This window comes from Panthera tigris, chromosome A3 (genome assembly GCF_018350195.1).
Source record: "Panthera tigris isolate Pti1 chromosome A3, P.tigris_Pti1_mat1.1, whole genome shotgun sequence".
In the NCBI taxonomy this organism is placed as follows: Eukaryota; Metazoa; Chordata; class Mammalia; order Carnivora; family Felidae; genus Panthera; species Panthera tigris.
The window spans coordinates 11,748,357-11,889,692 of record NC_056662.1 but is presented as its reverse complement, the minus strand read 5'-3'; the positions used below and the strand labels follow the sequence as shown (position 1 = coordinate 11,889,692).

Below are 141,336 nucleotides of genomic sequence, written 5' to 3'. Positions count from 1 at the left end.
AAATAAATTACACACAAATCCTTGACTCGGATCGGCTTCTGTGAGAACCCAACCTGAGCGCTTCCCAAGATCGGTTTTCTGTCACTCACAGACAAAAGTGCTCTGGCTGACACAGGGTTCAAGCATTCCTTGAACATATTCAAGCATTCTTTGAACATTCTTTGAACAGTGGGCACTGGCCCACTGGTGTACAAAGCAGGAAGGGCCCCAAGAAGAGAAACCCCACTTGGGCTGGACCTGGGACAGCTCGGTGATCCACCCTGCCTGTTCCCTCCTTCCCACACTTCAGCCTTTCCCGAAGAGCATTCATTCTGAGGCTCCATCCGGCTCTCCCGCCCACCCTGGGGAGACAGTCCAGCCTGCTCGTCAGACTCTCTTTAATCTGTAAGACCTCACTGTTCCGTCCTGCCAGTGATAAGACAGTCTACGCAGTCTTCCTGTCCCTGACCTTTGAAGGAACAGTGTGCATCCAGGGCCTGTGACGTTACCTCTGGGCATAAAAGCAATAGGAACAGGAAGACTCCTAAGAGGTCACCATTCATTCATTCATTCATTCGATGAGTATTTATTGAGTGCTTGGGCAAGGCATTCTGAATTGAAGACGGTAGAGTCAATTGGAACCCGCTTTAGGAGAAAAGGACTTGTTAAAGGTTTTAGGTAGCACCCTAGATGCTCAACAACCACAAACGGTGCCGGCAGAAGCACCCGATCCAGGAGAAACACCTTCACTGCTGAACTCTTCCAACAGAAATGTTGCCAGTGCTCCTGCCACCTCAGCTCAGGACTTAGGGAGGTGAGGATTGGCTGATAGCACCCCCCCCCCCACTATTCCCTAGAAACACCAGATACTTCTAGCACTGTGCTTGCCTGAAAATGCCACCACTTGGCATCCCACAGCTTGTTTTTGCCTCTAAGGCTCACCAGGGGAACCTGGGCCACAGAAGTCACTCCTATTGCAAGGACTTCTGGGAAAGGTTTTTTGTTGTTGGTTTTGTTTATTTAGTGTTCATTTTTATGTTTGTTTGTTTGTTTCTGTGTTACTTTCTAGCCTTTACTGTGTAGGAAGCAACCTTAGAAAGGAATTGGGGTAGAGTAGGCAGGCAGGTCTGTAATGCCTGCCGTAGGCCCACAACAGTGATGAAGTCAGGAAAGTTCTCTGCTTTCCAAGAGCTCCCGGTTGACGGGGGGAAACCAACACTGATGAAGTAATTCGAGAAGGGGAAAGCATTACTTCAGGGAAATTTTCGAAAATGATGGGAGCCTAGACCAGGGGGACTTAACCCATTCCAGCAGGGCCTCCTGAAAGAGGTGTCATTGTATGTGACTTGCGAAGGTGCTTAGAGGCTAACCAGGTAAAAGAAGAGCAGGAGGGTACAGCGTTTTAGGCAAGGGGAAATGTCACGTGCAAAGGCCCAGTGGCAGAGAAGGTGAGGGTTTGGGGAGGGATAGAGAGAAGGCCAGGTGGCTGGAGGACAGAGAACAGGGGTAAATGGGGAAGGAGACAGAAGGGTGAGAAGAAAACAGATCCTGACTTTGTAGTCCATGTTGAGTTCAACTGTCTCCTGAGGACAATGGTGACCTACCAAAGGCACATGAGCGGGGCAGTGACATAATAACAACTAATATCTATTGAACACTTATTCGGTGATAGACCTTTTTCTAAGCACTTAACAAGTACCACTTGGTGTCTATTTGCAATGATCCTAAAGACCAGGCTCTACAGAACAAGAGTGAGTTTCTCAGACCTCTCTCTGCACCTCAGTTTTCACCTATGCACCGTGGGGGTAATGACAGAACTTGCCACAAAGGGTTTTCACGAGGATTACACCAAGTGGCACATGGGAAACTACGTACGTGTTAGCCTTTTCAACTAGTATTCTCGTCGTACACATGAGAGAGCGGAAGCCCTGGGAGATGAATCAACTCGCCTGATGTCACACAGCCGATAAGCAACGGAACGGTCAGAACAGTAGAGGAGAGGCGGCCTGGTGGGGATGGAGAAGCCACATCTTTATCCATCCTGGGAGCGATGGGAACCGGGGACCGCCCCTCGGGGTCCGCACGGTCAGCGTTCGTTCTGATTGGTCGGTGCCTGGGTCAAGCCACTTGTTAAACCTTTCAGGATGGCCCCTGCTATTGCTATATATATCGATATCGATAGAGATAGAGATAAAGATAGGGATATAGATAGATATATAATATTGTATTGTGGCTTTAACAACTACATAAATAGTACTAGACTAAGGGTTTAGTTCTGAAAATTTCTCACTCGACAGTAAAGACCTATTTAGATCTAGATTATTCATTTTTACTGCTCACTGGTATTCCTTTATGGGAGTATGTCACTGTTGATTTACCCACTGATGTCCATCCAGTTGGTTCCACTGTTGGCCAACTACGGGTGAAGCCACCACACCCATTTTCACATATGCTGGAGCTCCTCTGGGGTGGATACCTGCTGGTCACAGGGTACCTGCATTTTGGAGAGTATGGAAAGTTCCCATTTCCCCACTTCCTCACCAATAATAATATACCAGCACCATATATGGCACTCATTATGTGCCAGGCACTTTCTTGGCATTTAACATGAAAGAACTCACGGAACCCTCCCGCGAAACTTTGAGGTAAAAACAGTTACCATCCCCATTTGATAGATGGAGAAATGGAGGCACAGAGAGTTGGAGTGACTAGCCCCAAATCACTCAGCTAGGAAAGACAGAGCTCAATACCAACCCAGAGAGGCCGGTTCCAGAACCTGAACTGTTAACCACTGTTCTGTACTTTGGTATTTTCTGATTTTTCAAAGTGTTGTCTCCGGCTGTGAAACATCAGAAAGTATTTGAACTAGCATTGCCTACTTTGGACAGACCTTGAGGCTCTTTCCATCCATTTGTTGGCCAGTTAAGTGTCCTCTTTGGAAAAATGCCTCTTTTTTTAGCCTTGGCTGCCCCTGAATTTCTGATCTTCAAAGCAAATGCTCCTGGAGTCCAGGACTCTAGGCAGAGCCTGCCTGGCACAGGGTAGGTGCTTGGTAAAAATATACCAGATTGGACTGGCAGTCTCTCACCCACCTTTCCTCCCAGAAGCCTGATGGTGATTAATAACACTTCTGCTTATATTACTGGCCCATCATGTTTGTGCTGGACACACGAAGAGCTCCCTGGCTCCCAATCCATTTTCTCCTCTGTGACTGACTCTAGTTTACCTCCCTGAACTCACTCATCTCCTTGTTTCTCATGAACCCTATTGGCCATCATCCTGTCCCTTTAGCTGGCCAACTTCACTCCCACCTCAGGGCCTTTGCACATGTTCCCATGGCAACTCCATCTCATCCTTCAGGCCTCAGTTCAAATACCACCTCCTCAGAGAGGCTTTCCTGACTACCCTTTTTCGAGGAAACAGAGGCATGAAAAGATTGAGCATAACGGCCAATAATTATACAGCTGGACTATGGGTAAGGTTTTTGAATTTTGTTATCTTATTGTGTGCCTGTATTCCCAATTCGTTCTGATTTCTAATTTAAAATTAACTAAGAGCCAATCCTGAGAGAGGACAAATGAGCTTCTGAGGCTCGTTTTGCCAATTCCTCTGGCTCAACACTCCAGTGAGATTGAAATAAGATCCCAGCATTTTGCCACCTCCATGATTTCCTTCCTCCCCACTCCCACCCCCCGACCACCTGACCATTGTCTGCCCTTGGCTCTGAATCATAAACCTAAAAGCAAAGCCTCAGATCCCAAAGCTTATCTGCTAAACAGTCTACCTCCCCTTTAGAGGTTTCTGACCAGCAAAATGGGGATAATAAAAGGACTTACTTCCAGGCTAGTATGAGGATTCAGTGTCATGGTGCTTAAAAAGCATCCAGCAGAAGGAAAGCTACTACCGTGTTGGAAATTACTGTGTGATAAGTTCGGAATCAGACAAATCCTGGCTCAGAGCCCAGCTCGCTGTGTTACCTTGGGCAACTCACTTGATCTCTCTGAGCCTCAGTGTCCCCATCTGTGAAATGACAATTTTATTTCATCATTAATTTTTTTTTAATGCACGGAACATTCTTTTTTTAAATTTCATTTATTTATTTTGAGAGAGACAGCACAAACAGGGGAGGAGCATAGAGAGAGAGGGAGAGAGAGAATCCCAAGCAGGCCCTGGGCTGTCAGGCAGAGCCCAACATGGGGCTCGATCCCATAAACTGTGAGATCATGACCTGAGCTGAAATCAAGGGTCAGACACTTAACCGACTGAGCCACCCAACGCCCCTGAAATAAAGATTTAAAAAATCCATACTGAGCCCATTGGAATGTCTTTTGCTAGAAAGAAGAAGCTAATAAATTCACAGTGTCCTAGCCAGAGTAGGTTATCCCGCCCCCCGCCAGCCCCCTTGAGGATATTCAGCTTAGGCCAATGAAAGACAGTTAGTTAGATAGCCTAGTGCTATCATCCAGGACCCAGGCTCTTTCCATCTCTCTGTTCTGCGGACCAGTGCTGCTTTCATCCCAGGTTGGTTCTCCTTGTGATCACAGGGTGACTATGAGTCATCAGGGTCCCAGCCTTTCATGTCCAGTAGCAAAATCGTTTTACTTCCAGACCCTCTGTTGGAAGAGCGAGGGAGAATGTTCCTGGCAAACATCTCTCACTTTTCATTGGCCAGATTGGGGTTACATGCCCATTTTTGGGTACAGGGATGCAATTCCTACGATTGGCTCAGACTAACTGGGCCCAGGCCTGTGGCTGGGCGGGAATGGATGTCAAGGGGTCAACTGCACTGTCCATCAAACCTGCCTCAAAGTGTGGCAGGGGGAATGAAATGAGATCGTGCTTGCAAAGCTTAGAGCACACTAGATAATAAACAGTAGTTCTTATTACTGTAATTATCAACATCGTCATCATTGGGGGCTCTGGCAACAGGCAGATTTCAATTAAACAGTTTCTTCACCTCTTAGCATGGCCTGATAAAAGTTGCCGACCTTCAGTTCTATTCTGGAAAAGTGGAAACGATAAGAGCTCCTGTGCCACGTCACTATTGTGTGGCAAATCGTTAATGCTCAATCTGTGCTGGTAATGCCGTATTTTTGTTGTGTTGTGGTTTTTTTTTTTTTTTGGTGTGTGTGTTGTGTTGTGTTGCCTTCCCAGTCTTCCCAGTAGCAATTTGGGTGGGCTTTTCCCCCCTCCGCAGATGTGGTTCAAGTGAGGGAGGCATTATTCTCACCTGGATTCCTGCATCCCCCAGGAATGCGGTGGGGGTGGGGGTTCAGGGAATACACGTGATCCAAAATGGATCCAGAATTTTGCTGGTCTTGCCAGGGAAGAGGGTGGTCTCTTTTGTCTCTAGGATTGCTGAGCCAGAGCAGAAGCTGGGAGCTGCTAGGGACTATCCTGGTCACCTCTTGGTAAGAGGCTGCCTGAGAGTAAAACCAACAAAAGGGGAAGCAGAGATAGGAGAGAAGATAGGCAGAGGCCTGTTGACGCGGTTGAGCTCCTAGATCCAGCCATGCCTGAACCAGTTTTGCCACCGGGCTTTTCCTTAAGTGAGCCAATTCCCCTTTCAAGTAGTTTGAGGTTCTGTTACTTGCAGCGGTGAGTTCATAGCGCAGCCTAGCCCCGCTAGGGTGGAGAATCAGAGAAGGAGATAGTCCTCTGAGGGCAGAAGCATGCCTGCCCAAATCAGTTTGGTGTCTTGAGAACTTTGTTCAGGCCAACGCATGGAGTGGAACTCTAGAAGTAACAGGAGTTAAAAGTGCAAACAGTCTGATGAGTGTCCCTGCAGACTTTTTCTCGATGCTCTAATAAACAGACACACACACACACACACACACACACACACACACGAGAAATATTTTTACAAAAATGGAATCACACTCTACGTTTTCAGTTCAGATGCCTTCTCCTCAGGGAGACCTTCTGTGACCACCCCGGCTAAACAGTCCCGCCTCCATCACACTCTCTGGCATCACAGCATTTTTCATTACCCAGACTAACTTATTTCGTTTAGTTGTGCACTGTCTTTCTCTTCTGGCAGAATGTCACCCGTATGAGGACAGGGATTTTTCTCTGTTTGCCATTGCTATGTCCCCAGTGCCTTGAACAGAGTGGCTGGCTATTCAATACCTATTTATTAAATAAATATTCTGTGGCTGGTTGTTTAACTGAGCTGTGTGACCACAGATATCTTTCCAGGGTAATAGATATGGACCTGCCTCAATCTTTGATTCAAATGCATGGCAAACTATCGATTGGTTCGGCCATGTTCATTTTCCCAAACCCAGTTGGATGACTTGAATGAAATAAAAGGCCAAATGAAGCAGGGCTTGGGCGGGTCAGTACCTCCTCACCTGCAACACAGAGCAGGGCAGTTGGGGAGGAGAAACTGGCCAGCCTTTAACAGCCGCATCCTGATTCACAGGGAGAGGACGTGAGCAAACACGGGTGGCTTCGTGTTCTAGCCAGAATTTCCCAGGCCAAAACGGTCCTCAAACACACAAAGGCGAGAACAAACAAAGAATTCGGTGACCACTTCGGCCCCGGAGGGCAGAGTTGTTTATTAAGCCCTCCACTCCCTAATGGAATTAATTCCATTTTTTCCATTCCAAAAAACTTTTCCTGGTTACAAAAGTAGCATTGAACTGTTATTATTTTTAAAATTTCCAGACAGTACAGAAAAGCATGGAGAGTGAAAAGCGGTCACAACTGCAGCGCATTTTATAAATTATATCACAGATTTTTTTCAATCTGCTGATACATATTTAACGCTAAAGTGAATTTGCGCTATGCTTTGTCCAGCAGTAATCACTGAAGTTTACTGAGTATTACAATGCATTTGCTGGTTGCTCCCTGTATATACACGCATGTTATTCTGATAATAAGTCTCTGTGGCGAGCACTCAGATTAACCCCATTTGGGTTAAACGAGCCAATATTGATGAAGTGCTTAGAACGATGCACAGCACGTGATAAGATGAGGACGCTGAAACACAGAGAGGTTAAGTGGTTTAGCCAAGCTCACACAGCCGTAGGTGGCCAAGCTGGGGTTTAGACACGGGTGTCTATAGCTTCAAGGCCTGTGACCTTAACTACTACATTACGTTGTCAAGGCAGAGGGCAGGCTTCTTCCGACGTCCTTCCTGATGATGATATGAGTCACCGTTTTCAGTATTTCCATTTATTCTTCTATTAATGGATAATTGGGACTTTCTAATATTTCACTATTAGGAAAGAGAGAGGAATTTCCCTTTTGGTCTTCAAATGAGGTAAGAAAACTGGGTGGGTGTTGCCACAACCAGTATTTCTAATCCAAGAGATGTGTAATCCGTGTTTAATGACTTGTGCTGGGCGCTAGTCTAGATATTGAAGCTCCTGAGAGTTTAATGGGGATAAATAAGGAGGTAAGTTTTTAAAAAGAAACAGAATATTATGCTAAGTGAAAGAAGACAGGCACAAAATGTCACATGCGTGATTCCATTTCTATGAAATGTTCAGACAGGCAAATCCATAGCGACAGAAAGTGGATTACTGCTCGCCACGGGATGGAGGAGAGAGAATCAGGCACAAGGTTTCCTGTGGGGGTGGTGGAAATGTTTGGAAATCAGATAACATTGGTGGTTGCGCAACGTGATAAATATACTAAAAGCCATTGAATTGTATACTTTTAAATGGTGAAGCTTATATTACGTGAATTCTATCTCAATAATAATTTTTAAAACGTTTTCAAAAAAGAGAGAAAGAAACAGCATTCGACATGCGCCACAAGGCCGAGAGTAAAATGTTGGAAGGGAGATAATAACCGGTTGGGGAAGTGGGCAGGGTGGTTGCTGAAGGCTCTTCTGAGGAAGTGACATCGGTGATGGGACCTGAATTATGACTAGGAGGCAGTGATAAAAATATCCGGAAGAAGGTAGATGAAGGATCAGTATGTGCAAAGGTCCTGGGGTGGGGACAAGTCTGGCGTGTTCAAGGGGCAGATAGGTGAGCGGAGCTGGAGCCCAGTGAATTGGGTGCTGTGAAAAGGTACAAGGGGGGATCAGAGACTCCTGCAGGGGCAGGAAGTAGACCAACCCAGGCCCTGCAGGCCACTAAGAGGACTTTAGATTTTGTTCTCAGTAAAACGAGGAGCCAAGGAATGGTTTGAGCAGGAGAGTAACTTGATCTGATAAATGCTTCAAAAGGACTTCTTGGACTGCCATGTGAAGTAAATAGCAGGTGAGTAAGCGTAGAGGCAGAAAATGTAAGCAAAGACCTTTGACACTGTGCCCGAGACTGGAAACGCTCAGTAACTGCCAGTCAGCTTTCATAAATTAGCAATATGCCAGCTTGTCACATTTATTTAAAAACAAGAAGTCAAGGCCACGGTTATTTGATACTTCTGTCTTTGACACTGCCTCGCCTCGCTATTCTGTGAGTCACCAAGCTCTGTCCGTTCTTCCTCCGTCACCCCTCACCCCTTCACCCTTGTATCCTTCCAACTGCCCCTACTTTGCAACCCGGTGACAGATGGGAACACTAGTTTCCAGGCTGCCCCTGGGCATGGCTTTTTTTCTTGCTCCCTTTTAAAAGTATCTTTCCTTCTCTCGTATTTTTTTTCACACTGTATTATCATTTGCAGAACAAAACTATTAAAAAATAACAAATAAGCAAGAGAATAGATCCACAATTCAGAGACAACCATTATTAAAACAACATTTTAATATATGTTATTCCTGTCCTTTCTTATTATTCAGTTTTAGATTTTGATTGTATCATATAGTCACATAAATTGAAGAGTCACATTTTCTTTCCTTAAAAATTTTTAAGTTTATTTATTTATTTTGAGAGGCTGAGCAGGGTAGGGGCAGAGAAAGAGGGGGAGAGAGAGAATCCCAAGCAGGCTCTGTGCCATCAGCATAAAGCCCAATGCAGGGCTCAAACTCGTGAACTGTGAGATCATGACCAGAGCTGAGATTAAGAGTCAGATGTTTAACTGACTGAGCCACCCAGGCACCCCAAAGAGTCACATTTTCTAAAAACAGAAATCTTTGCTCCCCCCCTCCATTTCCCCCTCCCCGAAGACAACCACTTTGACCACTTTTAGGGGACCTTTTGATATTTAATTCCATAGCTCTAAATAACACGTTTCTATTTCCACTGCTAATTTTTTTTTCAGTTTCCGGTATAATCTGCTTTCCCACTATAGGATGTGAGGATCCTTCTCTCTTTCCCTCCCCACACTTGGCCACAGCACATATGCATGCCCTTCCCATCCCCCCCCAACCGCCCCCCCCCCCCGCTGCCCTCTCAAGACGGTTATATGGTAACTTCAGTGAGATCAATATATTCACTATTTACATAATTGTGACTATGTAAATGCCATTCACAGCTGAGCTCCACGGTAAACTAAGATGTCCTTTGCTTTCCTGCACAGCTTTTTAATTTTCCCTTGAGTTAATCATTGTCTTGTTCCCTACTCCCACCCCAAGCCAACCTAATTTTCTCAACATTTGTTATCAGTTCAACTCCATACTCTTTGCCAGGGTCCAAGTGTCCCCTCAACCTTCTAATGCATCAGAAATTTTATCCATTGACCTTGTGGAAGAAATCTCTCCGGAGCCTTCAGACCTGTTGGAATCTGGACTGGTACCTGTTGGTACCTAGCTGTCATTCTGGATCTCCCTTCATTTTCCGGGAATGCTATCTGTTTCTCTCTTGTAAAGGTTTTGTTTCCTGGGTCATGTGTCTTCCTTGTCTGATCTCCGCCCCCCCCCCCCCCCCCCCCACCTTTTGGTAGCATAGCCTTCTGTAGCTCCCTGAGAAAGGGTGTTGGGAAATTGAAACGTTGTGCCTTTCCACGTCTGAAAATGTGTTTATCCTTTTGGTTCCCTTGATGATTGCTTGGCTGGGTATGGAATTCTAGGATGGAAATCATTTTCCTTCTGAGTTTTGAAGGTACTACTCCATCATCCACTTGCTTCTGCGTTTTGGTTGAGAAGTCTAAAGTTACGCTGCTCTCAATGCTTTAAATGTGTCCCATTTCCCCCCACTCTCTCCTGGAAGTTTGTTCTTAGTATTTTGAAATTTCATGATGATGTCCTTGCTATGCATTTATTTTTAGCCAACGTACTGGGCACTCAGTAAACTTCTACTCTGAAAACTCATGTCTTTTAGTTCTGGAGAATTTTTGTGAATTGCTTTATCCGTGATTCCTCCCCTTCTCTTTCTCTTCTTTCTTGATAAAATGCCTATTTTTTCAGATGTGGGCTTATTTTAGACTGGTCCCCTAAACATCTTATCCTTTCTCTCCTCTTTTCTGTCTTTGTCTTTTTGTCCTACTTCCTGGGAGAAACCCTCAAATTTATCTTCCAGCCCTTTCATTACATTTTTAAAATTTCTACTGTCACGCTTCTCATTCCCAAGGGCCCCTCTTTGTTCTCAAAACATTTCTTTTTTTATGGCGTCTTGTTCTTGCTTCAGGGTAGCTCTCTGAAAAGTTGTTTTTGCTTTTTTGATTTTTTTTCTCTTGCACTGTTTCTGTTTCCTCTGGTTATTTTTCCCTATTTGTTTTAGTCTCAATTTTTTACGTAAGAGGGCATGCTCTGATGTCTGATGTGTCTTCATTTTCTGCTCATGTTTAAGTGCAGGGAACCTAGAGGCTGATTATTGTGTATGTTGGAAAGGGGGCTATTGCCTTGGAGCTTTTGCGGGGGACCCCCGATGTTAAAACATCTTTAGGTGATTCCTCCGAGTCTAGTCAGATTTTCTGGAGAAGACTCTCCCAGTCTCCTACCTGGAACAGAATGAATGGCCTGGCTGGCCTGGTTCTTCTGTCGTGTGGATGGGGCCACTGTATCCAATTTGCCGGGCCCCACTGGATGTGAGCAATGGGGCCGGCCCTGCAGATGCAGAGAAAGACGAGCGGAGCACAGCCCAGCACGCAGACCAGAAAACGGCCCACAGAAAGGTATCCACATCAAATCCCCGGACCCTGTGAACGTTACCTATCTCTGCAGCTAAATTAAGGCTCTTGAGATGAGGAGATAATCCTGGATTATCCAGGTGGGCCCTAAGCACCACCACAGGCATCCTCATAAGAGAGAGGCAGAGGGGGGGTCAGAAACGTGGAGGAGAAGACAGTGCGACGAGCCGAGGGGTGCCAACAGCCACCAAAAACTGGAAGCCACGAGGAATGGACTCTCTCCTAGAGCCTCTGGAAGGAGCACAGCCATGCTGACACTTTGATGTCTGACGTCTGGCTTCCAGGACTGTGACAGAATACGTTACTGTGTGACACCCTGCAGTTGGTGGTGATTTGTTACGGCAGCCGCACGAAGTTGCTGAGGTTGGTTACTATGTGGTTACTAGTGTCCCCTGCTTTCATTGTAGTGCCGCTGCCCTAAAGCATGCTGGGGTCCACAAGTCCAGACACACTCTGTTTTACTGTCTGCAAAGAATAGACCTTCAGTCTTCTGCCAGCAAGGGTGCCCACATACCTAGAATGCGGGGCGGGGGGTGGGGCGCAGAGAGCATGCAAAAATCTGCTTCTTTTTAGCCAATTTCCTTTATTTCACACCCTCTTCTCCTCTGCCCCCTCCCACTCCCCTTTCAATTTTACTTTCAATGGTACCTGGTGCCACCAATTCTTGAGTGTTTTGGAGGAATTTTCCGGGTGGTGGTGCTGGTGGTAAATCAGGCTGACCATGGCTTTCCCCTCTGCTGCCTGAGAATTGGATTTTCTCAGTTCCGTGGAGCCCTTTAAACCATCTGCTTTCTCTTCCCCAAAATATTCTTTCTGTCATCTCCTCTCTCTGTTCTCCAGGCTTTAAGAGCTTATGCTTTTTAAAAAACGAATCCCTTCATTGCCAACCTAGTGGGGCCTAGAGGAGGAACAGAGTAGAAGCATGTTTAGTTGGCCCTCTTCGCCCAAGTCTCAGGGGGCTAATCTTAAAATGGCGCTCTCTACATCTGCTGCAATCCCATTCCTCCTTCCCTAGAGGCCCAGGTCTGACTCAGCTCTCCATTCCCCATGCCAAGAATGGAGCCTGCACACACACCGGTAAACAAGGGGATGTTTTTTAATGGATCTTCAGCAGCAGTTACCTAGTGTGATCGCCATAAGCAATGGTTGAGGGGAGCGTTCTAGTTTCGTTTGCCCAGATATGGGAGTGGAGAATTCAGACACCCAAGAAAGAGAAGTCAATGTAGGTGTGTTATCTGTCAATTACATCTTAATTAAAATGACATATATGTTATATAATATATATTTTATATAATATAGCTGAGATTATAGATGAGATATATTATAATATATATTATTATTTTATATAATATAAAGAAAATATAATATACTTCATATAATTATATATTTTTATTTTTATTTTTTTTTTAATTTTTTTTTTCAACGTTTTTAATTTATTTTTGGGACAGAGAGAGACAGAGCATGAACGGGGGAGGGGCAGAGAGAGAGGGAGACACAGAATCGGAAACAGGCTGCAGGCTCCGAGCCATCAGCCCAGAGCCTGATGCGGGGCTCGAACTCACGGACCGCGAGATCGTGACCTGGCTGAAGTCGGACGCTTAACCGACTGCGCCACCCAGGCGCCCCTATATTTTTATATTATATTTACACAACATAATATATTATTTTATATAATATAAACAAAATAAAATTTTATAAAATAAAATATAGTTATATATCTTTATATAATATATCTCATCTATAATCTCATCTATATTCTATAAAATATATATCACATAGTTTATATATTGTTTTATATAATGTATTTAAATTTTTTAAAATGTTTATTTTTGAGAGACAGAGAAAGAGAGACAGAGACAGAGTGTGAGCTGGGGAGGGGCAGAGAGAGAGGGAGACACAGAATTGAAGCAGGTTCCAGGCTCCGAACTGTCAGCACACAGCCTGACGTGGGGTTCGAACTCATGGACTGCGAGATCATTACCTGAGCTGAAGTTGGATGCTTAACCTACTGAGCCACCCAGGTGCCCCTATAGAATGTATTATATAGTCTATGTATAAAATCTGTGGGGAGAGCATGAAAATTCTTAAATTGCTAGATTTCAGAGTCCTGGAATCTACATGGTATTAACTTGTTCAGCTTCATTTATAAACTGTATTTTCAGGGTATGTATTTTTGATTAAAATATAATTAGGAAGAAAGTTATTTGGGACATTTTCTATTATGCAGAATACTAATGCTTATGTTTGTCCAAGGTATTCTTCCATTTCCTATGCTTTCAATGGTCTAAAAACCAAAAATGAATATAGAATTTAATATAAGTAATAAGAGTTGCTGTATGGGCATCAATATTTAAACTCTAATAACAAAAAATTTAACTTTTCTATTTCTCCCTGTGCCTTACAAAAAATTATTCATGAATTAGACAAGGAAGTAAATCTCTGTGAAGTCATAAAAACAGAGTAATGTTAGTTTATATCACCTGGTAAAATATAATGAAATTTGGGGCGCCCGGGTGGCTCAGTCGATTAAGCATCCAACTTCAGCTCAGGTCATGATCTCATAGTTTGTGAGTTTGAGCCCCTCATCGGGCTCTCTGCTATCAGCGCAAAGCCCCCTTTGAATCCTCTGTCTCCCTCCCTCTCTGCCCCTCCCTCGCTCGTGCTCTCTCTCTCTCTCAAAAATAAATAAACGTTAAAAAAATATAGAACGAAAGAAAGAGAGAGAGAGAAAGAAAAGGAAAGAAAGAAAGAAGAAAGAAAGAAAGAAAGAAAGAAAGAAAGAAAGGGGAAACTATGGGGGCGTCTGGCTGGCTCAGTCGGTAGAGCATGTGACTCATGATCCTGGGGTCATAAGTTCAAGCCCCACGGAGAGGGCAGAGAGCTTACATTAAAAAAAAAAAAGAAAAAGAAAGAAAGAAAAGAAGAAGAAACTATAATGAGAGCGTCATGGGTCAAAACTCATGATATCCTCAAAGCAGATTTTCCAAACAAAGTAATAATCCTGGATGTTTGTATCAGCCAAAAAGAAAGAAAGAAATATATATGTAGGCGTATTGTCAAACAGGTCACCCCTGTGCGAAGCTTGCGCTGAACCCCACTGGGGAGCTCTGCTTAGAACACACATTTCAGGGGCGCCTGGGCTGCCTCGGTCAGAAGAGTGTGCAACTCTTGATCTCGGGGTCATGAGTTCGAGCCCCACAGTGGGTGTAGAGATTACTTAAATATATGAACAAACTTTATTTTTTTAAAGTTTATTTATTTATTTTGAGAGAGAGAGAGAGAGAGAGAGAGAATCCCAAGCAGGCTCCATGCTGTCAGCACAGAGCCTGAGGAGGCTTGATCTCATGAACAGTGAGATTGTGTCCTGAGGTAAAATCAAGAGTCAAGATTCTTTTTTTTTTTTAATTTTTTAATGTTTATTCATTTTTGAGAGAGACAGAGACAGAGTGCCTGTGGGGGAGGGGAAAGAGAGAGAGGGAGACACAGAATCCGAAGCAGGCTCCAGGCTCTGAGCTGTCAGCACAGAGCCCGACGTGGGGCTCGAACCCACAAACCGTGAGATCATGACCTGAGCCAAAGTCGGACACTTAACTGACCGAGCCATTCAGGTACCCCAAGAGTAAGATTCTTAGCTGACTTAACTGACACACAGGTGTCCCAATAAATACGCTTAAGAAAATAAATACATAAATAAACTTAGAAAACAAAAAAACAAAAAACCCTGCACATTTCAGACTTGTCTCACCCAGTGGGTGACGGGGGGGGGGGGGCATTTATCCTCCGTTTGTGCCAATCATTGGTTGAGGGCTGTTCTGGGAGCATTTACTCCCCGGCACAGCTGGCTTGTGCTGTGCTGAGAGGAAGCCTCTAAGAGGTTATGAACAGGCATCAACAGAGTCTGCTAGGGGAGAGAGCCAGAAAGAAATTCAGAGTCCCAGGCCCCATACCTGGGACCCAGTAGGTCAGTAATAGGTCTGGACTCTATTTTTTCACAAACCCTCTCAGAAGGTGCACCCAACACCACTGAATTCTACAAGCCCAACCGTTTCATTGCTGCCTAGTAATTCTAGGACCTGTGACGTGCTCTGTGGCCAGGGCCAGATTAAAATACTCAAGTTCACAGGCATTAAAGAATTATACCAACTCATATGTAAATCTATGTGAGACAATACTTAATAATAAACGTGAAGGGAAGGTCAACACAGATTGTGTTTTCCCCATGGTGCTGGTAAGCAGAATAAAGTCCCCCCGCCAAAGATGCTCATGCACTAACCCCTAGATTCTGCAGTATGTTATATTACATGACAAGGGGGAATTAGAGTGGCTAATCAGTTGACCTTGAGATGGGGAGATCATTCTGGATTATCCCAGAAGGGCTCAATGGAAAGAAGGAAGGAGAGTCAGAGCCAGAGAAGATGACCAAAGCAGTGGTTGGACTGAAAAACTGAGACTAAAACAAATAGGGAAAAATAACTAGAGGAAACAGAAACTGTGCAAGAGAAAAAAAAAAAAATCAAGACGGTGGAAAGGGCCACAAGCCATGGGCCAGCAGCCTCTAGAAGCTGGAAAAGGCAAAAAAGCAGATTCTCCCCTACAGCCTCCAGAAGGAACGCAGCCCTGGCAACCCCTTGAACTTAGCCCTACGACACTTCTAACCTACAGAACACAAAGACGATAAATTTGTGTTGCAGGGTAAGGGTTCAAGAAATGTTAGAAGAGGTAAGGAATGGAAGAAAGACAGAAGAGAGAGACAATCTCCTGCCAGGGAGCTTATATCCTAAGAGAGGAAACAAGATGATCAACTCAGGAAGAAAAAAAGAAGGACAAAAAAATATATATCTGATAGTGATAAGTGCCTCAGAAACACTGACGTTTAGGACTTTATATCAGGGGTCAGCAACCCTGGGAGGGGCAAATCCAGCCTGCCACCTGCTTTCATATGGCTCACGAGCTAAGAATAGTTTCCACATTTTCAAATGGTTGAAAACAAGTATTATGAAAATGACAAGAAATTCAAATTTCGATATCCATAAAGTTTTGTTGGAACAAAGCTACACATATTTAAATCATCTGTGGTTTCTTTCCCACTGCAACAGCAGAGTTGACTCATAGCAGCAGGGATTTGAATGCCCACAAAACCTAAAATATTTACAGTGTGGCTCTTGACAGAAAAAGTTTGCTGGCCGCTGCTTTAGACGGAGTGGTCAGGGAAGTCCTCCCTGAGGAAGTGATCTTTAACCTGAGACCAGAATGGCAAGAAAGAGGAAGCTTGGGGGGGGTAGGGAGGACAGAAAGAACAGAGAACTAAGGCAAGAGCTTTCTCTCTAATTCTATAAGAGCCTTCCCAAGAGGGGCTGTGGCAAAAACCATGATGGGACCCTGAGGTTCTGAGGGTGCAGTGGTGTCCCAGGGTCACAGAGCCGTGGGTCCTCAGTTGGGATAGGGAGCCAGGACTGCATGCCTTGTTCCAGCCCCTTTTAAGCCTGGCACAGCACAGGAGTCTAGGAACTGCATGTTGAATGGCTTTATTTGCCTTCCTGGGGGTAATGACCGGGAAGTTTAGATGAGTTCCCAGGAATAGGTGAGAAGGGCCTGGGATTTGACCTCAGGCCTAAGAGCAGATGTTTTATGGCCTCCTGCTTGGTGGCAGGCCCAGGACGGTCACAAAATCCCAAAGTGGCCCTGATAACAAGATGTGGCAAGGACAGTGGGTGGAATAGCAGGTAGAATGGGGCAGCCCTCAGAGAATTCAGGAATTCTCTTTCATCCTGAGTAGCCCACAGCTAGCAGCTCAATACAAAAAGATCTCCCCACCCCCAGTCACAGGGCCCCGGCTCCAGCCAGGTGGGGTTTTCTGAGGCTGGAAGAGGCCTCAAGCTCTCAGGCCCTAAGTGTGGCTCAGAGAGAACCCCACTCTCCATCTTTTATGGGCCAGTTCCTCTCTGCCAGGCTCTGTGCTAAAGGAGAGAAATAGACTGTTAGCCCCATCTTAGAACCAGAAAAATTAAGGCAGTAGAGGGCAACAAGGAAGAGCAGTGTGGCAATAACAAGTCTGTGGTGGCAAAGCCACAGACTCTGCGCCTGAATCCCAGCCTCAACAGTTCCAGCTGTGTGACTTTAGGTAAGTGGCTTAACTTCTCTGTGCTTCAGTTTATAGAAATGCCTTGAAGAAGAAGAAGAAGAAGAAGAAGAAGAAGAAGAAGAAGGAGGAGAGGAGGAGGAGGGGGAAAGGGGAAGGGGGAGGGGGAGGAGGGGGAGGAGGGAGAGGAGGAGGAGAAAAAGGAGAAGGAGAAGAAAGGAGAAGGAGAAGGAGAAGAAGGAGAAGAAGGAGAAGGAGAAGAAGGAGAAGAAGAAGAAGAAGAAGAAGAAGAAGAAGAAGAAGAAGAGGAGGAGGAGGAGGAGGGGGAAAGGGGAGGGGGAGGGGGAAGGGGGAGGGGGAGGAGGAGGAGGGGGAGGAGGAGGAGGGGGAGGAGGAGGAGGGGGAGGAGGAGGAGGGGGAGGAGGAGGAGGGGGAGGAGGAGGAGGGGGAGGAGGAGGAGGAGGAGGAGAAGAAGAAGAAGAAGAAGAAGAAGAAGAAGAAGAGAAGAAGAAGAAGAAGAAGAAGAAGAAGAAGAAGAAGAAGAAGAAGAAGAAGAAGAAAAGAATTAAGGAAACAATAGCTGAGCACCACACCTACAGGAAGAACTCAATAAACGTTGGCTGGTCCTAAGCATATTCTCTCAGCTTTGTCAACAGCCCTAAGAGGTTTTGGAGTGGCAGGGGACTTTGGGTGTAAGCCAGACAGCTCTCTTCTCTACCTAGTTCTTCAGGACCAAAACCTTGAAGTCATCCTTGACTCATCGCTTTCTTTTACACACCACAGTTCCTCAGCAAACCCTGCCTTCAAGATGTACCCAGAATCCAATCCTTCCTGTCATCTCTAGCACATCACCTTAATCCAAACCACCATCAGCTCTCACCCTGGTTAGTGCAAAAGCCTCCTAGCTGGCCGGAGGCCTGTCATCCACCCAACTCCCCACAGGCAAGCAAAGTTGTCCCGATAAAAGTCAGGTCAGAGCACTCCTCTTCTCGAAACCCTTCTGTTTCCTAACACATCTAGAGTTAACTTCTTCACTCCTTTATTTATTTGATGATCCTTTATTATTGAGCACCTACTGTACGCTAGGTGCTGTTCTGGAGATGAAACAACAGAGCAGACAAAAACCTCCGCACTCAGGAAGTTTACATCCTTGTGGAGGAAAATGCTTTGGGGAAAAAGAACTCGGGGAAGGAGAGGGGGCTTGGGTTTTAAACAGGGTGGTCAGCGAAGTCAGGATAAGGAAGGTAAGCATTAAACAAAAAGCCTAAAACTGGGAAAAGGTGAGATCCAAGGGACAACCCACAAGTGGAGTATCTAGACAAAGGGCTGAGCAAGCACACCAGTAAGTACCTGGTGTGATCCCAGTTCACACAGAAGCCATTGTGACCACAGTGGAAAATGTGCAGGAGGGAGTGAGTCCATCCACCTCTGAGGGGTAAATGGGGCAGGGTTGAGTCTTGTGAGTTTTCTAAGTCTTTTTTCCTTTGACTGAGATTGGAAGCCAGTGGAGGTTCCAGTTTAAGCAGGGCAATGACTAGAGGTGTTTTGTTTTGTTTTAATTTATTAAAAAATTTTTTTTATGTTTATTTATTTTTGAGAGAGTGAGAGTGTGAGTGAGGGAGGGGAAGAGAGAGAGGGAGACACAGAAGCCAAAGCAGGCGTTGAGCTGTCAGCACAGAGCCCGACGTGGGGCTCGAACCCGCAAACCGTGAGATCGTGACCTGACCAGAAGTTGGACGCTCAACCAACTGAGCCACCTAGGCACCCCTTGTCTTTAAATTCAAGTTAGCGTACCGTGTAGTATTGGTTTCAGGAGTAGACTCAGTGATTCATCACTCACGTGTAACACCCAGTGCTCCTCCCAGCAAGTGCCCTCGTTAATGTCCACCACCCATTTAGCCCATCCCTCCACCCGCCTGCCCTTCAGCAACCCCCAGTTTGTTCTCTGTATTTAAGAGTCTCTTACAGTGTGCCTCCCTCTGTTTTTCTCTTTCTTCCTTCCCTTCCCCTGTGTTCATCTGTTTTGTTTCTTAAATTCCACATACGAGTGAAACCACATATTTGTCTTTCCCTGACTTATTTTGCTGAGCACAATACACCCTAGTTCCATCCGCATTGTTGCAAATGGCAAGATTTCTTTCTTCATGATCACCAAGTAACATTCCATTGTAAATGACTGAAGTTTTAAAGGATCACTGGAGGGGGGAGGGTCTGGCTGGCTGAGTCCCAGGAGCAGGCAACTCTTGATCTTGGGGTTGGGTGTAGAGATTGTTTAAATAAATAACTCAAAAATGTTTTCCAAGGATCGCTGGAGCCCGCGGTGCAGAAGGCCGCGAGGAACAACAGCAGAGCCAGAGACAAGTTTACGGTTTAGGCAGCTACTACAGCTGCTATGAGATATGACGTCTTGGACCTGGAAGGAGGTGGCAACAGCAGAGGTGGTGTCCTATCCAAAGACCTTACACAAGGGTACCAGTCCTCCCGACGGGGTCCCTCTTACCCCTACAACCCTGCCTCGTTCCTTCCTGATATGCTCAACCCTACAGACCGGCACATGCAGTCGACTCCACGAACAAATTAATGAAAGATCCAGGACCAGATCGTCATCACCTACTTGAATGATAGGCATACAGTCAGAACTCAGTAATTGTTTACAGATAGACTACTGCACAATTCTGCGAGGCCCAAGTGGCTAGTCCTCTCTCTACAGCGAGGAAAACTGGGGCTCAGATCGGGGAAGTGTACCCCTGGGGTCCCTTTGTGTAACCTCGGTTAGACGTTTCCTTCTCAACTTTCGGAACGCAGTCCTCCACACTGGATGGAGAGTGCTTGCTCTCAGGGTGAGTCACAACGACCTCACAGGAGCTTCCCTCAAAACGTCCCCGCCCTGGGATGAAGAAAGGCCAAAACTTCATGGGGCCAGAAGGTCCCCAGACGCAGGGCAGTCAGGCGTCTAAAAGGGCCCTGGCACGGTCCTCCCACCTTCAGGCCACAGAGACGAAGGGACAGAAGGGCCGCCCTCGCGCGGCCGAGGCCCCGCCCCCCGCTCGTCCGCCAGCCCGTGCCTGCAGCGGAAGCCGGAAGCAAAAGCAGTCCCTGCTAGCCCCCGGCTCCGAACTCGGTGGTCTTGGAGGCTCCGCAGGATGGGGGAGAAGATGGCGGAAGAGGAGTGAGTGGGCATTTCCCGGGCGGCGGAGGCGGCAGGGCTGGGCCCCGGCGGGTGTGACAGCGAGCGCCTCAGGCCGCCCTCCGGCCCTGAAAGGCGGAGCTCCTTGTGCCGGTTGGGCAGGACTAACCATGCCGGCGCCAGCGAGGAGGGCGGGAGGGATGGGCCTGGGCCCAGCCCGGCCCTTAAGCCTCCTGGAGGTCAGATCCTCGTGCAGGGAATCGACAGCCCAGGGCAGGCCTCGAAAGCCGTCTGGCCGAAACCGCAACCCAGATTTCACTTTCCCATTTTTCGGTCTTCTGAATATTGGGGAGAGCTCCGCCGCCTCCTCCAGCAAGTCCCCTACCCCTCTACTTAGCCAGCCGCCTCTTCCATTGTAACGGTCATTTTTCTCTTCTGTCTCCTCCACCGAGATTCATTCATTCATTAACTGTTGGCCATTTACTCTATTCCAGGCCCTGGGCACATAGTAGTGAAGGAGGCCGACCAGGAGCCGCCCTCAGGTAGTTTACATTTTAGTGGGAATAGACCATCAATAGGCAAGATGACTTCAGTGCTCTAAAAGGAAATGGAAGTGTTAGGGCGGGCGTCCCTGCAGGAAGACGTGACATGCCAGCTGAAACTTTAAGGACAAGAAGGAGGGATAGGAGAGGGAACAAGCAAGTGCAAATGGCCGGAAGCAAGAAAGGGCTTAGTGTCTTTTAGGGACAGAAAGAAAGGCAGGATGGCTGGAATAGAAAGAGTGAGGGGCTAGCTGAGATGAGATAGAGATGTGTGAGGCGTCCAGTGTCCTCCAGGTACTTCTGGGGGAAGGACCACTCTTTAGTCTGTCTCCGCACGTGCCGGGCACAATCTATTGCATGTTACAGATGCCCTACCTATGTGGAAGGGTAGGTCAAAATTAAGAAGGAACCCCCATGGTTGAAATCTGACTCCCTCACCTGACATCTTTTCAGATACGTCTCTTCAGCTGGGTGGTCATTTCATCTTGGCAGCTTATTTACCCAGTGTGTGCTCTATTGCAGGCATTGAACTGGGCCTCAGCAGCGCAAAGCAAAAAAGAGGTGGTATGGCCCCAGTGATTTCAAGTTTGGTCTCAAAGCTTGATTCTGCCGCTGGCTAACTGAGATATTGGCCACGTTATGCAGCCTCTCTGAGTTTCAGTTATTCATGGGTAAAAAAGGGAAAGTAATCGTCCCCATCTCAGGCATGGTTTGCCTATGAAATGAGAGGTTGTGATGTTACCTAGTCTCTGGCATGAAGCATTACTCAATAAACACCAGCTGTTATAATCACAGTTGCAATGAGTATTATATGAATATTGCCCTATTTAACAATCCCACCCCGGAGCAAGGAGAGCACTGAGAAACGGGACAGATGCCATATTACAGGGGACGTTGAGCCTTTGGAAATCTGAGAAGGATTTTGTCAAGTGGGGTGAGGTGTTCCAACCGGATCAACAGTTGGGTAAATTCAGGTGGCTTCGTCAACTTGCAGCTATAATTCAAGGAAAAGAATGTAAACTGGAGAAATAAAGGCGCCATGTAAATAATGTTGGATCTTGGAATGTGATGACAGTCCAGTGTGCCTCCGTTTGAATCCCTTATTAAATGCCAAAGAGCAGGCAGCATTTTATTTCTATGCTGGCCCCAATTCCCCCCTTGTTTCTGTCCCATAAGCGGCTGGGTTCAGAGCACCTGAAGCCACTGGTACTCTCCTGCTGTGGCAGGCAGGAACTTTCTGGATCAGTTTGGTTCTAAGACTTGTGAATCCATCATCCTCTTTGCCAGATTCCCCTTCTGCGTGTGTGTGCGTGCGCATATGTTGGTACTCAGGGCCCATTTCCCTTTATCTAATACCGCTGCTTTTTGTGTCCAACAGGTTCCCTAATACAACTCATGAAGGTTTCAATGTCACTCTCCACACTACCTTGGTTGTCACTACGAAACTGGTGCTCCCGACCCCTGCCAAGCCCATTCTCCCCGTGCAAACGGGGGAGCAGGCTCAGCAGGAGGAACAGTCAAGCGGCATGACCATTTTCTTCAGCCTCCTCGTCCTAGGTGAATGTGGAGACACCCTCGTCTGCCATCTTGAGTGTCTGTGTGTGTTGTCCATAAGGTCCACCCTGTCTAAGCCACCATTTACTTGATGTCAAGTCTTCCTTCCATTTGGTTTTTGCGCTTCAGACACCGAGGGACGATGATCAGTTCATAACATAACAGGGTACTCCTTTTTCTTCGTAAAATCGCCGAGCTTAGCAATTCTGAAGAGCTCTTTCTATAATGTCTTAGATATCATTTGGAAGAAAGGAAGGATTTTTGACCGAGAAAGAACTTGAGCATCTTCTAGTATAGTGGGTTTCAGGCTGTGCTCGTGAGTGTGTATGCTTGTGTAGATGGTGGTGATAATGAAGGCGGGGTAAGTCAAATGGGAGGGCATCTGCCTTTTTGACCAGAGACAGCATTTTGTCACTTTGCTCTCAGGTTTCCATGTAAATTTTATTAAAGGTTTTGCCGCTGAGTAAAAGATCAGACACCCTTGCCCTAGCACACTTTTTTCCTTCCCCTTTAACTTTCCCATTAACTGTGGTTGTGACTTTTACCATATCTGTGTACCACCCGTGCTGTTATTTACTTATGTAATATTTTTCTTTGAACAGATTCACTCATTTTGTTCAACCTCCTCCTGTAACGGGTGAGAAAATTTAGGTCCAGAGAGATGAAGTGATTGACTTGCCTGGTTTTGGGGAGACTAGAGATTAAAATTTGGGTTGCCAGACATCAGTCAAGAAATTTAGGTAATAGGTGATAGTTTAGATGCCCCCCGGAGACCGTAGAGAACTGTTTTAGACAAAAACAAAAAACAAAAAAACAAACAGATGAAACTACGTAGCCACTTTGGACTAGCTGACTAAGGAAGAAATAGCTTTGAATTTGACCCAAATCCACACTCTATTTTGAAGAGTGAAGTTGGCATATTTATATTTTCTGGTTAATGGTCAAATAGTTTTAATATAATAATTTTGTTTGAAATCCCAGGACTCGAGGTGCCTGGCTGGCTCAGTCAGAAGAGCATTCAACTCTTGATGTCAGGGTCATGAGTTCAAGCCCCACGTTGGGTGTAGAAATTACTTAAAAAGAAAATCTTTAAAAAAATAAATAAAATCTCAGGTTTTCAGCCTGAGGTTTCAGCCTTATCTCTCATAGATTCCAAAAAAACTTAAAAAAATAAATTTTTTTATGTTTATTTTTGAGAGAAAGAGAGAGACAGAGTACGAGCAGGGGAGGGGCAGAGACAGAGGGAGACACAGAATCTGAAGCGGGCTCCAGGCTCTGAGCTGTCAGCACAGAGTCCGGCTCAGGGCTTGAACCCACGGACACGAGATCAGAGTCGACTGACTGAGCCACCCAGGTGTCCTGAAAAACCTTTTAAATAGAATACAGAAAAAGTACACAAACCACCGGCGTTCATCGTCCCGTATGGACTTGATATGCCCAGATAATTTTTTACCTTGTGAATGTAGTTGAATTTTGTTTCTGTTTCTAGGGGATGACTTCAGCAATCAAGGACTCTTGTTTCTCCTTTTTACTCTGTGATGGTAGTTGAATGTAAAGAAAAACAGTTCTTGGTCAAGAAATCTTTAGTACTTGAATCCATAATCTTGAAGGACGAGTATTCCTAGTCTCTTTACATTGTTGTCCGCTTCATAATGGCAGAGAACATAAAAGGCAGAGACCCGGAAGAAAACTTTGGTTTGTAGTCTCCTTTTTTCATGGGAAGATAAAAAGAATAAGTCAGACTTTCAAAGTAATTTTCAGGGTGTGGAGCGTTTAAGGTTGGTTTGTGCCTGAGACCACAAAGCAGGTGGTTATAGTGCTTTTAATCCCGGCCAAACCCAGCACAGCGGTAACACATCTTTGGGGCCAGAAAGGTCTAAACTGTTTACTAGTGTCGTGTATTTCACTTGGATATCTTTTCAAACAGATGGTAAACCTGGACTTCACAGTCACACTAGTGTCAGGTGCGTTTTGTTTTCACCTAATCAGACCGTTGGCAGTCTAGGAATTGATGTCTCCATTTTTTATGGATAGGTCAGCACGCCATTAGCAGAGTGGAATGCTTTCTTTTTAAATAAATTTGAAGACATTTTTTCTCTTGTATATTATCAACAAAATATGTATCTTGTATATTGATTCCTGATTAGATGTCCAAACATATAAATCTGATAAAAAATTGGAGTTCATAGGTATTTTGCTGGAGCGCCTGGGTGGCTCAGTGAGTTAAGCCTCCAACTTCAACTCAGGTCATGATCTCACAGTCTGTGAGTTCGAGCCCCGCGTCGGACTCTGTGCTGGCAGCTCAGAGCCTAGAGCCTGCTTCAGATTCTGTGTCTCCCTCTCTCTCTCTGCCCCTCCCCTGCTTGCATTCTTGTCTCCCTCTCTCTCTCAAAAATAAATGAAGATTAAAAGAAAAAAAATTTTTTTAAATAGGTATCTTGCTAACTCACTGAGTACATGAACTGTAGTGAATTGAGGGAAATTGGGGTCCATGATTTATTCTAGACTTCAGGAACTCCGAACCTGGAACACATTTAACCACTTTTGCTTACTGTTTTAGTCAAGTCAAATGAAATTGTAACTTTTATGTCCTTTAAGCTTGTCAAAGGATTACAGTGTGTTCCCCTTTTTTGAGAAAGGATGCCAAAACTCTAGTTACTTTTGACTTTAGAAGCTTGAAATCAGTTGACTTACATTTAACCCTTGCTGATCTTGGACTCTGCAGAAACAATGGTGAGTCATTTTTATTGACCTACTAGAGTTAACAATTAGCATCATTTGGCACATACATTTTATTTATTTACTTTTTTATTTTTTTTATTTTTTTAAATTTTTTTTAACGTTTATTTATTTTTGAGACAGAGAGAGACAGAGCATGAACGGGGGAGGGGCAGAGAGAGAGGGAGACACAGAATCGGAAACAGGCTCCAGGCTCCGAGCCATCAGCCCAGAGCCCGACACGGGGCTCGAACTCACGGACTGTGAGATCATGACCTGAGCCGAAGTCGGACGCGTAACCGACCGATCCACCCAGGCGCCCCAAGGCACATACATTTTATATAACTCCATTATGCACATGCATTTTATTTAACTCCATTAAACTGAATGGAGTTACTAAAATTGATACGCCTATTTTGATGAACTTTCCATAATGATTACTTCAGGCATGAATGTTTAGAAACATTAACTTGCGGTGTACCTACCCTCCATACCTCACAGAAACCTTTGCCTCTTGCTCTGTTTTTTCCAAGGTTACTTGAAAACGTGTACTTGTGTGTGTATCTACATATATCCATTCATATGCACATTCATTTGTAAAGGCACATAGAGCTTGGATTTTGTTTGTTTTAATACAAACAGGATTCAGTAACTTGCTTTTTCATCTCACAGATGCCTTGGAGATCCTTTTATGTTCTGTTTTTTTATATCTGCTTTTTTTTGAAGAATGTGTGTTAAAGTAAACATAAAATATATACCATTTTATCTAAAGTGTACGATTCGGTATCATCTAGGACTCTCACGATGCCGATGCAACGATCAGCATTATCTAGTTTCAGAACATTTTCATCACCCCAAAAGGAAACTCAGTATCCATCGAAAGCCGTCACTCCCCATCTTCCCCTACCCCGGGTCTTTACTAAACACTATTTTGCATTCTATCCCTAGGAATTTGCCTACTCAGAATATTTCAGACACAACTAGAATCATGCAACATGTGGTCTTTTTTTTTTTTTTTAATTTTTTTTTTCAACGTTTTTTATTTATTTTTGGGACAGAGAGAGACAGAGCATGAACGGGGGAGGGGCAGAGAGAGAGGGAGACACAGAATCGGAAACAGGCTCCAGGCTCCGAGCCATCAGCCCAGAGCCCGACGTGGGGCTTGAACTCACGGACCGCGAGATCGTGACCTGGCTGAAGTCGGACGTTCAACCGACTGCGCCACCCAGGCGCCCCCTATATGTGGTCTTTTATGTCTGGCTTCTTTCACTTAGCATCATGTCTTCGAGGTTCATCCGTGTCGTAGCGTGTGTTACAAGTACATTCATTTTTATGGCTGAATAATAATTCCCTTTATAGATATTCCACATTATGTTTATTCACCAGTTGACAGACATTTGGATTGTTTCTGTGTTTTGGCTATTGTGAATAGGGCTGCTGTCGACATTTGTGTATGGTTTTTGCGTAGATGTATGTTTTTATTTCTCTTTGATACATACGTACATACAGGAGTGGAGCTGCTGGTGGTTGCTCTATGTGTAACTTTCTCAGGAACTCATACTTTGCACAGAGGCCGTACCATATTTCGTTCCCACCAGCAATGGCCTAGAGTTCCGGTGTCTCCGCGTCCTTGCCAACACTTGTTATTTTCCATTGTGTTTTGTTTTATTTTTTAATTATCACCATCTCTTACTCATTGGTCGGTGTGAAGTTGCATCTTGTGGTCTTGATTTGCATTTCTCCAGGGACAAATGAGGTTGAGCATCTTTTCATGTGCTACTTGGCCATTTGTTTGTTTGGAGGGATGTCTATTCTGGTTCTTTGTCCATTTTCAAATTCCATTGTTTGTCTTTTTGTTATTGAGTTGTAAGAGTTCATATGTATTCTGGTTGCTAGACCTGTATCAGATTAATGATTTACAAATATTTTCATCCATTCTTTGGGCCATCTTTTCAGACCTCATTCTTTTAAACGGTTGAAGACCATTCCCTGGCATTGCTGAACCTCCTACTTAGCACTCTCTGTTGATAGATGGTTTTCCCCTTTGTCTTAAAGGGGCAAATTGTTGTTTGATTTACAAGAATAAACTATTTATTTTTAAACTTTGAAGTTTTTTTTTTAATTTTTTAATGTTTATTTTTGTGAGAGACAGACAGAGCGTGAGCAAGGGAGGGGCATAGAGAGAGAAACAGAACCTAAAGCAGGCTCCAGGCTCTGAGTTGTCAGCACAGAGCCTGACACGGGGCTCAAACACAAACTGCGAGATCATGACCTGAGCCGAAGTCGGACGCTTAACCGACTGAGCCACTCAGGTGCCCCTAAACTTTGAAGGTTTTTTTTTTTTAAGTTTATGTTTATTTATTTTTGAGAGAGAGCAAGAGTGCGTAGGGCAGGGCCAGAGGAGGGTGGACAGAGGATCTGAAGCAGGCTCCGTGCTGATGGCAGAGAGCCCAACACAGGACTCAAACTCACGAACCATGAGATCATGACCCGAGCCAAAGTCAGGAGGCTTAACCGACTGAGCCACCCAGGCACCCCGAGAATAAACTTTTTCAATTAATTTTTTCATCTAGCTTGGTGCAAAGAAAGATCAGAAACTGAGTGAACTCCCTAGATCTATATTCAGCCCACTTATGTACCTGCCTTTTTAGACAGTAGGCCTGCTCACTAGTCACATGTCGTGCTTACGCATTAGAACATTTTTCTTGCTCTTGGTATTTAATGTAGGATTTTTCTAACTAGGTTAAATATTTATAATAAAGTAACACCACAGATTGATAGTTGAAAGCACAGAATGCAAGAAGGACAAAATTTCTATATTTACAACTGTTTCCTTTTTCTGGCCACCTGGTGCTTTTTGGTGGGCCTAACAATATCTGGTCTGTCAGTGCAGGCTCTGAGGGTGGCCATTTAACCACTATGCGGATTGTTTAAACATTTCCTTTTACAAAAAAGGCAACAGTTATACTTAGTACTGTTAAGATAGTCCTGTGATTGATGAGATGCTATCCCACCTAGGTGCATAATAAAAGAAAGAGATACGCACACTTGCATTTGGGCCATGAAATTACATTTAGGAATTATTTATGTGAAAATACGCTCTTATGGGGGGGAGGGTCCAGAGATACTTATCTCTTTCAGTTTTACATTCTTTTGTTTCTTTTCGTGACCGCCCCACTTGTGAGCAAAATTAAACATGATTCCTGTTTTGGTGACTGAGGAATGAAGACAGGCGGAAGGGAGGTGGTGGATGCCTATGGCTAAAGGCACAGGGTTGGGGGGCCTGGGGGGGCTCGGTCAGTTAAGTCTCCGACTCTTGATTTCGATTCAGGTCATGATCTCACAGTTTCTTGAGTTTGAGGCCTGCATGGGCCTCGGCAGTTGCACCCTCTCTCTCTCTCAAAATAAGTAAATAAAACTTAAAAACAAAAACAACATAAAGGCACAGGGTTGGAATCGGGCTCAACCCTGCAGCACCTACAGTGACATGACCTCTTGAAGCCTGTTTTTGTGCCTATAATCAAAGGAGATTATGGTAATAATAGCTCATTAAGAGGGGTGTTGGGGGCTAAATGAGACTGTGTTTGAGAAGTACTCAGTGCAGTGTCTGGCCATGGGGAGCCCTCAACTAGTGGGAGCCCCAGTACCTAGCTGAGGAGCAGGCACCCCATCTTTAGGTCTCGGATGTTCTCCCCACCAGACCACAGTTTTGACTTAGTTCTCTGTGGACTATACTCTCACTTCATTCTCTGTGAAAAGAAAACCAATCCCATGGTGGCAAAACACTTTGTGGCAACATATTCTGTTGCAGTTATATTTGATTAAAGGGATTGATTTCCCTGACTTCCTCCTCCCATTTCAGATTTTCCAGGTGATTACTTCCAAAAAGTTGAAGACCATTTCTCAGAATTAGAGATTTGAATACATGATTGTATAAGGTTTATGCAGTTAGGGGAAAAGATTAGATGTCTGTTGCTCTTTGAGCAACCACTGGAAAATAAACTAGTTCAGGCATATAAAAAATCTGGAGACAATGTTACAAAACACTGTGAATCTCCTTCCAGGTTAAGAAATAAGAGATTGGAAAAAGAACTGAAGTTTCCCATGTCATTGTCCGCTGTCCATTTTCCTTAGCAGCAGCACCCCCCCCCCCCAGAAGTAACCGTTGCTTTGAACTTGGTGTTTATTATTTGAAATTGTGCTGTTTTAACAGTGTCTTATTTTTTCCCACAGCTATCTGCATCATATTGGTGCATTTACTGATCCGATACAGATTACATTTCTTGCCAGAGAGTGTTGCTGTTGTTTCTTTAGGTAAGTGCTTGTCAGTGATCCTATAATAAAAGCAGTAATAATACCATTTTTTGAGTGCCTTCCTAGTGCCAGAAACAGCATGAGATGTGGTACATGCCCAATTTCATTTAATCCTCACTGCAACCTGCCACGAGGGTGTTATGATCCCATTTTACAGATGAGGACACCGTGACTCAGGAGTGATGACCTCCTAAAGGTCACATAGAAGCCCCCCCCCTCCCCCCCCTCCCCCCCTCCCCCCCCCGTTCTGCTTCTAGAACTACCCTCGGGGCACATTGACCTCTGTTACTAGGTTATGCAGACACCCAAGTCTACTAAGGCAAGTAATGGACACTTAATTCATAGGGTCACTGAATTTTACAGCCAGAAGGAACTCTGACTTCATGGTCTAAGAAGGAGAAATGGCTCACTCTAATGTCAGAATGAGATCTAAGGTGTTCAGGAGTATTCCATTCTACCTCACTTGCATGTCTTTCTTGTTTCCTGTGGCAATAAATTGTTAAGATAACTAGCCTCTGTATGTCAACTATACTTCAGTAAAATTAAAAAAGGAAAAAAAAAAAAGGTAATCAGCTCCTATTTAGAGGGAATGAATCAGTGTAATAATAGATGTGAGCTCACATGAAAGTTAATTGAAATGGTTAATGAAGGAAGAAGCAGGGACCTTCCTTCTCAGTAAGGATTAAAATCAAGACAAAAATGTGTTTGGGGGTGCTTAAGGCATGGTAAATAAGGTTTCACTGAGACCCGCTAAGGCATTTATCAGTTTATGATATTGTGTTGTTTTTTCCACTTGCCTACTCATGAGATTTAATTTTCCCTCATCACCACCGATGCTCTCTGTAAGTTAATTTTCTTTGCCTCACAGGTTTGGTTGAGTAATATTTTTATAATACATTGATGGTTTAGCTTAACTTTGGAAATGAATGTTCAGACTTTGATTCCCTGTCCCCTGTCATCGTCTGCATTCCTACTAAGCTGGTTCAGCCCCTCCTGTGTTTTCCCTGGGCTTCACATTACTCCTCTAAGTGGTGCCTAGTTCTCACCTATGAGCTTTTGCATTGCCACCTCATGTGAGCCTTGTAACCCCCCAGTGATGCCATATCTTAAGGAAGAAACACCACTGGATAGTACTGATCTTCAGTCAAGAGTTGGAAAACAATTTTACTTAGAGTTCCTATTCTCTGTTTAGCAGGCTCTTGAGCTGCACATCCCGGCAGATTCTAACAGCCTTAGCTAACGAGATAGAAAGCCTTCAAGGTCTAAGAATGTATGATCATCCCTTTTCTGCTATCAGGACACTGAAAATAGCCTACACAACTAACACCTATTCTGGGACATTCAGTAAAGACTTAAAACACCACTCCAAGGAATGTACAGTTTTGCAGTCAGCTTTCATAGTTTCTTAGAATAAGAACTATAGCTGATGTGTGTTTAGTTATTGTGCCATGGAAATGATGGTTCTTATCATTTGGTTTGGAATGTCATGTTCTTCACTCTTTGAATGTTTGGGTAACTGTAGGTCAGTGAACACCAGTGCTTGTACTAGGAGTTATAGCAGACACTGTCGGTTGCCTACCCAAGGGCCATTGCCCCCTTCTTCCTTGAAAATAGAACCCTAATTTTCAGGTATCTTGCCACAGTGCACTCAAGGAAGGCGTGCCCCTCCAAGTCAAGACTGGTCTTTGCCATCGTGATAATTCCACTCTCCTTTGCCGTTGATTGGTTGAATGAGGTGAAGGCAGCAAGGCAGTGTGAAACCCCATCCTGGCCAGTGAGACCACGGGGCAGAGTGTGGGGGTGGAGTGTGCCTTATCCTCTCTGATGAGAAGTTTCCCGTACCTTTGATTCAGTTGTGTAACGATCTGATGCCTGGAGCATTGGGAGCCATCTTGCCATCACTGTGGCTCAAAGACAAAAGCCAGAATGCTAAGGATCGCCAGGGAGACAGATGAGAAACCCAGATTCTCGATTGCATCATTGTTTTGTTGAATTGATAGCCCTGGAGCTGCCTGTTGTATGAAATAAGAAACATGTGTTGTTGAAGCCATTTTTAAGCAGGTGTTCTTTTACTTGCAGCTAAAAGCATCTCAACAAATATAGGGCTCTTTCCATTCAAGGGGCAAGATCAGTTCAAATTGATTCAAAGAAAAATTGGCAGGGGTGGAGTTGCAGACCCATTGGCCTTTGGAACCAGAAAACCTACCAGTGACACTGGCTTCAGACTCAGGTGGATCAAGTCTCCTAAACTCAAGTTTTCTCCACCTCTCAACAGTGCTTCCCTCTGTTTCGGCTTCAGTCTCAGGCAGGCTCCCTCCGTGTGATAAGCCGTTCCAGCTTCGGGCCTACTACCCTTACAGGAGCAGTCACAGTGGGAAAACGTGGCCTCCTCTTCTTCCTGTTTCCACCAGAAGTTGTAGGATGAACTCTGACCTCCTGGCTTCCCCATTCTGCACACAGGGTGGGATGGTGTTGGGGACTGGCCAAGGCTCTCCATCCACAGGGTTCACTTCTTCACTGATGGAGCAGAAATAACTGTAGCCTGTAGGGCCCGGTCGTGGGAGGGTTGATGGCAAGTAAATCTTGCTTTCAAAACTTTTGTTAGCTAACTTGGGTGATTGGAATGCTAAGGGTAATTCCAAGAAGAGTGCTGGGGTCCAGAAGGTATTTTTTATTATGTTAGAAGACTTTTGGTTAGAATTTAGAAATGCTGACAAAGCTATCAAAATAGTTTTATATTTCATAAAGCTATGTAAATTGAAGGAAAACTTTTTTTTCTCTTACTGGAGCAAAGTGTAACAAAATATTGAGCTATCCACCATTTCAAGAATTTCCAGCTTTTGTGCCAACGAAGAATCTAGATGAAACTGCCAGAGAAAATAGAGTTTTCATTCTTTAGGGATAAACTCTCCCAGCCTACCTCTTCTAGCCCAAAGTTACTTTTCAGACTGCAGTCATTGAGAGATATGATTGGCCTTTCGTGTTACAGTTAAACATTCAGAGTACCTAAGAAACTATTGGTATAGAAAAGGACTATCTACACTTTAAAAGCACATTTTCCCCCTTCTATTGTCTTGTAATTTCAAATGAGCCTCCAGACTTTTCTCATTGTTTCTAAAAAAAAAGTATCAACATGAAATTCTAAAAATATTTTCTTGACCCTTCTTCAGAGCTTTTGGATACTTTCTGTACTTAGGGAATTTTGTAGCTTAGGCCTTTAAAAAAAAATTTTTTTTTTTTGCACAAAGAGCTAGACAGAAAAAGAACAATCCTTTTCATTGACAACTTCAGCTATTTTCATTCTGCTTCATTCCCTTCCAAACCATATGTAGATTCGATGACTTTACTTGGTTTGAATTTGTATCATTTTTTGTGTTCTTTCCTTTTTACTAGTCTTTTCATTAAAGTTCACATATTTACTTCTGTCAGTGCTGATTCACTCTATATTTAGGACTGAAATTTACAAGGAATAAAAAGGAAATAATTGTACTGCCCACTATCCTCTGTCACGTATAGCGAAACAGGAGATTTTCCCTCCCACAATCATACTTTATTTCAGAGAGAGGAAAGGCCAGAAGGGGTTAAGTAAGGGCTGGAAATTTGCCCTTTCAAATGCCAAGGCCTAGCCTGAAGACTACTGATAATTAGAAACACTGGATTTGATCGAATCATTGGTAGGATGCACAAAAGTGCTTCCTTGTCATAACTTTCTCAACTATGTGCCTTTAGTATTATTGACTCGTTCTTGTTCTGACTAAAGGATTTCATTTTTTTTTTTTTTTCAGTAGGAGAATAGTGCTCTTTGTGGGGCATCTGGACGGCTCAGTTGAGTGTCTGCCTTTGGCTCAGGCCATGATCTCACGCTTCGTGAGTTTGAGCCCCACATCAGGCTGTCTGCTGTCAGTGCAGAGCCTGCTTCAGATCCTCTGTCCCCCTCTGTCTGCCCTTCTCCCCCTCGTGCACGCACTCTAATTTACATTAAAAAAATTTTTTTTAATATCCATTTGTTTTTGAGACAGAGACAGAGCATGAGTGGGGGAGGAGGGGCAGAGAGAGAGGGAGACACAGAATGCGAAGCAGACTCCAGGTTCTGAGCTGTCAGCACAGAGCCCGAAGCGGGGCTCGAACACACGAACTGTGAGATCATGACCTGAGCTGAAGTCGGACGCTCAACCCAGTGGGCCACCCAGGCGCCCCCTTCTCTCTAAAACAAACATTAAAAAAAAAAAAAAAAAAAAAAGAATAATGCTCCTTGTGTCAGTGGGTGTTTTGAGTGGAAAGCGATGAGAAATCACTCAATTCCTGAGTTACTAACTAAAGGTAATTCCAGAAAAAGCAGATGTAGTAATGATATTTTTAAATTTTTTTTTAATGTTCATTTATTTTTGAGACAAAGAGACAGACAGAGTGTGAGTGGGGGAGGGGCAGAGAGAGAGGGAGACACAGAATCCCAAGCAGGCTGCAGGCCCCGAGCTCTCAGCACAGAGCTCCATAGGGCTAGAACTCACAAACTGAGATCATGATCTGAGCCGGAGTCAGATGCTTAACCAATGGAGCCACCCAGGCGCGCCTGTAGTAATGACATTCTAATTGTAGTTAAGTTCTTAAAAAAATTTTTTTTAATTTTAAGACAAAGGGAGAATCCTAGCTGTAACTGTAACAGCTTTTGTTACTTTTTAGACTGTTAAAGTCTAATGCTGACATAGCTTCCAGTGTCTCCCCGGAAACTCCTCGAATCTGAGTGGCTTTGATTTTTATTAGAGAAGAGACAGGCATTCATTTGTGGGTATTAGAGTAGCTGTCTTAGAGGCAGAGGCCAGAGTTGGTTGTCAGACTGACAAAATGATCACGTTAGACTCTCAGGATTTTCGAGGCTGTGCTCGAGGCAGGGAGGAGTGCCAGCACAGACTCAGTTTGTAGACACACGGGTCAGAGGGGACATCTTGTTGCTGTTCTGCCATGAACTAAATGCGTGCCCTCTGCGTGGAGTAAGTTCCTCCTTTTTCCTGGAGTCCTGCCTTGACCTACCTAGTTTTATGGTCATCTCCTCTTGGCTAAGCCTTTTATCATCCATAGGTTAGATTTTATACTCAAATCTTCCAGTTACACCAAAATAGGTAGTCTAAATTTTAAAAATGATAAATAAATAATAACTGTTAAACAATTGTATTCTGAAAGTTGCTACATTGGGGCTGATTTCTCTGACTTCCTCTTGTACCACATAAATGTTCTCCTCTGTGCTTGAAAAAGGAATGACATTGCTCTGAAAGGGTGAGCTGCTTTAAAAACGAAACATTTGGACAGCCTTTCCCCCCCAGAAAACAAACTGCCCTGAGGGATGGATTCTCATTTTAGAGTCTCTTTGGGGTAATTACTGTAGGTAGCAGAGTCAAGGACTGGATTTTCAAACTTACCTTACCAGAGTATAACTTGGCTCTATAATTACAGCTGACAAAATGTGCTAAAAATATATTAACGTATTTTCAAAAAATCGTCTGTGGTTAAAAGAGGATTACGTAAGTAAGTATATCCCTTTTTGCCTCATTATATAGTAGCAGACCTGTCTCCTCATGATGATCAGGGTCAGTCATCCCTGCCAGTATCGGTAAGCCTTTTCTAGGCCTGCTGGTCTGTTGACTCAAAGAGCCCAAGGGACCAGGCAGCAGCCATTGTAACGCTTACTATGTGAACCCTGGTGGAAAGGTCACCTTCTGGGAGCCAGGACCTTTCGACCCCCTGAGCCTGTAGTTTCAGGCTATGGGAGCAGAAGTTCTCCAAGTGGGCATCCCTACTCCCAAGGGAGTCTCTGAGAGTGATGTTGAATGGGGCCACTCCTACAGTAAGCAGGTGCTGTGCCCCGCTTACTCTTAGGGACGTACTGCCCTATAATGGCCATTGGCTTAAGGAGTCAGTCGCATCCCGGGGGGGAGCTCCAGTCTTCGTAGGATGTCCTCTCCGAGCTGGTGCCTCAGCTTCTTTATGAGACCCTCTTACCACTCTGGCTGGCTGGCGGCTTCTGGATGGGGTGGCGTATTAGTGTTGGACCACGTGGGGTCCATGGTTGCACGCCCACTGCTGCACCTCCCTTGCCATAAAGTGAGTCTCTTGGTTTGACACGCTGTTGGGCGGTGTCCCGCTTTAGTGGACCAGACACTTGTGAGCCCTGGGACAGCGGTGCGATCCAAAAGACATACCCGCCGGCATACTTGTCCATCTCAGTCAGAATGAACTACCAGGGTGGAAGGGGTCTGATACAATCGAGTGGCCATCATTGCGCTAGCTGGTCTTCACAGGGGATGGAACCACATCAGGTGCTGGGTGTTGGTCCGTGTGGCTGTCCAGTCACGCATTCAACAACAGCAGCAGCTAGAACAGCCATGGTGGGAGGGAGTCCACGCTGTTGGACTTGTGCACAACTCCCGTCTCTGCCATCATAGCTGCTGTGTTCATGAGCCCGTTGCATAAACACTGAAGCGGCCAAGGTGAGAGGCTGACTGAGTCACCCATGAACCAAGCTGCTCATGGGGACCTCCCAGCGAGGCCGTACGTAGGAACGGAGGGAGAGGTGTTGATGTCACAGCCGTAGAGGACGCAGAGGCCCGGGGCACGTGTTCATGCAGCGTGCTTGTGCCCACCGGACCTGGCCAAGCCTGATCTGTAATGTAACACTTGGACCTTACAACGCACTGCTGCTGGGCCCACCCAGCCTTATAACTGGGTGGTTATGGCAACGCCACTTAGGAAGCACAGTTCTGGGCACATGAGCACTTGACATCCCATGCTCAGATACTCTGTCTCTACCAGAGCCCAGTAGCATGCCAGGAACTATTTGGGTTTTTTCCTCCCGTGTTTTTCGAATGCCGTGTAGTTCTCTGCTGCAAATGGCATGACCTTGTTCCAGAACCCTAGGGATCTGTGCTGAGGAGCCCTCCTATTGAGGCTTGCCCGAGATGTCACACACCATCCCTTTCTACCCCAGATACTTCCGGGGCCAGGGGGTCTGCCAGATGGTATGGCAGAAGTGGCAGGCGGCTTGAACTGCAGCGGGGCCCTTTCTTGTGGTCCCCACTCAGAACGCTCAACCTCCCACAAACCAGTAAATGGGTCAAAGTAGTTTTCTCAAGTGTGGAATATATAGCCTCTAAGCCTGGAGGAGGCCTACCCAGCATCGCGCTTCTTACTGGTGGGAGGTGGAAGGTGCAAATCTTGTCTCTTACTTGAAGGCAGTGTCTTGTCATGTTTCAGACCACTTGACCCCTACCTTCCCAGATGGGCGGTCCCCTGAAACTTTCTGTCGTCTGAAGCCTAGGTGTCTTATCAAGACATCCACTTGCCACTTCTTGCTTGTTGTGTCAGATTAGCATGCTGTCCCCCTAGTCTAGTGGACCACGGTGTTGTCCTGGGCAATGTCCATATGGTCTAGGTCCTTTGGGACTATGTTAATGACAGAGAGCAAGAGTTAACATAAGGTGCCTGCCTTGTTTGGACTTCTGTGTAATCTTGAAACAGCCTGGGGAGGTCTTTATGCCAGCAGGGAGGTGGGGGCACTTCAGCTGGCCCAGAGGGTCCACAGGAATCTGGAGATTGAAGGTGCTCATGTAAATCTCCCCCAGATGACCCTCCGCCACATCTCAGAGTCGCACATCTTCCTTAGCAGGGCCTGGCAGGAGAGGACGTACGTAGCTTTACCCTCTTGAGCTCAACTTTCTCAAGATCTGCCACTCTTGGAGTTAAGTCCCGTGCCTGATCTTCGCTCTAGAAGCCCTCCAGCTGCAGCAGGTGAGGGCCTGCTTACATGTTGCCAAGGAGGCCCTCCGACTCTCACTTTGCTCTCAGTTGGTGATTGTCTGAGCCTGTCCTTCTCTCTTTTCAAAACCTTGGCCGGGGGGGGGGGGGCGGGGCGGGGGGCGCATCTGGGTGGCTCAGTCAGTTGAGCGTCCAACTTCGGGTCAGGTCATGATCTCACAGCTCGTGAGTTCGAGCCCTTCATCGGGCCCTGTGCTGACAGCTCAGAGCCTGGAGCCTGCTTCGAATTCTGCGTCTCCCTCTCTCTCTGCTCCTTCCCCGCTCCTGCTCTCTCTCTCCTTCAAAAATAAGTAAGAACATAAAACAAAAAACCTTGGTGGCCCTCCGCAAAACCACACCGTTCCACTGTTCTCATTATTTCCCCCATAACCTCTCCAACACCACACGTGCTGCCTGAGCCACTGCCTCCCACCCCGTGTCCCAACCCAGTCACCACGAGGGAGTCTTAGCAGTGGCACTGCTACCCCAGCTGAGGGACTACCAGTACTTCCCCACCAGTGTTGGGGTCCTCACTGCCAGCCGGCTGCTGAGAGATCCACCTCCCTCCTCGGGGAGCATCCTTCGAGTGTGCTTCCTGGAACCACTCCGCTCTTGGAACCAGTTGTCTTAAGTTGGGAGCCTAAAAGCAGAGTCTTGAGACAGGAGGTTGGGACATGTAATTTATCGAGGGATGCTCTTCATGAATAAATCTGTGAGGACACGAGACTAGGGGAGGAGAAGGAGCCAAACACCGGCAGGGATCTCCGTTTAAGCCCAGCCTGAGCCTCAGTAGGAGGGCTCTGGGGCAAGAACCCACACTGTGGTTGTCCCTCTTTAGAGCGAAGGGGCTGGACTCCTAACGCCCTGTTAGTCATTGGCTGTGAACCGGTGCAGGGTGGGCACAGCTTCCTGATAAGGTGCCTCTCAGCAGCTGACGACGCTCTTCTGGAGAAGGGGACAGGTGTGAGCACTCAGCTCGGCCTTCTCAGCAGCTCACACAGATGGGCTGTGTGAAGACAGCTGGGCAGGCCTCGCGGCGTGAGAATTAAAAATGCCTGTAACCTTGATCCACCCATCCCTCTTTCAGGGGTTTTTCCTCTGGATGCCCCTGCACACATGGGAAATCATGTATTTACTCAGGTGGGAAGGGCAGTGATAGCAAAAACCTAGAAAAAAAAAAGCCTGGAGACTCAAGTTTTCATTGAATACTCTTTGGTACCTTTAAAATTTTTGTACCATGTGCACCTGCTATATAGTCAAATAAAGATAAAATAATTCACTTTTAAACAACTCTGTATCTGCTATTTACTAGGTAGGTGATGCTGGGCCTTGGCCTCAATTTCCCTATCTGTAAAGTGCAGGTGATGGTGCCTTCACGTCCTAGAATTGCACATACTAAACATGCTCGTGCATAGAAGCCACTTAGTGTGATGCCTGCCTGCTGAGTAATCAGTAACTATTAGCTGCTGCTGTTAATATTATCATCTGAGTTATCATGGTTTATTGCCTTGCAGGGTAACTGTGGGGATGAACTAAAATAATGTGTATTTTATACATCAGCACAGTGCCTGGCACATAGGATGTGTGTGTGCTTCTTTTTCACACAGGGCAAATTAATATATGTATATATATACACACACATGCACACACACGTATACATACATGTATATTATGTGTGTGTGTATATATATATATATATATGTACCAGTTCAAATATATATATGTGTATGTATATATATGTACATCTTTTTTAAGGGAATTGGGATCAGGTTTTGCAACCTGATTTTCTTCCTTAAAACATTTTCAATGTTTTTCCTGCAACATTAATTATCAGGATCGTTGCACAGTGATGCTGGTAGAGCAGCATTGCACCCTGGGAGGGAGGTGAGGGTTCACGGGTTGTAAAGGCAGGTGTAGTCTGCCTGTGTCTTAGCGTCATGAACTGGTAGGATGTCGAGTCCCTTGCCAGCTCTGAGCCATTAGACTGGCTACTTCAACTCTGAGCCTTCATACCTGAAGCATTCTCTGGAGGATTAGAAATAACTTAAAGCGACAAATCCTAGGGGCGCCTGGGTAGCTCAGTCAGTTAAGCATCCGACTTCAGCTCAGTCATGATCTCACGGCACGTGGGTTCAAGACCCACGTCAGGCTCTGCGCTGACAGCTCAGAGCCTGGAGCCTGCTTCAGATTCTGTGTCTCCTTGTCTCTGCTCCTCCCCTGCTCATGCTCTGTCTCTCTCTCTCTCTTTCTCTCTCTCTCCCTCTCTCCCTCTCAAAAGTAAATAAACATTAAAAAAAATTAAAGAGAATTGCTCAAGTAGTAATAGTAACAGTAGTGATAATATCACATCATATTTTACAAAGCTTTCCAATGCCTCATAAATAATAATATAGAAACAAGCTTAGGCAATAGAATAATTATGATTATAATCAATAGATGTAATAATAATTATGAATAATTATTTTTCAAATGCAGCTGCTCCATATGTAATTACAAAAGCATTAACCATGGTATTAAACTTTGGCATATACTTACAAGGGAAAGAGAAAGTTGAGGTTTTCGTAGAGCAGAAAAGCGCTAGCTTTGAAAATGAAATCGGAAGCCAGGAAAAGAGGTTCAACTTCCCCAGTAATCAGGAGTGATTACTGAATGTAGATTAACTGTCAGATGCAAAGTGAAACAGTGCAATGCAACTTCTTGCCCATCATATGGGCAACAGTGTTATTCGGATGATATCCAGGGTTCGTGAGAATGGGGGAGCCTCTGGTGCCCAGTGTGAATTGGTGCAGCACTTGGGAGGACAATTTGGCAACATCCTCAAGAGATAAAAATGTGCTGTGCCATTCATCGTCTCTGGATCTGCCCTAGGGCAACACACTTCCACAAAGAGGCGTGAACTGACAGGTTCGTTGCAAGTCCGCTGCAGCACACGATGGGAGACAGCGATCATCTGGGGACTGATTTAAAAAGTTGTGACTCTTGAAAAAATTAAAATGTAATTCACATACTGTAAACTTCACAGTTTTAGGGTGTACAGTTCAGTGTTTTCAATATGCTCACAGGGCTGTGCAACATCACCGCTATCTAATTACAGAACGTTTTCATCGCTGCAAAAAGAAACCCTCTACCTACCTACTAGCATTCACTTCCCATTTCCTCCTTTCCTCCTACCCTGGCAACCTCCATCCTGCTTCCTGTCTCTGTAGATTTGCCTAATTCCACACATTTGGTATCAGTGGACTTGTACAATCTGTAGCCTTTCTTTTAATGTGACAGGTTTATTGAGATATATAATTCACATATGAGTTACCCATTTAAAATGTACTCTCCGATGGGTTTTAGTATATTTGCAGAGTTGTGCAACCATCACCACAATCGATTGTAGACATTTTCATCACCCCAAAAAGAAACCCTATTCCCTTTAGCTATCACCGCCAAGCCCCTCTTCCCCAGCCCAAGACAACCATTTCTATCTCTATAAATTTGCCTACCCTGCATATTTCATATAAATGGGTCATAAAATACATGTCTTTTGTGCCTGGCTTCTTTCACTTAGCATTTAAAAAAAATTTTTTTTTTTTAACTTTTATTCATTTTTGAGAGACAGAGAGAGACAGAGCATAAGCGGGGAAGGGGCAGAGGGAGGGAGACACAGAATCCGAGCTGTCAGCACAGAACCCGATGCAGGGCTCGAACCCATGAACCGTGAGATCATGACCTGAGCCGAAGTTGGACACAACCGACTGAGCCACCCAAACGCCCCAAATGTTTATTTTTGAGAGAGGGAGACACAGAGTGTGAGCAGGGGAGGGGCAGAGGGAGGAAGACACAGAATCTGAAGCAGGCTCCAGGCTCTGAGCTGTCAACACAGAGCCCAACACGGAGCTTGAACTCACGGACCATGAGATCATGACCCGAGCTGAAGTCGGACGCTCAACCGACTGAGCCACCCAGGTGCCCCATCACTTAGCATGTTTTCAAGATTCATCCACCTTGTAGCATGGATCCCTCTGTCTCTCTGTCTCTCTATCAAAAACAAACGTTAAAAAAAGAAGTCCTTAAAATGTATACAAAATTTGGAAAGATAAGAAATAAAAAGCAGCTGGGGAACCCTGGAGAGGTTAGAATGAGTGCTTTCATGCCACCTGGAAAGTTGAATTGGGCAACTTGTGTTTTGAAAATAGGTTCATTGACTCCCTTTACAGCTCAGATCTATTTTGTCTTCGTCTATCTTTTGAAGTAATTTTGTTACTGTCTTAATAATATGTACCAGTTCAAATAGTAGAGAGGCTTATAAAGTTCAAGTTGCTTATCTCCTCTCTTCACCTGAAACCCCTCCCCCACAGCAATGAGTGTTAGTGCAATTCCTTTTCCTGATAAACTTCTCTGTTTCGTATTGTCTTCTCGCCCCACCCCACAAAGTGTGTTTCTTCAGCTTTCTGTTGTCGACGTGGAAAGCTCCTTCCTCTGCAGGGGGAAGTGGGTCTTTGTCTGTAAGCGTGGACAGTGGTCTTCAGGCTTGCTTTGTATCACCCCCTACCGGAGATGGTGACTTAGGAGGTCTGGAGTGCTGCTCAGGTGTCTTTCTTATAAAAAGCTCCCATGGTGATTCTAGGGAGGCAACAGGGTTAAAAATCATTTATCTAGTGAGTAACAGAGCAATCTTAAATTGTACCCGTGATGCTTCTTTGAGAATTATTTTTGGTAGGTTCTTTATGAGAGAGTAATGAGCCTGTCAGCCTTAAGGAAACACGCCTGAACTTAGATGGTCTGTTTCGTTCCAGGAATTTCACAGAATTTTTACTTTAGGTTATTTTTAGCATCGGGGTTTTATCTCTAACGAAACGCTCTACATAGAGCTGCCATCTGAGTCTAAGAAAGTGATCTGGGATTCTTTTTTGAAAATGGTAGGAAAAGCAGCATCAGGCAAACTTAGCATGTAAGCTTTTGGTCGTTTCACATTGAAAACGGGGGGATGTAGCAAACCGACAGGCGGAAAGACTGTCCTTGGGTCTGGTTTTGTCAAGCTTTCCGTTTCCCCAGCTGCACCCCTGCCCCCAGATTGTCGTTGACTTCATTAACGGTACGTTTACCTGAGATGCAAATGAGAAAGGAACTTGTGACTGAGAACGTCACACTGATTTCCATTCTTAGGTTTTCAGACATAAGACTTGCAGAAACCCATAAAAGCTATTTAAAGACATAATAATCAGATTCTGTACGATGATAAACCTGAGTAATCTTTCTCATAAATTAAATTATGTTCAACTTTACATTTTCTCTTCCAGGTATTCTCATGGGAGCAGTTATAAAAATTATAGAGTTTAAAAAATTGGCAAATTGGAAGGTAGGTTTACCCAACTTACGATTTTTATTGATTATCTTTAATTTTAGGAGCACTGATGGTTAGTTACGGTGGCTTATCATTGCTTCACCATGAGGGAAGTTTATATTGTCCCGTGAATTTTTTAACGTTCTGTTGGATTAGGGTTGATATCATTACCTCGGACTTCTCTGAAAAAGTATAAATCTCACGAGTTAACATGGGAGCACTCAGTGTCCTATTTTGTTATTTATTTGCATTTTTATCACCTTAGACTAACCTGCTCTCTGGGGGAAAGTCTCTAATTAGCATAAAACATGTATCAGTGGTTACCGCTGACAGTGGAAGATAAAATGTATTTGTCCAGCGCCAGAGCTTACAGTATGCTTTATACACTGTAGCTCATGTTGTCCTCATGACAACCACATGATGTAGATGACCACATTCTGTCATCACTCTGGTATTACAGATAAAGAAAGCGACCACAGAGAGGTTGAGACACGTCCAACATCACAGAGCTAGAAAGTAGTTGAGCCTTCTGTCCAGCCCTGCTGGCCCCGTATGTTCTCTGTTCTCCGCCACACTGTGCTGTCCTCAGGGTGTGGGTGTTCATACCCTCATGTTCACACAGTGGGTAGAGCGTGAGCATCATCTTGTGGTACAAGGACTAAGTGAAACTCGAACTTAAATGTGTGTACATCCATAGTAAGTACTGAGATTAAAAAGTATGTGACGGAATTGATTTTGAGGAGGGGAACAGGGTTCATTTGAAAATATTAAAGAGTTATGTGGCTACACTTCATCCCATTCAAACTCTTCCTGTTTTGATTCTGCTTCTAGGTGCTAGGATTCGTTTACCTGTGAAACTGTGCAAAACAAGTCGCACAGTCTGACCTAAAACACAATTTGAAACTGTTACAAATAATACTTGGGAAATGTTGTATGTATTAAATGGAATCTCAAAATCTATGTTGAGCTCCTGCCATTACAGAACTCCCCTGAGCTGGGGAAGGGACTGGGCAGGCCTCACTAGAGCCCACTGTGAATGATGTCTCTGCCCTCCTACAACTGGCTAAATTGAGTCACCCTCACAGTGGCTCATTCTAGGGCAGGGGACACAGACTGTAACCCTTGCCCTACTCCTAGATACAGCCTGATGTGTTTTGATTGTGCTTGATTTAAAATCAGTTGCTCAAAATTGGAATTGACTTTTAAACAATTAAAAAGCATTAGCTTTATTTTAAAATATTTTCTATCTATATAACTTTCTGGGAATTTCACATAGAAATCTGAATCTCGAGCTTCTCTTGAAGAAGCAGAAACTTTTTTTTCTTTTGGAACTTATATGTTATTTAAATTTATTTTATGTTTAATACATTTATTTAAATTCAAGTTAGTTAACATACAGTGTAGTACTGGTTTCAGGAGCAGAACCCAGAGATTCATCACTTACATAGAACACCCAGTGCTCCTCCCAGCAAGTGGCCTCCTTAATGCCGGTCACCCATCCAGCCCCGTCCCCCAACCCGCCTCCAGAAACTCTCTTAGCACCAGGCCCACATTCCACCCTGCAGAGATCCAGCGGCTGCCCCTTCCGGGAGTGCTGTGTGGCCAGGGAGGCCTGGGAGATGGTGGCCCCTGTTCGGAGTGGTGGGAACAGAGGAGGTGGGGGGAGATCGTCTTCCACTTTTGAGTTTTATATGCTTCGGTTTTGTTGAATCTATTGTTCAATACATGTTACTTTTCAAGTTAAATAATAGTAATATATTTAATAGTACAGGCAAGTGAACCAGAGTTGGGTAGTGAAGGTAATGGAGTGCCTAAAGAGCCTTCCAGGCAGCCTGGGCTTGACCTCAGAGAAGGGGTCTATCAGGCCCTCTGAGAGATGGGGCAGGCTTCCTGGAGGAACAGGTGTTTGTGGAAAGCCAAAGCAGGAAGCAGGACACCTGTTTGGAAACCAGGTGCTGCCGGGAGCAAGATAAGAAAAACAAGGAGCTTGGTGTTCATTGCATGCAGTTCTTTGGCCAGACCGTCCCGCTGGGCCTGCCTTCCGCCTGTGTTATCATGTGCTTACATATTTATTTCTTGAAAGCAACTTGCTTTTTTTATGTATATACATTTTCTTGTAGTAGTTTTTTTTTAAGGCTCTTGTTGTGGTAAAATATACATAACATAGGGGTGCCCAAGTGGCTCAGTATGTTAAGTGGTTAACCTACTGACTCTTGATCTCTCACAGTTTGGTTAGTGGGATTGAGCCCCAAGCCCCCGAGGCTCCGCGCTGACAGCTGGAGCCTGCTTGGGAGTCTTTCTCTGTCTCTGCCCCTCCCTGTCTCTCTCTGTCTCTGTCTCTCTGTCTCTCCCTCCCTCTTAAAATAATAAATAAGCATTTAAAACTATATATATATATATATATATATACATACATAACGTAAAATAGCGTCTTAGTTATTTTTAAGTGTACATTGCACTGGGGTTAAATACCGTTCACAGTGTTGTATACTCACCACCATTATCTGTTTCCAGAACTGTTGCATCATCCCAGACAGAAACTCTACCCAGTAAACAACTCCCCGGTCCCCCCGCCCCACAGTCTGTTCTGGTTTCTATTTTTTCAGTATTTTCTATTGTTTTCGTAGCCCCCATTCTACTTTCTAGTTTTATGAATTTACCTATTCTAGGTACTTTATATAAGTAGAATCATACATTTGTCCTTCTGTGTCTGGTTTATTTTACTTAGTGTGATGTTTTTAAATTCATTCATACTGTAGTTTGTGTCAGAATTTCCTTCCTTTTTGTGGCCGAATAATATATACGGGTCTTTGTTGATCCATTCACCTGTTGATGGACCGTTGGGTTGTTTCTCCCTTTTGGCTGCTGTGAATAATGTTGTGAATGCTGGTGTGCTATATATGTTTCTTTTAAAGGAAACATTATAACACTGCGGAAACCAATATTTTTATAAATAAATATGATAAAAACAAAGGAGTAGAGATGCCTGCTGAAGCCCCTGAGATCAAGCCCGTTCTGTCAGAAAGGGAGATCAGCACATTGGAGAGAGGCTTTACTGCCTATAACGCCAAACTGTGGTGTCTTTGACTTAATTGAGACCAGAAAATGAATCAAAAAGAGTGGACTTTCTCAATCTGGGGGCATCAGTGGTATATGGCATCCACTGCCCAAGTATCACCTAAAATCACCTTATACCATCTGTGGGGAGGTGTTGCCAAAAAGAACCTGGGATCTTTCTGTAACACTATTCACTGCAAGGCGGTACATGCATAAATTACCAAAACCGGTTGGCTTAAGACCCCAGAGAGTTATTCTCTCAGAGTTGTAGAGGCCAGAAATCTGAACACAGGATGTTGGCAGGGCCGTGTTCCCTCTGGGAGCAAGTCCAGGTGGTAGGAGAGAATCCTTCATTAGCTTTGTAGCTTCTGGTGGTCCCAAGCATTCCTTGGCTGTGGCAACATAACCCCTTTCTCCTCTGTCTTCACATGTCCTTTGTGTCTGTGTGTCCTTTCCTGTCTCTTATAAGGACACTCTCACTGGGTTTAGGGCCCACCCATCCAGTGTGATCCCATCTGGATTCTTCCCTTAATTACATCTGCAAGGACCCTCTTTGCAACGAAAGTCACATTCTGGGGTTCCAGGTGGACATGGATTAAGGCTGGAGGACCCTGTGCAACCCACTGCAGGTGGGTTCTATACAGTGGTCCCCTGCGCAGATCCCGAGGATAGGTTGCCCCGCAACACACAGACCGGCCCGTTTCTTTTCACGTGGTCCCAGTCTGAGGCATGAGCTTGTTGCTCAGGCAGCTATTTTAAGACTTAATAAGGCATTTTCAGCAGCCATCATTTGCTTCTAGTTTGAGCCTTTGAATGTTGTTTTAGGCTTTATGGCAACAGCTGTACAGTTGTAAGAATACACTTAACCATTCTTCTGAATAGGGATTTTGGCAAGAAATCAGACTGTCAAGACTGTAGCATGAAATTTTCCTATGAAAAAGGGCCTAATTTTGCAGTGTTAAGGAGACTCTGTGTTACATGTAGTCATTTCGGATTTGAAGACCAATATGGACTGATACACCAACAATTAGAGATGTTAACATAGAACATGAAATTGTGATGTCGTTCCTCCCAAGATGGCCATATTCTGGAAATACCTATCATAATGGCACTTAATATTTGAATCTGGAAGCATAGCAAGGGGCTGACTTTGTAGCCATGTCCCGAGTCACAAGGGCATCAGATGGGCATTACTTCATCACAGCCAGGTTTAGGAAAGTGGCGCAGTTGTCTGTGACAGGCAGAGAAAAGGCCAGGGCAATTTTAAACGTGGATAGGGTTTAGTCTTCCTCCAAGTGGATTGTTCTAAGGCTTACTGTTAACTTTTTTTCTGGAGGATTTCAGTTTGTGGACTTGTTTTTGTAAGCGTTCTGTTTTCATTGAAATGTCTTCTGTATTAATATTAACTTCCTTTCCTAAGTAAAGAATAAAAAGCATACAGGGTGTGTTTGGAAGCACTTCATTCTTACTTATTTTGCTGGTCACCTTTAAAATCACTTGTCCACTAGGTGTTGTATGGAAACCAATTTGACAATAAATTTCATATATTACAAAAAATAAAAAAAATAAAAAATAAAATAAAATCACTTGTCCTACATTTATTAGTGCAGGTTTTGTGGTGTCTTTGGTTTCTTCTGCTGCTCGGTTCTATCATCAGGTTCTTTTTTAAACATTAAATATTTCCACAGGGCCTACGAGAACAATTACTTTGGCTCTTCACTGACGGATTTTATTTCTTAATATATAACTTCCATGCTTCTGAAAATACCCATTTTACATTTACAGGAAGAAGAAATGTTTCGTCCAAATATGTTTTTCCTCCTCCTGCTTCCTCCTATTATATTTGAGTCAGGATATTCATTACACAAGGTAAGGCCCAGGCACGCGCTTGTGCTTTTGGTCTAGGTGGCTGCCCGAGTCGGTGAGACCAGCTCCTTGGGAGCTTGGGTGTGGACCTAGCAGCGGTGGCTCTGTGTGAGCACCCCGGGGGTGCGCTGCCTGAGGGAGAGGGGCGCACGTAGCACTTAGTGGGTCGCTTTACTGGTTTCAGGCCGTGTGGCTTATTAAACTAGTATTTTCCACAGAGGGTTACTTTTCCTAGGAAGTGATGGCCAAAGTGATTTTTAAGTGTACGCGGGCAATATATTGACTCTTCTTTTTGGACACAGACTGACACATGTTAAGAGGACAGCGTGTCCCAAGCCTTTTGATTCTCAGCTTCCCATGTGCGGCTTTTGTCCCTCCTTCGGCCTCTCCATCCTTCAGGGTCTCCCCTCTCAGTGTCCTGCCCTAGCTCCCCCTCTGATGTCCCCTTATCCCCGGACTCCTTTTCTTTCCGCCATCTCCCTGGCCCAGCTTCTCCTTACCAGACTGGAGCCTCATCCTTCCCCAGCCCTCCAGCTCCTTCTGACCCATCACCTAGTCTAGTCCCCCAGTTACTCTGCTCATTCTTGGCTCCTCAGCCTAGAGAGCGGCCTCACCGGCCCTTGCCCACTTCCCCGCCTTGCCCCAGCATTTCTGGTCTCTGCCCTCCAGCTTCCAGTGGGACTCATTCTGCCTGGGCGGGAGCTTCTCACTTTTAAGCCAGTTTGTGTGTATGTGGGGGGTGGGGGAGGGGTGTCTTTTTCTTGACGTTTTAAGTTTATTTATTTTTGAGACAGAGAGGGAGAGCGCACACGTGCACGCCCACACCTGTGCAAGAGCAGAGGGGAGGCAGAGAGAGATGGGGTGGGGGGAATCCCAAGCAGGCTCCATGCTGTCAGCACAGAGCCCAGTGTGGGGCTTGATCCTGTGCACTGTGAGATCATGGCCTGAGCCAAAATCAAGAGTCAGATGCTCAACTAACTGAGCTATCCAGGTGCCCCTCTTTAAATGTACTTAAGTTTTAGGGGCGCCTGGGTGGCTCAGTCGGTTGGGCTTCCGACTTCAGCTCAGGTCATGATCTCGTGGTTCGTGACTTCAAGCCCTGCGTTGGGGTCTGTGCTGATGGCTCGGAGCTTGGAGCCTGCTTCAGATTCTGTCTCTGTCTCTCTGTCCCTCCCCTACTCGCTCTCTGTCTCTCTCTCAAATGAAATAAATAAATAAATAAATAAATAAATGTACTTCAGTTTTAAAATAAAAAAGTGACTCAACTTAAAATATTAGTAATACATCAGTTATTTTGTGAATGTGATTAAAAATTGTGAAGGTTGGAAAGTTTGGCCTACTCTTCGACAGAGGAAAAGAGCCTGGACTTTAGAGCCAGAGAGACATAGGTCTAATCATGCACTGCCTCCTACAGGTGTCTTTTGGGTAGAGTCAAAATTAAAAACAAAAAATCCCCCAAACCCTACCTCCTGGGTTGTTTGAAGGTTTGCACAAGATGAAAGAATGTATGCAGAGCATGACCCACCACATTAAATAATCGATGGTGTTCCTTGTTGTTGTTAACATCATCTATTATTAATATGACCACTGTCATTATTGATAACTTAGTAAATGAGTTAAATTTAGTCATTAGAGTTTTGTTAAAACATACTAATTAAATCTTTAGTTTTCCACCTGGATACTAAAACATAAATATTTTAAACTGTTCAGTCCAGGGGCGCCTGGGGGGCTCAGTCGGTTGAGCGTCCGACTTCGGCTCAGGTCATGATCTCACGGTCTGTGAGTTCGAGCCCCACATCTGTGCTGACAGCTCAGAGTCTGGTGCCTGTTTCAGATTCTGTGTCTCCCTCTCTCTCTGACCCTCCCCTGTTCATGCTCTGTCTTTCTCAGTCTCAAAAATAAATAAACGTTAAAAAAAAATTTTTTTTTAAAAAGGAACAGGCAAGAAGAAGTTAAAAGTCAGTGTCTTTCACACTTTCATTTTATAAACAAATCTTAAAAGAACTATACGCAGATAAAAGAGAATATTTCAAAACAATGTGAAGTGGGAGTGCCCGGGTGGCTCAGTCAGTTAAGTACCCTACTCTTGATTTGCACTCAGGTCATGGCGTTAGCCATGAGATTGCGTCGGGCCCCGTGCCGACAGCCGGAGCCTGCTTGGGATATTCTCTCTTTCTCTCTCTCTCTCTCTCTCATAATAAATAAATAAACATTTTTTTAAATAAAATTTTTTTTTAATTTAAAAAACAATGCTGAGGAAGTTGATTTGATCTTTGCTTAAAAACATGACACTGTGATATTATATTAGAGCATATAAAATTTTTATTTTCTAATTTTTTGGAGGGAGGGAGATAAACTTGTTCAAAATTTGAGGAAAATAACAGTTTCTTAGAAAGACATTTGTTTGAAGATGGCTCTCCAGCAGGAAATGTGACAATTTATGTGAAATGGACTAATGTGAGTTAGAAATGTGAATTCAGAGACTTCTGTTCACTTCTGTCCTCCCCAAAGAAGATAGGAAGTCAACTTTGAATGTTTTTAATATTGCTGTATTTGTTGATGTAAATTTGAACTTGGAATAAAAATTTCAGTGAGATTCCCATCACTTAATATGCATTAGATAGGCAGCTATTGGTTCTTTAAAATTATTAATATCATATAAAGAATAGGACATTAGTTATGTCAAAGAGAAACAGATAAATTTGCTCGGCGTAACAAAGGGAACTTCTTTTAGTGTGGTAACTTGAATTTGGGTAAATTTTCAATATCCAGATTACTATTAACCAGCTACATAAATTTATATTAGCATTAGATTCCTATAAACAGATCAAGGCTTAATTTAATCTATTTTAATCTATTTTTAACAACAAAAATAAATTAGCTCTTTGCAGAGGAAACTCCTAGATGAAAGCCTTTGGTTTAGAAAAAACAAATCATTGTGTTTGCCCTGAATATTTTAAAGTTTTTTGTGTGCTAAAGATTGATAAACCAGACAAAATAATTGAATGTTAGATTATGGGCAGCCAAATCAAAATTGCAACAAAAGAAGCAAAAAAGGTTCCTGAAGGAGATAGGCTTGGTGGGGCCGTTGGTGTTGAGGTGAGGACATAACTTTTGAAGTGAGCTTTAAAATAGCAGTTCCTGTTGTCTGTGGCTTGACAGTTAAGTAAAAAATGGGATTCCTTGTCTATGCCCACAATCAGGTATCGAGGTTCCTTGGTGTTGTTCCTAAGTGGAGTCCACAGGATTCTAATAAGTAGCTTAATTTTTTTTTAATTTTACGGAAATTTGAAAGATTTACCACGCTACCAGGACGCAAATATATTCTCTTAAATGCTGTGAAGTATAGATGGAAATATTTTTTATCCGTCGTATTTGATGAGGATACTAATAGAGTAAAATACAGTTATTTAAGGGGCACCTGGCTGGCTCAGTCAGAGGGGCGTACGACTCCTGATCTTGGGGTCTTGAGTTCAAGTCTCACGTTGCATGGAGAAATTACTTAAATAAGTAAACTTTAGATAGATAGACAGATGGATAGATAGCAAGCCCTGGACAGCAAACAGGAGTTTCTGATCATGTAACGTATTATCTTGACATACTTTGTAATAATTCACCTTTTCTGGGGCGCCTGGCTGCCTCAGTTGGTGGAGTGCACAACTCTTGGTCTCACAGTTGTCTGTTCAAGCCCACACTGGGTATAGAGATTACTTTAAAATCTTTAAAAAGAATTAGGCACCTTTTCTTAATTAATTAAAAAATTATAATTGTATAAATTTTGGACTTTGATCAGATGTGAAACACAGTTAATTCCTTCAGTACCTATTAATTATCTTCTATCTGACGGGCATTATGCCAGTAACTATGTTATATAACAGCAGACCAGGTCACTGCCTCCTCCACTGAGCTTATAGCTTAGTGGGACAGACAGACCTCAGTCAAATAGTTACATAAATGAATATAAGATTTTGGGCATGGGGCACCTGGGTGGCTCAGTTGGTTAAGGCATCTGACTTCGGCTCAGATCATGATCTCATGGTTCATGAGTTGGAGCCCCCCATCGGGCCCTGTGCTGATGACTCAGAGCCTGGATTCTGTGTCTTCCTCTCTCTTTGCCCCTCCCCTGCTCGCTCTCTCTCTCTCCCTCTCTCAAAAATCAATAAGCATTAAAAATAATAATAATAATAATAATAATAATAATAATAATAATAATAAAAGATTTTGGCCATGTACCAGGAGAGGGTCATTGTGCACTGAGAGCATAGGATAGGATTTGCCCTGGCTGAAAGATCAGAGCAGGCCTCCCTCCTTCAGGAAGAGTCAAGCTATCCTCGGATCTTAAGATGGTTCGGGTTCACCAAGCAAGGAGAAAGGAAGAGTGGTCCAAGCCCAGCAAGCATAATGTGTTCCAAGAACCATAAGCTACCAGTGTGACCAGAACCCAGAGAACAAAGGGGAGGTGTGAGGCCTTCACAGGGGGGTCGAACCATCCAGGCTTTGGTTGGGTTTTAGCTGTGTTTTGAGTGGAAGTGGGAGGTCAGGGTGGAGGCATCATAATCAGGCTTGGCTTTTCCAAAGCTCATTCCCGAAGCCCTTGAAGAGCTAGAGGGGGAGGGGCCCCGCTGGTTCGGGCAGTTCCTAGCAGCAGTCCAGGGTGAGGTGATGGCGGCTTGCATGCACGAGGGCCCCAGCGATGTGAATGACTCGGGGAAGGTCACACTGTGACACCTGGCTCCGCGTCAGGCGTGGGGGTGAGGGAGGACTGCCAGGTCTCCAGCCAAACCAGGTAGGCGGCGGTGTCCTTTGCAGAGAATCAGAGGGCTGGGTGGGGGGTGCGTGCCTTCACTGACTGGACCGGCTTCCCTAATCAGTCCTCTCATTTCTGCTTTTTCAAACAGGGTAACTTCTTTCAAAATATTGGTTCCATCACCCTGTTTGCTGTCTTTGGTACGGCAATTTCCGCTTTTGTAGTAGGTGGAGGGATTTATTTTCTGGGTCAGGTAAGAAAAACATCTTTGAAAAATCCTGAAAATCTTACGTTCTTAGAGATAGTGCAGGGGGATGGGGTAGGGACAGACACCTCGTGGGGCCTGTGTTTCATGTTCAAGGTAAACACTGTCCTGGAAGGAAATCCAAACTCATATGAGGCACAGTAAAAGCATGCTGCAATTGTTTCTAAGTGTCCTCGAAGAGCTTTGGTGTGTGGAATTGAGTGGATCTTCTCCATCATACCCAAAAGTATTTGATCTTACCTGCAAACCAATAATTTAAGACCTAATACTAAAATTAAAGCAGAATATATACCATCAAGGTCTTTAGATTATAACAGTATCAGTTGTGTTCTCAGGTAAATGGAATCAAAGTTAAATACTGTGTCTCAGTAAAAATTTGCATTTTAAAAATCAAACTCGATTCTGAATATGTTCACTCAATTCTAAGCTGTCCACCTGTAGAATTGTATACTCCGGATTTTCCACTATTGCTAAACCAATTCCCAGTGTCATCAATTGGATGTTCTGTACTTTGAGTTCAAATTAATTTGAATTAATTTAAACCAAACCTACCCAGAAAGGTAATATGTATACTTTTGTACTCTGCATGTCTATGCACGTCATAGTTCTTTTCTTTTATGGTTACTTGCACAAAGTTTGCCTGCCCCCGTTCTGTGGACTGAGGGTCAGAGTCGGGCATCTGGGTGACCAGCAGGCCTCTCGTGTGTGTCAGATGTGTTTGCTTCTGTTGGTGGCTGTCGGCCAAAGCCCACTGCCTCTGATTGTCCCCTGAACTGCTGCCACAGTGGCACCAGAATAGATCTGTCTGTCATGCAACCTTCATTGCTCAGCTTCTAGTAGCAAATGGGAATAAACTTCAGAAAACTATACTTAATTTGGCTTGAAAAGGTAGCATTCTTTTCTGTACTTTTGTTGTATAATGATTGAATGCATGCTTAAACTGAAACTTAGGAGTTTTCTTTATGTTTCAAGTGGTTTGGGGACTGAAGATTAATGTCCTTATTAGTTTCTAATAAAGCACTAATGGACATTTTAATCTTCTTGGCTGTTCTCCAGGGGTTTTTTTTTTGTGTCTATGTGTTTGTGTGTTTTATTTTACAGGCTGATGTAATCTCTAAACTCAACATGACAGACAGGTAAATCTTTCATACTGTCACCCCCGTGTGACTACTTTTCAAACTGGGGATAGTTTTCTCCACCTTGATTCCTGGGTGCGGTGTTTCTCTATTCTGTCTCTCTTTTTGTTTGGCGGATGATTTCTGCTGAAATAACTTGTGGCTCAGAAATTAATCACAACCATATTGTGGAATTTTGAATGTCTCTAGTCAGAGCATTGCTGATTGGAATAATTGATTTAGCTTAAGCCTTGGAGGGAATATCTCTGGTCAGTTAACTGCACCCCGTCCCCAACACCACTCACTGCATCTTGCATTATCCAGAATCCTCTTCACCCAATTTCTGAGTCTTTTCAGTGGCCACAGTGGAAAGTTGTCCTCTTGATAGATCCGGGATGGAGGGGGGAGTGAGGTGTGCATCTTTACTCTGGGGTTCCCACCAAGCCAGGCATGGGGTAGGGTGCGGGGGGCAGGCAGGGCCAAGGTCTCCACTGTGGATATCTTCCTCAGTCTGAAGCTACTCCAGTGAGCACTCAGAGTTGCCAAGAGCCCAGCTCAGGAATTTCCTTCAACAACTTAGCAAGAAGCAACCTAGGCCGCTGTCTCCCGGATGGTACCAGATCCAGTGCTAAGAAAGTACACAAGCAGAGTGAGGCCTGGTTTCGTCCCCTCCCTGGGAAGTCTAGCGAATGTACAGCCTTGGTCTGTGTTTCTGCACCATGAGTGCTTGCCTTTGTGGCCTGGCTGGGGGCTAGGAAGCAGGGCTCAGGTGTCCGCCCCAGCTCTCTCCTGTCAGGCCGGTCAGAGCCGTCAGTCTTCAGCAACTTGGGGACTAGAATCTCGAAGCCATTTTCACGGGAAGTGTGCCTCTGAGAACAGCCAGTGCAATCTCCTCTTCCCCCAGGGACATAAATTTTGGAGCTTTTGTTGTAAGATAGTCTTGTTATATAAACAAGTAGCAAAAATCACATTCTTATTCTATAAGGAGCTAGAAAGAAAGCAGCACTGAGGCCCCGCATTTTGTAAGTATTTTTTGCAAGTGAAGAGAACTGCCCCGTACCTAGTCATACAAAGGAAGATGTCACAGCATTCAGTCCTTCAACCTGTTCTGGGGCAACTGGTTAGAGATACAGAAATGCTTGATAAATTCTTGTGAAACGGAATTAAACCGATGTTTGTTGGGAGGTTGAGGGAGGGAGGAGTAAAAGAATTGTCCCCTAGACAAGCAGAATAAGCCAGGTAGGGATTCTCTCTTGATGTGCAGGCACTTCCTTTCCTGTTAGAAAGTGACCTTCCCGCAGACTGGGAGTGCTCTGGGGAAAATTAGCCAACAGTTGCAAACCTGCAGCCACAGGGCCTGGCCAAGCACTTACCAGAGGGAACTTCCACGTGTCTGGGGGTGGCCGCGGTGGGGATCTGAAGTGTGCACCCTGTCTGAAAGGGACAGCCGCTTCTCAGCTCTACCTAGTCATCGCCCTGTGGGAATGCAGGCACAGAATTACTGGATATTAACAACATTTTTTTTTTTTTTTTCAAAAGAGGCCAGGTTTCTAGATTTTAATTAGGGAATTTCCTACTTTTTTTTTTTTTAATTTTTTTAATAGTTATTTATTTCTGAGACAGAGACAGAGCATGAGTGGGGGAGGGGCAGAGAGAGAGGGAGACACAGAATCTGAAGCGGGCTCCAGGCTCTGAGCCGTCAGCCCAGAGCCCGACGCGGGGCTCGAACTCACGGACCGTGAGATCATGACCTGAGCCGAAGTCGGATGCTTAACCGACTGAGCCACCCAGGCGCCCCAGGAATTTCCTAGTTTTTAAATGTTGACAACTTACTTTTTTTTAAGTTTATTTATTTATTTTGAGAGAGAAAGAGCGAGAACACACGTGTGCATGAGAGGAGCAGAGAGAGGGAGAGAGAGGGAGAGAGAGAGAATTCCAAGCAGGCCACGTGCTGTCAGTGTGCAGAGCCCAACACGGGGCTCGAACTAACTCACAAACCTGCGAGATCCTGACCTGAGCCAAAGCCAAGGGTCAGACACCCAACTGACTGAGCCACCCAGGTGCCCCAAAAGCTGACAACTTATAATCAGTTTTTCAAAACACCACTTAGGTCAAACATAAGACCCACAGACCTCTGCACAATAGAAAACATAAAAATAACTTTGTTAAACAGAGGGTTGTATTGTAGAGACGTTTCTGCTGGAGAGAGATGTCACTTGTAGATACATCTGAGTCCCTTCTCCACCTCAGTCTGTTTCCTTTTCGCTTGGTTGGTGTTGCTGTCTCTTTTGAGATGATGGAATAAATCAAGAAAACACACTTCTCAGTTGAACTTGTAGCTACTGACCTTTTAGAGGACGAGCCATGAAAGAGGGTGAGGCAGCAACTCACGCCACAGCGAAATGACTCCTTAGAGTCTGACCTCTCGATGAATCAGGCCGTTCATACTTCAGTCCTCCAGGAAAACTCTGCCCCAGTACAGATCCCCAGCCCAAGCTGAGTGTGTTAGATGATTTCTGCAAAGCATTGCCCCCCAACTGTTTGTGTGAAAATTCCAAACACAGAAAAGGTAAAGCGTGTGCAGTTCACGCCCAGAAGACCGCCAGCTGGGTTCTACGATGACTGTGTCACTGAATTTGCTTTAGCGCAGATCTTTCCATCCGTCCATCCCTCTGTCCATTCAACAGTTGGTCTTTTAGCTCCTGCTCTGGCTTCGGTTCAGGCTCCCACAGGGACCGTGACAAAGAACATCAACCAGGCCTCTTTTAGCACAACTGACACCCAACACAACTAGTTTTAGCAAAAAACCAAAAAACAAAAAGTTGTTGGCTTATAGAACTGAAGGGTCCTGGAGTGATGGCTTCTGGCCTGACAGCCTCCAGGACTCTCTCACTGTGTCTCCGTCCGTTCTTCCTGACGGGCTTCATCCTCAGACACACTTGCCCCGCGTGGCAGCACTGGTGGCTCTGGGCTCACCCCCCCTCCCCCGCCTCGCTTTAGCATCTCTGCCCAAGGGGCCAACCTGATTCCCAGTGGCCTGGTAAAATGCCCAGTGATTGCCCTCTCTGACCAAACTCAGGTCCCCTGCCCACTCCTAGAGCCCCACGCAACTATACGGGTGGAGGGTCGGAGAGGTGTGGCTCCCCAAATGGAAGTTGGGGTGCTTGTTACCAAAACCGGGGGTGTGGATGCTGAGCACAGAGAACCATAGCTGTCTGCTTGGCCTCACTGTCCTCAGAAATGGAGGAAAGGGACCAACCCAGCCGCACAAAGTCGGCACCCGACACAGGAGCCACCAAAGGCTCCCAGGTTCCTCCTCCGTCACCTCCCTCTCTCCTTCAGAGTATCCTTTTCAGACGTTGTTTTTCCTGAGGCCCGTGGCGATTTGCCCTGGGTGAGGAGAGGGAATCAAAGACAAAGGAAGAGACCAGCTCTGTGTCCGGGCTGCAGCAGGAGGGCCTCAAGGCCGGGCTGCCCACAGAACAGGGCCCCTCGGGTTGGCAGCCGTTCGGTGGTGTTGCCTGTCCTTCTCTCCCTGGCCTTCCTCTTCCCTCCCTCCCTCCCTCCCTCCCTCCCGCCTGCCTTCCACAAATTCCTCTGGGCCGTGCTCAGTACAGATCCTGAGAATGTACCCGTGACTAAAACATAGTGCCCACCTGCTTGGCACTCACAGTGAGGGCAAGAGGCAGATGACATGTGTCAGCCTCGGTGAGAACAGGGCATGTCTTGAACTGAGCTCTGGACTGGGACTGTCTTTCAGGGTCCGCCCCTCAGCTTGGGACCCAGCTGTCCTTGAGGTGAGCAGGCTGTCCCGCACGAGTCTGCATTAATTCAACACAGGGAGCTGCCCGGGAAACCAGCATGCCAGATGACCGACTTACAAAGCAGGCTGTGGCTGGCAAGGCAGCCAGGCAGCTCATCCCCCTGGCTCTGCTCACCCCGAGCCTGGGCTCACGTGACTGTGCAGAGTGGCTGAGCGTGGGCAGGCCCACCACCATAGCTCCCCTTTCCCTTCCAGGCTGCGAGCTTGGTGAGGGCATGAAACAGAGACAGGTGGTCTCTGGCTTACATCTCTCCCCGGGTCTGTCCCCTTGAGAGCCCCTGTTTTGTCTTACGTGGTGGAAGGGGGCAGACCTAATCTGTCTGCTGCTCTAGAAAGGAAGAGCCAGGCACGGCATGTGGCATTGAGGGGATCGCAAGGCCTGCAAGGACTCCCAAAGGGTAGAAAGAAACAGGCAGAGAGGATAAGTCATCCAGACTCCTGGGGAGGCCCACGGGGCCCTGCCTCACTTGCCAGCCTCTGACATCTGCCGCTGCCTCTCACGGGGCCGCTGCCACACTCACCGGCTTCTCAGGCCGCCAAGTTTGCCCCCACCTCAGAGGGAGCTTGCTGCTGTCTCTGTCCCCAGATCCTGACTTGGCCATCTGCTTCCTGTCATGTAGGCCCTTGTTTAAGTAAGTGTCATCTCTTCAGAGAAGCCTTTTCTGACCATCCGCTGTGAGTGGCCCACCCCCTGCCACCCACCAGATCACTCTGATCTCCCGTGTAACGCTTGCCATTTTTCCAAACTGGCCTTAGTCTCTGGATGTTGCTGTAACCAGTGTCTCGGTGAGGAGCACGGACTTGGGGCCAGGCGGCCCGTGTTTGGATCCTGGGTCTTGCCACTTCTCAGCTGTCTGACCTCGGGCAAGTTGCTTACCCTCATTGTCCCTCCACCTGCGCTATGTAACCGTGGTGGTAATGGTACCACCTCACGTGGTTGCCGTGTGGAGCGCTGAGTTCCTAGATGTCAAGGGCTCGGACCAGTGCCTGGGACGCGGCAAGTGCCACACGAAGGTTTGCTGTCATTACGGCCTCAGTGCCTGCAACATGCCAGGCAACTAATACCTCTTTGTCGGAGGTAGTTACACCTTCCTGGGCACTGTTGGGGAAGCCCCTGGCCCGGAGGGAGGCAGCCCTGGTGTTGGTGTCCCCCAGCCCAGCCACCCATCCCCTCGAGGCACGGCAGAGTTGCCGCGGACTTCGGCACTTTCTTCGATGCTGCAAGTCTGAGTAGAGGCTGTGGTCGGTCACAGGGACACTCCAGTGGCCTGGTGGCAAGGGGAGAAGCAGAGGTCACACCCAGGAGTTCGTGGGGCCTGTGGGTGAGGCCCCCCTGAGCCATCATGCTTCCAGCTGCTCTGACAAAGAGCTAGGCTGGGATGTCTGTAACGTCCATCTATCTGTCACCGGTCAGATAAAGTCTTGGTACTTCGGTGGAAAACCAGGCCGTTTCTAACAAAGGCTTGTGGAGCGGGCCTTTCACCGCCCCACCCGCAGTGTCAACCAGCAGGTGTTACAAGTGGGGAAAAGACACCACCTTCTGGAGTTACTTCAGCCCCAGTGTGTATTAGTATGTTAGGCCACATGCAGTCTGGGCTTGGATGTTTTATATGTGGACTATGTGATAAGCATTGCAGAATTACCCCTTCTTTTTCTCTTCTTTGCAGCTTTGCATTTGGCTCCCTGATTTCTGCTGTGGATCCAGTGGCCACTATTGCTATTTTCAATGCACTTCATGTGGACCCAGTGCTCAACATGCTGGTGTTTGGAGAGAGTATTCTCAACGACGCCGTCTCCATTGTCCTGACCAAGTGAGTGTCCTTTCTTCAAGGACGGCACTGAAGGTCCTTGTAGCAAAGGGACAGGTATTTGCATGCAGTCCTTGTGGTCTGGGTGATGGGTTCACTCGCTTCTCGGTCTTCTGTCCTGAGAAGCCCTGTCACCCCCAGCAGAACTGTCAAGGTCCCGGCTGATTCGAGGAGAGCCTGCCTTCTAGGACCTACCTTAGAGCGGTGGTTTCGAGTCCACCTTCTTGTCAGCACCCCTGGGGGCGCTCATTAGCCAGAGCACTCCCAGGCCCCACCCTCACAGCTTCTGATTCATTTGTTTGGGGGTAAGTCCCAAGAACTTCGGCTTTTGGGAGTTTGTTTTGTTTTGTTTTAGAGAGAGAAGGCTCAAGTGAGCAAGGGGGCAGAGAGAGAGAGAGAGAGAGAGGATCCCATGAGGGGCAGAGAGAGAGGCGGGGAAAGAGAAACCCACCCAAGCTCCTCACTGTGAGCTCGGTGCCCAGAGCGGGGCTCGAGCTCAGGATGAGGGAGCAGCCAGTTGAGGGATGGGTGTTGGGACAGCTTTGGTGCAGACGAAAGCAGTAAACGCAGGCCCTGCTCTCCCACTTAGGAGCTGTCTCAGGTCACCTTCCCGTTTCACAGCCATAAAATAAGCGAGTGATACTGACAGGCATGTCCCACCTCGAGATGCTGTTGTGTGAAAGCTACCTGGGAAACTGTAAATTTTTTTCAAATGTTCATTGGCATTACTGCCCTTGTTGATAGGACCTGAGAAATTATAGATGAATCATAAAATGTCAAGAAGCCATTGAGAAAGAGAAATGAAACGAATTTAAGACCATCTCAGATGCATTTATTGGACTCAGGGCTATTTTTCTTGAACTCTGTCTTTTGTGGCGTTCATTAGCACGTATGGGCAGGAGACCCAAACAGTTCTACCAAAAACAGAGAAGGCACAAAGCGGTTGGAGAAAAGAGCCCTGGACAGTGTTTCCCAGACGAGCTAAGAGAATTTTAGGAGTCCGTCCGTGTTCCGCTCAAGAATAGAATCTCCGTTACCTGAACACTGACTTGTTTCCTTTGTTAAGGGATTCCTTGCTAAGCACAACCACTCTGTAGTAGTTAGCATTTTCTTGAAAGCTTTATTAGAGGTTACATTTAGAATTTTTACGTTAGAATAAAATGACATTTTTATAATGGAAGGAACCCAGGGTTTGGAATCAGGCTGACCTGGGTTCAAGCCCCAGTGATGCCACCGATAGCCGTGCGACCCTGAGCCACTCTCTCTGAGCTACATGTGTCTCAGCAGTAAAGTGAGGGTGATAATGCCCCAGCCCAAGGTTAGATTTGAGGATTGAATAACTACAATCCTGCGTGAAAAGCATTGGACATCAGTGAATGTGAGACCCTTTCCTCTTCTACACCTGTCCCCCAGGCACGGTTTCATGTCTTTGTCCTAGTTTTGTCCTACTTTTGCAGGAAGAACTTTCTCAAATGTTGCTTAATTAATTGCAAGAGGTGCTTAGCAGACCTTAAACAAAACCAAAAAAAAAAAAACTTTAAAATATTTTTGTTATTCTGAAAGTAATACCTTTATTCTTTATATAAAAGTTAGAAAACACAGAGCGCATTACGTGCGATACTATTACCCAGAGGTAATTACAGTTAACAATTTGGTGGGAGTATACATACATTTTATTGAGATGGGCTTATATCCCGTATACTGTATTGTAACTTTTTCTCTGAGCAGAGTTGAAAAATAATGTCACATAACATCATTTTCCTTGTTACAGAGTATTCCTTTCTACAAATGTACTATGATCTGTTTAGCAAGTTCCCCCGCTATTGGCTTTTTCACATTTCTCTTGGCAAAAATTTCTATGGCTTTATTAGGAAATTCTCAGACATCATGCTATAGATAAGACCTTTAAAAAATCTGATGGCAATATTTTTTTCTTGTTTAGGATCTACTCTGGAAAGCCTTTTAGCTTTTGGGTTTTAACTTTGGTTCCGTGTCTTGGCTACACGTACTGAACATTCGTGATAAAGTATTTTGTCCAAATTGGAGGTGACATCATGAGTTATTTTTACACATTGGGAGCTCAACTCAGCTGCTTTATGTCTAATTTATTTTGCTTTTAAAAATCTGTCAGAAGGAGGATCTCTTCTGAGCTTTTCCAAGAGGAAAGAAAAGGTTAAAGGTTTTCTGTTAAAGACTTTGACAGAAGGGTAAAGATGAGAAGATATTTTCTTTTGAAAATGAGAAATGATGGAGTCGCTGTAACTAGCCAAAGTGTCTTCCCGGAAAAGTGCTTTTTTGAAGGCCAAGATCGCCTGTGATGGCAGTTCCCAAATTGTCTCCGTGCGCCACAAGCGTGTGTAGCTTCCAGCCCCGCCCCCCTTCGCCACTGCTGGTATCCGGCCCGGGGTGGAACATGCTAAAGGCCGGCCGTCCACCCCCAGCGTCTGGCGAGGGCCCTCCATGTGCCAGACGTCACTCAGAGACCCGCTGGACTGGACGGAGCTCAATCCAAGGTGGGGGAAAGCTGCTCACGGAAAAGTGCGCACAGTGCCTTGAGTACGAGAGACAGACAGCCATGCTGAGGGGTTCGAGTGAGGCTTCTCAGCCAAGTTGTCCGTGAGCCGGTCGGCATATTCAGGTTGAAGAGGAGAGAGAGGGGAGGGTCGGGGAGCAGTACAGGAGAGGGCCGCTTCAGCTTTCCTTGGTTATAGGGTAGAATCACGTCTTGTTTCAGAGTGGGCTTCACAAATGGTTGCTTTCAAAGTGACCTGACACGTTTATCTTTGCAGCTGAATATGTGAATGAATTACCCCTTTTTTTGAGGTTTTCACTTTCAAAAGTTCCAGAAAGCTATCTTCTGCTTCTTCGGGGGCTTTAAAAATTTTTTTTTTTTTTAATATTTATTTATTTTTGAGAGAAAGACAGAGTGCGAGCAGGGAGGGGCAGAGAGAGAGGGAGACACAGAATGCGAAGCAGGCTGCAGGCTCTGAGCTGTCAGCACAGAACCCAACACCGGGCTTGAACCCACGAACCACGAGACCATGACCTGAGCCAAAAACGGACGCTTAACTGACTGAGCCACCCAGGCGCCCCTTCGTTAATTTTAATTAAATTATTTTTAGCTTTGATTTGTTAGTATGACTATTTATTCTTACAATAATTGCTGTAGAGGAAACCTTCTTGCGCTCTCCGGCCGCAGCGTAAGCTCACAGAATGGATCCTGAAGCAGCCTTGTCTCTTCAAAGTGTGAGAAAAGGACCTGAAAAACAAAAATGTAGAAATTTACCAGGTCAGAAAGAGTCCAAATTCTAATTTCATTTATGTTGAGTTGAGAAATCGTTGGCCTCTGTCCTGGGTCTCCTATCAACCCTTGGTGTGACCTCACCAGTGAGTCACTTCCGTGGGGCCTCCGCATGAATGGAAAGCAAGGCTCCAACCCGTGTACCAGCCGTGGCAGCGATATGGGGGTCGGGGCCGGGCACTGTGTGCGGGTGGCCTGCAGATCCGTCTGGGAACTGTGGGTGAGCACTGGCCCGGTGAGAACCCTTGCTGGCTCTCAGCACTCCCCAAGGTGGGGCGTTAACCTGTGGTCTGCTGGGAAAGAAAGGGGTGGGGGAGTTGTGCAGTCAGGTCACTTTGGAAAACTTGTGCGAGAAAAGTTAGATTCCTTTTTTGCAGGAGTTTTCAGAACCTTTGTTACGTTACACTGTGCTGCGAATCACTACTGAAAACTTCCTGAGGTTATTTGACCAAGCTACCCTTTTATCAGAGATTATCCCACTTTAAAATGACAGCAATTCATGAAACACTGATTCATGAAACTGAGTATTTCTATTGACAATTCTTTGTTTTGTTTACGGATTCAGCAGAAATTTACTGAGTGTCTTTGTATACTAGGCTCTGCCTTAGGCCCTGGATATGTGGCAGTGAACGAGATGGATGCAGGCATGGGCTTCATGAATGACTCATGACTTTGGCATTTGCTGTGAAGAAGTAAGGGACCAGGAGAGCCTGTAATATGTGAAGGGGTCAGGGCGGCTGTCCCTGAGGAAGTGACACTGGCCCTCGGTTCTGAGGAACAAACTGGGGAGTTAGCTGGGGGCAGGGAACAGTGAAAGATGACCTACAGAGAGGTGCCCATGACAGTGGGGTCCTTTCTGAATGAGGAGATGGGGTCATGAGGGCAGAGGAGTCCGCTCATGCGTAGACAGACTGGCCTTCCTCCTGAAAAGCAGCAGGAAACTGTTGCTGGGTTTGAACCGGCCAGTAACCCGGTCAGATTGTGTATTTTAGAGGGATCATCCAGGCCAGTGAGTGGAGAATGGGTCGGTCCCTTAGAAAGACAAGGATGTTTGGACAGAGTGATGGAGCCCAAGGCCTGGAACAGAGGATGGTAAGGGACGGAAGGAGAGAAGTGGATGGGCTTGCGAGTAGTCTAAGGGTAGAATCCGTTAGGAGGAGGGTCTTTAATGACAGAATAACTTCGTTGTAATGGTATAATGGTTTTCCCTTTGGGGAGAAAACCGTTCATTGAATTTAATGGCTTCCGACATTTCACTTTGTTCTGTTAGCCTAAAAGGAAAGTTCTTTTAATTCTCCCTAATGCCTCCTGAATCCACTCTCTCAGCCTGTACCCAGTGACACTTTTTTTTTTTTTTTTGTAATTTAAGTTTAAGTTTATTTATTTATTTTGAGAGAGAGAGAAAGAGCCTGAGCAAGAGAGGGACAGAGAGAGAGGGAGAGAGAATCCCAAGTGGTTAGCGCAGAGCCTGACGCGGGGCTCGAACTCATGAACCGTGACATCATGACCTGAGCTGAAACCAGGAGTCGGACAGTTAACCCACTGAGCCACCCAGGAGCCCTCCCAGGTCGCCCCATTCTCCTCTGATTTCCTGCCATGGCTTCAATGATCCCCCCCCCAGCGGGATCCCCCCCCAGGATCCCCCCCCCCAACCAGACTGGAAACACTGCCCATGGCTCCCTAGTGCCTTTGGGATGAACTACCATCTCCTTAGGTTGGTTCATCAAAAGCCTTTCACACATCCGCCATAGCTGCTGGTCTTGCCTTTTCTCTTGCCGCTGTTCTCTGCACTGGCACCCCCGCCCCTGTCCCGTTTCTGTGTTCTGTCCCTGCTAATCTCTGAAATTGAAGCTTCCGGAATGTGCTGTGCATTCTTGGGCTCCTTGCCTCTGCACATGCTATTCCCTCGGCCCCGGGCACTTTCCCTCATTTCTTCACCTGTTAACTCTTCTTTTTTCTAACTCTAAACCTGGCTCGCGTGTCATGAGGAACCTTCCTTGACCACCGCCAGGCTGAGTTAGATGCCCCACCCCGTGTTTCTGCACCCTGTGCCCTTCCCCGAGTGGTCATTTGTTCCCGTCTTGTTTGTCTTCCTCACCAGACTGAAGGAGCCCTTCCAGGGCAGGGACTCTGCTCTCTCATCTCCGAAACCCCCCTGAAACTAACACCATGCCTGCAACAAAGTAGGCGAACAAATAAGTGACCCAATCCGAGGATGGAATGAGCGAATGAGTGAGCGCCTAAGCAAGAATCCAGTTTTGAGTTTTAGTTAACTTCTAATAACTTTGTCTATAACATTTTAACTTCTTCCTGTTTTTCTTTTATTTCCTAGCACAGCTGAAGGTTTAACAAGGAAAAATATGTCAGATGTCAGTGGGTGGCAAACATTTTTACAAGCCCTTGGCTACTTCCTCAAAATGTTCTTTGGCTCAGCAGCACTCGGCACCCTCACTGGCTTAATCTCTGCACTAATATCCTTTTAATATGATGAGCACGCGTGGCCGAGAAGATTTTCTTAATTACATTCATCTATATTCAGCCATTTTCTCCCCTTCCTTCTGGAGGCTGGGGGCCAGTTTTAGTCTAAGGTTGAGTTTGAAGAAGGATCTTTATTTAGTTTGGGTTTGAGGATCACTTTAATTGAAACTCAAGGATTTTTAGATTTAACATGTTAAGATTTAGGACGTCACTGTTCAAAGCGTCAGATCTCAGTTGGATCTGATTTCAGGGGAGCTTCTCAGTTCAGAAGATTTTCAGTTTCACTGCCTCACTTTTCACATTCAGAGACATGGAAATTAATTTCCTCTGAAAATACCAGCTTGACTAAGTCTCTACCCCACTGAAAGTGTTTATCTGGAAGACCAGAAAAGAGACTTTTAAAATGAGCTCCATCCAAGTTATTCGCACTGATGGCATTGTTTAACAGCCCATAAGCTTTTCCAGCCGGAGGAGGAAAAGGCTCGTTAAGGCCAATGACACCTTCATTGCTGTAGAAAATTTGTCCTGTTTAAAATAGGAACAGGCACCAGACCATTTCTGTGGGAGCCTAAGCCTGTGTCTCAGGGAGTTGGCAGTTTGTTCCACAGATGGCCGGGAGAGCCACCCCTGCCTGTGACAGCCATGCTTGTCTGCCGTCCTGTTGAATTTTGCCTTCACCTCCTTTGTCCAGAAGTCTAAAGGCTCTATTGTTGGCTGACAGCGTCTCATATTGTACCAATAAACGGGATGGAAAGGAGAACTTTTTCTAGTTCAGCGTTTTCCTCCATATTCCTCTCGGGGGACAGGGGGGCGGGAAGCATCGGCTGTGATGGAGCCAAGTAGATGGGTGCTGTGAGCCCAGCATAGGCACGTGGGCTGTATTTGAATACAGAGAAGATTCTCCTTCCACAAGGGCGTGAGTTTAGAAGTCTCCAGGGATAGGAAGGAGGGTCCTTCTGCGGGGCCTTTTACCCTGGAGTTCTGGGCACCCCGTTAGCGGTCTCCTCTGACGTTGGAGGAGGGGTGAAAGAGTGACTCGGCCCTGGAAGGGACCTGCCATTGTGGGCTGTCCTCAGTCTGGCTGCGGCCCCAGCTCTGCCCCCGCAGCCCCAGCATACTGCCAGCCTTCCGAGTCAGCATTTTTTAAAAACGTTGACTTAGGTTGATTTTAATTTTCCCCCCACCATTTGTCTTAGGAATTTACAGCTCTTAGTGTTTTGTCAGCTTCCCTTTCTTAAAACAGCAGTCTCCCTGCAAAGAAGAAAAAAAAAATCCATAATGACAGGTTTTCATGTGTTACCTTGGAATGTCCCAAACTCTTTCGTGTTCGTTGTTTACCGTGTGTATTTGGAAGGCAGCGGTTTTGTGACTTTTCTACATCTCCCGTCAACTGTCCCTTGGTTCTTTTTCCTTGACAACTGTTATTTACGTGCTAAAGCATATTGACTTGAGGAAAACGCCTTCCTTGGAGTTTGGCATGATGATCATTTTTGCGTATCTTCCTTACGGGCTCGCTGAAGGAATCTCGCTCTCGGGTAAGTGACAGAAACGTGAAATGCTGGGGTTGACGGCGGTCCTGCCTGCCGAAAGAGGTTATGCCAGTGGGGTCACTTTCAATCCCAAGAGACGGTCACAACTCAGAAGAGCTTAAGCAATAAAGGGGATTTACCGGCCCTGTAAGGACACCTCTGAATTTAGACCTGGCTGGATTCAGGGGCTCAGTGTCATGGTCACATTTTCTCTTCACCCACCATCCTGTAGTGGAGACCAGAATATCACTTCCAGTGCTGCTGCTTTCCCAGAACAAGGCCTCTAAGGGGCCTTCACTCAAAGGATGGGGTCAGCCTGCCAAGGGCAGTGAATCCTCTAGCCTGGCCCTAGCCCCTGGTGCCCACTGATCTGCTATATTCTGTCATTCCAGTTTTGCCTCTTCTAGAATGCCGTACAAATGAAATCATGTAGTGCGTAGACTTTTGTGTCTCCCTTCTTTCAGTCATCATAATGCTGAGACACATCCATGTTTTTGCAGGTATCAGTAGTTTATATATACATTCTCACAGCACCACATTTTATCCATTCGCCATTTGAAGGACGTTTGGGTTTTTTCAGACTTTATAGCTACGAATATTTGTGCCTATTTTCAAGTATCTTGGATAAATACCTAAGGGTGGGTCGCTGGGTCATATAGTAAGTATATGTTTTATGTTATTAGAGACTGCCAAGTGTTTTCCGGAACGATGGGGCCATTTGGCATCCCCACCGGAATGTTAAGAGAGAGTTCCAGTTGTTTCACGTCCTCATCAACACTCACTCTAATGTTTGAAAGTTTAGCCATTCAGATATGTGTGCGGCAACTTGATTCTGATGTGTTTTGGAGTAATTCTTTCTATTCTGCTTGGGGTTCATGGAGCTTCTTGGGTTTATACTTTATGAGGTTATAGCTCTTCACCAAATTTGGTAAATTTTTACCCATTTCTTTAAATGACTTCCTTCTGTTCTCCCATCTCTTCCCCTGTTGGGAGCCCAGTTACTTAAATTATGATAGACAACATGCTATCATCCCATAATACACTTTGCTTTTCTAATTTTTTTCAATCTTTTTCTTTTTTTCTTTCTAAGCTTTACTTTGCTTCGGCCAGTTTCTCTTTCTGTGTCTTTGTGGTTTGGATCTTCTGCCTACCCATTATCCTGTCGGTCCCATCCAGTGTATCTTTTTTTTTTTTTTTTTAATTTTTTTTTTAACGTTTATTTAATTTTGAGACAGAGATAGACAGAGCATGAACGGGGGAGGGTCAGAGAGAGAGGGAAACACAGAATCGGAAGCAGGCTCCAGGCTCTGAGCCATCAGCCCAGAGCCTGACGCGGGGCTCGAACTCACGGACCGCGAGATCATGACCTGAGCCGAAGTCGGATGCTTAACCAACTGAGCCACCCAGGCGCCCCAGCATCCAGTGTATCTTTCATTTCAAATATTGTGTTATTCATCTTACAGAAGTTCCCTTTGGGTCATTTTTATATCATTGTTTTCTCTCCTCACGTTCATGATTGTCTCTACATTCTTGAGTATATGGAATACATTTATTTATTTAAAAATTTTTTAATGTTTATTTTTGAGAGAGAGAGACAGAGTGTGAGTGGAGGAGGGGTAGAGAGAGAGGGAGACACAGAGTCTGAAGAAGATTCCAGGCTCCAAGCTATTAGCACAGAGCCCAACGTGAGGCTCGAACTCATGAACCACGAGATCATGACCTGAGCCGAAGTCGGACGCTTAACCGATTGAGCCACCAGGCGCCCCGTGGAGTACATTTATAAGAGCTGCTGCGCTGTAATGGCCTTGTTTGCCAGTTCCATCCTCTCTGTCCATTCTAGGACTCTTTCTGTCAGTTAACTTTTCTTCTGCCTCTAAGTCATATTTTCCTGCTCTTTGCTTGCCTATTAATTTTGTATTGAATGCCAGTCGTTGTAAACTTTATTATGTCGTTGACTACTAGATTTTCTCGTATTCTTCATAGAGTTCTGGATTTTCTTCTGCCGTGTCTCTAAGTTTCTTGGCATCTATATAATCCTTTTGAAGTTTACTTTTAAACTTTGTCAGCAGGTCCAGACTAGCACTAGGAAGTAATGCAGTGCCCTTCTGAGGACTCTGCCTCCCACTCTGGCCTGTAGGAACGCAAACTTCCCAGCCTCATGTCTCCTTCGGGTTTGTTGGCCTATTGCTTTTAACAGTCCGGGATTCGGGGGGCCACTCTCGCAGTTCTCTGGAGCTCTCTTTCTGTGCAGCCCCTCCTCTCGGGTATCCTGGCTGCTTCGGGTCCCCCTCTTCTCAGCTACACTGACTGTGCTGGGCTCAATTTGGAGTTCCCCTCCCCGAGCCTCAGCCTGGAAACTATGTCAGGGCAGTAAAGTGGGCTGGGGCCTGGAGCAGGAATGGCCACTTTGTTTGTGTCCCTGTCAGTAACGTTTCCCTTCTGACAGTCCCACCCTGCGGTGCCCAATCCAGAAGACAGTTTCGTTTCATAGCTTTTATCAGGCCTTCTAGTTGTTTATGGCAGGACGGCAGCTTTCACAGCAGTTATTTCTTCATGGGCGAAGTGGGAGTCCCCAGTGGTTTTTAATGACTGTTGAGCAGAAGTCTCCCCACAGATCACTCTCTGGAATTACACGTGGGAACTCTGTGAGCAGATCTTGCCAAGGAGGACGCCGAGAGGACTCTGGCCATTTTCAATGGAGAACTCTTTGTAAACCTCATGGGGTTTTGTTTGTTTGTTTGTTTGTTTGTTTGTTTGTTTGTTTTTAACTTGATTTGTGCCCAAGCCAGTTCTCTTGGATAGTTTTGTCTCAGTATCTGCCATCAAGTTCCTTCTCTTCTCTTTCCTGAATTTTGGCACTTACATAAACATTACCTGTGAGTCATTGGCTGTAGCCTGGCTATTTTTACCTCTGTTTTTCTAAATTGCTCCCCACCCCTTTGAGATGAACACTGAGTACCTGCTGGCAAAGATAAATTTCATGCCTCTGTTTGGAATTTGTGATTAAAACAGAGGAGTGTGTTTCTTGTTCCAGAGAGGCAGTGTGAGTTCTGTGACTAGGGTTTCGTTTCTTTGAGGACCTTGGCTGCACACACCAGTAGGGCCGAAGACAGCACATGCAAGCCAAGAGCACACACGGCCACCTCTCGACAGTTGGCCTACTGTGCCCACGTTAGTCTTCGGGATATCTGTCACACAGGGTTTTCAGAGAAGGCTAGGATGGCCCTGATGTGTTGTGAGGACCTTCTAGTCCGTCGGAAAAGGAGTACATCAGGAAAGGTGATGTTTGCTGTCCCTCCTTCCTTTCCACGCGGTGCTTTCCCTGTCACAAAGGCTTGAGCGAGCAGTTGCCAAGAACACGGAGCAGGACGCTGCCTCCAAATCACACACCTAAATCACGTGTTTGGAACACAGCGGTTAAGGACACCAGACAGACCTGGGTATGAATCCCAGCCCCGCCTCTCGTTAGCTGTGTAACCTCACATGGCCCATGTAACCACTCTGAGCATCCACTTCCTCCTCATGAAATGGGGCCACCCCGAGGCTTGTGGTGAGGGTTAAAGGGAGCGATGCAAGGAAGAATCCTGACCGAGGGCATCAGTGTGTGTTATTAATAGGGTGACCGCACATCCTGGTGGCCCTAACATGTAAATTCATCACTCTCAAAAATATCCTGGTTTCAATAGCCAATTGAATAGTCCCCCCTAATTATGAGTTAGTGTTAGCTGTTCTCAGAATCTTTGTTTTAATTCTATCAGTGTTAGTTATTCTTTTCATTTAGGCCAGTTTTGAGGGCCACTTTACCCTCTAAGGACTGAAGGATGAATAGACCCCCACCTTTGTCAGTTTAACCAACTGTGGGCTGAGGGAGGGGGATTGGGGCAGAGTGACACTCTGTCATGATGGGTCACAGAGGATGGAACTTTTGGGGTTGAAGGGTGAGCTTGCAAAATTGACCAGGACGTAACACGTTCTGCAAAAGTTTGGGAAGATGTGGGCCAAAGGTGGAATGTGTTGTGCAGCCCTCACGTGCACAGGTGCATATCCAGGGAATTCCTTTGCAGCACTACCTGTGAGAGAGAACATTTGTGTGTTGGAAGCAACCAGATGTTCATCAGTCATAGGAAATTAAGGAAGTTTGGGTCTGTTCTCAAAATGGAATCCTGTGCAGCCGCCGAATAAATGAATTTGACCTATTTGTGCTGCCACAGAAAGAACTCCAAGATGTATTGTTAAATTTTAAGAAAGAAAATTGGAACACCGTGTATTCATCCTTTCTACAAATATTTATTAAATGCCTATCCTGTGCCGAGAACTGTCCTTGGTACTGGGGATGCAGTAGTCAGCAAGACAAGAGCAAAGGAAAGACAGTTCTTTCGTAAACCCATACGGCAACTTCAGGTAGTGAGAAGTGACAGGAAGGAGAGAAATCAGAGCCATGTAATAGTGGCGTGGGGGGGCAGACACATCATGCCTTAGGGGATCAGGAAGGTCTCCTCAAACAGGTGGCACCCAAGCTAAGACCTGCATGGTGAGAAGGGAGTCAGCCAAGGAAGGGTCTGGGGCAGGAATGCTGAGCAGTGCTAAGTGTCCCAGATCCACATGAGGGAACTTGACGCCCTCCAGGAAGAGCAGGAAGTATAGCATGGCTGAGGCACAGGGGTAAGGACCCCAGCCCACGGGGTTCTTAGGCCCGAGAAGGAGTTGGGATTCTGTGATATGTGCAAAGGCAGGTCAGTGTTGGGAGGCCTTTTGAAGATCCCTCTGCTGGTGATACATGCCGTGTACATAATGCAATCCTATTTATTGCTTTTTATTTTTTATTTTTTTATTTTTTTTAACGTTTATTTATTTTTTTGAGACAGAGAGAGACACAGCATGAACGGGGGAGGGGCAGAGAGAGAGGGAGACACAAAATCGGAAGCAGGCTCCAGGCTCCGGGCCATCAGCCCAGAGCCCGTTTGACGCGGGGCTCAAACTCGCGGACTGCGAGATCGTGACCTGAGCTGAAGTCGGACGCTTAACCGACTGAGCCACCCAGGCGCCCCTATTTATTGCTTTTTAAAGATAGATAAGCTTTATAATGGCATAGGAAAAGAACTGGCAATCTGTATAGGGAACTGTTAACAGTAGTTACCTCTCTAGGCGAGGTGATGTGAATGGAGATTATCTTGTTTTACTCTGTACCTCGGAGTCTGGATGTTTTAAAGCAAACTAGTTTGCTTTAAACAAGTTTGTTTTGAGGTAATTAGCAAAGAAAACTGACTATGGTTTGATCCAGACTTCAGCAAGTTCATCATATTTTACCTACAGTAAGGTACAGTACACTGGACGTCGTACCACATGACACGTTTCACCTTCTGCCTTTGGACTTGAATCTCTATTCATCACCATTCTTCATTATGTTTAAAATAGTGGGTTTAACTGAGACTAGAAATAGATTTCCCCTCTCCCTCCCTCCCCCTTTCCTTCCTTCTTTCCTTCCTTCCAAGAAACTGACCTTTTTACTGCACTGTTATTTACATCCTTAAATGATTTTGCCTTCTAGAAGAAGTACACGTGTCAGAATTCTTACAGGGCATTTTTTTTTTTAATGTTTATTTTTGAGAGAGAGAAAGACAGCGTGAGCAGGGGAGGGGCAAAGAGAGAGGGAGACACAGAATCTGAGCTGTCAGCGCAGAGCCCGACGCGGGGCTCGAACTCACAGACCGCGAGATTATGACCTGAGCCAAAGTCAATGCTCAACTGACCTAGCCACCCAGGCGCCCCAAGGGCATTTTTTAAAATACCCAGACCTTTTGTCTCTATAAGTGAGCCTATTTGCGCCATTTTCCCCGTGGTGTTTTTACAGCATGTGTGGAGGGCACCTGCAGGGGGTGAAGGTGGTCTGGGTGGCGGAAAAGCTACCTGAGCTTAGGGAGCACTCAGGGCAGACACTTGAGCTGCCCCTTGGGCTTTTGCACCCTCTGCTGACGCTGACTCTTCCCTTTCCCCAGAACTCGAGAGATGTCCCCACCTCAGACTAGCCCGGGGTAAAGGCTGTGGCTGGCTGTTCACTCTTGCATTGGACAGAGGGCTCATTTTCATATGGTCCAAATTCAGCCTCCAGATGGGGTTTGTTTATCTATACGGAAAAGTTGTTAATATTTGAGTCGGTTGTCGTCATTAGAAGCTGGGAGATTTCCCATAAGAAACAGATTTCTGGCATTTCTCAAAAAGCCAGAAGGGAGACTCAGCACTTAGGCCCCCCACCCACAGGGCTGCCATCAGAACTTTGTAGGTGGGCTTGTGTCTTCTTCGCCCACGTGCTGGTCACCCTTTTTTAATTTTTATTTTTATTGTCTGGCCCCTAGAGATTCTGTTTCCAAACCCTGGCCTAGGGCGCCAGACTGAGCAAGCCAGCCAGACCCCTTCTGGGCTATGCTTATCCCCTTGCTGCAGAGCGCTGAGGCAGGACGGGCCCGAGGGTGGGCAGGAAAGGTCCCTGGGGCTCTGGCAGCGGGTGCTAGCATTCAGTCCCAAGGCAGCTCCCACATTCTGCTGTCACGTCTGACTTCCCAGAGCCTTTGGCTTTCTTGGAGTTGTCATTTAATGTTGGGACTCCAGCGGGTGGTGATGACCTCTGTGGGTGGGACAACAATGCCGGTGGAAGCCCACTCGTGTCACAACCCAAACGTGACTCAGGCTCCTCTGGGGCTGACCTTTACTTCAAGGTGAGCACTGCAAGGTCTCAGCTTTGCCAGTGAGTTGATAACCCTTCTCGAAGCAGACTGGTGAAACAAAACCCCTTGGAAGCCCAGAAGCTAGGAACTTTTGCCGCTGGACTGTGATGCTAAGGCTCAAGTCCGTAAAAACTGAAGTGTGTCTGTGCCTCTGTTCGTGATTGAGCCTCAGTTTTCTCATCTGGACATTGGGACTGACAGCACCCACTCATGGAACCATCAGGGGCTAGTGAGGACAAGCCATGTACAGTGCCCGTCACAGGACCAGGGCTGAACAGGTGTGGGCAGTCTCGCAGCTGTTCGTTGCTTTGCCTTTGCTATGTTTTGTTGCAGCGTCAGAAAGGGTCAGCAGTCTGGAAGGTCACCTGCAGGAGCGGACTGGGACAACAGCTGGAGGCTTTCTTGTGTGTGTCTTATCTAGCGGAGCAGTGGTTCAGAGCGACTCTTGACCTGCAGAGTCCTCTCGGTGCCCTTGAGCAAGGAAAGCTGTCGCCCGTCCTCTCCTTTCCCTGTCCCATCTTGCCAGGTGTGCCTTACGGGAAACATTGCTGGAATTTTCCTGCCCAGCCTCCTCTGTAGGAAAGAATGAAAGAGATTTGCTGTTTCCCAAGAGGACTGGGAAATAACCTGGCTCTGCCGCGGCTCTCCCTCAGGCCAGCAGTGCCTGGTGTGCCGCACACAGAGGGGGCCTGCCTGTATTTGGAGGTATTGTTTAGGCCACAGGCTGAGCCCTTGAAATGTCTCCGATGCAGTTCTGTGATCACCCTTTTCCAAATGGGGAGTCAGCCAGTAATCCCTGTCTGTCTACAGAGTGGCAGGACTGAGTTAAAATTTTGCGTATAAATTTTGACTTGTAATTCATACATTTGGGCACCTTATTTAATGCCTTTGTAAAAACCTCAGCTTCCTTACATGAAGACGAGACCCCCTTTCTGCTGCGGAGGCAGAGGGCAGCACTGAGAGGTAACCCAAGCACAGAGCTGGGGGAGTAGTTAGGGGCAGTGGGCAGATGCAGAGATCAGTCCTGAGTGACCAGTAGAAGGGGTGGACTCTCTTGTGGAACTTTAGACAAAGGACACAGGGGCGCCTGGGTGGCTCAGTTGGCTGAGCGTCCAACTTCAGCTCAGATCATGATCGCACGGTTCGTGTGTTCGAGCCCGTGTCGGGCTCTGGACTGACAGCTTGGAGCCTGGAGCCTGCTTCGGATTCTGTGTGTCTCTCTCTCGCTCTCTGCCCCTCTCCCACCCACACTCTGTCTCTGTCAAAAATGAATAAATGTTCAAAAAAAATTTTTTTTTAAGAAAAGACACATAGCCTTTTATTGTCATTCTTCTCTGTTTATATTATAGGAGTAACTCCTGGTGATTATGGGAAAATTAAAAATTAAATAAAAATCCACCCATTCTCCACATCCATTCTCGTGCTCCCTTTCTTCCCCAAGAGTGGTTCACCTGCACCCCTTCTCTCCATGGGTGATGCAGACAGCTCACGCCTGTTCGGCCCTGGTCCTGTGATGGGCACTGTACGTGGCTTGTCCCCGTTCCCCTCTGACAGCTCCATGAGTGGGTGGTGTTAATCCCAGTGTCCAGATGAGAAAACTGGGGCTTGGAGAGGGGAAGAAGCTTGGCCTGAGGTCACCCAGCCTCGGGAAGGAAGCTGCTGGAGAGGGGGGCCTTTAGCATTTCTCTACAACCTCTGGGAGGCCCCAGCTATTCTATTTTTTGCCTTTTTTTTTTTCTGAAAACACGTAATCCCAGAGGGTCCAGTGACTTGTAGAAAAGTGTGATATTGTTTGCGTATCACGTAGCAGGTGCTTTTCTGCTCTCCTCATGTCTGCTTGCCTCTTGCTCCCTCGCTAGGCATCATGGCCATCCTGTTCTCGGGCATTGTGATGTCCCACTACACGCACCATAACCTGTCCCCGGTCACCCAGATCCTCATGCAGCAAACCCTGCGGACCGTGGCCTTCCTGTGCGGTGAGTTCTGCTCTGTGTGGTTCTGCGCAGGCCTGCCCACAGCTCACTGCTCTGCCACACCCTGATGCAGGAGGCCTCAGATTCTCCCTCTCAGGAGAGACAGCAGAATTCCTCAGAGCCACATACTGCGCTCCCTTATCTTTTGTTTGTTACCCTGGCTTTCAGATTCCATAATGTAAACCTAACTCCTGAGAACTTTCTGGAACATTTGATGGCCTACAATTTTAAGACTAAAAATAATGAGACGCATATGTTTGTAATGTTTTAAAGTGACAGTCCCAAAAATGTGTTCCTTGGCACTGGCACTGGTGAGGGTTAGGTGGGACGAGACTTCCCAGTCCGACAAGAGTCTGGAAAATCCTGGGGAAAATACAGTTTCAGCTTGTGAGCTGCAGGAGCATCTTGAGTTACTGAGGAGGGGGGTGGGGAGTATAGTTAGAGCATTTCCCCAACCTGTCCACAGGCCCCTTTTCCGCTAGAGCGGCTTGAAGGACATGATCCGGGAGCTCGTACACTAATGCTCTGTTGGGCGGGGCCCGCTGTGAGGACTGTTTCTGTCAGACAGTTTCAGTGTGAGCTCTTGCTCCCCCACACTCTGTACCTCCCTGCCTCCTCCCTGGTTAAGAGCTGGCAGCAAAGGACGCACGCTCACACGGTCCCTCCCCTCCGGCTTCCCGGGTGGCAGGGCCCTGGCATTATCGCCAGCATCTGCCTGGCACTGCGGCGGGGTTCCTCTCATTTCCAAGCACAGGCGCCACACCGTCACGTGCTGGGAGGCAGGGCCAGGCCGTGCAGAGGCTTCCTTCTGCAGCCCAGGGGGTTCACATGCCCAGAGGTCAGATGACCTGCCCGCGGTTAAGAATTGATTCTGGAATCCAGGTCTGTCTCTTCCTGGTCCGGGGGGGGTCTTTTTTCCACAACGTCCGACTCACAAAGTCCTAGCCAGGGACGCTGAGCCTGACTCTCACAGTTAAAGTAATATAAAGCAAAACACCCATCTATTTTGTACCCATCGGACTGGCACGCCTTTGGTTTGCTAATACCCACTTCTACCGTGGGCATATGGAACGCAGGCCCCACTGACAGGCGTGGGCACTGATGCCATCTTCTGGGTTTCAGAGCCGTATGCTCTTTGACCCAGCAGTGCTCCCATCAGGAATTTAGCCTGGACATTTGTCATAACTGGTAACAGCAGAAACAGAAACAGCTTAAGTATCTATTGGTGGAGGCTTTGTGAAATGAGCCGTGACATACCGATATAATGGAATGTGTGCTGCCAGGGAAAAGCGTAACATAGATCTGAGTAGGTTCTAAGTGAGCTTATTTGGAAAGATCACAAAAATGTTTATTAGATAAGAAAAAAATTCAGGGAGAAGGGTGGGAGCAGCTTGTGCACTTGCTTTAAAAAGAGACACGTTTGGAGGAAAAACGTGGCTGAAATGTTTTAAAACAGCCTCTGTTGTAGGATGTTCAGCTATTTTAAAATGCAGTCTTTGTCTCCCTGATTATTAGACTATTCTGGGGGACACCACAGGTTGAGCAGGGAGACTAGTGCTGGAAATTCATACGATGCTTTTTCTTGGGATATACAAGTGCCTGCTTGCACAGACAGTAGGTGTCAGACTCTTTCTGACTTGAGGGGTGAAGCCAAGAGTTGGAAATACCCTCCTTGCTGCAGACCCTGCGGGCCTAAGCCATCTTCCCAACCCTGTGGCGGCATTAACTACGCGAGGTCGAGCATTTAGCTCAGTCCGCCCCGGCAAGGAAGTCGGCAGAGGGCCCTTGCCACATTAGTTATGTGGTGTCTGCGGCCATTTGGTCCGAATTTTTGCCGCTCTGCTGTAGTCGTGATCCTTGCTAATCACAGTGTTCGACAAATAGACAAGTTCGTGTGTTCATCATCTTCCCGGGCGGGAGAGTATTGATTTGCATGCGTTTGACAGTTGACCCACTGCCTGGGGAGATTCTGAACAAGCGCGGGTTGTGTGTGTGAGAGGGAAGAACGGAAGACGCCAGGCACACGTTCCACCAGGATCTCGGCCGCGGCATTTTCCAAAAAATAAGCAGAGTGTTACAGCGGACTCTCACTCGCCGTGAAATGTTTGCTTGCTTAACAATTTAGTACTGTGTTAGAAGAAAATAGTTGGGGCTGAATAATCCATTCTTTGGTTTGTTTCAGAAACATGTGTGTTTGCATTTCTTGGCCTGTCCATTTTTAGTTTCCCTCACAAGTTTGAAATTTCCTTTGTCATCTGGTGCATAGTAAGTATTTTCCTTGTTTTTTATTTAATTACTTATTTGTAGATCAATAACCACATGTTCTGGATTCATTTATGTAACTGTTAACTGTTCAAGGTCAACAGCTACATAGACACTCTTCTGTTTAAAGTTTCTTTTGTTAAAAAATCACAAACATACAATAACAGGAAAAGGGATGGAATTAAGTGAATGAATATCCCTGGGAATGAATTTTTACTTCTTTTTAAATTTTAAACGGCCTTGAATTTATGGTATTGTCTAAAAAGTAAAAGTTTATCTGTTTTCTCTGGTGGTAAAAGCAGATCTCAGAATTGGAACACATAATTGACCATAACCATGTAAAAACATCATGCATAGAAACAAAAACCATGTTAAAAGATATAGCTCAATGTTCACGGTGGTTATAGAATTGGGGATGATTTTCTTTTCTGCTTTTTCTGGATAATTTATAACGCATATATTTACTTATTACTGTAATTTTCTTCCAATGTGTCCATTTTGGAACGTGACCTTGGACACTTGTATGAAGTAAAGATTACCAGGCCCTTACCTCCCCGGAGGTTCACCCAGAACAGTCATCCCAGGTGATTCTTACGATTCAGAAGGTTTGGGAAACTTATCAGTGGACTCGAGGCGGCGGGAGGAGACAAATTAAAATATACCTTTAAAAAGGGAAAAGAAAAGTTTAATCATTCACAGTAGAATAAAATCTTTTGGAGAATGGAGTGGGGGAGAATAAATGTTTAGCATTTAAAAGAAAGGTCCAGCTCCCTCGGGCGTCTGATGGAAGTGACATGAATGGCTTGTAACATGTGTGCATTTAGCCTGGCGCTCCCAGGCCTGCCTTCCCTTGGTGTGAGCTCACCTCCCATAGGCCCGCCTGCTGATTCATACTGTAATCCCTAATTTCATCTTTGTTGTCCTTTTAGATCCACTGTTAATTTAAGACATGTGAGAACACACCTTGTTGTTGCTGAATTATCATAATTCATCTTCAGTTAGCTTTTATTACCAATGCCACTTAACAAAACCCAGCTGTTGAGAGGCAGGCTTTTTTTTAGCACTTTCACCTACCGTGTGCAAACCAGTGAGGCCTACCTGTTTGGCATGGGGGGAAACTGAGGCACAGAGAAGCTAAAGAACCCTGAGGAAAAGTGTTTCTCCTTGCAGCAAGAGCCCTTTGCTTTTGTCACTGTTATGTGTCCTCCGAACTCAGGTTTCAGGACAGAGAGAACAGCAGCAAGAGCCATTTACAGAAAGTATAGCAGCCTTCAGTGTGGTCCCTGGGTAAAAGGGGCCACATGTGGTCAAACCCGAAACCCAAGCGCGGGAACGAAAGATCAGATTTCAGTGGGTGAAACGAGATGGCTCTCTCGGCCGTGGGCTGCGAGCCAAGGGAAAAAGGGAAGGTGCTCCGGAGGGGGAGCTGGGGCTCCCCCACCGTTGCCGGAGGCTTCCCCGTGCTATTCAGACGGGTCACCTTCCGCTCACTCAGTGGTCAAGGGCACGGGCTGTCGGGGCTGACCAGGTTTGGGACATGGCTCCACAACGTCCTGCCTGGGTCAGCTTGGACCTGTTACTTAACTTCTCTGTCTCCGCTTACTCCTGAAATGGACACAGTAATACCTGCTTCATAAGCATATTGCAGGGATCTAAACTGAACAGGATAGAATGCATAGAAAATGCTTAGCACAGTGTCTGACATAGAAATGTTACATGATTGGGAGCCATTGTTACTAACTCGGCCATCCGAGGCACACGGTCCAAAGCAGGCTCAGTTTGTGCTTGTTAAAAGAATAAACTTAGAGCCTACCGAATGTACACGTGTGTATCGTACGTATGCTATTTTAAGTTAGTTTAGTGAGAACAAAGACGAAAACAAAGAGAGCAAATTAACAGTAGTGCTAGGTATCCACTTAGAAAAGATTTCAACCTTATCTAAAGCTGTATTTTGTTAAGACCGACTCTGGAGATGGTTAGGAGCCAAAAGCCATGGCAAGCAACTGACCAGACAGGGTGTGTGTGACCTCCTTCTAGAACATACCTACACATTCCTTTTTCTTAGAGAGCAGCATTTACGAGAAGCATTACATGGGCCCTTCTCAGTGATCCCTCCTTTCCCTGAGGAGTGGGGCACCCACGGGAGGGTGAGGAGCACCTTGTCTGACCCTCCAGAGCTAGCCCATTGGGAATGATTAGCGCAGGCCCGTCCCATGGCGGAGCACCTTGGGGGGAGTGAGATTGCCCCTAAATTAATCTCTGGATAGTTTGGCATGGCCTCTTGCCATTCAGCTTTGTTCTGCTCTCGTAACGAAAGCCGGCTTTGATGCCTTGTTAGTCGTCTCTTTCTGGCTACGGAAACGTAACGTACAAAGTGCTACCTTTTCCCAGACTCCTAGACACTGGCGTCTAGAGCGGCACGCCCCAGCTGGGTCTCTGCCTAGCACTGTCATTCATGTCTCTCATGGCCAAGGGGAAGGCTGTGTTTATTACGGGCGTGTCACAAGATCTGTGTTAGCTTCAACAAGCTTAAACTTGGAAGACCAGAGGTTTCTGAGACTTAGTTGGTTGTTATTCACAGGTACTTGTACTGTTTGCCAGAGCGGTGAACATTTTCCCTCTTTCCTACCTCCTGAATTTCTTCCGTGATCATAAAATCACACCGAAGATGATGTTCATCATGTGGTTTAGTGGTAAGTCCAATGCTGAATGAACAGTGGAAGGAAAATACGTCGTATAAAGGCACACGTCGTGTAGAGAGAGCCCTTTGACGATGAGCAGGCCTCAGAAGGCAAAAACCATACGAGCTCCCGCTTAACAAGCACCTACTGTGACCCAGGCCCCGGGCGAGTCCCTTGCAGACAGGACCCCTCACAGCCTCGGTGCCATGAGTAAATGGGTAGAGTGCACATCTCCTCCACACGTGAGGAGGCTCAGGCTCGAAGGCAAAGGACTTGAGTCGGGGGGACGACAGGAGGCAGAGCCAGCATTTCCTGTCTCTCTGTCCCTGCTCCTCTGGACAGACCGGGCCGCCCGGGTGAGATGCGAGGCGCAGCTCTCACCTGCCTGCAAGTAACGAAGGGCTCAAAATAAAAAAGTTTGTTTAAACTTTTTTGCCAGTACAGGCTGGGTTTGGATATTTTTTTAATTTAGTCACTGAGTTCTGAGAGTCGATTGGAACATTTTAGTTTCTGTGCAAATTCCTCTACCTTTTAAAGGATGGGAATGATTTCCTATTTGGTACCTAATGAACTGGCTCCTTAGGCATCTTTAAATTTGTTTTTGAGCAATATGTCCAGCTCTTTGTACTTTCTTATTTAAATAATATAATTTAAATATTCCACGTGGGTCAGGGTATAGCAACATGCCTTATAAGCTGTTCTCTACTCAACAGTATTATCTATAATTCCTCACAGATTTCTCTCCTCTTTCAAAAGGCCTTGTTTAAAATATTTATGTGTGTCTGTGTGAGGTATGTATGTATGCAGAGCGAGAGAAACTTTTTTCTCGATCTTTCTTGCCAGTGAGAAAAAAGTTTTTGTAAAGTAGTTGATTTCAAAGAACATCTAAGAGATGTTGTATCAGATATTTTACATGTTATGTGAGCTTCGTGGGAGAGGGGCGAGAGGGGCGCAGGCTAAGAGACCTCTGTGGGCACGGGGCGTGCTGCTTTAAACAGTGAGGGCTGTTGGCCCCAGCGGTTTTCTGAGCCCCCTCCCCACAGATTTTCACCCTCTCTTTGCTGGATCCTCAACCTCTGTCTCCACTGAAGCATCATCATTGAAACTCTTGAAGATTCTTCTCTTTGCCTCTAAAAACCCAGCAACTTCAACCCAGATCCCTCCCACACACCCCCTCCAGCTGCTTCCCGTCTCCCATCGCAGCCAGACCTCTTTAAGCGGGCTGTCCTCACCTGTTTGCTTCACTCTGTCACCCCCTGTTCACGGGGCTGAACTCGGCCTTGCCCAGGTCACCAGCGACCTTCTGCAGCCAGACCTGGTGGGCCCTGGGTAGCCCTGGTCCAGCCCAGCTCCATGGCTTTGAGCTCCTTCTTCCCACCGACCTGCTTTCTGCCCGGAGACCCTCTTCCCTGGGCCTCCGGGCCATGCTCCTGGTTGCCCTCTTTTCCCTTTGGGGTCTCCGCAGTTTCCCTCTCCTCCTTTACAGACCCCTCAGTATTGGCTTCCCCAGGACTCAGCCGCAGACCCGCTGCTGCTCTTGTGTTCCCACAGGCCCGCTCATCCTGCGGCAGTTCCCATACTCCCAGAGCTGTTTGCGCTTAGATCCTGACTCCTGCGTCTAAATCCTCCTTCAGTGCTATGGAGACACTGCGATCTCATTGTCTAGGACTGAACTTACCTTTCTGCCCAACCTGCTGCTTTTCCAGCATCCCCTTTCCATGGAAAACAATAATGTGTATTACAACAAACGTGTGGCTAACTCAGTGTTTTCTGTGTCTGCACCTGTCCTGTTCCAAGACATTTTATCCTCAGGCCACCAGCCTGGCAGGCCCTGTTTTTAGTCCCGTGTGACAGGTTGAGAGGTTGAGTTGAGTCTCTCACTTTAACCTGAGAGGCCTGGGGGAAAGCAGGGCATTAGGGGGTAAATCCAGGAGCTAGACTCCAGACCCTGTGCCTGGACCACTCCTAGGACGCCCCACCATCGTCCGTGCCCTTCCCTTCCTCGGCCACCCCACCTCCCGCTCGCCCCTGTGGCCTGTTGCTTCCACTCTCCGTGTCTCTCTTAATGCCATCCCCCTGCTGTGTCCCCGTCTTGGGTCTACACTGCTCCTGTGGTCACACCCCCATCATGCTGTGATGCTCCAGCCTCCGTGTCCGGACCAGATCCTTCACTGTGTGCCCCCCCCCCCATTCCCCCCTTCTTCTGGCACTCACCATCTCACGGGTCCTTGTCTGAGGTCTCCCCTCCCCGGGACCTCCCCTCTCTGGCACCAGGCAAGCCAGGAATTTTGCCGGGAAGTGCTGTTTTCAGTGCAGCCCTTCAGCCCAGCTAGCAGCCTTGCGGGGGACCACACCAGGAAGGAAGAAGGGAAGAGTTCATGAAGCAGTTCCCAGCAGCCTCTGGCCAGCAGCAGAGCAGCCCCGAGCCTGTCAGGAGCTGTGCAAGGGCAGCATCTTCAGGAACCAGGGGCCGCTGGCCAAGTTGCCTTCTTTGTGTGGCCCCGGGAGGACATGTCTTTCTCAGTCTCAGTTCCACATCCATCCATCTATCTATCTATCTATCTATCTATCTATCTATCCATCGTGAAGAAATGGAGGACCAGCTTTACCGGCTCTCCTGTGAAGGTCCAGCGAGATTGTGTGCGCAGAGCCCTTAGCACAGGGCCTGGCACACACACGGGGAGTGTGAGCCCTAGGCTGGATAATTCTCACGCATGCACATCTGGGGCTTCGTGGCCCGGACAGGTCACCTCCTGTGAGCTGCTCGGCCGTCCTGTGAGGTGGGAGTGGCATGAGCTCAGGTCCCACTTCTCTGCAGCCTGCTCTCCTCACACCCCTGAGCCTCACGGGAGGACCTCGCACTCGGCAGTGGGGTGCGTTAGAATGTGCGGCCGGCCTGAAACGGGGCCGTGCCCGGATTGCCAGGGCGCCCGGTCGGTGACGCAGCTCCCTCCTCCCTGTGCGTCCCCTCTGACCCCCTCCCCTGCCCCCAGGCCTGCGGGGGGCCATCCCCTACGCGCTGAGCCTGCACCTGGACCTGGAGCCCATGGAGAAGCGGCAGCTCATCGGCACCACCACCATCATCATCGTGCTCTTCACCATCCTGCTGCTGGGCGGCAGCACCATGCCCCTCATCCGCCTCATGGACATCGAGGACGCCAAGGCGCGCCGCCGGAACAAGAAGGACGTCAACCTCAGCAAGACGGAGAAGATGGTGAGTGCCGCGTGGGCCCGGGTCGGGGGCAGGGGCTTGGCCTGCACCGCAGCTGGGAAAGGGGGAAACGAGACACGATTTGAGGACCTGAGCACCTACGCACGCACGCACGCACGCAGAACCAGAATTCTGAGGGGGAGCCTGGGGGGCCCGGCGTTTTGTGGATTCCCAAGCCCTCCCGGTGACGCTGATGCGGCCGGAGTTTGAGAACCACCGCATCCACGTGCCCTCCACGCCCCTCCCCCCTCCTGCACCCGCACCACCGCCCGGGCCCGCCAGCGGAGGCCACGTGGCTGTGGCTTCAGAGCCAGTCCTCCAGCAGAGCAGCAGATGCTACGTTCACACTCTGGTGGCCTTCGGTCATCCCTGCGGAGGGCGGGCCTGGCCTGGGCCCGGGGCCTGGAGCGGTGCTGACCTAGATCCAGTGACCTGACACCGCCTCCCCCTCCAGACCGGCCCTGCCACGCTACTTGTTCTCCTTGCCCTCCGGCTCCCACCAGGACCCTTCCCCGCCCCCCACGCTGACCAGGAGACGCCGGCCCAGGGCAGAACCACAGCTGGTGCAGCTACGGGCAGAAACGACAAAAGAGCCTCCCTTGTTCCGTTTTCTGGGAATGAAATAACCTAGGTGGCAGTTCCCAGTCCTGCCTGCACATAGAATCACCCTGGAAAGCTTACAGACCAAACCCCAGCCCACACATAAATTCTGGTTTATTCGTAATTCTGGTTTATCCCTGGGTATCCATCGTGTTTTCACAAACCTTCCCGCCTCCCCCTGGGCTCCCAGGAGACGCTTTGCTGGCCACAGACACCCCGCACTGATGCGAAAGCACAGTTAGGGCTGGGGACACTGGTGGCCGGAAGCGAAGGGCCGCTGGATGGGCCGGGTGGTGTGGGGCCCCCAGGAAGACGCCCGCTGATGACCCTCAGACCGCCTCCCCTCCCCCCGCAGGGCAACACCATCGAGTCGGAGCACTTGTCGGAGCTCACAGAGGAGGAGTATGAAGCCCACTACATCAGGCGGCAGGACCTCAAAGGCTTCGTGTGGCTGGACGCCAAGTACCTGAACCCCTTTTTCACGCGGCGGCTAACTCAGGAGGTGGGACGCTGGCCCGCGCCCCCCAGCTGAGGGTCCCTCCCCTTCCTCCCTCAGGACCTACCGTGGCCAGGAGCAGGTGGGCAGCGGGGAGCCGGCCGGGCCAGCTCCCCCCTACTCGGCCCTCCCCAGGCCGGCAGCTGGATACGCTGTGGAACTCAGCATCTGCTGTTTTTCCTTCACTGCCATTTTTAGCGCTAGTTTAATAATAGACTCGTCAACAGTTTGGTTTTCCTGGATGATAGACTCAGGACGTTGATCGGCTACTGAGTCTGAGCTGAAAATTTCAAACATGCGGGGCCTCGGGCATTGGCTTAGGGCTCTTGTCCATCCCCCTGGGCACAGCTGTCCTCTGGGTGACAGTGACACAGTCTCCTGGGGACCGGCTGGGGCCTGCTTTGCCGAAACTGCCATCCGGCCCCACCTTGTTTCTGAGCCACTTTCCCTCGCCGGCGGTCATGATCGCCGTCAGCGTGGGAGCTCTTGCCGAGCCGGGTGTTGCGCCAGACGTTAATCATCGTAGCTGCGTTTCAGCCTCCCGACATCTTGTGTCGTGGCTGCAGCTGCTCTTTGACTGGACGCTGGGGAGACTGAGGCCTAGAGAGGTGAACTAACCACCCGGGGTCACACAGCTAACACATGGCAGAGGTGGAAGCAGAGCCCCAGTGCGTCTGATTCCAGAAGCCATGTTTTTCAACATCACGCCATCCTGCCGCCTACTCCGGCTTCTGAGTGACACCCCCTGTTATCTTACCCCTACAGAGAAAAATCCCAGCTTCAGTTAGTCCGTTAAGACTTTGAAATTGCCCGTGGCCATGTACCCTGCCTCCCTGAGGTATAAAGCAGCCCCCCCCCCCCGCCCCGCCTTCCTCAGCCCTAACCCTGACCTGACCCAGACCCACTGATGAGGGCTTGGCTGTGTCTTCTGCCCCAGGACCTCCACCACGGACGTATCCAGATGAAAACCCTCACCAACAAGTGGTACGAGGAGGTGCGCCAGGGCCCCTCTGGCTCTGAAGACGACGAGCAGGAGCTGCTGTGATGGAGCAGGGCGCCCCGTCGGGCCCCCCCCCCACGGCTCCCGCGACAGACACTCCGCGAAGGCCCCCGGTGCTGCTTGCATCGGGCGGCCTCCTCAGGGCAGATGGAGGCGGGGTGAAGCAAAGGCCACGGTCCTTTTAAACCCGGCGTCCCCGGCCCTCGGAGCCAGCCGTCTGCTTCGGAAACAGTCATCCCCCCCCAGGCCTCACTGAGCCGGACCTCTGCTCGCCGTGTTGCTTCTCAGCTCGCAGATCAGAGGGACCACGTGTCCAGGTAAATTCTCCTCTTCTGCACCCAGGGCGAGTAGTCCTCCGCCGAGCTGCGGCGCGTGAGGAGAGAAATGGCGCTGCGGAGCCCGGCCGTGACCGGGGCGGCCAGGGGAGCGCCGGCTCGCAGCTTCCGCCGTTCCCAGCCACGGCCTTCGTCCCGGGAGCGCCTGCTGAGGCCGGGATGGGTGCCTCTTCTAGCGGGGCGAGGAGCCAGCCGTTTCCCCTTGGTCATCGAGGTGCCTCCGGCCTCAGCAGCAGCAATTCTGACCTAAGCGCTGGGCTCCGAAATCTGGAAAATGTCACACTCCCCTCTGTGATGTTGCTTGCACTCCTTGAGAAAGAAAAACCGAGTGACAAACTTCATTACCTCTGATTGGGCCCTCGCGGGCCGTCTCCCTGTGTGGCAGGCAGTAGCTGCCCTTCTCTGGGAATACGGTGAATGTTCACGCCGGTGCGGAGCAGGGGCACATGGGCCCTTCTCTAAAGCCCCATTGGAAGCTTGGGTTTTGGGGTGAGGAAGCCTAGTCTGTGGGGTCAGAGCGCCCTCTGTAGGGAGAGGCTAGCGTTACAGGGCTTATGCAGGCCGGCATCTGCTGTCTTCTAATTGAGCTTAAATTCATGCACTTTTACGAAGTAGTGAGAGCCTAGCAGTTACCTCCCTCACTCGGTGGACCTTATTGTCCATAGGCCCCATTTCCTGGGCTCCACGCAGTCTGCCCACTGTTTACCTGCTACCACCTTCCTTCCCTCTCCCAGTTCTTTTCCATCTTGGGTCCCAGCTCGCCCAAGAACTGGAGCAGGGGCCAGAGCGGCAGCCCCCTGCGCTCCTCCCTGCTGCCCCCACCCGGGACTCGCCCACGTGCACACCCCCTGCCCTGTCCCCGTGGTCCCGGCCCCTGGGCCGTCTAGCAGGGGGAGCTGCCCATCGTGTCCAGATGAAGCGGTCACTGACTTTCACATCCGCGCCTCACACCTGCTAGCCTTCACCCATCTGTGGGCTGGTGGCAAATCCCCTATGTGGCTCAGGGTCCCTGCCTTGGGACTCGGCACCCTCTGGCATGGTTTGCTTCATCATGTGCGTTCCTTGGTTCTCTGTGGGGACACCGTGGGCCAGCACGGACCCTGGGCTGGCAGCACGTATGTTTCCATCTCTTCTGCCTCAGGCGGCAGGGCTCTGGACGTTAGGAAGGACTGAACTCTCCAGGTCTCTGCTGCCCAGACCCCTTCCCCTTTCCCGAAAGAGTGAGGCCTGTCAGGCTGGAAGCATATGGTTTCCTTTCTATGCATGAAAAGTAAATCTGTACTTGATAGGGTTAAAATATGGCCATTTCTCTTTTTGTAATCTCCTACTTTAACCCCTTAATTTAAGCCAAACAGGAGCATTTTACTCCACCTCATACCTTCGCTGGAGGAGTAATGCCATCGTAATTCTGGCCTCCATCATGTCCTACTTGCTTTTAGGGGAAAAGTAAAAGAAGAGGTCAAAGAGGGAGGGGACCTTGTCCACCCCTGGAGGGAGGTGGGCAGGGATCCCCGACTAGAGTGTTCTCTCATTCCCAAACCCATAAGTAATCTTTCTTCCTTGAAATTCAGGGTGTGATCTCAGAAGTGCAACTTGCATTGCAAACTCAATAGTTTACCAGAAAATTTAGTGGGGAGGGGGCTGTGAGTTCATAGATAATAGCAGTGAAAACAGGATCTCCTCGATTCAGACTGCCCCTTGTCACCAGGTCCCATCTGGCCTCCCGCTTTTAGCTGAGACCTGAAAATGACACTGAAGTAGAGAAGGGTCCCCAGGGTGGAAAGTCCCCAGGGCCTGGCTCAGTGGGCAGGGGGCACCTTTCCTGGCAGTTACCAGCACCAGCTTGGGTCTCCTGTGATGGGTCTTCTGCCCCCCGCTGGCTAAGGGAGGTTTGGCAGGCTGGAGAGCATTCCCACGAGGACAGGTGTGTGCCCTATGTAGGAGATGGGTTTTCCCATCCATATCATGGAGATGGGTTTTCCTGGTGGATTTTTAAAAGTGTCTTTGCCTGAGAATCAGAAATGTGCTGTTGGCTACCTTTAGCGTACCTAATAATTCTACTATTGGGGGCAGTAAATGCCTAGTCGATTAAAAAAAATATCCAGCATAACTCCAATTTCCCACAAATTTACTTCGTTCTGGGTCTAAGCCGTGGGACAGGGAAGCCACAGCACATAGACAAGGTCACACTTTAGGGTGAGGTGAAGGCTGTAAAGTCAGTGAGGGCCTCTGGGGAAGCTGGCCAGTCAGCTAGTTAGCCAGTGAACTAGAAGGTGCTTGCCTTGAGGAGCCATGTGGCGGCAAGCACCCCCCCCACCAAAAGCGGCCCCCCCCCCCCACAGCAGGCCTAGTGATTTTGAACTCTTGAAATAAGTCACATGGCCTGTCGTCGTAGGACTCCTGGGAACAACCGTACCCCGAAGCTTGTGGTGTGGGTGTTACAGGGAAAGGAGGCGGCTTGCCCTAGGTCCCCCAGAGGTCAAGTTTTGGGCTAGGCTAAGCCAGGGCCAGGCAGGAGGAAGGTGGCTCAGTTCCACAGTGTGGTGCTCACTGAGCCCAGCAGCAGAAGCACAAACCTCCCGCACCCAGGCCAGCTACCTCTCTTCACAGTGGAAATGCTGGCCAGGCCTTGGCTGGTGTAAGGCCAAGGGGCAGGGCCTGGCCCATAATGTCGGTGATCCCAGAGGACCCTAAGTCAGCCTAGGGGGGGTCCTGGTTTGCCTGCAGATTCCTTTGTGTGCCATGGAATGTGGAGAGATTCGTGAGTGGGGCTCCTCCTCCCCTCGGAACCTATGTCAGAGCTGCAGACTTGGCCTCTGGCCTCGGGGGGTCTCGGTTCCACATTCCCACAGGGGCCCGCACATTTGGCAGAGTCCTCAGCGGGGTGGCCACAGCCGGGATCCCACTTCTGCTTTGGTGGGGAGGCTGAGGGTGGGGCAGGGTGGCGGCCAGCTTCTCCTCATCCGAGTTACAGATGTCAAAGGTTCAGGCCTTAGAACTGGTCCCTGATTCAAGTGCAAGGAGGAATCAGCATCAATGATCTGCCATTAATTAGGACTTTAAATGCAAAAAAGAGAGAGAGAGAGAGAGAAAAAAGGCACCCTGATCCTCCCCTATTCCCTCCGGAACACGTACCCCTGTTTCTCCTGCTGGTTGACGGTAGGAAACCAAATCTGAACCGTTCCCGAAACAGCAGCCAGAATCATTAAGAAGCTGCTGTCTGTACCAGGAACTCCGTCTCCAGAGCCCTAGGCGATACGTCTGAAATGCAAACACCCCTGTGAGAGGAAAGCCTGAAACAGCCAAGTAGCCACCCTGCCTTCCATTTGGGTTCCTGCGATCTCTCACGCAGATGGAGTCAGACATTCAAGAGCTTCTGTTGCTGTTGGCCACGTGACAGAAGAAGGCTGCCTTTATGTTTCCCCTGGGCCGTCCCATGCCACTGCCCACCCCATTTTTTCACTTTCCCGCCCCAGCCACCGTGGTCCCGGAGGGAGAAAACGTACTTGGCCTCTCTCACCGGCGAGTCGGTCTCCCAGGCGGCTCTGCGCGGACGGACGGGCCCGGCTGGGGGTGAGAGCACCGCGTGCCCTCAGGAGCAGCTGCAGGAGCCTGGGCCGCGTGACCGGACGGGGAACGTGCAGACGGTTGCTCAGGAGGGAAAGGCCACCCGTCACCTCCGCGAGCCTGTGCTCCCGGGAGCCTGGCAGCCACGTGGAAGAGCCACGTCAGCACGTTCTTGGCGCTCCCTTCTCGAAGCCCCGGCCCTGCTCTGAGGAGCCTTCCCGCTACCGGCCCGGGAAGGCTCGTCACTCGCTTCGGGGCTTTGAGGTTGGTGGCTCACCCGAGGCTTTAATGTTTTCTCCAGCCCAGCCTGTGCCAAGCTTGAGTTGTTCTCAAGGTTAATCAGAAGTTTGAATTCTTTTGAGTAACTTTCTTTGTAAAAACGAAGGAATGTTTACAGTGCTGCTTTTTTATTTGTTTTGAGACCTTGGCGAAGGTCAGGCCTATCCTTTGTCCTACCCCATGCCACGTAAGTCGTAAGAGGTATGTCAGGTCCTGGTTCCTGAGAAAGGATTTGCTGCTCCTGTCGATGAGATGGGATGGGGGGGGGGGGGGGGGGGGGGAGGAGGTAGGTCAGAGATGGGGCGCCTGTAGCTGCTCTGCCGGAGCCCCTGCTTCACCTCACTGGACTCTTTAAAGAATTCAGAAGCGGATGGCAAACAGTAATGTCACTGGATACTTATTTAGAAATAAAAACGGACGCTGCTGAATCAGAGCCAGTTCCTGTGTTCGTGTTCAGGTGGCTTCGCAAATACATGGGACTCAGCTGTGTCACCACCTACCAAACTCGGGGGCCAGCAGCAGACGTGTCGCAGACCCGGGCCTGATTCCTGCCCCCAGCCCCCAGCCCTTAGCGAGGAGCCCGGAGGCCTAGCCTCCCGCCGGCCCACGGCCGCTTCTCCCCGCGGGGGGGGGGGGGGGGGGGGGGGGGGGGGCTAGGGACCCATCCTCCCCAGGGCTCCCTGGGCTACCGGTCTCCTGGCGCCTGGGACAGCAGATCAGCCCCCACGGGCCTCTGCCGGGCGGTGAAACCAGGAACACGCGGGTCCGTCCTCCAGGTTCTCGATCCACACACACAGCTGGAGGAGGCTCTGTGGAAGGTGGTGGCGTTAACCTGTGGGAAGCCTGGAGCTTCCGTTCGTTTTTACCCCCTCACCCTTCCAAAAGGCATCCAAAGCTGCTTATGGTAACAGGCGCAGACACAAAACGTGTAATAGTGAAAGCAGGCAGGATGGCCTGTCCTGATCCCAGGCACTTCACCAGAAAGTGAAGAATGGTTTTTAACATCTTCAAGTAGTTGAAAAAAAATTCACAAGAATATTTCATGACATGAAAATGATAGGAAATTCAAATTTCAATACCCATATAATAAAGCTCTGCATTTTTTAGTTAAAAATTCATAGGCTGGGAGATGCCTGGGAGGCTCAGTCGGTTGAGCATCCAACTTCGGCTCAGGTCATGACCTCGCAGTTCATGGGTTCGAGCCCCGTGTCAGGCTCCGTGCTGACAGCTCAGAGCCTGGAGCCTCCTTTGGATTCTGTGTCTCCCTCTCTCTGTGCCCCTTCCCCCCGCTTGCACTCTGTCTCTCTTTCTCGCTCAAAAATAAATAAGCATTAAAAAATTTTTTTGGGGGGGCACCTGAGTGGCTCAGTCGGTTAAGCGTCCGACTTCGGCTCAGGTCACGATCTCATGGTCTGTGAGTTCGAGCCCCGCATCAGGCTCTGGGCTGATGGCTCAGAGCCTGGAGCCTGCTTCCGATTCTGTGTCTCCGTCTCTCTCTGCCCCTCCCCTGTTCATGCTCTGTCTCTCTCTGTCTCAAAAATAATAAAATAAACATTAAAAAAAAAAAAATTAAAAAAAAAATTTTTTTTCATGGGGGTGCCTGGGTGGCTCAGTTTAAGCGTCTGACTTCAGCTCAGGTCATACCTCGTAGTTAATGGGTTCGAGCCCCGCATTGGGCTCTGCTGACAGCTCGGAGCCTGGAGCCTGCTTCAGATTCTGTGCCTCCCTCTCGCTCTGCCTCTTTCCCACTCACACTCTGGCTCTCGTTCTTTCAGGAATAAGTCAACATATAAAAAAAAAATTCATGGAGGGGCACCTGGCTGGCTCAGTCAGTAGAGCATGCGACTCTGGATCTCAGGACCATGAGTTCAGGCCCCACGATGGGCATAAAATTCAGTTTTTTTTAAATTACGGAAAATTTTTCTCTCTTGTTACATAAGTACTAACGTTAATTTTTTTTTTTTTTTTTTTTTTTGGCCTCTTGGCTCCCAAAGCTGAAAATATTCACTTCCCAGCCATTTACAGAAAAGCCTGCCCTAGAGAAATTCTTACACACTCTTGCCCCAGGAGACACCTGTAAGAATATTTGCAATAGCACATGATTAGAAACAAGCTAAATGTTTCTCTCCAGGATAAGCTGTGGCAGTCACGCAAGGTATTCTGTGCAGCGGTGAGAAAGGATGGATGAACAAGTGAAACTTGCATGAACATATCAGCACAGATAAATCTCAGAACAGCGAGAGGAGGGGACAGCAAGCTGCTGGCGAGCACATATAAAACCACGCGAAACGACGTGACATGAGGTGCTTAAGGATGTGGACAAGTGTGGTGAAAGTGTAAAGGCTGGGAAGGTTGACACTGGGAGCAGGGGCTCATCTGGGGCAGGGAAGGGAAGGTACAGAACTGCATTTGAACCGCATTCCCCCCACTCCGGCTTCACCTATCTCTGATGTCTCATTTACTAATGGAACCATGGGCAGCCAGGAGTGAACCCTACCTGTGAAGTTGCAAACCAGAGCCTCTGTCATGCCCCGCTCAGTAGAGGGGAGGGGTGTGTAACTGAGACTCGCTCCCAGGGGCCACCCCACACCATGACTCCCTCCTCTCGGTCAACAGTAGGTCTCGTCATAGGTGGCGAAATTAAAATCCGTGATGGCTTTCCTGGAGTCCCTGAGAACCAGGATTCCTAGCATGGGAAAAACAGACTGATGAGGTTAAGTAAAAATCCTATAGTCCTGAATTTTAATTTAAAGTAGAAGTGTGATCTTATGACATATTTTGTTCTGGAAAGAACGTCAACTCTGCTCATAAAAAAGACCAAGAAGCAATGACTAGCCCAGTGGCAGTGAGCATCCCTAGCTCTCAGACCGTGGTCTCCAAATGTCACTTCACAGTGACAGGACCCCTCTCTGGAGAAACGTGATTCCAGGACCTGGGGAGGAAATGTACAAGATGAACTTGGAGCACCCTGTCCTACCAGAGAGTGGAGGCAATCAAAGGTTTCAGGGTCAAGTCAAAAGGATTCAGGAAGGACTGGAAGAGGTCCCTCCTGGCCAAACACAGGAATCTGAGCACCAATAACAATAATGTATAGGACTGAAATATTTAAAACATACTGAAATCAGTGAGTTCATACTTTAAAAAAATCAGTCACTGTTGGGGGATTCTAAGGCATCAGCTCGTTAAGTAAAAATAAGGCAAAGAGGGGCACTTGGCTGGCCCATGACTTGACTTTTGATCTCAGGGTCATCACTTCAAGCTCCACGCTGGGCCTTAAGCTTACTAAAAAAATGGTAATAATTGGGGCGCCTGTGTGGCTCAGTCGGTTGAGCATCCGACTTCGGCTCAGGTCATGATCTCGTGGTCCGTGGGTTCGAGCCCCGCGTCGGGCTCTGTGCTGACAGCTCAGAGCCTGGAGCCTGTTTCAGATTCTGTGTCTCCCTCTTCCTCTGACCCTCCCCTGTTCACGCTGTCTCTCTTTCTGTCTCAAGAATAAATAAATATTAAAAAAAAAATGGTAATAAAGGCAAATAATTAAGCGTTGATCTCGCTTAAACTAGACTACTGGTAGTCAAATACTAGCTGAAAGAAGTTTCATTTTCTTTTCAAAAAAATAATTATAAATTTACAGGAAGTTGCAAAACAATAATACTAAAAGGTCCCAGTACCCTGCACCCAGTTTCCTCAGTGGTGACATCTTGCACAACTACAGAAAGTATCACAACGAGAAAACTAACATTGGTACAAGCCACACATCTTGTTCAAATTGTACCAGTTTTACATGCACTGGTGTGAGAGTGTGTATTTAGTTCTATACAATTTGATCACATATGTAGATTCACACCACCACAGGGAAGTTTCTTTTTATAGAAGTATCCCAGTTGCCAAACAAAGAAGGAATACTAGCATTGGAATATCTACGTGTTGCAACTTCCAATGAAATGACCGGTCTAAGGACTAAACAGTCCTAATGGCTGCTACTCTCCCAAAAGGAGAGAATCCAACATCATGTGCCTCCTGATGAAAAAATACAACATCCCCAAAACTCAAACCAAATCTGAGCAAGCCTCAAAAGTCAACTACCATGAGATATGCCACATTAATAGAATGGAAGACAAAAAAAGTCACCTCAGTCGATGCAGAGAAAAAGCATTTAACAAAATTCAAAACACTTTCATGATAAAAATACTCCACAAAGTAGGAATAGTAAGAAATGACCTCAACATAATAAAGGCTACATATGAAAACCTATGTGTCTGGGTCGCCTGGGTGGTTCAGTCGGTTCAGCATCCGACTTTAGCTCAGGTCATGATCTCACAGTTTGTGAGTTCGAGCCCTGATTCGGGCTCTGTGCTGACTGCTCAGAGTCTGGAGCCTGCTTCAGGTTCTGTGTCTTCCTTTCTCTCTGCCCCTCCCCTGCTCGCATTCTCTCTCTCTCTCTCTCTCTCTCTCTCTCTCTCTCTCTCTCTCTCAAATATAAACATTAAAAAATTGTTTTAATTAAAAAAAAAGAAAATCTATGTGTCCCAGTGAACATCATACCCAATGGTAAAAGACAGAAAGCTTTTCCTCTGATATCAGGAACAAGACAAGGATGCCTACTCTTGCTACTTGAGTTCAACACAGTACTGGCAGTCAGCCAGAACAATTAGGTAAGAAAAAGAAATAAAAGGCATCCCAATTGGAAAGAAACAAAATTGCATCTATTCTCAGATACCAAGATCTTATATGTAGAAAACCCTAAAGATTTCACACACACACACACACACACACACACACACACACACACACACGAAACCTGTTAGAATAAATGAATTCAACCAAGTTGCAGGATACAAAACTAGCACATAAAAAAAAAAAAAAAATCAGTTGCCTTCTATACATACACAATGAGAAATCTGAAAATGAAATTATAAAAACAATCCCATTCACAGTAGCATCAAAAAGAATAAAATCATTAGGAATAAACTCAAGCAAGGAAGTGAAAGATTTGTACCCTGAAAACTATAAAACATTACTGGAAGGGATTAAAGAACACACAAATAAATGGAAAGATATTTTGTGTTCATGGGTTGGAAGACTTCATATTATAACAGTGTCCATACTACCCAAAGCAATCTACTGGTTCCATGCAATCAATCCCTGTCAAAATCCCAATGGCATTTTTGCAGAACTAGAAAAAAATGGTCCTAAAATTTATACTGGATCTTGGGAATGCAAGCTGGTGCAGCCACTCTGGAAAACAGTGTGGAGGTTCTCAAAAAACTAAAAATAGAACTACCCTACGACCCAGCAATTGCACTACTAGGCATTTATCCAAGGGATACAGGTGTGCTGTTTCGAACATGCACCCCAATGTTTATAGCAGCACTTTCAGCAATAACCAAATTATGGAAAGAGCACAAATGGCCATCGATGGATGAATGGATAAAGATGTATATATACACATACACACACACACACACACACACACACACACACACACACATACACAATGGAGTATTACTCAGCAGTAAAAAAGAATGAAATCTTTTGCAACTACATGGATGGAACTAGAGGGTATTATGCTAAGTGAAATTAGAGAAAGACAAATATCCTATGACTTCACTCATACGAGGACTTTAAGACACAGAACAGATGAACATAAGGGAAGGGAAGCAAAAATAATATAAAAACGGAGGGGAACAAAACATGAGACTCTTAAATATGGAGAACAAACAGAGGGTTACTGGAGGGGTTGTGGGAGGGGGGATGGGCTAAATGGGTGAGGGGCACTAAGGAATCTACTCCTGAAATCATTGTTGCACTAGATGCTAACTAACTTGGATGTAAATTTTAAAAAATAATAAAATTTAAAAAGAAAAAGCTGGTGGGGGAGGGGAACTCCTCCTCTTCCCTGAGAAATTGCTTTTCACAACTTGTCACAGGCTTGTCACAGTATGACCACAGAGCTGATATGAAGATGTTGGAAGAAAATGAAATATTACTTATCTGTATTGTGAGCTGGAGAAGAAAGTAGAGAGTGGCGCCATCATGCACCAACCAGATCGTCCGTGATTCTCCCAGAGTAGCAGCTGGGTCAGGGACCACTGGCCTTCTTGGACTTTCAGACCATAGGTCAGGGAACATTTTCTATAAAGGGACTGATAATAAATATTTCCAGCTTTGAGGGCCACACAACTGTTCAACTCTGCTGCTGTAACCTGAAAGCAGCCACAGATATGAGCATGGCTAGGTTCCAACAAAGCTTTATTTATGGACATTGAAACTTGAACTTCATGTAATTTCCACATGTCATGAAATATTGTTCTTCTTTTGCTTTTTTTCCCACAATTTAAAAAGGCAAAAAAAAAAAAAATTTATACTGGATCTCAAGGGGGTACCCTGAATAGTTGAAACAGTCTTCCTGATTTCAAAACATATTATATACAAAGCTACAGTAATCAAAATACTGTAGTACTGGGGGGCGCCTGGGTGGCTCAGTTCGGTTAAGTGTCCGACCTCGGCTCAGGTCATGATCTCATGGTTCGTGAGTTCAAGACCCGCGTCCGGCTTGGTGCTGACAGCTCAGAGCCTGGATCCTGCTTCGGATTCTGTGTCTCCTTCTCTCTCTGCCCCTCCCCCGTTCCCACTCTGTCTCTGTCTCTCAAAAATAAATAAACACTGAAAAAAATTAAAAAAAAAAAAACTGTAGTACTGGCATAAAGATAGACTTAAAGACCAATGGAACAGAATAGAGCCCAATAAACCCTCGCATATATGATCAAATGAGCTTCAACAAGGGTACCAAGAACATACAATAGGGCAAGGACAGTCTCCACAGATGGTGGTGGGGAAACTGGAGATCCAAACGCAAAAGACTGAAGTTAGACCTTACCTTACGCCACATATAAAACTTAACTCCAAATGGATTAAAGGCCTAAATGTAAGATCTAAAACTATAAAACTCCTAGAAGAAAACGCAGCGAAAAGTTTCGTGACAGTGAATCTGGCAACGATTTCCTGGATGTGACACCAAAAGCACGGGTAACAGAAGCAAAAGTACATGAATGGGACCACAGCCAACGAAGACTGCGCTTCGAAGGGAAGCCGCCTCTGCCGCTCAGGCACCCTGGCCCACACCCCTCGCCCCGGCACCTGCCTCGGCCTCGGTAAGGGGCTCCCCACAGTCAGCTGAAGGCTGCCCCAGAGAGTCCTAAACGCGACTGTCCAGACCCTGGACTTCTCAGAAACAAGGCGTTCTCCTATGAGGGAATTTCAGTTTCTCTTTCCTTCTCGGCACAAGTCCAGGGAAGGGACCCGTCGGATGCCCTTTCTCTGCGGCTCAGGCAGCCTAGCCCACGCCCACGTGCTCACCTGCTTCAGCGCCTGGCTCCGCCTACTCAGGCCTTTTCAGGCCCAGTGGAGATTCCAATTTCCACTTGCCTTTTCACTTTACATACATCAGCTGGGATTGCCCAGCGAGCCTGGCTAAAAGCGGAGCCATGCGGCCGGGGAAGCAGTCGAGATCGGGCCATGGCTCCAGCTTGGGTTGTGGTGCTGGTGACCGTGGGGCTGGGCTTGACCAGCGCGGGCCCTGTCCCCACTTCCAGGCCCCCCCCAACCAGGAGGGGCTGCCACGTGGGCAAGTTCCCACCTCTGTCGCCGAGGGAGCTAGAAGCCTTCAAGAAGGCCAGGGACGCCTTAGAAGAGTCACTCCCGCCGAAGAGCTGGAGCTGTGGCTCTCGCCTCTTCCCCAGGACCAGGGACCTGACTCGACTGCAGGCCTGGGAGCGCCCTGCGGCCTTGGAGGCTGAACTAGACTTGACGCTGAAGGTCCTGGGGAACGTGACTGACTCATCCCTGGGCGTCATCCTGGACCAGCCCCTTCGTGTGCTGCGCCACATCCACTCCGAGCTCCAGGCCTGTGTCCGGGCTCAGCCCACGGCGGGACCCAGACCCCGCGGCCGCCTGCACCACTGGCTGCACCGGCTCCAGAGGGCCCCAGAGGAGTCCCAGGGGTGCCTCGAGGCCTCCGTCACGTTCAACCTCTTCCGCCTCCTCACACGGGACCTGAAGTGTGTCACCAGTGGAGACCCGTGCGTCTGAAAACCTGGACCCGACCCCAGCCCGTCCGGGACCCAGACCTTCTATATGCACCAGGCCTCATCCTTCCTTAAGTTATTTCCTTTCAATCCCTTATTTATGGACCTGCAGCCCCGCTCCATAGCCATAAGAAATGTTTATTTTTCTACTTTTGTGCAATGTGCAGCAAATAAACAGTAAGGAAGAGAGAAAAAAAAGAGCCAACTGCTCCGGAGATGGAGAGAACAGAGGAACACGTTAAACAACAGTGGGAGCTGCAGTCGGCAAAGTGCAGACTCTAACGAACTCTAAAGGACTAAAAATCCAGCTTGACAAAAACATTTCAAGGAAAAAAAAAGAGAAAGATAGGGTCCCTATACTCTACACGAACAGCTTTGAGGGTAACGGTGATTTAAAGGTCTATCCACGAAATGCAATGTGGAGACCTTATTTGAGCCCTGATACAAACTTTTTAAAATATGAATTTAGGGGCACCTGGGTGGCTCAGTCGGTCGAGCGTCCAACTTCGGCTCAGGTCATGATCTCACGGTTCGTGGGTTCGAGCCCCGCATCCGGCTCTGTGCTGACAGCTCGGAGCCTGGAGCCTGCTTCGGATTCTGGGTCTCCCTCTCTCTGCCCCTTCCCCGCTCATGCTCTGTCTCTCTCTGTCTCTCAAAGATGAATAAACGTTAAAAAACAATTTTTTTAATATGAATTTATACAACTGGACATCGGAACATTGACTGCCTATCTATCGCTATTAAAGAATTATAAAAATTTAGATGTGATAATGGTATGGTGTTTTAAAAGTCCCTTGTCTTTTAGAGACACATACTGAAATATTCCACTGAAGCAGATGTCTGGAATTTCCTTCAAAGGAATTTAGGAGGGAAGTGGACGGACAGGTAAAAAGGAAACCAGGTTGGCCACAAGTCGGTAGCTGTTAAATCATGGAAGCTGGGTTCATTTGTACCTCTTTTGTAAATAAGATGGCTTCTTAAATGAGAATATGGGCTGGGGGAGGGGGGTGGCATTTAAGCAAGATAATGGCTCATTCCTCTCTCACATAAAAACTCTGGAGGTAGGCAGGGCAGGCTGGCTATGATGGCGGCTTCTTAAGCATCAGGGACCCAGCCGCTCCCAACCGCCCCTCCCTCATCACTTGGCTTCCGCCTCAGAGTCTCCCTGGGCCGCTCCATTCCAGCCAGGAAGGAGGCTCGGGTGGGAAGAAGAAAAGATCCTTCAAAGACATGTCTGAGAAGCCACACGAACCACTTCTCCGTCCCACTGCCCAGACGCGGCCACATGACCACGCCTGGCTGCAGGAGCGGCTGGGGAAGGCAGTCTTTACTCTGGATGGCCATGTGTCTAAAAATCAGGGCTTCTATTACCAAAGGAGAAAGGGTGAGAGGAGACGGGGGTTCAACTCAAAGTGTCTGCCACAGCTCTTCTCTCTCTCTCTCTCTGAGACTGGTAATCGGACGGGCGGGGTGCCACAGATCGGTGCTCGAAGCGGGCAGCAGAGCTACTGGGCAGCTGGCGGGCACGATGATGTTAAACATGCTTGTCGTTTACATACACAGATTAAGCAATCGGCTCTGAAGCCACCACTCTGCTCCGGGTGCAGCAGCGAGTGTCTGGCTTCCTCGGCTCTCCCAGGCTAGGTGCGCATCTCTAGGAAGCCGCTCTTCCTGGCGGTGCCATTTCCTGGGCTGCAGCTCAAACCCAACCCAGCTCTTGGGCCTCGGTCTGGCCCGAGGCCTGGATTATTTGTTCACCGGCGCACGAAATGGAGAAACCTGCTATTCTCTGACTGCTGAGATGCCTTGTAGGGGCCAACCCAGCAGTGGTCACCATCATGCAGAGACCCTGCTGCTACCAAAAGCCAGGATGTCCCAGGGCGCCTGGGTGGCTCAGTCGGTTAAGTGTCCAACTTCGTCTCAGGTCATGATCTCACGGTTCGTGGGTTCGAGCCCCGCGTCGGGCTCTGTGCTGACAGCTCAGAGCCTGGAACCTGCTTTGGATTCTGTGTCTCCCCCTCTCTCTGCCCCTCCCCCCCTCAAAAATAAACAAACATTAAAAAAAAGTTTTTAAAAGCCAGGATGTCCCAAATCACAGCTGCTCTTATGCCACCCTCAAGATTTTTGCCACGTATCTTGCAAACCCTCCTTTTGAAAAACACTTACGTTGATTTTTAAAGTGATCTCTTGTCATTGCTATAGATGGAAAAGCAATACGGCCTGCTCCAGACAGAAGGTAACGGAACACCTAGCTAAGACTCTGCCTAAGGCTCCGAGCCTAACACCTGCTTCCTCTTTGGTAAAGACAAGCTAGCGTTAAATGGACTTTCTCCTTAAGGCATTTAAACGGATTGAAAGAAAAACGTAATTAATTTTTTTCATAATGTCCTTCGATGTTATTTAATGCCTGTCAGTCACCACCAACAATCATTTCTCCTGGAGTATGTAGTCCCACTCCTAAGAAACATGGCTGAACTTTGCACACCTCAGTTTCCCCACCTTACAGGTGGGGATCGTAACACTACCTAGTTTACAGGATGACGGAGACTGTTCTGTGGAATCACGCATGTGAAGGGTCAGCATGCAAAGTACCCGGCTCACAGAGTAAGCACTCGAAAGCGGGGCTCTCATCAAGTTATCAGTTTTGTGGAAGAGAAAATGAGAGTCCTGTCATCAGAGGATACAGCTTGAGCAAAACAAACAAACAATCCAAGCAGCCCAAACTTCAAAAGCAGCAGGGAGGGAGGGACATAAAACTCCAAACACTTTGTTTAATAATGGAAGACACTTTATTCTTTTTTTGAGTCATCTCTCAACATTTCAACTCTTGATAGAAAGCAATCGCAAAACATCTGTCTTTTTAAATTAGCATGTATTTACCCATCTCAATCACAGCAACCTCATACAGTAAGGTACACGCCAAGGACACGGTCAGAGATCTCCTATTCCAGTCTATAAACACGGTATCTCCATGATGACACGTGTGCCGGACTTTCTCTCCCAGGACGAGGTGGGCACTCCTGCTCCTGCCCACCGTAGAAGCTACCTGGCCTCACAGTCGCTTAAAAGTTCCTGTAGTGCTGGAGCGATCTGGGAACGGAAAACTAGAAAACTAGAGCTTTCAGGAGTAAAACAGGCATCGACACTTCCGAAACGTGGGAAGGAAGAACATCAAAGATGATGACCCCAGAACGGGCTGGTCTCAGTAATAAAGGTGTTGAAACTCAGCTGTATATACACATTGAGTATCTACATGTGCTGTACTAGATATATAAAAAAGAGCCACAGAAGATTTGGAAAACCTTAAAATCACTCCACTGCACTGGAAGAACATCAGCAAATTCACAGTGGCCTCAGGATTCAGCCAGAGCTCAATGTGTTCGAGAGCCGAACACCTCCTTTCTACCAGAAAACCCACTGCACGTAAATTCCTATATTCTGTACATCACAAACACGTATGGCTAAAATACGTTAGTTCACAAGGAAGCGGTTTTTAGTTTCAAACTCCTGCCCCACTCCTGCTCTGCACCCCAAAAGCAACATCCAGGGGTCATTCACATGAGGAGTTTAAGGGGCCTTCAGGTTTGGAAGCGCTTAGGCTCAGCTGAGCATCTCAGGAGACGTCCGTCTGATGGGCACACGCTGACTCGGGCCCACTTTTAGTGCAAAAAGATCACCGACGTGGCAGAGGAGTCCTGGAAAGAGGCGAAGAAGGCTGAGATGGAGGGGCGGGGAGATCCCAAATGACGTTCCTGCTCAAACGAGACTCAGGAAGTTCGGAGTGCAGGTTCACACGCAGCAAATGGCAAAGACCGGGCTGTAGGTCCGCAGGGTGAGGTTCCTGAAGGGTCACTAGGGTATCACAGTCCGCAGGTGCACAGAACTCCCGGCCCGCACTAGCCCCCTAAGTGTATGCTGGAGGTAGGTATATAGAGATTTATTGGAGGGAAGACAGTGGCTCGCCACCAATTCTGGGACATCGTCTGTTCCTCCTCTGCCCCCACACTCTCTGCTCTACCCTTGGGCTGTGGTGTGTGTAGGACACAACACAGAAGGGGAGGAGACCCTCCCTTGGAAGACTAAAGAACCCAGGCCATTTGTATAAATAGCTACATGATCAATGTTTTAACCACTGTGAAACACACGGCAAGTTGAATATTTATTTAAAAATAAATCTCAAAAATATCTATTTACAGTACAGTAAGAGGGGCATGTGCAAACAACAGAAAGGGGGAGAAGTCCATCCTGCCGTGGAAGGTCCACGCTTCAGTGCGTCGGAGCAAAGTGCACAAACGCCACGGGCTGAACTGAGCTGTGGTGGCAACAGGATGCCGTTCGGTGAATACCGGACTCAGTCCACCTTTGAAACCCAGACGGGTGGAAGTCAGGGGCGGGGAGTCCAGGAGGGGATCCTTGTGTCCGGGAAGGGGGTGGCCAAGGGATGAGCCACTGGAAGAGGCCCGGTGTGGCAGGAGGGCTCATTTCACAAGCCAACAGGCCTCTAGCTCGGCGCTCCAGGTGGGCGTTTGGAGGGGACCTGGAGGGCCCTTCCCAGTCCGAGTTGGCTTTGCAGTGGGAGGGGTGGGGGTGGCAAGAGTCTCCGAGACAGAAATCTTCTTCAAAAACAAACAATGGAATAGGGAGTGGAGAGATTAGCAAAAATGAATGTGAACGGAAGTGCCACCCTCTCCCTTGTCAGGTGACAAAGCAGCCATCAAAGGAAATACCTGGGTCGCCAGGTGAACGCGCACGTGGTGCGGGCGACCCCACGATCCCCTGACACCTACACGGTCAAAGGCAGGCCTCTGCTTCCGAGATCAATGCGTGAACACTTCTTCCCTGGGGGAACCCAGAAAGTCGGTGGTGTAGCCCTTGGAGCAGGGGGGGTGCAAGGTCGAGTCTATCTGTACACGAGATGGGAGAGCTGGGTGGACTTGTAGTTCAGCTGGTTGTTGGGCATGAACTTGTGCAGCTCGCTCTTTTTGCAGCAGGGGTCATAATGGTAGGCGCCGAGGCAGGTGTCGCAGGAGACTTTTGAACACTGGGTGCAGGTGTTGGCCGCACCCGGGCGGTTACAGAAGCCACAGCGGGAGGTGGCTGGGGCCGAGGGCTTGGGTTTCGGGTGGAGGTGCGGCAGCCGGTCGAGGCCCTGAGTCTGGCCCGCGTACTTGTCCCGCAGAGACGACCCGTGGGCCAGGCTGTCGTGGGCAGAGGCCTTGCCGGGGAAGGCGCCGGGCCTGGGGGCCGGGGGACCGGCAAGCAGGCCGTCGCAGCGCTGGCAGAGGGAGGAGCTGCAGGACAGACCGCAGTTTTGGCACTTGGACAGGGCGGACTCTTTGGCAGGGGGCGAGCGCTTGTGGTAGGGGGCGTGGGCATCATTTCTGAGCAGCCACACGTCCGGCCGCAGGGCGTCCTGCCTCCGGGACGCGGCCCTCGGCTCCGAGTCCGTGTACAGATCCACGTCGTCCTGAGCGGAGAAGTACGTGCCACGCAGCGGGCCCAGACCGTTGTTCGGCGAGGGGGGCGGCAGGTCGTCCGGGCTTCCGCGGGCGGAGCTGGACACGGCCAGGAGCGAGGGGGACGGGCGGACGATCTCGTCCTTGAGGCCATCGCCCACGTCTGCGGCCACCGGCTCCTTCCGCAGGCTCAGCGAGGCCTTCAGGGGCGGCTTCCGGCTCTCCCAGTAGCTGTCATAGGCGTCCACCGACCTCGAGGGCTTGGTCACCCGTGGCTTGTAGTAGTCCTTGGCCGCCCGCTCGCTGGCTGACTTCTGCAGCGCCACGCGGGCCATGGAGGCCGTCAGGTGCTCCCGGCCCTCAGCCCGGCGCCGCAGGGCCTCCGAGCAGCCCCGCACGTCCTCCGCGCTGCTCTTGCGCTCGCTCACCACGTCCAGCTCGGAGTAGCCCTTGTCCTTGACTTGTGAGTGGATTTCCAGCATCTGCTCACACTCCACCTTGGCCAGAAAGAGCTCAAAGGAGACCATCTTCACCTGGAGGGTCTCCACAAGCTCTTTGAGTTTGTACGCAGTCCCTAACTCGGGCACGTAGCCCATGTAATGCAGGATGGCTCGGATGTCCTCTTCCAGCAACGACGACTTGACGTAATAAACGAAGGGGCCCGTGTAGGTCTAGGAGAAGGAAGGGGGCAGAAAAAGAGAGGCGGGATTTGCTCTCTGAGGCACACGTGGTCTGAGCACACCCGTGTGTGAGCAGGGGGAGGAGAGAGGAGGGAAAGATCTCAGCAGTCCCCCCCCCTCCTCCCCGCCCTGTAGCAGACAGAGGCCAGCCGGGCACACGGGGCGACGGGAGCTGCACGGGCACCGCCTGGAGCGGGAGGGCACAAAGCCACCAGCTCCCTGTTCGGGCTTCCGCGGCTCTGCACCATTTGAGGAAACAGGGCAAAGGCGGTGAAGAGAGGGGACCAGAGCCGAGGCGGAAGCCCAATGAGCAGGAAGAATATTCCTTTCTGGATTTCTGCGGAGTTCTGAAGAACAAAAGCCTGGCTTTGTGGCAACTCTCCTGAGCCATCGCTGCCTTCGGAACGATTCAGAATTCTCTCGCTCTCTTAAATCCATCCTCCACTCTCCTGTCTGTTCCCACTTAGTGCGAACCGCCTCTCAGGGGACCCCGGCGTCTGCAGCAGCCTCCTAACTGGTCTCACCGCCCCACTGGTCTCCTTCCCATACAACAGAATGCTTTCCAAATGTAAACCCGATCCGGGTCTGCCTTGCCTCTCGGCCTACTTAGGGCAAATTCAAGCCCTTTGCCCTGGGCTTCGAGGCCCCGCGTCACCAGGGTGCTGCCTGCCTTTCCAACTTCACAGCTTCAGACGGGAGTTGCCAGGGGCAGGGACTCAGTAAAGAGAGGACACTGGTCAGACCGGCAAGGTGGGGAACAGAAGGGGGTACTTCTAGTTGTTGGACCAAAGGCGGTGGGCAAGATACCCGGACGGGTCTGCAGGCAGAGGAGGGATGTAACTGGCACAAGCCCTCTCAGGTCGGACTGGGAGGGGCAAGAAGGGAGACCGGTGTGCATGGCCCCTCCCCAGACCTTACCTTGATGCTTCTGAATTCCTTCTTCCACGGGTAGAGGAAGAGGTTGACACCGACCGTTTCCAGCACACTGAAGGCGCAGGCCAAAGCCCGCAGGCTGGAGGAGCTCAGCGAGCGCAGGGAGCTCTCCACCACCTCATAGAACTGGATCAGCCGGAATCGATAAAAGGGATCCACCTTGTGCAGGCTGAGCAGGGTCGAGGCTGCGACCCGCAGGTACTCATCGTTGCCAGGCCGCTGCTTGCTGGGGGTGGCATCCACTTTGCCCTCGTGGAACTGCACGTACTTCCGAAATAAATCATCCTTGTATTTTGTATCCATTGAACTGGGCTTCCCCATCCGATCCAGGGACGGGGGGGCTACCTTATCTCCTCCATGGCTTCTGGGTTCGAGGCAGTGACATCGCCAAAAGCACTGACATGCTGCCCACCTGGACTAGGGGCATGCGCTGGAAGGGGAAGAACAAGAAGCACATCATTCCTCGAACGGGTCCACGTACCAGCTTGTGGCTGCCGAGGCAAAACGCAAGTCAGAACTGGCCTGAGCTACAACTGGGCACCACCAGCCCCGGGCCCCTCTCTGCGCATCCATGCAGCACATTTAACTGAACACGTACTATGTTGCAAAGCTGTGGTAGAAACAAGACAGGTAGGTCCTTGACTTTGCTGAACTCATAAATGAAGAATGTGATTAGGAGCACCCAACCTGGTTTTGTAGGGAGGAGGAGAAAGTTTAAAAAATCCCCCCCACCCCCTGGAACCAGGGCGTATTATGCTAAGTGAAATAAGTCAGAGAAAGACAAATATCCTATGATTTCACTCATATGTGGAATTTAAGAACCAAAACAGATGAACACAGGGGAAGGGAAGGAAAAATAAAAACAGGGAGGCAAACCATAAGAGACTCTTCAATACAGAGAACAAACTGAGGGTTGCTGGAGAGGAGGTGGGTGGGGGGATGGGCTAAATGGGGGATGGGCATTAAGGAGGGCACTTGTTGGGACGAGCACTGGGTGTCATGTGTAAGTGAGGAATCACTAACTGGGTTCTACTCCTACACTGTATGTTAACTAACTTGAATTTAAATAAATAAATAGGTATCTCCCTACCCCCACCCCAGGCAATGAAGGTTAGACTTGAAGGATGAGGAGTTTGCCAGGCCAAGAGTGGGAGGGGACTGTAACATCAGAGGCGTCCCTAGGGAGGAAGGCCCTGAGCTAATGCTGCCAGGCACTCACTCATGCACACTAATGCCCTTCGTCTTCTTAAACCACCCTAGGAGACACGGGCACTACTACTCTGATCCCCGTTTTACAGGTGCAAAAGCCAAGGCAGAGAAATGTAAAGAACGTGCCCAAAGTTACAGAACCACGAAGAGGCAGGGCTGAGATGAGAGCCCTGGCAGCTGGGCTCCAAGGTCGACGCCCTTACCCACCACTCCCTGCTTTCCTGAGGCAGGAAGGAGCTTGGCGAACACAAAGAAGGCCAGGATGGCTGAAGCGGCCAGGGGGAGGGAAGGGAGTGACCAGAGATGAAGCCGCAGGCACCAGCAGGGCAGGATCCTGTGCCTTGAGGCTCAGAGAGCAGAGCGTGTGAAGAACTGTGTATTTTATTCCAAGAGGCATGTGAAGCCCCAGAAGAGCTCAAAGCAAGGCAGGGAGGGCCGTGATCACATCTGCAACTTTAAAGAAAGACCACACTGGCTGATGCCCCCTGGAGGATCTCCGACAGCCTGATACCTTAGGAAAGGTTTACAGTTCTCCAATACCTATAGCTTATTCCCCTATACTTAGGAGAGGTTTACAGTTCCAATGGACAGGACAGAACATTCTGAGTTGGGGCACACCAAATTTGTACTTTTTTTTTTAAATTTATTTATTTTAAGAGAGAAAAAATGAGTGCACACGGGCATGAGGCGGGGGGGGGGGGGGGGGGGGGCGGTTAGAGAATCCCAAGCATGCTCTGACTCGAGGCTCGAATTCATGAACCGTAAGCTCATGACCTGAGCCAAAATCAAGTTAACTGACTCAACTGCTGGGCCACTCAGGCGCCCGAATTTGAACACTTGCTGTCTGCGGGGCCACTGGTTAGAACACACACAGAGTAACCAGCATGGTCGGTGCCACAATGCTGGGAGCAAACCTGCATTCATCGAGGGTACTGCCGGGGCCACAGGAGGCAGCACAGCACAGATCTGATCTATGAACAGATCCAGAAGCCTGACTGCCTAAGTGTGAATCCTCGGTCTGCTTCTCTGGGCCAGTCAGATAAATTGCTCAGCCTCTCTGGGCTTGTTTTCTCATCTGACAGTGGGGGTTGATCATAGTACCTAGAGTTCAGAGTCGGTGTAAGGATGATGATCAGGATATAAAGGTCTTCAGAGAGGGCTGGCTCGAAATACGCCCTTGAAAAACATGAACAGCTATTCCTGGTATCTGAAGGTGCTATACCCCTGCCAAAATGCCAGGCGTTTTCTTTTATTTTTTTTCTTGAGAGAGAGACAGAGCAAAAGCAGGGGAGGGGCAGAGAGAAGGAGACACAGAATCTGAAGCAGGCTCCAGGTTCTGAGCTGTCAACACAGGGCCTGACACAGGGCTCGAACTCGTGAACAGTGACATCATGACCTGAGCCAAAGTCGGACACCTAACCGACTGAGCCACCCAGGCACCCCTAAAATGCCAAGCATTTTCAAGAAGGTAAGGTGAGCGTGGGCAAATATCTCCAGCCAGGTGGGGGATGTGCATTTTCACAGTCGCCCATCCTGACCACAAGCTCCACGGGTGCAAGGACCCTGACTGAATTACTCAGTAAGGTAACTAAGCACAGAACCAGAGGCGGGCAGGGTACGTGCTTCAGAAACACCTGCTAGCTAAGTGGAGGGGGCTCCTGCTGGCTGTGGAGACCACATGGGACTGAGAAGGAAGCTACAGTGAGAAGGGACAGGCCCAGCAGTCCTTCAGATCTGAGTTCAGCTCAGGAAGTGCTAAGGGCCCACAAACCTGGCAACGATCATGACGTCAATAAAATCATCCACTCTCAATGAGCCACTCACCTGGCTTCTTCACAGTTTTGGGGAGACTCCAAGGATCTTAACCAGGAAGTGAGGGGTGAGAGGTGCAGGAGAAGTGGGGACAGAGAGGCCACTTTCTCCCAACCACTGCCCTCCCAAGGGAGCCCCGTGCTTCAACACATACACCCAAGGAGCACAGGAGGCACATGAAAATCCATTAGGATAAAATTCTACCTCCTGACCAAGGCCAAAGGCTTCTCATGGTCTACCCCTGCTCATCTCTCATAGCTGTCCTCCCCTTCCAAGTTCCACCCACACAAACCTTTCTGTTGTTCCTCAAACACGCAAAGCTCACTTCTGTCTCAGGACCTTTGCCCGCGTCGTTCCTTCTGCATGTTCTTCCCGATTCTTCCCGTAGCTGGCTCACATTCGTTTTTCGGGCCTCAGCTCCAATGTCACCCCTCAGAGGCCTCGCTGACAACCCCAGCTCAGGGACTCCCACTTTCCCAGTCCCTCATTACCCCATTATCCTGGGGTAATCACCAGCTGAAAGTGTCGTTATTCATTTACTAACCTCCCCTCTTGGTACCCCCACCGTAACCCAGCATGCTTCACAAAGGCAAGGACCACATCTGTTTCATTCACCACAGTGCCTGGAACACAGCTTCGCACACAGTAGGTGTTTGATAAAACAGGAGAAATGAATGAGGCGTTCGTGATGCCATGCCTTCAGCTTCTCATTGAGCTCTCCCAAGATTCCAGGGAGGTCAGCTCCATGACAGGACATGCTGTTAAGCAGCCAGAGCTACTGGACCCAAGATTCCAAGCCTGACCTTTTGAGGCACCCGTGTTCCTCCCATACCTCCAGGACTCCTGGGCTCAACAAGTATTTATGCAGCACCTATCTCATGCCAGGCCCTCGGATGGGTGCAGTGGGGGGATAATCGGGGGGGAGGGAGCTGCAGTTGGGAAGCCACAGCCCTGCCCTCGATCCTACTTACAAGAGGTCACTATCAATGTATGTATCGCAAGCCGAGAGAAGACCTCACTGTCCTTACCAGTAAAAACCGGTATGTATTTCCTATTTTGTATCTACAAGAGAAACTTCCATCCTGCCTTTGGTCCCAGGGACTATTTTTTGGTACGTCTGAGAAAAATGTAAACAAAGGGACATGAAGCCTCCTAAACGCGGCTGTGATTTTTCTCTGACGAAGTCAGCGCTGAGCCTATATAGAGGCTGATTTTTTTTTTTTTTTTTTTTTTTACAAAGTCAGCCACTCTCAAGCTCAGTGTCTGCTGCTCTGTAATCACATCACAGTCCACACCCGTGTTTGTTGCTGGCACACAATAGACAAGGAAAAGGGATCCAAATAGCCCAATCGGTGTTGGTGTTCCAAATCCTCAAGTCAAGGATGGGAAACCCATCTATGATGAATCTTGAGTCAACCTAGGTAGGTGAGGAAAAGGTGAAAGAAAATGAACGCTAAGAGGTAATTAAAGAAAGGGAGACGGGAACGAATCGTCACCGAGGTCCTGGGTCTTCTGCATCATCCCATTTAATCCTCATACCAGCTCTAGGAGGAAGCCAAAGGTCAGCCACGAAACAACCAGCCCAACAGAGCTCCCAAGGGTCCGAGCTGGAATTTGAACTTGGGTTGGCAGGCCCTGAGGCCTGGGTTTTTTCCCCGTTTCCCCCACTCATTTATTGCTACAATCTACCATTCACTAAGGGATCAGTACATGAGGGCCCTCTGCTGAGTGCTCAATGAAAATCAGTGAAAGCCACAGGACAGCCCCAAGGTTAAAGAGGAAACTGAGGCTCAGCGAGGCCAAATCACTTGTCCTGAATCACAGGGAAGGAAGAAGTAGAATCTGAGGTCCGCACCAAGGTCCGATGCCCAAACCCTGACTCAAGCTCTATGCTGCTTCTGGGCTGCACCTGCCGGACAGCTCTATTTGAAAGGGCTAGGCTAAGTTAGAACATCCCATGGCAGGGCAAGCAGACTTGAGTTCTAAAAATTGCTATAGTAGCAAAATTCCCATCTTCCCACGCCGAAGGGGGCTGGAAGAGCTGCGAATCTCTTTAAGATGTAAGCTCAAGGGCCAAGGGAAGAGGCTGGCCAGAGACCGGCCAGTGGTAAAGCAGCTGACATCATCCCTCCTGAATACATTTTCTGAGAATACAGGCTGCATTGTAGCTGGTCATAGCTGGTGTCTTTTCTGAGCACAGAGCCAGCAATTTATTCCCAGCACTCTGCAAGAACAACAAAAAAACACGCTCTCTGCAAAAACAGCGTGGTTACAGGAGACTAGACAGCGCAATGACAGAAGCCGTTAATTTCTCCAAGCAACCCAAGGATTGGAGCGCCATGACGTGCCAGTCTGGTGGGGGGGGGGGGGCGGGAAATGGCACTGTGAACATCCCTAACAGCGTCAGGCGGGTGCCCAGAGCCAAGAGGCCTGGTCAGCACTCCCTGCACCCACAATCTGGACTCCCTTGGAAAAGCAACTCAATGAAGAGAGAAGATGTTACATATACACTCAGGGAGGTGGTGGTTTTTTCATGACGATGATAATTTTTTTAATGGTTATTTTCTTTTTTTTTTAATAATGTCAAAGGAAAGCTGTATCTGTTTCAAACCCCACCGAAAGGAACTGAAATGATTTGGGGTAGCAAAGCATTAGCTTGGCTTTACCTTAGCTGGCCCATTCAAGCAGAAACATCCCCCAAGCAGCATCTGAAGGAGCCCCCTCCCTGCACAGACATAGGCTATTTAGGACGCATCATTGCCCCAGTCCACAGGTTTACAGATCTCTGGTCTAGCTTCAGCCAGCTCAGAGTTCCCTCGGCCTCCAAACAGCAGCAAGAGGAGAGCAAGCCATTCAACCTCTTCCACCTCCGTACCCCACTCTTTTGCACTCATTCCAAACCCGAGGTTCCTGAGACACATCCAAGGCACCTTGCACTGTCTGTGAAACACCAGAGGGCCCCCATACCCCAATCAGATTCCAGAGAGATTCAGAGAGAGGTCTTGCAAACCTCTGAAAATAACACCAGCTATAACCTGCTGAAAACGGGCTTCCCTACTGGCAGCTGCCTCTCAGAGAGGCTCTGAAGGAAGCAGTTTCCACTCCCTGCTGGGGACAGGAGCTGGCGGCTGCTATTCCCAAGCTGGTAATTCCTACAGTCTCTGAGGGCCGTATCAGTTGTAAAAAACACCCCAGTCCCAAACTCGGGCCCCATCTGGCTTTGTGAATGAATTCACTGCCGCTATCACTTATTGGACGCCAGCTGTATGCCAGAGACCGTGCTTCACAAGCATTATCTCATTTCATCCCCACTACGGCCCTCGCAGGCAGGTTCACTCCCATTTAAGTAATTAGGCAAATGAGGCTCAGAAAATGAAATGACTTGTCCAAGGTCACACAATAAGTACAAACCCAGATCGGCTGCCAGACACTGGGCTGGGGACCACTGCGCGGTAAGCGCCTCGCGGTGGGGTCGGGTGGCCTCCTACTTGGTTAGTCGCCGAAGAGGGGGTGTTCCTCCTGAGCTGCCCTGAGCCACCCATGGCCGGTCCCAGGAATCTGCGAGGCAGTCTCCGGGGGAGTGGGGATCCTGAGGACAAGCTGGGCCTTCGGGACGCAGAAAAGGCGGGCCCGCCCGCCGCCCCCGCCGGCCGCGAGGGGACCCCGCTCTCGGGTTGGCCGAGCCCCGCCGAATCGGGCGCCCCCTCTGCCCTGGGAAGCGCCGGAGGCCGTTTCCGCTCGCGGCCGCCCCGCACTCACCCGGCACTGCCGCCAAGGACGCCCCGGCCGAGGGTTTCCAGAAGGAGCCGCGGCCGCCGCCGGAGCCGGGCCCCGCTGGGCTCTCGCCGCTCCGGCCGGCTGCAAGGGACCGAAGCCAGTACCCCGAGACCAGCGGCGACCCGGAAACACTAGGCCAGGAAGTGACGCCTCTCGGAGGCGGGCCCAAAGGGAGGCTGGGCCGCGGCTGCGCGTCGTACCGGAGCGAGGCCGATGGCCGCGGGCGACGGAGGGAGAAGCGGGAGGTAGAAGAACGAGCGGAGGAGTCGCGGAATCCGGCTCTGGGGCTGGCAGGGCCGCCGCCTCGGCTCGGACTAGCCCCGGAAACAAACGAGCCGGACGTGACGCACGCCAGCCCCGGGATGGTGGCTGGCCGGGTTGTCATGGGAACCGGTGTGGAGCCGGGCGGTGGAGGCTAGGAGCTGCGAGCGCGGACTGAGTGATCCCCGGCCTCCGCCTCCCGGACTCGCCCCTTGTCCAGATGATCTGCGAGCAGCTCTCCCGACTGAGCCTGAGCAGGAGCTGACAGTTGGAGTCCTCGCCCCATTTTACAGACACAAATACCGAGGCTTAAAGAGAGCAAGTGAGGTGCCAGGATCACGCGAGATGGAATCAGGCCTTGAGAGGACTGTCTTTAAGAACGGGGCTCCCAGCTTTGCCTTTGCCACTTACTAGGGGCGTGACCTTGGGCAAGTTACCTCGCCTGTACGAGCCTCAGCTTTTTCACTTGCCTTTCATATTGCCTCCTTGCTTTGCGACTTTTCACCAGACACCTTACTGCCAGCATGGTCTACACTGGCTTCAATCATGGTGTGGCTTGGACTTGTCTATACTCCCACCAAACATATTGACCGTGAGCTCACCGAGCACTCAGTTTTTGTGGTTCACCACTCCACTGAATCCTTAGTGATTGTCTAACACGTATCCAAGACTTTGTCAGACATAGTTGCGATTGGACCATGATTCTCTCTCTCAAACTTAACCCCAGACATTCATTGAAGTCTCGGAGCCCACTCCATGCCCTGTTCTCTTCCTCCATCATGCTCTTCTACCCTTCTGGCCTCCGTGCCTCTATATGCTGTTCCCTCAGTGTAAATGTTTTTCCCCCTCACCTCTTTCCTTCCCAAGATAGGTAAGTAGATAGATAGATAGATAGATAGATAGATAGATAGATAGATAGACAGACTGACTTTAAACCTGACACCCCCACAAAACCTGGAGCTCCTTACTCATCTGTGTTTCCCCTGAGCTCTGCACACGTCTGATCTGGATGTGCCCAACAGATGTTCCTTGATGGCAGGATTCTCTCTCTCAGTCTTAGTGTCGCCAGCTAAAGCCACTGGGTCTTGTCTCAGAGGAGCCAATGACAAAATACACAGGGAAACATTTGGAGAACCAGCAACCCGCTCTTCAAACAGCAGTGATGACTACATCTGTTGCTATCTGAACACCACTCAAGGTCTTTGTGTACTTCAACCTTTATCAGCTCAGGTTTAGGCTCCTCTCTTAATTATCTGCAAAGTGATGGCGAGAAAAACTGTCCCACAGAACTCTCTGCCTTTGCAACAACTCAAAACTTTCCTTTGGAAACTGTTACAAGACTGCACAATGGTGGCTAAGAAGTCCCTTACAGCTCTGTGGTTCTGGGGCAGCCAAAAGGGAAACAGATTTTTAAGGAGACTTTACTAGTAGAAAACCCTGGTCATTGAGATGCAGTGACATTTTATATCAGAAAGGACCCAAGGTCTCCCCAAGGGAGTCATGTTTCTCATCTTTTAGACAGGGTTGAAGGCCTGAGATTTCTCTGCTTGGTGATGTGCAATGATAGAAGCATCCTTTTCAGATTTCATTACATAATGATTAGCAGATTATATAATAGACATGTGACAATGATTAGGCACCTCTACTTCCTCAGAGCCAACAACACGAAAAATCTACCTACTTCTTTCTATTTTTTACTTTTTTTATCACAAAAAAATAATGCATGAATTTCAATGATACAGATGTGTTTAGAACAAAAAAGGAAAAAGGAAAGCAACCCTATGACACAGCAATTTGATTTATTGGAATCTACCAGAGAAGCAAGCATAAGTACACAGACCTGTTGCACCCTTGTTTGTATTGCAAAAGCAAAAACCAAAAACATTCTAAGTGTCCATCAATAGGGAAATGAAGTATCCATCCTAATGAATACTATGTATCGCTTAAAAAAGATAATGTAAACCTACCTTACTCTGCAGTCCATTTTGTGGAATGAAAAAAGAAAGACATCCCCCGGAAATGGAATACAAAACATCAACCAATATTATATATGTTCTAAAGGTATGTGTATATGTATAAAGTCAACAGGAGACAATAATGCAAATATCGATCATTTGTTTTTTAAATCATTCTACAAATACATATTACATGATTTTTATTAATATCTCCCCCCCCAAAAAAGTAAGCTCCATGAGGTCATAACTATACCTGTTTTTCTCACAATTATATCAACACTATCCCCCATACATATACTACCCCACACAAAATAGAAGGTTCAACAGTATTCGTGTTTGTTTTTTGAGCAAGGCTCCACATCCAAAGTGGGGCTCGAACTCATGACTCTGAGCTCAAGAGTCCCAGGCTCTACTGACTGAGCCAGCCAGGCGTCCCAACAGTATTTGCTTCTGACGGAAATTTTCACTGAATGCCGGGTTTGATATTAAGATTTCAGGGGCATGACCACGAACAAGATGGACACAGCCCCTGCCTCAAGGAATGTATAGTCTCCTTACCAGAAAGAGAATATTAATAAGACTAGGTTCCTATTGTCCAAATCTGGGACAATCTGAACATCAAAATACGTAACGATACTGATGAATTATAATACTTCGGAGGGAGGGGAAGAAACCATGATCCCGTGCTAATACTAAACATAAAAACATGAAATGCTGTGTTTGTCGGAGGAACATGCCCCTGGGCTACGTGTGGCCCTGGGTGCCAGGTCTGACCCCTGCACTAAGGGTGGATGAGAAGCAACAAGTTAGTTCATCTAGTTAGAGAGATGAATGCACGAGGCAAGCCGAGAATGCGTTGATAGAAGGGCAGCCCAGTCTCTGAGAACCTCAAATGTCAGGCCAAGTGTCTGGGTTTGCCCCTGTGAGCACCGGGGAACCACTGAAAGCCTGTGAGCAGGAAGGATGGTGGTTACAGCCCTTGCTCTCCAGACCAGGTGTTTGGTGCTTGGTAGATAAGAAATCAGCACGTAAGGCCCCTAGAAATATGGCACAATGGAATAGAAATGACTCTGCGGCCAGTGGACCCGGGTTCAAGTCCCTGGTGCTGCATTTAGTAGCCCCATGAGTTGGACAAGCCACTCAGTCTCTCTTAGCCCCTCTACAAGCCTGGACTCTGGAACCAGAATGCCTAGATTGGACTTTGCTGCTTCCTTGCAGCAAACATAAATATATACAAATATATATAAATAAATATAATATATATATTAATATAAAACAAACACAGCAAAATAGGAACATCCAGGAATGTGGGTGAAGGAAGGGTGTATACCATTGTATTATTCTTGTACCTTTCCTCCAAGTTAAAATTAAAAAAAAAAAAAGGTTGAGAAAAGCAAGTATCAAAATAAACTGAAGAACATACTCTCAGTTGGCCGTATCACAAAAATGTGAACCCAGATGTATTTAATTTTTTCAAAATGTTTATTTATTTTGAGAGAGAGAGAAAGAGAGAAAGCACACATGCTCATGTGCAAGCAGTGGAGGGGCAGAAAGAGGGAGAGAGAGAATCCCAAGCAGGCTCCACACTGTCGGCACAGAGCCGGATGCGGGACTTGATCTCACCAACCCAACTATGAGATCATGACCTAAGATGAAATCAAGAGTCAGCAACCCAACCGACTGAGCCACCCAGGCACCCAGCTATGTTACTTTAAATGTAATTATGCTGGAGTGCAAATAGGCAGTGCAAATATCATCTGAAAAGACATGTTTCTTTTTTTCTTCCTTAGAAGTATATAACTTAAAATTTTTGATACTAGGAGATAATTCTCATTAAATGTTAATATTTGCTAGCCTTTGTAGTAAATTCTTTACATGCATTAAGTTTTTTGTCTTTTAATTTTTATTTTGAGTTATAATTGCACAGATCTTAACAAGTTATAATTCACTGAGTTTTGACAAATGCACTCACCATTTCTTTTAAAATATAGAACGTTTCCAGGGCGCCTGGGTGGCTCCGTCAGTTAAGCAGCCGACTTTGGCTCAGGTCATGATCTCACAGTTTGTGAACTCCAGCCCCACGGCAGGCTCTGTGCTGACCACTCGGAGTCTGGAGCCTGCTTTGGATTCTGTGTCTCCCTCTCTCTCTGTGCCCCTCCCCTGCTTGCACTCTGTCTCTTGCAAAAATAAACATAAAAAAAAAAAAAACAATAATAATTGAAAATAAATAAATAAAATAAAATATAAAACATTTCCAAAACCCCAGAAAGTTCCTTCACGTCCTTTCCAGTTAAGTCCACACGCAGAGACAATCACTGTTCTTATTTCTTTCACCATGATTAGTTTAATCTGGAATGTCATGTAAGTATAATCATTGGGGTCTGGCTACTCTCAGCATACTGTTTGGGGGACTCATCCACATTATAAGTATGACATGTTAATAGTTTGTTCCATTTTATTACTGACTGGTATTCTATTGTATGAAGATGCCACAACTTTACCCATTCACATGTTGATTTACTTTTGGGGTATTTCCAGGTTAGATCTATTTGAACATTCTCTTACAAGCTACTATGAGCATTCTCGTACAAATCTTTTTTTTAAATTTTTTTTAATGTTTATTTATTTATGAGACAGAGAGAGACACAGCACGAGCAGGGAAGGGGCAGAGAGAGAGGGAGTCACAGAATGTGAAGCAGGCTCCAGGCTCTGAGCTGTCAGCACAGAGCCTGATGTGGGGCTCGAACTCATGAACTGTGAGATCATGACCTGAGCCGAAGTCGGACGCTTAACCAACTGAGCCACCCAGGCGCCCCTCTCGTACAAATCTTTTAATGGACATATGTTTATATATCTTTTGGGTAAAAATTTGTGAATCTTACTTAAATTTTTTCTTTAGGGAAAATTGGAGTCACAGAGTGGACTTTTCCATAAATGGTGTTGGAACAACTGGATAGCCATCGAGAAAAGCTAATGTTGGATCCACCCGTCACACCACATACAAAAATTAATTTGAGACAGATCATAGATCTAAATATAAAGGCTAAACCCACAAAACTTCTAAATGAACATGTTGGAGACTATCTTTGGGCAGATAAGGATTTTTTTTAGGACACAAAGCCTTAACAGCAAAAGCAGGGGGAAAAGACCTTATTGAAATTAGAATTTTCTGCTCATCAAAAGACAATTAAATTTGCTTCAAAATAATGCAGGTGGTGGGTGAAGGGAGGAACTGAGGAGGGTATAGAACAAATAAAACTTGTCATAAGTTGATAATTAATAAAGCTGGGCAATAGGTACATGTAAATTTATCATTCCAATTTACTTTTATATATGTTTAAAATTCTCCATAATAAGTTTTACAATGTGACATATATGTAAAAAAGACGCAGTTAAGAATATAAATAGGCAAGCCACAGACTGAGAAAAAATATTTGCAATACATATATCTGGTAAAGGATTCGTATCCGGAATTTACAAGGTGTCCAAAAATTTGGTGGGGTTCTAAGAGTTAGGCCTTAAATAGCTTTAAAGTATGTAAAGCTCAAAATTGCTTGTGTGCCACATGTGGGGGTGGGTCTATAGCAGCACTGCCCACAGAACTTTCTGTGGTGATGGAGATGTTCCATATCTGCTGTATCCAATACATAGCCACTAGCTATAGGTGGCTATTGAGCTCTAGAAATATGACTTGTGAGACAGAGGAAATGAATCTTTAGTTTTGTTTTTAATTTATTTAAATTAAAAAAAATTTTGATGTTTATTTGTTTTTGAGAGAGAGAGAAACAGAACACAAGCAGGGGAGGGACGGAGAGAGAGGGAGACACAGGATCTGAAGCAGGCTCCATCCAGGCTCTGAGCTGTCAGCACAGAGCCCGACGCAGGGCTCAAACCCATGAACCGTGAGATCGTGACCTGAGCCAAAGTTGGACGCTTAACCCACTGAGTCACCCAGGAGCCCCTAATTTATTTACATTTAAATAACCATAATATTGGATGGTTCAGGTCTATGGGATAAAGTCCTGAAAATAGAAGACATAAATCAAAGGGTATGTGCTCTTGTAACTTAAATAATTATAGGGAAATGGCCCACAAAGGAGATTATATTGTCCATCACTGCATAACAAATGACCACAAACTTAGTGGCTTAAACAACACATGTAGATTATCTCACAGTTTCTGTGGGTGAGGAGCATGGGCACGGCATGACTGGTTCACCTCACGCTACAGAAGACAGATCTCCTTGCAGATTTCCTTAGGGTCATTATTTAGCTGAATAACTTTTTAAAGGATCTGCCTCCACCCACCTACCTCACTGCCCATTAGAGACCCCATATTTCTTCCCTGAACCTTGCAGAAGGCCTGGCACACAAGAGACCCTCAGGGACTCTTTGTTGCCTGAGTGAATGAGTCTACGTTGGTGGCAAAAATCGAGCCTGCCAAGGAGCACCTGAGTGGCTCAAGTGGGTTAAATATTTGACTCTTGATTTTGGCTCAGGTCATGATCTCACAGTTTGTGAGTCTGAGCCCCGCATTGGGCCCTGAACTAACAGTGCAGAGCCTGCTTGGGATTCCCTCTGTGTGTGTGTGTCTCTCTTAAAATAAATGAATTAAAAAAAAAAAAAAAATCAAGTCTGTGAAGTCTTAGAGTAGGACCGACACCCCCATTCCAGGCTCACAGAAGATCTTAGATGATGTGGGCAGCCTGAGAGACGCTGACAAGGGCTCCAGGAGAGGAAGAGACTGTTGTGGGAAATGGTTTCCTTGAGGACATTAAGAAGGGAAGGTTCGTTGATTTAACACACATTATTAGGCTGATTGTGGTTTGAAAAACAGCCAGTATGAGTGTGGAGGTGAGAACTGGCAACGCATTTGCAAGCTGAGAAGGGATAGGGAAGAAATTCTCACTGGGGATGCTTAGGAAAAACAGGAAGTGATGTAGCACATTCAAGCTAGTCTCAGCACTGATGGGGGGAGGGGAGGATAGTGTAGTCTAGCGGTTCCCAAAGCATGGCCCCTAGTCCAGCAGCAGCAGGCCTCACCTGGAAAACTGTTGTAAATCCTTGGCCCTACCTCCACTGGCCTGCTGCATCCGGAACTCTCAAGGTTGGCTTCAGCAATTGGTGGTTTAAGGAGCCTTCCAGGTGACTGATACTCTTAAGTGCACAGGTCCCGAAGCCAGACTGCATGTGTTCAAATCCTGAGTACCATTTTCCATTTGTGTTAAAAGGTAATTTCATTTCTTTCTGCTTCAATTTGCATAGCTGTAAAATGGGGATAGTGGAACCTAAGTCATAGGCTGCAATGAGGATTTATGTAAAATGCCTAGAATGATAAGCACAAAAAAAGTCCACTATTAATATTTCAATCCTGTCCTTTTGTCTCTGTGACCACGTGTATAAGCTCGTGGTAAGTTCATCTCAAGAGGCCAAACTGGAGGCGGTCAAACTGAAGCCCAGGTCTGGGGCTCCCCTGCCAGGGTCTGGCGGCAGCTACAAGGCTAACAGAAAGTCTTGTAAATACCTACAGCACGTCTCTGCCTCTGCCAAGGCAACCCCATCCCTGGAGGGGAGACAAGGCATATTTGGCTGGAAAGAGATCAGATGCATGGATGCCTGCCATAGGAACAGGAAAAAGAAACAGTAAAGTGTCAACATGGTCCCCCTTGGGCTGCTGCATATACGTGCCAAGTTATTTATTGGTGAAAAGATGCTCACATGGATCGCTAAAAATAATCCTCTTGCATTCAATTAACCTGGTTAACAAACAGGATTTATTTGTCCTGTGTAGTCTACAGACTGTGAGGCCTCTGTGGCCTTTCAGAGTGGAAGTGTCATTGATCAATGATTATCCTGGTTAAGAAAACCTGGTTAGAATTGTTAGCGGAGCCTGCCTTTTAACAAGATGTATCTTTTGGTAAATGGGCTGGCCACAAGAGCCAATTTGGTGCAGTAGAAAGTGGAGAAAGTTGGAATTCAAAGCATCTGGGCTGCAGGTCTGCCGCCTTCTTGTGAGATTCAGGTCTCAACTACCTCAGGAAGCCTCAGCTTCCCTGTCTACACAGAGCAGGAGTTGGGCCCCATCACCAGGGCCAGGAAGTGTGTGTACACAACACTGAAAAACGGTGACTTCCCGAGGGAGCCGAGCCTCCCATTTCTGCTTTCACTGGGCCGGTTCAGGGTGGCCGTGGCCTGTCTTCAACGCCTCTGGTCATGGCTACTTTCCCTTCTCAGCGTCAGCGTGAATTAATGATTCTGTCTTGTTTCCACTGTACTTTTAAGGTGCTCTTAGAAATAAGGCAGATTGTTTTTTGGAATGTAAGCTGGTGCAGCCACTCTGGAAAACAGTATGGAGTTTCTTCAAAAAACTAAAAATAGAACTACCCTACGACCCAGCAATTGCACTACTAGGCATTTATCCAAGGGATACAGGTGTGCTGTTTCGAAGGGACACATGCACCCCCATGTTTATAGCAGCACGATCAACAATAGCCAAAGGATGGAAAGAGCCCAAATGTCCATCGATGGATGAATGGATAAAGATGTGGTATATATATACAATGGAATATTACTCAGCAACCCAAAAGAATGAAATCTTGCCATTTGCAACTATGTGGATGGAACTAGAGGGTGTTATGCTAAGTGAAATTAGTCAGAGAAAGACAAACATCATATGACTTCACTCATATGAGGACTTTAAGAGACGAAACAGATGAACATAAGGGAAGGGAAACAAAAATAATCTAAAAACAGGGAGGGGGACAAAACAGAAGAAACTCATGAATATGGAGAACAAACACAGGGTTACTGGAGGGGTTGTGGGAGGGGGGATGGTCTAAATGGGTAAGAGGCACTAAGGAATCTACTCCTGAAATCATTGTTGCACTGTATACTAACTAATTTGGAAGGCAGCTATGCTCACCACTATACCACCAATGCTATACTAATTTGGATGTAAATTTAAAAAAATAAATAAATAAAATAAAAAAATAAACTGTCAACACTCGTAAAAAATTAAAAAAAAAAAAGAAATAAGGCAGATTTGGGGGCACCTGGGTGGCTCAGTGGGATTTCGGCTCAGGTCATCATCTCACGGTTCGTGAGAACAAACCCTGTGTTGGGCTCTGTGCAGGCAGTGTGGAGCCTGCTTAGGGTTCTTCTCTCTCCCTCTCTCTCTGCCCCTCCCTCACATGCACTCTCTCTCTCCCCTTTTCTCTCAAAATAAACACATAAACTTAAAAAAACAAGATTTTTCTGTTTGTAGCTCAGGAGTGGTCTCCCTTCAAAATTTGCCTAAAAAATAAAAGTAAGTAAAATTTGCCTAAGTTTAAAGAAAAGGCAACTCGATTTGGGGTAAAATATTAAGTAATAGTGATGACAGTCATGATTTAAATCGAGGAAACACCTGCAGTGACACAAGGCCTGTTCCAATCCTTCCGGTCTCTGGATGGGACTTCCACATTTTCCAGATTTCCCTCCTCTCACCCTCCCTCCCGGCCTCCGGTCCGAGGGCCAGGAGGAGTGGCCCATCCTCTGGCCCCTCCCCAGCCTCGCGCCCTTCCCATAAGCCACGCCCCAAGTGCCCCGGACCGCACCGCGTTTCACCCCGTCCCTCCCCCGTGGGCCGCGAGCCCCGCCCCCAGCGCGCGCCAGCCTACCGCCTCCGCCCCGCCCCCTCGGGCTCCTCCTTCTCGGCCGCCGTTGCGCCGCTCTGCGCGGCAGCAAGATGGCGGCGCAACAGCAGGACCGTGAGGGTGGTGCGCAGCTGGCTGGGCCCGCCGCGGAGGCCGACCCCCTGGGCCGCTTCACGTGTCCTGTGTGCTTAGAAGTGTACGAGAAGCCGGTGCAGGTGCCCTGTGGTCACGTGTAAGCGGCAAGCCTGGGCCTGGTCGGGGGGAGTCTGGTAGGGAGGGGCGAGACCCGGGCTGGGAGGGTCCCGGGGCGGAAGCTCAAGGACCGGTCCACAGGCGGCTCTTCGCGGGGCCCTCCGGGGTTCCTGAAGGTCTGTGGAAGTTGGCGGGGCGTGCTTCTCCGCCCTGCTCGCTTCCAAGTATCCCGCCGTCTGTTGAGCGCCTACGCTGTTCCAGGCGGCCTGTCAGGCTCCTTCTCATCGCCGATAGTGGAGTGGCACCCTGCTGGGGATTAGGGAGGGTCTCCAATCGGCCGCGGCCGTAGGTGGGGCGCCTGGCTGGCTCCATCGGTAGAGAGTGCGACTCTGGATCTCGACGTGGTCAGAGTTTACTTAAAAAAAAAAAAAAAAAAAAAAGGCGGCCCTTAGCCGCAGTTTCTATTGAGTAGCCTGTGCATCGCTCCTAAAGTAAGGCACGTATGGCGTCATGTCTCCAGTTCTGCCAAGTAATTCGAATGTGCACCGAAACTGGAAAAACGCTGAACTAGACTAAAAGAACAAAAGGGAAGTCTTGATAACAGATCTCACCAGTCTGCCTTTAACTGTGAAAGGGGTTGGGAGTTGCGGGTAGCGATTGTTGGCGTTCCTACTTGTGTGCGAGGTTTGCTGCGTTTTGTTTTGAGATTAAGCTTCCGTGGCCTGCGTGTTGCTCATACGCTGGTTAGGACGACTGAAGGCAATGTGTCTGAAAATGATAGTACAGACCCTGGGCTGGGGTAGGCGCCTTGAGGTTCGCGGGATTTGAACCTAAGCCTTGCTACATCAGACACACACACACACACACACACCTAAGCTGAAACAACTGTAGAAAATGCGGCCACTTCTCGCCGCTGGGAGTTGGCATTTCCTCGGTGGTCTCCCGCAGTGCTTATCATGGGTATCACCTTGGTGTTGTTTTTAGGACACCTTTGCTGGGGAGTAGGCACGATAGGCGCCTGCTGGGCCGCACAGGTATTGTCATTCGTGCTGCAGTCCTGCAGAGGAAGAGGGTTGGCAGCCATTTTGCAGGTGAGGGCATCGAGGCTGGCAGGGGGCAGGCTCACCATTGTCCGACCCTTCCCAGATGAACTGCAGGTGTCTCCTTGCCAGCCCAGAGAATGATTGGCACCTGGCAAGGGCTCTCCAGCCACACTGACCGCGGTTTGCTTCTTCAAGTCCTCTCAGCTCTTCCTGGCTTTGGGCTGTTCCCACTTGCGGTTGAGTTAGCCCGGAACTCTTCACACCCCATCTGCATCTCCCCTGCCAACTACTGCACATCCTTTCCAGACTTCAAGTCCCGGTTTAAGCCACCTCCCTTATCACCATCCCTCCTTAGACTACTCTGCTTCACTCCTGGGGCTTCCTTCGTCCTTACATCGAGCAGAACTTCGAGGTCATGAGGGCAGTGACCATATCGGTATTGCCCCTCTCCGTGTCCCCAGTGCCTAACGTGTGTCTGAGCATCCATCTTCCAATCTTCCATTCAGCCAACTAAAGTATTTGTGTGCTCACTAGGTGCCAGATTCTTGGGGCGTAGTAAGAAACAAGGCGATAGTGCCCTCAGTTTACAGTCTAGTGAATTGATGGTAGGTGAGACTAACAAGTGTTCAAAGTATTGTGAAAATTCATTGTGCGGTGGGAGGATAGTACAGGGATCAAAGTGGTGGGGGTGAGTAGGGGAGCGATTGGGTAATGGGTGGGTGAACCGAGAAATTGGCAGTGGAAGCAAACTCATGTGAGTTACGGTGGAGGCTAGATAGTGTTCTCATTGAATCCTCTTTTCCTTGGATCAGCCCTCCTTTCTACCTTTACCGAATTTTGGACCAATTCATTGGATTTCTTTTCTTTACTTTTTTTTTTTTCTTATTTATTTTTGATAGAGACAGACTGAGCAGGGGAGGGGCAGAGAGAGGGAGGGACAGAATCGCCGGCAGGCTCCGTGCTGTCAGTAAAGAGCCAGTCTCAGGGCTCGATCTTAAGAGATCATGACCTGAGGCAAGATTGACCTTGCCAGCTCTTAACTCTCAGTTAATCGACTAGGCCACTCAGGCGCGCCTCACTGGATTTCATTTACCATTAATGTTTATAAAGAGGCTTGATCTAGTGCAATTTAGCAACTGAAGAGCCGCAAAATTCGAGGTTTTATTGAGCCACATGAACCTTCCCCAGGTCAGAGGTCAAGGGGGAAGTACTGGGTTTTAAACCTTGGCTCTTTTCTATACTCACCACGCTAGTTCCAGGTGTTCGTCAACTCAGTGCTGATTGAAGACAGATAGATGCACCCCTGTGAGGGGAGCGGAGTCTCCCTTAGCTCTAGCCAAGTGCTTTTTGCTCAGCAAGAAGTGGCAGATATTTGCTAACGTCTCTGCTTGGAAACCAGCATCTTTGTAGCTCTGGCTGGATGGGGCATTGAGTTTTTATAAAACTTTATTTCAAGCCCTAAATGACTGTGTCTCTGCAATTCAGTGGCATATAGCTGGAGAAGGGACTTTGTACATACCGCTGTAACAGAAAGGGTGGAGCACCGAGAAGACTGGACTAGATCAAGGCCCATAAATAAAAAAGGGAAACGGAAAGCCAGCCCATGATACAGGAACCATTTAAAACCAGGCTTGCAAAGGAAATGGTCAACAAAACTAAAAGGCAAACAACAATGGGAGATGATATTTGCAAATGACATCGGATAGAGAGTATAAAAACCTATAAAGAATTTACCAAACTTAACACCCAAAAAAACAAATAATCCAGTGAAGAAATGGGCAGAAGACATGAATAGACGCTTTTCCAAAGAAGACATCCAGATGGCCAACAGACACATGAAAAGATGCTCAACGTCACTCCTCATCAGGGAAATACAAATCAAAACCACACTGAGATACCACCTCACACCTGTCAGAGTGGCTAAAATTAACAACTCAGGAAACAACAGATGCTGGGGAAGATGTGGAGAAACGGGAACCCTCTTGCACTGTTGGTGGGAATGCAAACTGGTGCAGCTGCTCTGGAAAACAGTGTGGAGATTCTTCAAAAAATTGAACTACCCTACGACCCAGCAATAGCACTACTAGGAATTTATCCAAAGGATACAGGAGTGTTGATTCATAGGGGCACATGTACCCCAATGTTTACAGCAGTGCTTTCAACAATAGCCAGATTATGGAAAGAGCTTAAATGTCCGTTAACCGATGAGTGGATAAAGAAGATGTGGTTTATATATACAATGGAATACTACTTGGCAATGAGAAAGCATGGAATCATGCCATTTGCAACAACATGGATGGAACTGGAAGGTGTTACGCTAAGTGAAATAAGCCAGAGAAAGGCATATGTTTTCACTCATGTGGAACTTGAGAAACTTAACAGAAGACCATGGGGGAAGGGAAGGGGAAAAAAAGACAGGGAAGCAAACCATAAGAGACTCTTAAATACAGAGAACAAACTGAGGGTTGATGGGCGGGGAGAGGGGAAAACGGGTGATGGGCATTGAGGAGGGGACTTGATGGGATGAGTACTGGGTGTTGTATGTAAGCGATGAACCACGAGAATCTACCCCCAAAACCAAGAGCACACTTTACACACTGTATGTTAGCCAGTTTGACAATACATTACGTTAAAAAACAAAAACAAAAAAAAAAACTTGCATGTTGGGCATGTCTCTGGCACAAAGTGGCTTGTGCATATTTGGTTAATGAGCTGTGTATCCTGGTGTGTGCTTGGAGGAAGGCTTGAAGCTGCTTCTACCTACCATCTAGGCTTCGTTTCTCTGGGACCCTCAGTTCTCTTGGGTTACTCTGGTGATCTGCCTTTGAGAAGAGGTACAAGAAGTGATGGCCACAAGACCCTGTCTACCTCTCCAACCTAATCACTCGCCCTCTCTCAGTGGTCTACCCATCATGGTCCCAAAGCCTCCCTTCCTGCTTTTTGGAAACGCCTTTGCACTTGGTATATCATCTCTGCGTGTACCTCTTTGTGTCCAGGTCTGTGTGGCTGTGTCCTCATAGTTTTGGGTCTCAGCTCAGAGGCAGAGGGCCAGAGAAAGAGAATCCAAAGCAGGCCTCACATTCAGCACGGAGCCTGACTCCGGGCTTGTTCCCACAACCCAGGGATCGTGATCTGAGCCAAATCAAGAGTCAGTCACTCAACTGACTGAGCCGCCCAGGTGCCACTCAAATATTACTATCTCTTTAAAGAAGCTCTGTATGATCTATGTCGGCTGATCTCTTTGCCTTGTTTTATTCCCTTCGTATACTTCATCCGTATTGGAAATTAACATTTGTGTTTTTCTCCACTTTGGAATATAAACATCAGGGTGCCTGGGTGGCTCAGTCACTTAAGCATCGGACTCCAGCTCAGGTCATGATATCCCTGTCTGTGAGTTTGAGCCCCGCGTCGGGCTCTGTGCTGACAGCTCGGAGCCTGGAGCCTGCTTCATATTCTGTATCTTCCTCTTTCTCTGCCCCTTCCCTGCTCGCTCCCTCTTGCTCTCTCAAAAATAAATAAAAATTAAAAAAAAAAAATCAAGACTGGGATTTTGTTTCCTTCTCTGCTTTACTCTCAGTGATGAATCACTAGGCCCCCTCACCTTTTTCCAGCCTGGTCTGTTTCGTGTGGCAGTGTTAACACCTAGCTTAATGACAAAGAGGAAGAAAGTCCTTAGAGACGGTAAAAATTTGTGAGATGCACCGGTTACCTTTGATGATACGTGTTGAATTCTTCCTAACAGATTTTATTATCCTGCCTTAAGTGTCTCAGGTTGGGCATGTAGCTGGGCTATTTTCATGTCTTAGTGTCCATTCTTTCTGTGTGTCCGTTCATTCTTATCTCAGCATTATTACCTGCCTAGTTTCAGGATAGAAACTTGGCCATCTTTGACTTCCCTTCTCCAAACTCAGTAAGCTACCGAGTACTGCTGACTCCCCCTCTGAATCATTTCTTCAGTTAATTCACTGTTGCCTCAGGCCCTCAGAATTCCTTGCCTTAGCTATCTGTTTGGTTCTACTTCAAGGCTCCTGTCTTTCCTCACCTTAAAAAAAATTAAAAACCAAGAACTCTATTGTCCATGATAACCTGAGCTATTTTTCTAAAACTTGGATTTGGCCTTGTTGGTTGATACCTTTAAACATCTGGGTTCCTACTGTTTCTGAGGAAAAGTGTTAGACTTTTATTTCCTTAGGTGCATCCTGAATTTTTTAAGTCTAAGGGCCTAGAGTATTCTTCCCTTCTGCCAGTGGAGCTCTTTCTTCTAAGGCTGTTTCATGGATGCTGCCTTTGAAGTCTTACCAGCCCTGACCTCCTTGGGTCACAACTAGTTGGTCTTCTCTCTGTGTCCTCATGGTGCTTTATATTCACCTCGAATGGTAGCTCCTCCTGTTTGTGGTGCATTTCACAGGTGCTTGACAGTGTACCAAGAAGGGTCTGCTATCCATATCCCATTCCAGTAATCCCAGGGGTAGCTGCTGCCGTCTCCATTTCACGGAGGAAAAACCGAGGTTCAGGAAAACTCCCCCACGTCCCTCAGTGGCAGGTGCTGAGGTTTGAAGACTGTGCCATGACCCCTCTCACCGTGTCCCATGATATTGGCGTTTTGTTTCGCATTTGTTTCTGTTGGTGGACCCGTGTGTGCTTTGCAGGACCTCCACCCCCTGCTTTTCTGGCCTGGGAGGACTCCGCATTTGAATCAGGAGTTAGGGAGCAACGTGTTTTTAACCCATTACTCATTGACGTCTTTTTAAAAGTTTATCCATTTTTGTTGTCTTGTCTCCACGATGCATGACGCAGGTTCTCTGTGTGTCTTGTTCTAGCTTTTGCTCTGCATGCCTGCAGGAATGTCTGAAGCCGAAGAAGCCTGTCTGTGGGGTGTGTCGCAGCGCTCTGGCACCTGGCGTCCGAGCCGCGGAGCTCGAGCGGCAGATCGAGAGCACAGAGACTTCTTGCCATGGCTGCCGTAAAAATGTATGTGGAAGTAAAACGGAAGTCGGTGTCCTTCTGCGATGAGGGGGTAAAACACAGAGCTGTTGCCACGTGTTTCTCAAGTTAGAGCATGACTAGGTGACTAACAGCACGTGTGCATGCTAGTTATCTGCAGCCGTGGCTGTGCTGTTTGATTTTAGTACCTTTATTGGTTTTGATTTGCTTTTTAAAGAGTTGGTCTAGTATATTATACATCGTAGCTTTGGAAACTAAAACGTTATCCCATTTTGTTCCTTTAAAAGACGCGCTTTTCCAAAATTATGCGTAACTTTAGATCATAATGACAATGCTATTTATTTCTTTTTAAATATGTATTTATTTTGAAGGAAGGAGCACACACACACGCGTTTGCAAGCTGGGAAGGGTCAGAGAAAACCCCAACAGGCTCCACACTGTCAGCGCATAACCTGACGCAGGGCTCTGTCTCCTGAACCATGAGATCAGGATTTGGATGCTTAACTAACTGAGCCATCCAGGAGCCTTTGTTTCTTAATTGTTTTAACATAAGATGAGGTCATCTCAAAAAAGTTATCTGCTGTAACGAGTTTGAGGGAAAATTTTGTCATCTGTGTCAATATAGATATAAAACTTAATATTTGAACTTTTTAGCACTTGATAGGAATCACGACATAAAGGTCAGTATGAAATTATTTGATTATAATAGCAATACCAAACATTTGAAGTGCACCCATTCTGTTGTATAATCTTGTCAGAATCCAGTGTATTTAACATCTGTAATAAAGGAGAAATGTTATTCTTATTTTCCAAGAGATGCACACAGCCTTACAGGTTTTAAAATCATTATGATTTTCTTAATTTCAGATCATACAAAAGTATAAAATAATGTAAGCTTGTTTCCTACTCTAGAGATTACCTTTTTATTTTTTTAATGTATTTATTTTGAGAGGGGGTGTGAGTGAATGGGGGCGGGGGCGGGGGCAGGGGCAGAGGCAGAGAGACAGAATCCCAAGCAAGCTCCATGCTGTCAGCACAGAGCCCAGCATAGGGCTCAGCACAGGGCTCAGTCCCACAAACTGTGAGATCGTGACCTGAACCAAAATCAAGAGTCATATGCTTAACCAACTGAGCCACCCAGGTGCCCCCAGAGATGACCTCTTTACAAGTGATTCAGTTTAGAAGGCTGCAAAACATTTTTTGCCCTTTGACAAACGCAGATCTAAGGTTTTTTTTTTTTCTTAAAAAAATTTTTTTTGACGTTTTATTTATTTTTGAGACAGGGAGAGACAGAGCATGAACAGGGGAGGGGCAGAGAAAGAGGGAGACACAGAATCTGAAACAGGCTCCAGGCTCTGAGCCGTCAGCCCAGAGCCTGGCGCGGGGCTCGAACTCACGGACCGCGAGATCGTGACCTGAGCTGAAGTCGGACGCTTAACCGACTGAGCCACCCAGGCGCCCCTCTAAGGTTTTTACCAAATAAAGTTGTCAGAATTTTACAAAATAGGATCACAGTATATAATTCTAGAGCTTTTTCTCATTTTTGAAAAAAAACTTTCACTTAATGACTTACTAGTCTAACGTGTCAGTTTCATTACTTTAACACATTAGTGTGGATGGCCATAGAATGGATATACGTTACCATCTCCTTCCTTTCAGATTGATTTAGCACTAAGGGTACACAGTGGCTACTGTTCTGAATAGGGATATTTGCCATCCCTTTTAATTGGGAGCTCTTTGGTTGGCAGCTCGAAGTCAAGTTCTTTAGCTGGAGGTAAGACAGAAAGAAGCATTATGGTAAACCAGAGCTCAAATATTGAAACTTTCTTTTTTTCTTGTGCCTTCCTTTAATTTTGGAACTCAGGATATTGAAATGAAGTTACCCATTACTTTATGTATGCGTGATGGATTTTTCTTTTTCTGTATACTTTTGATATTCTCCATTTTAAAGATTAATGTTTGTATTGTATCATATCTCTACGTGTATTCTGCCTCAGAAAATGTTTATCTTCCCTTTACCTCCCCTTTTTCTTCATTCCTTATACTTTTTCTTTCTTTTTAGAACACCTGCGATGAAGCGCTCTCCTCTAGGTTTTCTCTTTTCAACTCGTAAAGGCTAGATTCTGTAGGAGAAATAGAATTCAGATTTCTGGATTTCTGCTTTTTGTTTTTGTTTTTTTAAAGATTATTTACCACAGTCTGGAATTCTGTACCTTAACTAGAATTACTGGTCTTTATCTCTTATACTTAAATGATTACTTTTTGCTGCTGCACATAATAGAATGTGGTTCTTGGCTTGCTGTGAAGAGGCTAGTTTAAATGCTAGGTGTAAAACTTTTAAACCTTCCCTGGGTTTGGAGTGTGTCTGAGCAGAGAGCATACCTTGAATACAAAAACCTCTAGGAGAGTGATTTTCGAGTGGAAGCAGACATCCTGGATTGGTCAAGTAAGACATCAGCTTTGGTATTAACAGAGCCCCTGCCACAAACGTGGTTTTAGCCCTGTCAGCATAGCTGGGAGCCTGGTGAGATTGTTTGCAGGGTGGTACAGGTCTGGTTTTCACCTGGCCCTTGCTTCGGGACTATGTGGGACCTGGTTCAAGGACTGACTAACTTGTGGGCTGTCATTCTTCCTAAGTTCTTCCTATCCAAGATCCGGGCCCACGTGGCTACCTGTTCCAAATACCAGAATTACATCATGGAAGGTGTGAAGGCCACCACCAAGGATGCCTCCCTTCAACCAAGGTGAATGACTCCCTCAGGTGCAGGTCCTCTTCTGCTATGAAGACAGTGGACACTTTGCATGTTTCAGGGTTTAGTTGTAGGAGTTTGGGGAAGTGGATGTGTAGTTATCATTCAGATGTATGCTGGCTACGGATGTATAACTATTATCTGTCCGTTTTCGTTTTGGGGTGGGGTGTGGAGGACTCTGATGTTCACTTCAGATGTTAGCTCTGCTATGAAGTTATGTTTGAAACAGTTGATGTGCTTCTGAGGTAATTGTCAGAATCCCCGTCATAACACTTTGAACTCTGCTCCCTTTTGGAGGTATGGAGATGGAAGTGTGGAAGGGTACTCACAAAGAGATTTCTTCTGTTCTGCCTTTCATCTTCCAGGAACGTCCCAAACCGTTACACCTTCCCTTGCCCGTACTGTCCCGAGAAGAACTTTGATCAGGAAGGGCTAGTGGAACACTGCAAGCTGTCCCATAGCACGGACACCAAATCTGTGGTAAGAGGAGCTTTTTATGGAAAAAAATTAAACAGAAAAATGAACAGGAGTAGTGCAGCGAACTGTGTACCCTTCACCTAGATTCACAGATTGGTAACATTTTACAGTATATGCTTAATGATACTCTGCGTGATACTCTACATTTTGCTAGCCATTCAATAATAAGTTACAGATACCATGACCTTTTGTCCTACACACTTCAGCATATACCTCCTAAGAACAAGAGCATTTTCTTCGAAAATCACGTTTCTTGTGTTTGTCACGCTCAGGAGATGTAACTTTGACATAATCTGATATCTAATATAAAATTCATGTTTAAATTTTAACAATTGTAGGGGTGCCTGGCCAGCTCACTTGGCGGAGTATGCAACTCTTGATGTCGGGGTCATGAGTTGGAGCCCCACGTTGGGCCTAGAGATTACTTTAAAAAAAAAAAAAAAAGTGGACTGCCCTTGAATTTTAACCATTGTTATGTCCTTCATAGCAATATCCTCCTGCCCCCAAGTCCTTGATCTGTGTGTTACACGTAATTGTCATGTCTCTGGTGCTAGGTCTTTCTTTGCCTTCCATGACCTTAACATTTAAAAAAAATTTTTTTTTTTTTTAACGTTTATTAATTTTGAGACAGAGAGAGACAGAGCATGAACAGGGGAGGGGCAGAGAGAGAGGGAGACACAGAATCCGAAGCAGGCTCCAGGCTCTGAGCCGTCAGCCCAGAGCCCGACGCGGGGCTCAAACTCACAGACCGAGAGATCGTGACCTGAGCTGAAGTCGGACGCTTAACCGACTGCGCCACCCAGGCGCCCCGACCTTAACATTTTTAAAGAGGACAGGCCAGTTGTTTTGTAAGAGGTCCTTGGATTTCGGTTTGTGTGTTTTTTCATCATCAGAAGCAGGGACGTTCCATAAGCGATGTGTCCTCCAGATGCCGCTTCAGGGGTCATGTGATACCGGTTGGCCCCTTTGTTGGTAACGTTCACTTGGATCGCTTCGTGTCCACCAGGTGTCTTCTGTGTAAAGCTGTCGTTTTCCTTTTGAGAGTAGTATCTTTATAGTTGTGGGGAAAGGGAATGTATATGAAATTACGGTGCACCTGAGTGGCTTAGTCGGTTAAGCATCTGGCTTCAGCTCAGGTCATGATGTCACAGTCTGTGGGTTTGAGCCCCATGTCGGGTTCTGGGCTGACAGCTCAGAGCCTGGAGCCTGCTTCGGATTCTGTATCTTCCTCTCTCTCAGCCCCTCTCCCACTCATGATCTGTCTCTCATAAATAAACATTAAAAAAAAATTACTAGGAAAGTGTTTATCACTCCTTTAGGTATCACAGACTGGTACGTAGGTTTTTTTTTTTTTTTTTTTTTTTTTTAATGTTTGAATGTGGTCCTTTTCAGTAGTATTACCCTTTCCTCTTTTTCCTTTCAAATAAGTTCTATCCCCAACATTGCGGTTTCTGGTACTACAACCTAATTTTCTCTTTTTTCCCCTCCTTTGGCTTTCTGACATTCCTGTGGTTATTTTGTCTCTGTTGAAGCCCCTCTTCCTTCATCCATTGGCCCTCTGTTCTATCCCTTCTCCCTTTGCAGAACTCCTTCGTAACTGTGGATGTTTCAGCCCTTCCCTTTGGAAGTGACCTCCTCCTCAGTCTCCTGACCTGACCCGTGATCTAGCCCCATATCCACAGCTGCCTGCCCAGCTCCTTCCACCAGGAATCTTCCACCATTGCAGATTCGTCTTTTGCTAATCCCTTTTGTTACGATACCTTCCTTATTACTGGTGGAGTTCCATCTCTAAGCTGACCACTGAGGCCTGCTTCTCCCTGTCCCAGCTCCTCTCAGTCCATCTCTGAATTTTCCGTTCTAGCCAGCTGATCGCCTGGAATGCCTGTATTGCTGACTCCTGGCCTTTCCTCTGTGCCATTGCCAGTCTTGTGGAGCACCCTTTCATGTTGTGTCTTTCCAAATACCTCCCAGTCTTCAACGCCCAAACTGACTTCTTTATTATTTTATTTTATTTTCATTTTTGTTTTTATTTTATTTTTTAATTTATTTAATTTATATCCAAGTTAGCATATAGTGCTACAGTGATTTCAGGAGTAGATTCCTTAATGCCCCTTACCCATTTAGCCCATCTCTCCCAACCCCTCCAGCAACCCTCTGTTCTCTATATTTAAGAGTCTCTTATGTTTTGTCCCCCTCCCTGTTATATTATTTTTGCTTCCCTTCCTTTGTGTTCATCTGTTTAGTATCTTAAATTCCTCATATGAGTGAGGTCATATATTTGTCTTTCTCTAATTTCACATAGCATAGTACCCTCCATTTCCATCCATGTAGCTGCAAATAGCAAGATTTCATTCTTTTTGATTGTCGAGTAATACTCCATTTGTGTGTGTGTGTGTGTGTGTGTGTGTGTATACCACATCTTTATCCATTCATCCATCAATGGACATTTGGGCTCTTTCCATACTTTGGCTGTTGTTGATAGTGCTGCTGTAAACATCGGGGTGCATGTGTCCCTTTGAAACAGCACACCTGTATCCCTTGGATAAACACCTAGTAGTGCAATTGCTGGATCATAGGGTAGTTCTATTTGTAATTTTTTGAGGAACCTCCATACTGTTTTCCAGAGTGGCTGCACCAGTTTGCATTCCCACCAGCAGTGCAAAAGAGATCCTCTCTCTCCGCATCCTCGCCAACATCTGTTGTTGCCTGCGTTGTTAATGTTGGCCATTCTGGCAAGTGTGTGAGGTGGTATCTCCCTGATGAGTGATGTTGGGCATTTTTTCATGTGTCTGTTGGCCATCTGGATGTCTTTGGAGAAATATCTATTCATGTCTTTTGTCCATTTCTTTACTGGATTATTTGGTTTTTGGGTGTTGAATTTGATAAGTTCTTTATAGATTTTGGGTATGAACCCTTTATCTGATATGTTTGCAGATATCTTCTCCCATTCTGTTGGCTGCCTTTTAGTTTTGCTGATTGTTTCCTTCTCTGTGCAGAAGCTTTTTATTTTGATGTGGTCCCCATAATTCCCAAATCGACTTCTTACATGAGGGCTTTTCAACCTCAGCCCTCTCGTCTCAGCATTTACTTTGTAAAAATAGCACAGAAGGTTGTGTTTTACTTCCTCAGGTTATTGTTCATCTGTCATTTGCTTGTTTTTCTTTGTGCTTTTGGATCATTTTGTGTGCTGGGTCAGAAGGCCATAGTCTAGGCCCCTACTGGGCTAACACATTGTCCTGACCACAGTAGGGGATCAGGAAAGGGTAGGATCATGGCCAAAGCCGTTAGGCACTCTCACGTGTCATTTGACCTGAGTGGGAGACTGACCGTGTTTTCTGGGATACGAACGTACCTATGAAGGAGTGGCCAGGCCCTAAACTGATGTGTCAGGAAAGCTGCCCTGGAAGAAAGGCCAGATACGGGCCACGGAGGGCTAATGTTAGGTCAAAGGTCAGGTGCCTAAGACCGTGCTTTTTTGTTGAAAGGTTTGTCCGATATGTGCCTCGATGCCTTGGGGAGACCCTAACTACCGCAGCGCCAACTTCATAGAGCACATCCAGCGCCGGCACCAGTTTTCGTACGACACTTTTGTGGTGAGTCTGGAGCCCGGGGCCTCATCTCTCCCCTGGGGTAACAGCACAACAACATCCCTTCTCTTACCTGGAAAGCTGTGGGTCCCCTTGTTGAGTTTTGTCATTGATGTGATGGGCTCCCTGGAACAGCAGCTGTGTGGTCTGTGTTCGTGAGCCCACTCGGTGGTCGGAGCCTTTGTTGTGTCTGCAGTGAGACGTGATGTAAGATTGCTCCTGGGTTTTCTTCCAGAAGTTTTTCCCACTTTCTTTTGGTATGTGTAGTTTCTACCCGTTCCAGCACCTGGCTTGGGATCCTGAAGCTCAGATGCCCATGGGGACCAGGCAGGTAATGGAAATGGTCTCCCTGAGGATTTGCAAGCCAGACGGCACCTGACACATGTCATGCTGCCATCAGCTCCCGCTGACAGTACTGTGTAGAGACACAGGCACGGCATTGCCAGTTTTCTCCGCCTGTCCCAACCCCAAGAAGCTGGAAAGGCGGAATTCCACATGAAGTGTCACATGTTCTTTAGAGCGTCTTAGGTCAAACAAAACACATCCACTTGCCAAAAGTAGTCATCCGGTTTGTGTCCTTTCCCCAGTGCTGAGTGGGTTTGAAGGGACCCACTGTTGTGTTAGCATTCTAGCAATAGATAAATTTGGCCAAACCCTTGAAGTAGAACATTTGTTTGTTTGTTTATATATATATATATATATATATATATATATGTATGCTGTGAGGATTTTAGAACAGGCTGTGTTTCAGGACCCAAGAAGGAAAGCATGACTCTTTCCTAAGTTGTCCTAAGAATGTGTATTCTCAGTCTAAGAGAGTGCCTGAGATTCAGACTTCCCAATAACTGTCCTTTTTGTTAGTGCCCTGAAGACAGATGAAATTTCCGAGTTGTAATCAAGTAGGTAATTTGGCCTCGTTGAATGAAAAGTCCAGTTTCACTGCAGTGAAAGTCCTCCCATGTGAGCACTCGGTCTGTGCCAGGCCCCGCGCACAGGTGCCCTGTGGTCCTCATAGTCCCCGTCTAAGGGAGCCATCAGTGTTCTCCTCCTCAGGAGGGGGCGGCAGAGGCCCAGAGAGGTCGAGCAGTTTGCCCAGAGCTCCGTGGCTGGCACCAGAAACAAGCTGGGATCCGTGCTGGGCCAGGCGTCTCCGGAGCCTGTCACTGGGCCGCCCCGCTTCCCCCACTGAACGAGAGTCTTTGCGGCTGTGACGGGTGCCGAGGCCAAGGGTCTGTGTTTCGCCCTTAGGATTACGATGTTGATGAAGAGGACATGATGAATCAGGTGTTGCAGCGCTCCATCATCGATCAGTGAGCGGTCTCTACTGTCCGGCTCGTGCTCCAGAGCGTCCGTTGTGTGTTGGGCGTGAAACATGTGACTCCTACACCTTCAATGTACAACAGACCTGGAAGTGAGCTGTGGTCACTTCTGACAGGGAAAAGGTCCCCAGGTCAGAGCCGTCCCTTCCTTTGGGGTCTCCCCTACTGTTAACTCTGTCATGTGTCTGGTCTCTGATTGCCCTCAGCTGCTCCCTGGAGTTTCTGCTTCCTCTTCTGGAAGAGAATCCAGATTTTCCACCTACCCTTGTTTCACTCTGGTTCCTCCCCTTTAGTGTGCATCTCTCAGGTCCTCTGAGCCAGCCAGGACCTGTTCTGGGTCACGAATAGCACAAACGAGACCAGCACCTCCCTCCTCTTCTTGTCCCTGAGGTGAGGTGTGTGAGCTCTGGCAAAAGTGTGTCCCATCGGCGGGGGAGCTCCTTCTGTGCTGCGGAGGTTCTGTTAGTTGGTCCTTAGCAGCAGCTGCCGGAAGCTGGAGTGTACCTCCTGGGAAACATTTCAAAAGGCCCGTTGGGGTGAATGTTCTGGTTTTAGCATGATCTGATGCTGGAAGTTTTGATTAGTTCTATTTCCCTACCGCTCCTGCACACCCTTAGAGCTAACTGGTTCAGTCTTAAATGCCTGCATGGTGCCTTTTTAGGATAAGGTGTAACCACATCTTTTTAGTGACAGTAAGTGTTTCTAGGTTAGGAAAGTTAAACTCCATTTATCCATAAGTGGGGAGGAGGGTCAGCTAAAAGCAGTGCGAGGGCCGTAGCTTTTTGGTTCCGATTTTCAAACTAACATGGTATTTTCAAAGGACTGCTTCATGTTTGCCTCTCTGTTTGGGAACCTGCTTACATTCTTGTCCTTGAGGCACGAAAAGGAGTCCTCACATGAGTAAGAAGGAAGAGGTTTGGGGGCTCCAGTAGATACTATAGTTATTTTATCTTTTATTTGGTAACTTAGATTAAACTGAGTATCTGAGTATTGCTTTTCTATCATAAATGGTTTCCTTATGAAACGGATTTCCATCTGTAAATCAGTGTGTGAAACCTGCCTTGTAAAGCAGAGGTCATGGGAAATCTAGTCTCACAGCCTGCTGTCTCCTTTTGACAAGACGCACTGTTAAAAAGGCAAACACAGCTCTTGTGAGCACTTGTTAATGGAAACTGCTGGAAACTAGCTCAAGAGACTTGAAGTTCACCATGTTTTGCGAATATTAATAAATATAAGGCTGAGAGCGGTGTCAGTCTAATCTGTAGGAACATAACCAAAAGACATGGGTTTAGGTTCATTTTTTCGTGTCAGACCTCTCTACTCTGAACATGGAAAGTTTTTCTGGTCAGTGGCTGAGGTTGTAAGTGACAGGGAGCTTTGGGGCCTGTGAGCACCGCTGTTGTGGGCCTCTCCCTGCCTGCCAGTGGGGGCTGCAGATGCCTAGTGACCAGCAAAGACAGGGCCCTTTGCTAGGCAAAATAATCTCTTCTAATGTGATGTTGCTTTGGAGGGCCCAAATGTTAAGGTCAGCGCCTTCGCTGTGATTTCGGGAAAAAGTTCACTTAGCCCTCCCTGACTTGAGAGGTCTGAATCTGAATTTGACAAAGCCTTCATTTGAGGGAACGGATGAGAGTGTCCATCTCACTAATGGTACCAAGAAACTGATTTCCTTGTATTAAGTGCACTTCATGTATTTCTAATAAGATGACTTTCCAGAAAGTGAAATTTGTTATGTTCTGGCTTTCAAAAGGTGAAATATAAATAAATTTCATAATTTATCTGATTGGCAAGCTGTAATGCCTGTTTTCATTAACCACTTTTTTTTTTTTTTTTTTTTTTTTTAATTTCAAACGTTTATTTCGAGAGAGGGAGAGAGAAAATTCCCAAGCAGGCCCTGCTGTCAGCACAGAGTCTGACACAGGGCTCGACCCCATGAACCTCGAGATTGTGACCTGAGCCGAAATCAAGAGTCAGACACTGAGGACTGAGCTACCCAGGTGTCCCTCATTAACCACCTTTTGCTGAGGTTTGGGCCTGAGGAGACTCTAGAAGATTGTTGCTCTTTCTAAGGAGACATTCTTGTTTGTCACAAGTCCCATCTGGCTCTGATCTTTGTTCTGACGCTTTAATAGTGGGGCCTCACTGAGCTTGTCCTCTCTTGGAAATGAACACAACCCCGACTTGTCACAGCTGGGAATTCTGGTGAGGCAAGAAGTGATCGTGCTCCATGAAATAAGGCTTTATTTAGACACGTGGCTTCAGCTCCATTCCAATGACTTAGCATCCCCGAGATGTTGTAGTAACGGGTTTTGTGCATTAAGATCTGAGGTCATGGCATGTTTAAGTTCTGCACGCTGCCACTGGCTGTGGGACATCTGGCAAATATTTTCCCTTTTTGAATGTTTCCCTGCAATAAAATAGGAGTGATGTTTCTGGCTTCTAGTTTCTTTATAAAGTAGGAGATACTTGCTATTTATTAACTAGCTACCAATTACTAATCCCTTATCAATTTATATTTATACAGTTAATATGTACCTAGCACAGTGCTGACACATAAAAGATGCCTAGTAAATAACATATATGCCTGAATGTAAGGAAGTCATTCATTTTTCCAGTAAGGAAATTTTTAAAGTTTTTTGGCCAAATTGACTATAAGAGCGTTTATCACTGCAAATGAACTATTCAAATGTCTACTTATTTTTAATTACATATATTTAAAACAAATGTAGAAGTGTTGCCTTTTTTTATTTAAAAAAAAATTTTTTTTTTTAATGTTTTAGTTTTTGAGACAGAGCATGAGCAGGGGAGGGGCGGAGAGAGAGGGAGGCACAGAATCGGAAGCAGGCTCCAGGCTCTGAGCCGTCAGCACAGAGCCCGACGTGGGGCTCAAACTCACGAACTGTGAGATCGTGACCTGAGCCGAAGTCGGATGCTCAACCGACTGAGCCACCCAGGCGCCCCTAGAAGTGTTGCTTTTATCTAGTCGTACATTTCCAGGAATAGCTGCATCTGAAAGTTCTTGGGATTCAAGGAGCAATGTACACAAAACCCTGGCAGGACGCCTGCTGCATTGTGGGCACTCAGCTCCTGGACTTCTCTCCCTGGCCTTGTCCGTTCCGATCCCAATCCCAATCCCAATCCCATGGGAACCTTAAATTGAATGCGGCCCAAACTGAGTTCAGCATCTCCAGCTTCCTCCCTCCACGCCCCTCCCTCTTTATCATTCCCTCTTGCTACGGACAGTACCAGCAATCCATGAGTCTTCTTACCCTGCCTTTATACCCCCACCTTTGGCTAAAGCAGTTAAGTCCTGGACTCCGGTTACACATCAGGAAATCACAAGGTCTAATCCTACACACGGCGGCAGTCCTTGAAGTCCTTTGTCATCCCAGACAGATCAAGAAAATGGCATTTGAACCGAGACCTGAATGAAACAAGGGACAAACCTGCTGACCAGGTAGGGAAGAGCGTTCCTGGAGGGAATGTTCAGAGGCCCTAATGGGAGCCTGTGTGTTACACTGGGGCAGGGCAGTGAGGGGGCAGTCATGGGAGTGCGTCAACAGGCAGCTGCCGGAGGGGGGCAGATCTGGGGCTTTTCTCTGGGTGAGATGGGAGCATTGGAGGTTCGAGTGACAAGACCTGGTCTAGGTTTAAAGAAGATCCTTCTGACTTCTTACGACTAGACAAAATATTTTTACTTTTGACTTAGGTATGTAAGTAAGTGAGAATCGGCAGGCATTTGAGTATTTCATCTGCAATGGTGAAAGCTCTCATGTTCAGTTTGGCCAAAAAACTTTTTAAAATTTCCTTATTGGGGAAATGGATGATGTCTTCATATTCAGGCATTACACAGTATTGACTGAACACCTACCATGTGCCAGCACTGTGCCAGGCACTGGGGATTCACATATAATCAAATGTATAATTACAGACTGGTAAGTGTTCATGGTAAGGGATTAATACATGGTAGCCATTTAATAAATAGTAAACATTCCTACTTTGTGAAGAAACCAGAAGCCAGAAGTCCACGGGCTCACAGTATCACCTAGACCTTTTCTCCTTTCTCCACCTGGGCCTTCTCCCTCCCACTCGAGTGCGTTGGGTGTCGCCTGCTGTTGGCTCTCTTCCTAAATAGCATCTGAACGTGATCGGGTTTCTCCCACCATCTACCTACTGGCCCCTACCTCTCCTCCAAGTTCATACCCAGACACCTTGAGCTGGTTGTCCTCCCCCACTGCTTCAGTTTCTCTTCTTTCCCAGTTTTACTCAGCTCCTCCAATCTGTGCTTTGAACCCTGCCCTCCCCCAAAGACCAGACAGGACAAGGCACGTCACTGACTCCAGCAGATAGGTCAGTCTCTCTCAGTCCCCTCCACTTCATCTTTAGCCTGTTTCGTGCTCTTGACCCAGCCCTCCTCTTAGAAACTTGCTGCTGCTGCAACACCATCCTGGTTTCTTTTCCTCTTTCTTTACCATATTCCTTTTCCATTTCCTTGGCAGCTGCCATCTCCTGGTTCCCTTCCCTTAGCTGTTGGAATTCTTCAGCCTCTGCCCTAGACTCACCCCATGTCCTCTCCCCAGGCAGACTCCCCCCACTGACCACTCTTCTCTTGGCTTTCGTTACCGTCCATGTGCTGATGAGCCCAGACCCGTGGTTCTCGACCAGACAGCTCTCTGGAGCTCCAGGCCCACAGAGCCAGCTTCTTCTAAGAGCTGTCCGCAGAATGACTCGAAAGCATCTTTGGTTCTGCATGGCCCAAACTGAGTGAGCTCTTCCTCTGCCCTCTTACTGCCACACCTCGTGCTGGGTCCTTCACCCCCCAGCACCTTAGGGAAGGTGCTACACGTCCCTCCAGGTTGCTCAAGAGTTAGCCTAAACATCATCTTTAACTCCTTTGTCTACCTCAGCACCCCATGTTACAAAATTATGATGTCAGCTCCCACATCACTATCCCACTGCCACCAGCATCTCAAAACCCGCCATGACCTCACCTGAATTACCGACGCAGCTTTCCTTCTGGCCTCTCCAGTGTTCTCTAGCCAACATCCACTGCATCTTCCACCAAGCTGCCAGAAGGAGCCTTGAAAACCCTTCAAAGGCTCCAGTTACCCTCGGATAAAGTCCCACCACCTTGCTGTGGCCCTCCAGGCCCCCTGTGCTCTGCCCTCTGCCTGCCTCTCCAGCCTCAACTCCCGACACTCCTTGTGCTCTGACCATACGGGCCTTCTTTCCATGTCGTAAGCGTGTCAGGTCTCCCACTGTTCCTCTGAAATAGTTGGTCCTGCTGGCCCCCTCCTCCACTTCCCCCACTGTTTTTGCTTCCCAGTTGCAGTTTGGATTCCTAGATCAGACTTTCATGTCTGATGTTCGTCTAGAAACTTCTGACATTAATCAGAGTGTGTATTTAAAAAATTATTTATTTGTTTTGAGAGAGAGTGAGCATGTGAGCGAGGGGAGGCAGGGGAGTGACAAAGAATCCCAGGCAGGCTCCTTGCTGTTGGTGCAGAGCCTGACGCGAAGCTTGAACTCACGAACCGCGAGATCATGACCTGAGCCGAAACCAAGAGTTAGACACTTAACTGACTGAGCCACCAAGGCGCCCCCAGAGTATTTATTAAACTTTTGTATAAATACTCAGACTATACTATTAAGTTTCCTGAGGTCAGGATTCCTATTTACTTCTGTGGCCCCATTGCTCAATATTCAGGTAAAATACA

The 141,336-nt window shown here is 47.4% G+C and overlaps 4 protein-coding genes and 1 long non-coding RNA gene across 9 annotated transcripts; 3 read left to right on the top strand and 2 right to left on the bottom strand.

Moving 5' to 3' along the window:
- The first annotated feature begins 20,078 nt into the window (after positions 1–20,078).
- On the top strand, positions 20,079–89,938 carry SLC9A8 (solute carrier family 9 member A8). 2 transcript variants are annotated; one of them, XM_007078013.3, is made up of 17 exons: positions 20,079–20,189; positions 20,642–20,689; positions 22,068–22,246; positions 29,195–29,275; positions 42,349–42,407; positions 47,235–47,318; positions 52,214–52,315; positions 53,429–53,463; positions 58,933–59,076; positions 64,707–64,845; positions 66,282–66,387; positions 74,963–75,079; positions 77,259–77,341; positions 79,920–80,031; positions 83,013–83,233; positions 84,186–84,332; positions 85,264–89,938. In XM_007078013.3, exons 1-17 carry the CDS (start codon positions 20,164–20,166, stop codon positions 85,369–85,371), a joined length of 1,791 nt encoding a protein of 596 aa, XP_007078075.1. In that variant the 5' UTR covers positions 20,079–20,163; the 3' UTR covers positions 85,372–89,938. The 2 variants fall into 2 exon arrangements, with proteins under 2 accessions (XP_007078075.1, XP_042836115.1); XM_042980181.1 differs by lacking the exon at positions 20,642–20,689.
- A 6,621-nt stretch (positions 89,939–96,559) lies between these two features.
- Positions 96,560–97,798, top strand: LOC102968245 (interferon lambda-1-like). Its single transcript, XM_042979699.1, has one exon. It carries the CDS (start codon positions 97,023–97,025, stop codon positions 97,593–97,595), a length of 573 nt encoding a protein of 190 aa, XP_042835633.1. The 5' UTR covers positions 96,560–97,022; the 3' UTR covers positions 97,596–97,798.
- A 3,939-nt stretch (positions 97,799–101,737) lies between these two features.
- On the bottom strand, positions 101,738–111,594 carry SPATA2 (spermatogenesis associated 2). Of its 4 annotated transcripts, XM_042980178.1 has the most exons (4): positions 111,441–111,594; positions 107,974–109,098; positions 104,646–105,090; positions 101,738–103,718 (listed from the first exon to the last, which is right to left on the bottom strand). In XM_042980178.1, the coding sequence occupies exons 3-4, from the start codon at positions 104,979–104,981 to the stop codon at positions 102,492–102,494; spliced, it is 1,563 nt and encodes a 520-aa protein (XP_042836112.1). In that variant the 5' UTR covers positions 104,982–105,090; positions 107,974–109,098; positions 111,441–111,594; the 3' UTR covers positions 101,738–102,491. The 4 variants fall into 4 exon arrangements, with proteins under 4 accessions (XP_042836112.1, XP_042836111.1, XP_042836114.1 ...); XM_042980177.1 differs by lacking the exon at positions 107,974–109,098; XM_042980180.1 differs by lacking the exons at positions 107,974–109,098; positions 111,441–111,594 and having other exon boundaries at positions 104,646–104,927; positions 105,006–105,070.
- Positions 111,595–121,376: 9,782 nt separating this feature from the next.
- On the top strand, positions 121,377–137,402 carry RNF114 (ring finger protein 114). Its single transcript, XM_042980175.1, has 6 exons — positions 121,377–121,539; positions 127,363–127,513; positions 130,124–130,230; positions 130,602–130,716; positions 134,199–134,306; positions 135,549–137,402. The coding sequence occupies exons 1-6, from the start codon at positions 121,400–121,402 to the stop codon at positions 135,612–135,614; spliced, it is 687 nt and encodes a 228-aa protein (XP_042836109.1). The 5' UTR covers positions 121,377–121,399; the 3' UTR covers positions 135,615–137,402.
- A 441-nt stretch (positions 137,403–137,843) lies between these two features.
- LOC122237165 lies at positions 137,844–140,752 on the bottom strand. Its single transcript, XR_006215378.1, has 2 exons — positions 140,243–140,752; positions 137,844–138,026 (listed from the first exon to the last, which is right to left on the bottom strand). It is a non-coding gene; the product is annotated as an uncharacterized LOC122237165 (long non-coding RNA).
- Between the last annotated feature and the right edge of the window lie 584 nt (positions 140,753–141,336).

What these genes read in the sequence shown, in the direction of transcription:
- SLC9A8 (XM_007078013.3), top strand. Translation starts at nt 20,164, where the DNA reads ATGGGGGAGAAGATGGCGGAAGAGGA. An exon ending in CGACCAGGAGCCGCCCTCAG is followed by an intron (nt 20,690 to 22,067) that starts GTAGTTTACATT and finishes TGTGTCCAACAG; the next exon opens with GTTCCCTAATACAACTCATG. An exon ending in CTTCAGCCTCCTCGTCCTAG is followed by an intron (nt 22,247 to 29,194) that starts GTGAATGTGGAG and finishes TTTTTCCCACAG; the next exon opens with CTATCTGCATCATATTGGTG.
- LOC102968245 (XM_042979699.1), top strand. Translation starts at nt 97,023, where the DNA reads ATGGCTCCAGCTTGGGTTGTGGTGCTGGTGACCGTGGGGCTGGGCTTG.
- SPATA2 (XM_042980178.1), bottom strand. Translation starts at nt 104,981, where the DNA reads ATGGGGAAGCCCAGTTCAATGGATACAAAATACAAGGATGATTTATTT. An exon ending in AGGAATTCAGAAGCATCAAG is followed by an intron (nt 103,719 to 104,645) that starts GTAAGGTCTGGG and finishes TCCTTCTCCTAG; the next exon opens with ACCTACACGGGCCCCTTCGT.
- RNF114 (XM_042980175.1), top strand. Translation starts at nt 121,400, where the DNA reads ATGGCGGCGCAACAGCAGGACCGTGAGGGTGGTGCGCAGCTGGCTGGG. An exon ending in GCCATGGCTGCCGTAAAAAT is followed by an intron (nt 127,514 to 130,123) that starts GTATGTGGAAGT and finishes ATTCTTCCTAAG; the next exon opens with TTCTTCCTATCCAAGATCCG. An exon ending in TTTCGTACGACACTTTTGTG is followed by an intron (nt 134,307 to 135,548) that starts GTGAGTCTGGAG and finishes TTTCGCCCTTAG; the next exon opens with GATTACGATGTTGATGAAGA.